This window comes from Rutidosis leptorrhynchoides, chromosome 8, assembly GCF_046630445.1.
Source record: "Rutidosis leptorrhynchoides isolate AG116_Rl617_1_P2 chromosome 8, CSIRO_AGI_Rlap_v1, whole genome shotgun sequence".
In the NCBI taxonomy this organism is placed as follows: Eukaryota; Viridiplantae; Streptophyta; class Magnoliopsida; order Asterales; family Asteraceae; genus Rutidosis; species Rutidosis leptorrhynchoides.
Window position 1 is genome coordinate 353,490,567 of NC_092340.1, and position 144,179 is coordinate 353,634,745.

The 144,179-nt window shown below is 32.9% G+C and overlaps 1 protein-coding gene across 1 annotated transcript; it reads right to left on the reverse strand.

Annotated features, from left to right (window-relative positions):
• Positions 1-113,903: 113,903 nt before the first annotated feature.
• Positions 113,904-114,326, reverse strand: LOC139864629 (uncharacterized). Its single transcript, XM_071853207.1, has one exon. The coding sequence runs from the start codon at positions 114,324-114,326 to the stop codon at positions 113,904-113,906; it is 423 nt and encodes a 140-aa protein (XP_071709308.1).
• Between the last annotated feature and the right edge of the window lie 29,853 nt (positions 114,327-144,179).

Sequence of the window (144,179 nt, forward strand, 5' to 3'; positions counted from 1 at the left end):
TGATGAATTCCATTTCGTACGATTGAATAAAGGATTCTCGATATGAAATGATTTTCTGGCTATCGTATGGTATTCTATTTACATAGAATATCTATATATAGAGAGCAAAATATTTCTTAGATTACGGTGGAATTTACGGGATATGTCGGGCAAAGTATACAGTAACAGATACGCTAAGATATGAATTAGCAGATACGCTAAGATATGAATTTTTGTCTATACACTATTCATGCAATCAATGCAATAAGATGTGTCTAGACTAAGCAGGATAAGCAGGTAATTTCCTAAGGATGATAAGCAGATGATTTTCGACTAGAAATGATAAGCAAAACTTTTGGCATGCAGACACGGTCGAAGTCCAGACTCATTAATGCATCCTAATGACTTATCAGTTAGACACACTAATGTAGACCTAGTTTTCTAAGACCACCGCTCTAATACCAACTGAAGGACCCATTCATATACATTATAAACGATTCATAATAGTTGATTACATTGCGAGGTATTTGACCTCTATATGATACATTTTACAAACATTGCATTCGTTTCTAAAAGACAAACTTTCTTTACAACGAAAGTTAATGGCATGCATACCATTTCATAATACATCCAACTATATTTGACTTAATAATAATCTTGATGAATTTCAACGACTCGAATGCAACGTCTTTCAAAATATGCCATGGATGACTCCAAGTAATATCTCTAAAATGAGCAAATGCACAGCGGAAGATTTCTTTAACACCTGAGAATAAATATGCTTTAAAGTGTCAACCAAAAGGTTGGTGAGTTCGTTAGTTTATCATAATCATTCATTTCCATTATTTTAATAGACCACAAGAATTTCATTTCCAGTTCTCATAAATATACGTCCCATGCATAGAGACAAAAATCATTCATATGGTGAACACCTGGTAATCGACCTTAACAAGATGCATATAGAATATCCCCTATCATTCCGGGACTCCCTTCGGACATGATAAATTCGAAGTACTAAAGCATCCGGTACTTTGGATGGGGTTTGTTGAACCCAATAGATCTATCTTTAGGATTCGCGTCAATTAGGGTGTCTGTTTCCTAATTCTTAGATTACCAGACTAAAAAGGGGCATATTCGATTTAATAATTCAACCATAGAATGTAGTTTCACATACTTGTGTCTATTTTGTAAAACATTTATAAAAATTGTGCATGTATTCTCAGCCCAAAAATATAAAGGGTAAAAAGGCAAATGAAACTCACCTATTGTATTTCGTAGTAAAAATACATATAACGTCATTGAACAAGTGCAAGGTTGGCCTCGGATTCACGAACCTATATTTTATATATATATATATATATATATATATATATATATATATATATATATATATATATATATATATATATATATATATATATATATATATTGGTCAAAATTTGTCTAATAATTTAGTTTAGGTCATAGTGTATCACAATCCTAATGCTCGAGACTAATATGCAAAATTCAACAAAATTCAATTTGACTTAAAATAATTTTCAAAAATCTATACATGATTAATATAAAGTTTAAATGTCATCGTTTTATATTTTTAATATTTTTAACAGGTTTTATGAAAGTAATTAATAAAAGTCTTTTGTTAATAAAAATTTATATTTAAAATTTATATATGATAAAAGTATACTTTTATATATCTTAAGTAATAAAATTTATAAAGTTAATTTAATATAACAATAGGTATTATTAATGTAAATATAATACGTATAATAAAATATCTTTGTATTACATATTTATTTGATAAAATAATATTGATAATAATAAGTAAAAGCTGTATTATTTTGTAATAATAATTATTATTATTCTATTAATAAAAATATCAATATTTATATTTACTAAAAGTGATATTATGATAAAACGATAATTCTAATTATGATAACTTTAATATTTACAATACTTTAAATATTAACTTTAAGATAATAACTCTATTTAAAATGATAATAATAATAATGATATTTTATAATAACAATGACATTTCTATTAAAATGATAACTTTCGTTAAAATGATAGTTTTAATACTAACGATACTTTTAATAGTAATAGTAATAATAAAATAAGAACGGTAATTTTATCTAAATCAATATCCTACAATATTTTAATTTCATCATGATACTCATACTCATTATTTCATAATCGTTTCGTTTAATAGCTTTTAATCGACTTTTATATCGTGTTCATAATAATGATAATAATAGTAATCAAAATAATTAGGTGTTACTAATATTAGTTTTAATTACAATAATACTAATAACGATAATTACTATGACATTATTAACGATAATACTAATAATTATTTTAATGATAATATAATAATAATAATAATAATAATAACAATAACAATAACCATTTTTAAATAATGATATACATATTAATAATGATAATAATAATAATAATAATATTAATAATAATAGCTATAATAATAATTAGATAATAATAATAATAATAATAATAATACTAATTATAACTTTAACAATAATAACGATAGTAATAATAATAAAAATAACAATTTTTAATGATAATTCCTTTTTTTATAAAGATAATAATAATAATAATAATAATAATAATAATAATAATAATAATAATAATAATAATAATAATAATAATAATAATAATAATAATAATAATAATAATAATAAGATAAAACTAGAACGACGATAATAACGACGATAATAATAATAATCATTTTTTAATAATAATACAAAAATTTGATTTACTATAACTTCAAATCCGTTCATCGAAACTATTCGATATCTAAATGAAAAGTTCTTAATTTTTCGCTAGCTTTCCAACGACATGCGTATCTTATACCTTATCTCAATCGCATACGTAACTAATTCAGAATTCAACATATCCTATCTAATAGCAATATCAAAAGTACATGCATGCATAATCCTATATTCTAGAGCACTAGTTAGGGATACACTAAAAATATATAAAAGTTTAGTTATGAGTGCTCACGTATCAATATTGAGATTCAATATTGCAGAAAAGTACGTAGACGCAACGGAGATGATAAACACTAGGTTGACCTTACGAGCTATAGCCCTGATCCATACACATCACCTCCATAGCTATAACCCATAATTTCCTTAGCCCTATCCTACCAGTTTTGACAATCCATTTTAGATCACTTGAGCAACACTCCGTCGTAGTACTTTATGTATAAGACATAATAATAATACTAACACTAATACTACTAATAATATATTTGAATTTATAATAATTAATATAAATATTAAAATGAATAAAATACATTCGGAGTAATATGGATATAGAGAGATTGAGAGAGTTTGCAAAATGAACCAGAATTGAGCGAATTTATGTATGTGTCCACCCTTTACACCCCATGCGACCGCATGGGGTTTCTTCACTTACTTCATGCGACCGCATGAAAGGGGATTCCAGCTCATATCGCATTATGCACCTTGCCGACACTCGATATATATTATTTTATAGATAATATATTTAATTTATATAATTAATTATATATTATATTATATTTACGTTCATGGTAAAAATGTAATTTTTACTTAAATGACACGGACGTTGTCACTCGACTCATGTACCACTTTCCGTTTTTCGAACGCACTTTCGTACGTTTAGAAAACTAGCCTTTTTACGTTACGCGACGTGTACTCTTAATAATAATTTGACTTATTCACCAATAAATTACCTTATAAAAATGTAACTTATAAAATTGAGCGTTGTGGTCATTTGCTTCTATAAATCAAAGTTTCGTTGTTTGTCAAAATGTATATTTTTAATTCAAATGTTTTATGACTAAGTTAATATTATAACTATTACTTTGTAAAGTATAAATTTGTACGTATTTGTATGTAGTTGAAATATTTATGTAAGAATATAATATTTAGTTTTTCAAAACTAATTATATTTCAAAGTTCATTTTAAATTTTGTTTAGAAAATATTATAACTCGTATCGTTTATACTTTGAAACTTAATTTGTCGTAATCCATTTATGCACTAACGTTTATCGAACGTCCTAGATGACATATCTAAATTTCAATCGAGTCAACTGTTACATATATATATATATATATATATATATATATATATATATATATATATATATATATATATATATATATATATATATATATCTTCAATATTCTTAACACGTTTTAAATACACGTTGCAAGCTATCTACATAATTAACAATCAATATTCCATCTCACGTTATTTAATCAAAGACATCTTAAATAATCGAATTTTATTATATCGTAAAGCGTTTTCGTACATTTGAAACTAAATCAAATATTACTATGTAATTTAGTCTTCCACTAACTTTTGTCTAATTCTCGATAATAGACACATTTGCTCTTACTCGTAAATCACTTTATCATTTTCCAAATATTGTTCAAATGGAAAGATTTCTTAAATCAAAGTGGATCTCTCAACAGAGACTTGTTATCATAATTCAATGTATCTGATAATTAAATCATTTGATCTTATCTTTTAATTTCATCGATAATCATATTGAAATAAATACGTTCATATAAAGTAATATACGTCTAATACTTGTTAACGTTTTCAAGTTATAATATATACATATATACATATATAATCATATCTGTTCCTATAATGGTTCGTGAATCTTTGGAATTTGGTCGAGGTTAAATGAATGTATGAACACAGTTTAAAATTCTTAACAAACTTTGCTTATCATGTCGAAATAATGTAAAGATTAAAGTTTAAATTTGGTCGGAAATTTTTGGGTTGTCACATATATTATATTTGAATTATCATGGCAATCGAAAATATTTTATTATTTCACATAGTTTTCCAATACTTGTAAAATCAGATTATAGTGTTTATAAAGCTTTAAAACATGATAAGACAGTCAACTTTGACAATTGTTCAATAAAACGAGACGTGCCTTATATAGAAATTCATTTATTCGATTAGTAATATCTAAAAATCCAATTTATCAATCTCATAGACAAGTTGTTTAAATATAAATTTAAAGTTTCAAACACAATTTCAATTAACGTCAAACATAATTTAGTTGACCATATCTTTTAATTCGTTCATCGAAATCACGCGATTTCTAAATGAAAAGTTATTAATTTTTCGATAGCTTTCCAACAACATGTATATCATATACTTTATATCAGTAGCATATGTATCAAATTCGTGATTCATCATAAACTATCTAACGACAAAATTAAAGCATACAAGAATGCATAAACATATATACTCGAGCACTAGACATGGATACACTATTAATATATAAAAGATAAGATATGAATGCTCACGTATCAATATTGTGATTCAATATTGCAGGAAAGTACGTAGACGCAACGGGACGGATAGACACTAGGTTGACCTCATAAACAATATCCACGAACATTACCCATAACCTCCATAGCTATAACCCAAAATTTCCTTAGCTTTAACTCACTCGAAAACCATTTTTGAAATCGTTTGGACATAACCTCGTCGTAGTATTTTATGTATAATAATGCTAATAATAATACTACTACTAATAATACTACTACTACTAATAATAATATTAATTTTAATAATAATAATAATAAATATAATAATAATAATAATAATAATAATAATAATAATAATAATAATAATAATAATAATAATAATAATAATAATAATAATAATAATAATATAAATAATATAAATATATTTATGTTTATACGAGTGTGTAAGTGAATGAATCAGAAACAGAAATGATCGAGCTTTTATAGTCCATTTGTGAAACAGACGGCTCCGCAATCGCAAAACGTTTATGCCATACAGCTCTGCGATCGCGAAGGTGCGCATTTCCAGCTCAGAGATTTTTGTTCACTAGCTTATCGACATAATTAATTATTATATATAATATATATATAATTATATATATATTATATTATATTCTTGTGCATAGTTAACTTGTAATTTTAGTTCTAATGACTTGTACGTTGACGTTCAACTACTGTTCCAGTTCCAGTTTTTCGAACGTTGTTTCGTACGCTATAAAATCTTGTACTTTATGTTTCGTGTATTGTACCTTTATCAATGACAAGACTCAAATCAATGAAAAACTATCCCACTCTAAGTGTTACTTATTCATTTGAGTGTTTTGGTCATTTGCATTCTTAAATCGTTTTCTCGTTATATTTATTTATATTTTATTGAATCACGGACCATTATTATGTATAATTTGTCAAAAAGTTTCTAGAAGGATTCTAAAGTTTAGGATATCGTTAAAACTTTCATCTTTATTATAATGGCTCAGTAACGAATTGTCAAAAATGGTTCTAGATATTTATAAAATTATATTCGTTTTAAAGAAGACGTGACACTCAAATCATTTAATGTTTTAAAGATTTCTCAACTTACTACACACACACACACACACATATCTAAATAATGTTCGTGAATCAATGGGAATAGTCGAAGGTTAATTGAACACATGAACATAGTTCAAAATTTTTGAGACTCGACATTACAGACTTTGCTTATCGTGCCAAAATAATATAAAGATTAAGTTTAAATTTGGTCAGAAATTTTCGGGTCATCACAGTACCTACCCGTTAAAGAAATTTCATCCCGAAATTTGATTGGAATCGTCATGGCTGGCAATAAGTATGTTTTCATGATGAATACGAGTTGAAAATTAGAGTTTTATCATCATTGAGTAATATGGATAAAACAATTCGATTATGTGAAGAGTACGAGTGAAACTATCGCAATAGAGTGAAATGAGAAAGATAAAGTTTCATCATATCTTTTGACGTAGACACGGTTGATCTCCGGATTAAAGAAAATCTTTGTAATCCATATAAGATTTGATTCTCCGGAAATTGAGGAAATTATGATCCTCTTTGATTAAATGCGGTAATCTGCCTCGATTGCTATGTCTGATATTTCGCTATAAATTGACCTCTTCCGTTCCATTATTTTCTCCACCTCTATACTTTCTTCCTTAATTCATACTTCTAAAAGATTGTGAAAATGTTTAATCCAGTTCTGATTCTTGATATTTTCTTGGCTATCGTATCCTTCATTCTTCTGTTTCATCTGCCACTGGAGGAATTTATTTTCTTCTACTATTACCTTGGGGTTAAAATGTTTTTAATTCCTCCGTGTCTTTAAGTTGCAATACATATTGATATGCACGGTTTGTAATTTAGGTGTTGTTGTCGGGCTTTATAATTTCCTTTATATTTCGGAGTTCCATGCTTTTGTTTCTTCTTCCCGACTTCAAGTCAAGCGAATAATGATCCAAAATTCGTAGGTATGGAGTTTCGAATGATCATAATATACAAAGCAGAAAGGAAAGGTAATAGCACGATTTGATTTGTCAAATTACCAGAATATCTGAAAAAGACCGAATCATCAATAAAAATATTTTCTTGATATGTTTAGAGGTTAAATAGAATGAAAGAGTTATGCAACATGGTTCATGATGAGGGTATGATCTGTGAACCTTTATCATGTTCCATTAGAAACTCAGCATGACTTACTGTAATATAACCACATTGATCAAGTGTCATTATATTATACTAACTCATGCTTCAATTCCCAACACTTCTTCAAAAACATTCATAATTTAAATTCGAAGGTTTACAGCATATAGAAATTAAATAGTTTCCTTTATGATGTAATACAGATAGCGTGAAAAGATACATGATTTCAAATAAGAATAATTATGAAAATATCTTCAGAAATATCGAGGATAGTTATAATGAAAAATACGATGATATCTTAGAATTTATAATATCGAAGGATGATGAGGAAGATTTGTCCGCAAAGGTTTAGAGTCAGGAGTAAGGTATTCGCTAACGACTTCTACAGATACTGAATCATTTGGATTCTTTGAAGGCAGGTTTAGTCTTTGTGATTTGTCCACAGTCTCCTTCATGGTTTGCTCTATCCGTTTTTCAGTACCAAATTTTCTCATTTTCTGGGCTACTATTCTTTATCATCAAACTTTCGACTGTTAATGTCGTTTACAGTTTTTGCTGCTTCATCAGCATTTTTCAAAATTCCGAGAACTGATTCATAATTTGGGGTGTTTATTCAAAATTTTAGAATTGAAGTACGTAAATCTAGGAGATAGACGTTATATAAGTGTGTGTATATATATATATATATATATATATATATATATATATATATATATATATATATATATATATATATATATATATATATATATATATATATTACTGTTGATGTTGCAAAATTTGAGAATAATGATTGAAGTTTTTTGGTATGACAACTATCGTTACAAAATGCAGATGGCCACATGATGGGGTTTCGATAAATATAATAATTTTTCGGGAAGTCAAAGATCAACAAAGTTGTTGGTAAGTTTACTGCTAATGTAGCGGAATATAAACGGTTCCCTGGTAACGACGACAAAGGGAAAACTTATATATCAAAGTTATAATAAGGCTTTTTCGAATGAAAGGTCGATATTGATTTGCTGGAGATGTGACAAAATTGGCTACTTTGGAGAGAGATTGTAAAGTTATTTTTGGTAATAACAACGCCAAGGGATTATAGATTCGTTTTAAACTTCTACTTAGATTCCAAGAGTTTTCCAGGTGCATACCTATATGCATAAGTTCTTCTTTTCGTAGATACCGTGTGGTTGGATCATCCTCTCTATTGTTTCTTAATTGAGGGGTTTTCAAGAATTATGAAGGGTTTGAATGCAGATTGTAATCGTCAGTATGCATATGGTGTTATAGAATTTTGAATGACATGAATATTTTCCGGGTTTTATGAATAGAACTGATGTACTAGTACAGTTTTGAAGTCAAAGTATAACTTTGCAAGATGTAAAAATCTAAGAGTGATGTTTTCTGTTAAATCTTGACTTGGATTCTGATTTGTCAAAATCAGAATATGTAATCAAATTTGGATGTGAATGGTTGTTTTGATTTCTATGAAAGAATGTAAATCGTTGTGAAAGTAGTGAGTATAGTTGATGATTTGCTGAATCAGAATCGAAGAATGTAACATATTAATTGTGAAATTATATATCTCTCGAGTATTACCTCCCCGTTAAAAGTTTCAAAAGTAATATTTTATGCCAGAGAATTTTATTACAGTCTTTATGAAAATATGTATATTCTCTCTGGATGTAATACGGATTAAATGAGTTAATATACTATTACTCTCATTTGATTTTTGGCTGGAACTAGAAATGAATAATCTCTAAAACATTAGAGATTACATAATCCCCGTGGAATATTTCTCCAATGAAGTTATGAATCAATACTTCATTGTTTATTATTGTTGGTACTTGTGATGACCCGGGAATTTCCGACCAACTTTAAACTTAATCTTTATATGGTTTCAACATGATAAGCAAAGTCTAGTAAATTGAATTTCAAAATTTTGAACTATTTTATGAAATCATTTGCCCTTCGACCAGTTCTGACGATTCACGAACAATTAATTGTAACTTGATATGTGTATATATAAATAATATTTGGAAATATAATTTTAAATATTGTATATTGTTGTTACTAGAATTTATTTATGTAAAGTAAAATACAAATAGGATATTAGAATGATTATTATTTAAGAAGTGTCTATATAAAGTGTATTGAATATATATATATATATATATATATATATATATATATATATATATATATATATATATATATATATATATATATATATAGTTTCGAATTTATTTGGAAAACGATAGTAGCACTCATTTGTCATTCGATGGATATTAAACAAGTAAAATATGAACTTATATGATTTTTAAAATAAACGGTGATTCGAAAATGAGTAATATAAATTTTAGGCTTATTAAAAATGTATTTAGGAACTATTTGTTGAATTTTAAAATTTTTATATTTTACTTGAGATTGGGAGTGAATAATTAATGTAATTTTTATTTAATAGTTAATGATCGAATTTTATACTATAATGACCAAAATAAATAAATATAGTTAATTTAAAAATATGGAATTTTTCCGAAGACTTTTTATTCGCCACTGAGTGAACAACAGGGCATGATATAATAGTCCGTTAAAACTGTCGGTAGAATAAGTTAAATGTGAGGGCTGCTAAACTATTTGAACTGTTTCCTTTCCATTCATGTCGATTGATTATATATATATATATATATATATATATATATATATATATATATATATATATATATATATATATATATATATATATATATATATATATATATATATTACTTTATTATTATTAATTATTATTGGATTATTATTATTAACTGAATATTACTATTTTTTTTCCAACTGACCACACCACCAATCTAATATCTAAATTCAGTATTCTATATATTCACACATATGCATATGAATGCATAACTCACCCGACAAACTTCCATCTTCATTAGAACCAACCATATCACCACCACTAAAACCGTTGATCACCATCCTCACACCACTCGCCACCACCTCCAATCGTCTTCAACATAGTCACCCATGTCAACCTCCATTACCGGCCAGAATCACCATCGCCATAGCAAAACATTACCTCTATATAAATAACATATATATACACGATATACATAAGCATTCATAACCACCATTTTTTTTTTGTTCCTGTCGACACCCTCATCACCCTAAACCAACAGCCACCATGGAAGCCTTATTGTGCTAATGTTAGCCACCGTGAAAACCAATTCCAACTTAGGCCTCTAACACCATCAACAACTACCATAACCGTTTCCTTGTTTCGATTATGAACCACCACATAAACCCACTACTATTCAATCATCATCTCAAAAATCACCATCCCTCACGTCATCATCTTGCTACGGCAACCTGCAACAGCTGCAATACTCTCGTTTCTACTTCTGTTAACTCGTAAACCACCACACGCCATCATGTTTCTATTTTCCTGTTTACAGGTTAGTTTCGAAACCACACCATAAACAATCATAAAACATCACAAAACCACAACCCACTTCTATAATTCTTTTCTGTTTTACAATCAAACCACCACTCCTTTATATTTTTTTTCTTTTTCGAACACCACACCAACTACGCCTATTATTTTCTGTTTACTATTTAGTTTGCATATCATTAACCACCATAGTCACCAACTATCAACCGTCACCTTTATTTTTTTTCTCTCCTCCATGATAACAACCACTAATGACAACTTTAGACTAACCTTCAAGACTACTGTAACCATTGAAACCCATCCTAAATTGTTTATGAAAATGCTGCTAAATTCCTTCAAATGTTTCTGGTTCAACAGATCCAAACCACGGTCACTAACCATCACGCTATATCTCATGTTCCTTCAAGAACCCACACACTATGTTGCTACTATTAACTTCTACTGCTACTATTACGACTTTGATGAATGAAAGGAAATGATGAATAGTATATAACAAATGGAGATGATATATAGATTCAGTCGATTTCTTTCTATCGATATCCAAATAAACCCCACCGTGGTACCACTTGATTAATTTGTGTCGCTGTGTCCCATTTCCCGGAACCCACCACAAAATGGAATGATAATTTATATTGTTTTAAATCTCCACATGTCTTAATTCGTTAAAAAAGTCTATATTGGCTATGAACCGATTGGGTTTTTTTTTTCATTTAACAATTGAGACGTATCCCTTTATTTAGATGTAGTGGGCTGTTTATGATTTTTACAATATGGACTGCCATATTTCAAATAAGGTTGGGCCGTGAAATTGGTTAATGAAGTTGGGCCGAAGTAGGATGGGCCAAATTAATTGGGATAATGAAGATAATGGCTATAAAATCGGGTTAAATAAAATTAGGCTACAAATAATACAATAAAAACAAGGGATGGAGGACTGGTTAGTGATGTTGGTGTGTAACTGGGAGGTCTCGGGTTCGAGTCCCGCTTGGAGCATTTTCTTTTTAGAAAAACAGTTTTCAAAGGGTATACACTTTTATACTTTTATTTTAATTATTATTATTATTATTATTATTATTATTATTATTATTATTATTATTATTATTATATTATTATTATATTATTATTATTATTATTATTATTATTATTATATTATTATTATTATTGTTGTTGTTGTTGTTAATGTTGTTAATACTAATTATTATTATTATTATTATTTTGATATGATAAGTATTATTATTATTAACCTTATTATTATGATTATTATCATTATCATTATTAATATTATTATTATGATTATTAACATAAATATAATTCTTTGCAATATCATTATTATTATTATTAGTATTATCATTATCACTATTATCATCAGTAGTAAAATTATTAAAGTTGTTATTATATCCAGTACTAGTATTATTATTATTACCCTTATTACTAAAGTAGCTTTATTTTCAAACCTGTAGTTTTTATTAAAACTAATATTATCATTAAAAGTAACATCTTTACTATCATTATTATTATTAGTAGTAGTATGATCAATGTCATTACTATTAAAAGTATTATGATTATGACAATAAAAGTTTTAAAGATGTTATCATTAAGATTATAAGAAAATATATAAATGTATGGATTTAAAGATTATGGATAAAATTTTAATTTAATTAATTACTAATTATTAGTATTATTATTAATAAAGTTATTATTATTATTAATAAAGTTATTATTATTATTATTATTATTATTATTATTATTATTATTATTATTATTATTATTAAAGAGATAAATATTTTGTACATAAAATATACTTATTTCACATACTAATATTTCACATAACTATATAAATCAAACTTATTAATATTATTTATTTAAACACATACATATAACAAACTATTGATTTTAACACTAAACAATAATGTATATAAATAAATATGGATATATTAATATAACTATATAGATATTAATCATTTTGAATATATACACAAATTAAATATATAATATATAAATTAAGATATAATAAATAAATTTGTTCGATTACGATTATGTGTATTAATAAATATACAAATGATATAGGTTTGTGAATCTGAGGCCAACCTTGCATTGTTCAGTTTCGTCATATGTATTTTTACTACAAAATACAGTATCTTGAGTTTCATTTACTCCCTTTTTATATATATTTTTGGGACTGAGAATACATGCGCCGATTTTATTAATGTTTTACGAAATAGACACAAGTGATCAAAAACTACATTATATGGCTGGATTATGAATATTGAATATCACCCCTTTTTAGCTTGGTAACCTAATGATTAGGAAATTGGTATGGCCCTAAATCGACGCGAATCCTAAAGATAGATCTATGAACCTCGACATGTCCCATCCGGGGTACGGATGCTTTAGTACTTCAAGATTATTATTATTATACATATGAGAGGTTCTGTTTGGGGATATTCTATGCATAAAAGTTAAGTCGGTTATCAAGCGTTCACCATATGAATGATTTTTAATTCGCGGGTTACGCGTGTTATTTTGTACTCGGGTTACGTGTACAATTAAATATATGAGATCTTGTGGTCTATTAAAATGATGGAAATGAATGTTTATGATAAACTAATGAACACACAAACCTTTTAGTTGACACTTGAAAGCATGTTTATTCTCAGGTTTGAAAGAAATCTTCCGCTGTGTATTTGCTCATTTTAGAGATATTACTTGGAGTCATTCATGGCATATTTCAAAAGATGTTGTATTCTAGTCGTTGAGTTCATCAATAATATTATTAAGTCATTGATAGTTGGATATATTATGAAATGGTATGCATGCCGTCAAGTTTCGATGTGATGAAAGTTTGTCTTTTAAAAACGAATGCAATGTTTGAAAAATTGTATCATTTTGAGGTCAAATACCTCGCGATGTAATCATATGTTATTGTATTCTTCCTTATGGATTAGGATGGGTTGTTTCAGTTGGTATCAGAGCAGTGGTCTTAGCGAACCAGGTCTTGCATTAGTGTGTCTAACTGATAGTTGTTTAGATGCATTAGTGGGTATGGACTTCGACCGTGTCTGCATGTCAAAAGTTTTGCTTATCATTTAGTGTCGAAAATTATTTGCTTATCATCCTTAAAGTCTAGACACGTCTTACTACCTCTATTGCATAGACAGTGTATAGATAATTTCATATCTTAGCGTATCTATTATTGTTACCTTTGACTGACAGCTTCCGTAGATTCCTCCGTAACTTATGGGATTTTAGTATTATATATGCATATGTAAATGATGTATTGTAGGGTACTAATCTACATCCTATAATCTATTTCTTATCGAAAATCCTTCATCTGATCGTACGAGATGAATCCCTCAACCCGTTCGAGTCCCTCAGATTTCGATAGCTATTCCGATAGTTATTCCGACAGCTATTCCGACATGGATATTCACCTAAGCTCCGAAATCGGTGTCACCAGAATGAATCAATCAATCAGCCATCCCCAATTCATCTGATGATTTCGTAGTCGAATTAATCAACGGAAACGAGAAGAAGGCAATTCCTTTCCACCAACCAAATTTCCCTCTTGTCGAAGAACCTGAAACACTTACCGACGAATCAGTTTGAAACACCATTTTCAGCCTCATTTCCAGGGTATCTCGACACGATTATATTCTATCCACAATTCTAAACCTTATTCATCCACTCGTTCCGACTGACAATCATCCCGGAGTAATCGAAGAAGTCAATGAGCTTCGCGCCTGAGTAATGATTTTTGGAGAATATGGTGCAAAAAGTTACCAGCTTCAACAACATCATCGACACCAACATTACCATCAGTAACAGCACCAGTACCATCAACAATCCATGCCTCAACATCTCATTCTGTACCTCGAGTATAATCATCGTTCTACGTATCATTCTACATCAATTATCTTCGTTCTTCATGGCGATTATGTAGTCTCTAATGTTATAGAGATTATGTATTCTAGTTTTGACGGTAAACCAAATGAGTTTAATACTATATTAACTCATAAATCCATGATTACATCTGAAGAAAATATACATGTATATATGTTTTTCATAAGGATTGTAATTAAAAATTCTTTTGTACAAACTGTTAATGGTGAAAATATTTTAACGAGTAGGTAATACCCGAGGAATATTTAGATTTTACATTAATAAGTTACACTGTACATTCTTCGAATCTGATTCAACAATCATTTACTATCCTACTTACATCCACCGATATACATATTCGTTCACCTCAGAATAACCATTTTTCATTCAATTTCATATTTGGATTTTGACCTATCAGAATCCAACAAGTGGCATAATGAAGAAAACATTGGACAAAAATAAAATTTGTTAGAAACAAACAAATTAACTATGAGGAATTTTGTTAAGAATCCATGCTAACTGTTCTTAGCTAACTGTTCCTAGCTAACTGATTACATTTTATTTATCGCAATTTAATTATCGCAATTTATATTCTCGCAATTTTAATTATCGTCATTTAATTTCTGTTATTTATTTTACACACTTTAAATATCGGGACACGTATACAAGGTTTTGACATATCATATCGACGCATCTATATATATTATTTGAAATGACCATAGACACTCTATATGCAGTAATGCTTGAGTTAGCTATACATGGTTGAGGTTGATTCTCAAATAATATATATACTTTGAGTTGTGATCGAGTCTGAGACATGTATATAACGGGTCACGACATGTATTAATTAATTCGAATATAATATAATAAACTATATATGAATTATTAAATTGCTAACTGTGGACTATCAACTGTGGACTATTAACATTGAACAATTAAAATGAATTAAAATATTGATTAAAACATATGAAACTAAACATTTTTTCAAGTTTGCCACTTGATTTCATCTTAAACCTCATCTGTATCTTGACAATTACAATCTGCGTTCAAACCTTTCATGATTCTTGAAAACACCTCAATCGAAAGGATGAACCAACCGCACTTCATCTACGGAAGAAAAGATTGATGCATATAGTGATGCACCTGAAAACACTCTGAACCTGAATAAACATTTAACAATTATCTGTGCTAGCTCCGTTGGCATTCTTATTACCGAAAATAACATTGCAATCCCTTTTCAAATTAGCCAATTTTGTCACAGCTCCTGCAAGTCAACTTCGACTTTTCGTTCGAAACAATCTTATTATAACCTTGATATATATGCATGCTCTTTTATTGTTACCGGGGAACCTTTTATATTCCACCATAGTACCATCAGCGTTTAATCATCTAAAAACATAATTCTCCTGAAACCACCTCAGATTGATAACCGATGATTCAAATATCGTAGCATTAAATGCAGAGGAAATAGAAAAATTGTAGATGGTCTAAACGGCCAAAAGTTGATGATAAAGAAGGGAGTGTTAGGAACGCTCGATAGAAAATTTGGTACTGAAAAACAGATTGAGCAAAACATGAAGGAGACCAAGGCCAAATACAAGGACCATACCATATATTCAAAGAATCCAGGTAATTCTGGATCCGATGAAACCTTTAACCAATATCTTGCTCCGTGCTCATGTTAAAATCTTGCGAAAAATCTTTCTCCATCAACCATCGAACTCAGAAATTCCAAAATATCATCATAAATATCTTCGATATTTCTGAAGATATTTTCATAAATATTTTCATCCGAAATTATAAACCTCTTCGTGCTATCTGTATTACATCATATTGAAAACTGTTTTAGTTTTCAATATTCTGTAACATCTAAGCATAAATTATGAATGAATTTTGGAGAAATATTGGGAACTGAAGCATGAGTTAGTATAATATAATGACACTTGATCAACGTGATTATATTACAGTAAGTCATGCTGAGTTTCTAAATGGAACGTGATGATTCACAGATCATCACGTCATCATGTGCTATGTTACACGACTCTTATATTCTACTTAACCTCTAAACCTAAAAAAAAATATTTTTTTTCTCTTTTCCTTGATGATTCGGTCTTTTCCGAGGTATTCTGGTGATTTGACAAATCAAGATCGTGCCATTACAATTTCCTTCTTAGAACATTAACTATGTTCATTCCGAATTTCATATCTACAAATTCTGGACCATTATTCGCTTGACTTAGAGTCGAGAAGAGAATAAAAAGGCAAAGTGCTCCAAAATATAAGAGAAACTATAAAGTCCAATGACAACACGGAGGTTACAAACCGTGGATATTAATACGAATAGCAATATAAAGACATGGTATAATTAAGAATAGTATCACCTCAAGGTAATAGTAGAAGTAAACAGATTTTTCTGGTGGAAGATTGAAAAGAAGGATGACAGAAATGATAATTAGAAAAATATCAAGGATTAGAACGGGATTAAGCATTTTCACAATCTTTTGGATGTATGAACTAAGAAAGAAAGTATAGGAATGGTGAGAATAATGGAACGAAAGAGTTTAATTTATAATGGACATATCAGACAGAGTAATCGAGGCAGATCATCGTATTTAATTATAGAGATCTTAATTTCCTTACTCGCCGAAGAATCAAATCTTTTAGATTTCAAAGATTTTCTTTAAATCCCTTAAATTCCGGAATTCAACCAAGACAACGTCAAAAGTTAAGACGAAACTTTATTTATTCATTTCACTCTTTTGTGATAGCTTCATTCGTATTCTTCACATAATCGAGTTGTTTTATCCATATTATCCAATAATGATAAAACTCTAAATTCTATTTCATATGCGTCTTAAAAACATACTTATTGTCAGCCATGACGATTCCACTCAAATTTCGGGTCGAAATTTCTTAAACGGGTAGGTACTGTGACGACCCGGGAATTTCCAACCAACTTTAAACTTAATCTTTATATGGTTTCAACATGATAAGCAAAGTCTAGTAAATTGAATTTCAAAATTTTGAACTATTTTATGATATCATTTGCCCTTCGACTAGTTCCGACGATTCACGAACAATTAATTGTAACTTGATATGTGTATATATAAATAATAATTGGAAATATAATTTTAAATATTGTATATTGTTGTTACTAGAATTTATTTATGTAAAGTAAAATAAAAATAGGATATTAGAATGATTATTATTTAAGAAGTGTCTATATAAAGTGTATTGAATATATATATATATATATATATATATATATATATATATATATATATATATATATATATATATAGTTTCGAATTTATTTGGAAAACGATAGTAGCACTCATTTGTCATTCGATGGATATTAAACAAGTAAAATATGAACTTATACGATTTTTAAAATAAACGGTGATCCGAAAATGAATAATATAAATTTTAGGCTTATTTAAAATGTATTTAGGAACTATTTGTTGAATTTTAAAATTTTTATATTTTACTTGAGATTGGGAGTGAATAATTAATGTAATTTTTATTTAATAGTTAATGATCGAATTTTATAACATAATGACCAAAATAAATAAATATAGTTAATTTAAAAATATGGAATTTTTCTGAAGACTTTTTATTCGCCACTGAGTGAACAACGGGGCACGATATAATAGTCCGTTAAAACTGTCGGTAGAATAAGTTAAATGTGAGGGCTGCTAAACTATTTCAACTGTTTCCTTTCCATTCATGTCGATTGATTATAAATATATATATATATTACTTTATTATTATTAATTATTATTGGATTATTATTATTAACTGAGGATTACTATTTTTTTTCCAACTGACCACACCACCAATCTAATATCTAAATTCAGTATTCTATGTATTCACACATATGTATATGAATGCATAACTCACCCGACAAACTTCCATCTTCATTAGAACCAACCATATCACCACCACTAAAACCGTTGATCACCATCCTCACACCACTTGCCACCACCTCCAATCGTCTTCAACATAGTCACCCATGTCAACCTCCATCACCGGCCAGAATAACCATCGCCATAGCAAAACATTACCTCTATATAAATAACATATATATACACGATATACATAAGCATTCATAACCACCATTTTTTTGGGTTCCTGTCGACACCCTCATCACCCTAAACCAACATCCACCATGGCAGCCTCATTGTGCTAATGTTAGCCACCGTGAAAACTAATTCCACCTTAGGCCTCTAACACCATCAATAACCACCATAACCATTTCCTTGTTTCGATTATGAACCACCACATAAACCCACTACTATTCAATCATCATCTCAAAAATCACCATCCTTCACGTCATCATCTTGCTACAGCAACTTGTTGTAGCTGCTATACTCTCGTTTCTACTTCTGTTAACTCGCAAACCACCACACACCATCATGTTTCTGTTTTCCTGTTTACGGTTTAGTTTCGAAACCACACCACAAACAATCATAAAACATCACAAAACCACAACCCACTTCTATAATTCTTTTCTGTTTTACAATCAAACCACCACTCCTTTATATATTTTTTTCTTTTTTGAACACCACACCAACTACGCCTATTATTTTCTATTTACTATTTAGTTTGCAGATCATTAACCACCATAGTCACCAACTATCAACTGTCACCTTTATTTTTTTTCCTCCCCTCCATGATAACAACCACCAATGACAACTTTAGACTAACCTTCAAGACTACCGTAACCATTGAAACCCATCCTAAATTGTTTATGAAACTGCTGCTAAATTCTTTCGAATGTTTTTGGTTCAACAGATCCAAACCACGGTCACTAACCATCACGCTATATCTCATGTTCCTTCAAGAACCCACACACTATGTTGCTGCTATTAACTTCTACTGCTACTATTACGACTTTGATGAATGAAAGGAGATGATGAATAGTATATAACAAATGGAGATGATATATAGATTCAGTCGGTTTCTTTCTATCGATATCCAAATAAACCCCACCATGGTACCACTTGATTAATTTTTGTCACTGTGTCCCATTTCCCGGAACCCACCACAAAATGGAATGATAATTTATATTATTTTAAATCCCCACATGTCTTGATTCGTTAAAAAGTTTATATTGGCTATGAACCAATTGGGTTTTTTTTTTCATTTAACAATTGAGAAGTATCCCTTTATTTAGATGTAGTGGGCCGTTTATGATTTTTACAATATGGACTGCCATATTTCAAATAAGGTTGGGACGTGAAATTAGTTAATGAAGTTGGGCCGAAGTAGGATGGGCTAAATTAATTGGGATAATGAATATAATGGCTGTAAAATTAGGTTAAATAAAATTAGGCTACAAATAATATAAGAAAAACAAGGGATGGAGGACTGGTTAGTGATGTTGGTGTGTAACTGGGAGGTCTCGGGTTCGAGTCCCGCTTGGAGCATTTTCTTTTTAGAAAAGCAGTTTTTAAAGGGTATACACTTTTATACTTTTATTTCAATTATTATTATTATTATTATTATTATTATTATTATTATTATTATTATTATTGTTGTTGTTGTTGTTGTTGTTGTTGTTGCTGTTGCTGTTGCTGTTGCTGTTGCTGTTGCTGTTGCTGTTGCTATTGCTGTTGCTGTTGCTGTTGCTGTTGCTGTTGCTGTTGCTGTTACTGTTGCTGTTGCTGTTGCTGTTGCTGTTACTGTTACTGTTACTGTTGTTGTTGTTGTTGTTGTTGTTGTTGTTGTTGTTAATACTAATTATTATTATTATTATTATTATTATTATTATTATTATTATTATTATTATTATTATTATTATTATTATTATTATTGTTTTTGATATGATAAGTATTATTATTATTAACCTTATTATTATGATTATTATCATTATCATTATCATTATTAGTATTATTATTATGATTATTAACATAAATATAATTCTTAACAATATCATTATCATTATTAGTATTATCATTATCACTATTATCATCAGTAGTAAAATTATTGAAGTTGTTATTATATCCAGTACTAGTATCATTATTATTACCCTTATTACTAAAGTAACTTTATTTTCAAACCTGTCGTTTTTATTAAAACTAATATTATCATTAAAAGTAACATCTTTACTATCATTATTATTATTATTATTAGTATGATCAATGTCATTACTATTAAAAGTCTTATGATTATGACAATAAAAGTTTTAAAGATGTTATCATTAAGATTATAAGAAAATGTATAAATGTATGGATTTAAAGATTATGGATAAAATTTTAATTTAATTAAATTACTAATTATTAGTATTATTATTAATAAAGTTATTATTATTATTATTAGTACATTATCATTATTATCAAAAACTATCTTTTTAAAGAGATAAATATTTTGTAAATAAAATATACTTATTGCACATACTAATATTTCACATAACTATATAAATCAAACTTACTAATATTATTTATTTAAACACGTACATATAACAAACTGTTGATTTTAACACTAAACAATAATGTATATAAATAAATATGGATATATTAATATAACTATATAGATATTAATCGTTTTGAATATATGCACAAATTAAATATATAATATATAAATTAAGATATAAGAAATAAATTTGTTCGATTACGATTATGTGTATTAATAAATATACAAATGATATAGGTTCGTGAATCTGAGGCCAACCTTGCATTGTTCAGTTTCGTCATATGTATTTTTACTACAAAATACAGTATCGTGAGTTTCATTTACTCCCTTTTTATATATATTTTTGGGACTGAGAATACATGCGCCGATTTTATTAATGTTTTATAAAATAGACACAAGTAATCAAAAACTACATTCTATGGCTGGATTATGAATATTGAATATCACCCCTTTTTAGCTTGGTAACCTAATGATTAGGAAACGGTTATGGCCCCTAATCGACGCGAATCCTAAAGATAGATCTATGGACCTCGACAAGTCCCATCCGGGGTACGGATGCTTTAGTACTTCGAGATTATTATTATTATACAGATGAGAGATTCTGTTTGGGGATATTCTATGCATTAAAGTTAAGTCGATTATCAAGCGTTCACCATGTGAATGATTTTTAATTCGTGGGTTAAGCGTGTTATTTTGTACTCGGGTTATGTGTACAATTAAATATATGAGATCTTGTGGTCTATTAAAATGATGGAAATGAATGTTTATGATAAACTAATGAACTCACCAACCTTTTGGTTGACACTTGAAAGCATGTTTATTCTTAGGTTTGAAAGAAATCTTCCGCTGTGCATTTGCACATTTTAGAGATATTACTTGGAGTCATTCATGGCATATTTCAAAAGATGTTGCATTCGAGTCGTTGAGTTCATCAAGAATATTATTAAGTCATTGATAGTTGGATATATTATGAAATAGTATGCATGCCGTCAAGTTTCGATGTGATGAAAGTTTGTCTTTTAAAAATGAATGCAATGTTTGTAAAATTGTATCATTTAGAGGTTAAATACCTCGCGATGTAATCATATGTTATTGTATTCATCCTTATGGATTAGGACGGGTCGTCTCAGTACTCCTTGGTATCTACGGTGCGTATGACGTTGATGCTCGAGGTACAGATTGTGATGTTGAAGTGTGGGATGCGGATGTTGTTGGTGGTGGTAATGGTACTGTTGATGTTGCTGATAGTGGTACTGTTGATGCCAGTGATACTGCTAGTGCTTGTAACCTTTGCAGCATATTCTCCAAAGCCACTACCCGAGCGCGAAGCTCGTTTACTTCTTCTATTACATCGGGATGATTGTCGGTTCGGACGAGCGGATGAATAAGATCTAGAATTCTAGATATTATATAATCGTGGCGAGATATCCTGAAAATAAGAGAGAAAATGGTGTTTCAAACTGGTTCGCCGGTAAGCACTTCAGGTTCTTCGCCGATAGGGCAATTTAGTGGGTGGAAGGGATCACCTTCTTCTTGTCTCCATTGATCAAGTCGACTACGAACTCACCCCCAATTCATCCAGAAAAGATGATGACTAATTGGTTAGTTCATTCCGGTTACGCTGCCATTGGAGCTCGAGGAGTTCGAGGAATCAAGTGAAAAATCCATATTATATGATCGAATAAAGGGTTTTCGATATGATATGGGTGTTGAATACTGAATGATATCTTCGTCTCCATGAATGCGTATATATAGCAAAAAGATTCCGTAATTTATGGAGAAAATTTAGGAAAAGTGTCAGATAAAGTCTACTGAGATAAATAAGATGAGATATGATTTGTCTATACTTCCATTTATGCAATAATTGCAGTAAGACGTGTCTAGACTAAAAATGATAAGTATGTAATTTATGACAAGAAATGATACGCAAAACTCTGTAAAAACAGATACGGTCATAGTCCAGACTCACTAATGCATCCTAACAATTACCAGTTAAACACACTAATGTAAATTCTGGTTCCCTATGACCTCAAGCTCTGATACCAACTGTGACGACCCGTCCAAATCCATTTGGATGAATACATCATTCATCGATTTCATAGTGAGGTAATGACCTCTATATGATACGTTTTGTAAATATTGCATTCTTTTAAAAAGATACACTATCAATTAAATATATATATCCAAGGTTTTCGACATCTGATGATTTCTACGTATAGATAATCACCATAAATAATAGTTTTTAAAAATATATCCATTGACAATGCAGTCAAAATAAGATACATAGTGGTGATTTTGTGAATGCAACGTTTTCTCGAATAAAGCATATATGACTCCATGCACATAGCTTGTATAACATATAAGCAAACAGCGAAAGACTTCTAGGAACCTGAGAATAAACATGCTTAAAAGTGTCAACACAAAGGTTGGTGTGTTCATAGTTTTAATGTTGCGCATAATCTGTATATAAAGGTGGATCACAAGATTTCAGTTGTTTCATCCAAAACGTTTATCAAAATATTCTACGAAATTGAGCACCCTGGTAACTAAACTTAATGTATGTATAATAAGTACTCATGTTTTAACATACATGCAATCAACATGTACAATACACGTAAACCAACGTGTACTAACCTCAAATAGCATACGTCTGTTTTATAGTTCAGGCTAGAGTTTCTATACCTAGAACAGACGGGGATGTCAAGCCCTATGGATCCATATATAACTACTCGCGCCCACCAGTTCTTATAACCGGCAGTTACTAGTTACCAAAGCTAAGGGATTTTCGTTTCAAACTCAGTGTAGAATTAAGTATGTACTTGTGTCCATTGCGTTTAAAATAAAGTGCATGTATTCTCAGTCCAAAAATATATATTGCAAAAGCAATTAAAAAGGGATCTATAGACTCACCTTAGCAGCAGATAAGGTCATTCACCGAAATGTGATCGAAACTCGGAATGCAAAATAATCGTAGATCTCAACCTAGAGAACATATGTTGGTCAATACATGTTTAACAAGCTAGGTCAGGTCATAGCGTATCACAATCATAATGCTTGAGACTGACATGCAAAAGTTAACAAAAGTCATCTCAAAAGTCAACCTGACCCCATATGATCTTTAAATCTATACATGTTTATTATATTAACATAGTATAAGTCTTGATAATTGAATGAATTTATAGTTTATCAAACTCAAAACATTATTTATTCCAGGAGCTATATTATATTTGAATTATCATGGCAATCGAAAATATTTTATTATTTCACATAGTTTTCTAATACATGTTGTAACAACCCAAACCAACCGCCGACTAAACCTATCAAATTTCGAGACAAAAAAAAAAATTTTTGCTGGATGACAGGTTGCGCGCCGCGCGGACACCCTTGCGTGCCGCGCAAAAAGGGGCTGTCCCCGGTGCGCTTTAATGCGAAAAAGATTAGGTGCTTCCCGACACATTTAGCCAAAACGCTTTTAACCGAACATTTATATATGTAAAACTAACACATAACTAAGGTTTAAACGAGTTTTACAAAGTGGGGCCCACACGTGCCCAAAACGCCGCTAAGTGTAAAAATACAAATTTAATACAAATTAGAGTTTCGACCACAAAAAGTTTAATTGCCAAACGACACAACGAGCATGGTGTTTGGGGTTAAACTACCCAAGTCTCGGTCAAACTCCAAGCCAAAGCCAAAAGCGCTTCCTAATCATCAAAGCGGGAAACTTAATCCAAGGTAATGCCCTTACCCTTATCAACACACGAACCTATAAAAAGGTAAACAACGAGAGGGTAAGCAAAGCTTAGTGAGCAAAATAATTATACATATACATATATAATCTACCTACTTGCATCACTTACACAACATCATACTCGGTTTAACATTTCGACAATCATACAACAATATTATGCATATACCATAAACCGCAAATCCACGAGTAGCTAATAATACAATAGCATACGATTCATAATTAAATACATTCAATACATAATTCACGCAACCTTGGTTAACCAATTCGAACAAGGGAAACGGTACTTACAAGACCGTTGGAGTTCATAACATCCACTAGTGTTACTTACACACCGCGTAATCACTAATCCCCCGGGTGATGTCTTGAACACCGCGACTAACTCACCCTTACGACAATGTGGCGTCTTAAACACCGCGACGAATCCACATTTCATTCAATACAATGAGTGGTGTCTTAAACACCGCGACAATTCCACTCCCATGACAATGTGGTGTCTTAAACACCGCGACAATACCACATGTCAATTAAACAATGAGTAGTGTCTTAAACACCGCGACAATACTACTCGTTACCTAGAATGTGGTGTCTTGAACACCGCGACAATGCCACATTCACGCAACACAAATAAATACATTATATACACATACGCATAATTATTCCACTCACCTTAGCACCAAGATGATGATTATGCACTTCCGAACTTCAAAGCAACGTACCTAATACATAGGTACACATTCAATTACGCAACTAGTGGAATTAACCACAATACTTACACTTAAGCATTTAAGGACCCAATATGCATTAAATAGCTCGACTATACCGAAACCGCCCATAAATGGCCAAGACTCAACTTTAATCACTAAAACTAGCGAATTATAGTCTACTAACTTCAACTAGAATAAACTTAGGGTATTTCATACCCGTTTCATCCCTTTCGGTCAACCTTGACTCATTTGACCCATTTTCAAGTCTTTCATCATTCATAAGAGTGCTAATGACTAGCAACTCAATTCAACACTTACAAAACCTCAAACACATGAATGAACTCTAGGTTAACACCCTTTGGGTCATCTTTCACCAATTTAACCCAACTAGGTCAACATTACTCATCTTGACCCATTTTAACACTTAACCCTAAAATCGGGTCATCTTTCGCCAAAAACCCTAACATTAACCAAGTTAGGTCCTAAAACAACTTTTAACGCTAGGTTTGTGCATTAATCACAAGCATTACTATCCTAGGTCCATTTTGACCCATTTGACCAATTTAAAGTCAATACACCCATTTGGGTCATCCACACCCAATTAACACCCATTTACTTATATAAATGTGTGCTAGTAATTAACTAACCTATTAGGGTTCATAAACATCAATTAGTACTATGAAACCCTAGGTTAGTTACCATTTAGTCTTCATGACACAATTTACCCAAGAACACCCCAAAATCACTAATAAATGGGTTTGATGTTCATCCTTTACTCCAAACCCTAACCCTTAAACAATTTACAACAAGGAATTAGGTTTAGAACTTACCGCCACAATCACCACGTAGCTAGTGACTAGATGAACAACTTTAGAACTCGCAATTCGACCCGAAATCGCCTCCTTCTTCCTTGATTCAAGCTTTCTCTCACTAAGTATCTCTCTCTCTCTAAAGTTTAGGTGGAAGGAGATAAGGTTGGTGGTAATGAAGCTATAACACTCCACAAACTGATCTTATGGCCTTTAGTTCGGATTCCATGTGATTTTACCAAAATGCCCATGCCATAAATTAAATAAAAAGAGGTGAGCTGTCAGCTCGATTTCGCGCGGCGCGCGAGTGGGTCGCGCGGCGCGCACCCGCCCAGATCAGCTTCTTTCCTCGTTTTAAATTATGTAACGAAACCCCACCATCCGAATCACTTATAATTACATGTTCACAATAAAATACACGGGTCTTACAACTCTCCCCCACTTAGAATCGATCACGTCCTCGTGATCCACGTCACTTAACCACCCGGAACCACACTCTATGGTATTCAACAACGTTACGATCCGATTTCCATCACAATACGTATTAACCCACCGATTGACCCAAAAACTAAATACTCATTTGCATGCGTTTCGAAACGTGCAATACACACAACCTCCGAAGTCTATAACGATAATTCAGAATATGGGAGAACGCCACGTACCCTTTCCACTCTTCTATGCAATCCTCCCCTTAGAGTCAACACAAAAATTGATTCGTCACTCGCGATTTATTAAAATCCCTTTCTTCAGGAAAAACTCAACCGACCTCGTACCGAGATACCAATGCTAAAAACAACCGAACTCAACCGTCACGTACCCTTAGCGTACTCTTACCTAGTACAATGCTAAAAACAACCAAAATCTCAACCCAAGGTCAACGACCCAAACGAATGAAGACCGGACAAAAGAAAATCCTTACGGATAACACTTATTACTCAACATTCTTAGTAGCGCGCAACCACGACTAGTACACATCTATCGTAAAATCGTAAGCAAGCGACCAAAAACCTTTAATGTCGAAAACTACTATTACTTACCACCACGTGCACAAAACGGCTAAGTGTACAATTTACACGGGCAATTAACATCATAAACCTACGAGTAACGGTTCTTCCCGAAAACCGCTCACCACCAATCACAACCAAGAGTGGTTAACGAAGAGCTAATCCTTCCGGATATCACTCATCACCTATTACTAGTCAGACGCGGTCAACCTAGAGATAACCTCAAATAAACATCTACATGTAACCACCTCGTAGTACACAATAATGGCCATTGTGTAACTATCACTCAAAGTATACGATAATGAGGTATCGTGCCCTTTCTTAAAGTCCCATCATGCTATTCCCAAAAGTAACCAAACGGCTAACACAATCGAGCCAAGAACCACCCATATTGCGCATAGGCACAACAATAATCCCCTAGAAGAGAATCCGGTACGCACATCCCTTAACCGAGGGACCTTACCTTACTCGTCGAATACGTCAATTATCTCCCAATGAGATTTACCACATTACCACCTTGGTGATAATTTAAACCCAAAACCATAAGCACAATTTATTCCAAATTGTACTTTTACCACCGTCGATCAATGTAGGTTTCAACACTAGCTTTGTATCCATAAAAGCGTCACCCAAAGTAACAATACAATAGAACACCTTCGTGCGAGGGTACAACTCCCCCACTTAGGACTCCGTTCCGTAACCACATCGTTGAATAATAGCATCCCGTGGGAGTTCCACTTATCCACATACACAATCGGTGTCCCCATTGGTCATAGTCCTTGAATTCTCGCGAATTCGTCCTCAACAATAATCCCGACGATAAACACATACCCACTTTCACAGAAAGAGTGACCACTAACCTAACAACTAATTCGCCAGAACGCATTATCGAAATTACTATAAGAGAGACGAGGTTCACCCGTCTTGCATCTCTTAATACGCACGTCACCAAAACCTTGCTCCAACCCTGAGCATACGAAGGAATTTAACCTAACCTTAAACACTTTAAACGAAGAGTTTACCACGATTTACACAACCTTGCACTTGCAATAATCCCGTTGCTATAGCTCATCGAATTTCCTCACGAAAACGAGCAAGCTCTAACATCCAAAACCAAAGCCCATCCCCATGGTTTGGTAGAAAACATTTCCCAAACAGTAAGGAATGCTCGGTTGCACCAAGTCTTACGCCCTGCAGTCAACAATCCCAACTCCAACGTAGGGTAACTCCATTAGGAATGCTACCCGTAACAATACCACGTATTTACACTAATGCGTTCGCCCCTAGGTCGCACCCTCGTGAGTCGACGACTCGAGCGCCAACCTAGTGTACCATCATAGAAATTCCTAACCCCGCACTCATAAGGATACTAATGGGATATATGCTCACTCGAGACAAATTTAGGCCTCGAAACGAAATTTAAATCTCTAAATTCACAATCGGATCCATCGGCGCACCACAAGTAATAATAAAGCACATTTGTATCGAGAATGAGTACCTGAAGTAGCATTATTGGACTTCTGTGCTTCACCATCCATCGAGTACTCACGCTCCAACCTCTTAACCCGCTCAGCAAACGATTCAGAGCATTCCGACTTTCGGTGTCCCTCCTTTTGGCAAATAAAACACTTGATCGTGCTCGAAGCCATATTTGCACAATCGCGTGTCATATAACCTCGTTGTAGATGATCATAACTCGTAGGCGCGAAATTCCCCAACTTACAATCCCTTTTTGCAATCAATTTAGGACATTTTGACTTTTGGTGCCCTTCCTTCCAACAGTAAAAACATACCTTCTTGCCCAACGGGCACTCGCGAGCCTTATGTCCCCATTGCCCACATTTGTAACACTTTAGCCCACCGGGGCCTGACGCTCCCTTCTTCATGCTACTAGCCGCCTCAATTACACTTCTACTTTGATTAATAAACAACTCGGGACACTCCGACCTTCGGTGTCCCTTCCTTCGACACTTGAAACATATGTCGTTTTTAGGAGGCGCATTCGTGCAATCACGCGACAAGTGACCCTTTTCAGCACAATTATAACACGTAGGTGCATGGCCTCCCTTACACTTCTTCTTCACATTTCTGACGCCTTTAGGCGCACTTCTTTTCCTCTTACCAGGAGCACGTGACTCCAACCTTGCAAGTACATTCTCATCGCCACCACCTCGAGGTTTAGAAAACCTCTTCTCAAACTCTTCCCTTACAACCTTAGTCACTTGGTCTCGGACCATTTCGGTTACTCGTCCTTCGATTGACTCTTTGACCACTTGGCCAACTCCGTTGGCGAAACCCGAGACACGTTGTCCAATCGCGGCTTCAACCATTACCGCTAATTCGTTCTTCCTTTCATTAGTAGGCCCTTCCGTTCCGTATTCATCTTCCGTCTTCATTCTTAAGAAATGAAATAGGTTAACCAGTGGAACGAAAAGACATAACACGTATGTATATACATATACATATACCACACTACCCCATCTTGCTAGACAATCGTCGTACATTGCTTGTTTGACACGATTTGCACCCGTAGTAATGGTAGCTAGTCATTACTACGCGAGCACGTCGCATTATCTTGCTAGTACAACGTCCATCTCGCTTGATGATTGCTACGCAACATGAACAAATAACACATGATTAGTTCACATGAACCTATGTACTAACCAAATCCCGGTCCGACCCAAAGTCCTACAAGTCCCGCACAATGCACACACAAAAGTCTAAGTCTAGGCGCCTATCTCAAGTCACCTAAATCCCTTAGACCATGCTCTGATACCACTTGTAACAACCCAAACCAACCGCCGACTAAACCTATCAAATTTCGAGACAAAAAAAAAAATTTTTGCTGGATGACAGGTTGCGCGCTGCGCGAACACCCTTGCGCGCCGCGCAAAAAGGGGCTGTCCCCGGTGCGCTTTAATGCGAAAAAGATTAGGTGCTTCCCGACACATTTAGCCAAAACGCTTTTAACCGAACATTTATATATGTAAAACTAACACATAACTAAGGTTTAAACGAGTTTTACAAAGTGGGGCCCACACGTGCCCAAAACGCCGCTAAGTGTAAAAATACAAATTTAATACAAATTAGAGTTTCGACCACAAAAAGTTTAATTGCCAAACGACACAACGAGCATGGTGTTTGGGGTTAAACTACCCAAGTCTCGGTCAAACTCCAAGCCAAAGCCAAAAGCGCTTCCTAATCATCAAAGCGGGAAACTTAATCCAAGGTAATGCCCTTACCCTTATCCACACACGAACCTATAAAAAGGTAAACAACGAGAGGGTAAGCAAAGCTTAGTGAGCAAAATAATTATACATATACATATATAATCTACCTACTTGCATCACTTACACAACATCATACTCGGTTTAACATTTCGACAATCATAGAACAATATTATGCATATACCATAAACCGCAAATCCACGAGTAGCTAATAATACAATAGCATACGATTCATAATTAAATACATTCAATACATAATTCACGCAACCTTGGTTAACCAATTCGAACAAGGGAAACGGTACTTACAAGACCGTTGGAGTTCATAACATCCACTAGTGTTACTTACACACCGCGTAATCACTAATCCCCCGGGTGATGTCTTGAACACCGCGACTAACTCACCCTTACGACAATGTGGCGTCTTAAACACCGCGACGAATCCACACTTCATTCAATACAATGAGTGGTGTCTTAAACACCGCGACAATTCCACTCCCATGACAATGTGGTGTCTTAAACACCGCGACAATACCACATGTCAATTAAACAATGAGTAGTGTCTTAAACACCGCGACAATACTACTCGTTACCTAGAATGTGGTGTCTTGAACACCGCGACAATGCCACATTCACGCAACACAAATAAATACATTATATACACATACGCATAATTATTCCACTCACCTTAGCACCAAGATGATGATTATGCACTTCCGAACTTCAAAGCAACGTACCTAATACATAGGTACACATTCAATTACGCAACTAGTGGAATTAACCACAATACTTACACTTAAGCATTTAAGGACCCAATATGCATTAAATAGCTCGACTATACCGAAACCGCCCATAAATGGCCAAGACTCAACTTTAATCACTAAAACTAGCGAATTATAGTCTACTAACTTCAACTAGAATAAACTTAGGGTATTTCATACCCGTTTCATCCCTTTCGGTCAACCTTGACTCATTTGACCCATTTTCAAGTCTTTCATCATTCATAAGAGTGCTAATGACTAGCAACTCAATTCAACACTTACAAAACCTCAAACACATGAATGAACTCTAGGTTAACACCCTTTGGGTCATCTTTCACCAATTTAACCCAACTAGGTCAACATTACTCATCTTGACCCATTTTAACACTTAACCCTAAAATCGGGTCATCTTTCGCCAAAAACCCTAACATTAACCAAGTTAGGTCCTAAAACAACTTTTAACGCTAGGTTTGTGCATTAATCACAAGCATTACTATCCTAGGTCCATTTTGACCCATTTGACCAATTTAAAGTCAATACACCCATTTGGGTCATCCACACCCAATTAACACCCATTTACTTATATAAGTGTGTGCTAGTAATTAACTAACCTATTAGGGTTCATAAACATCAATTAGTACTATGAAACCCTAGGTTAGTTACCATTTAGTCTTCATGACACAATTTACCCAAGAACACCCCAAAATCACTAATAAATGGGTTTGATGTTCATCCTTTACTCCAAACCCTAACCCTTAAACAATTTACAACAAGGAATTAGGTTTAGAACTTACCGCCACAATCACCACGTAGCTAGTGACTAGATGAACAACTTTAGAACTCGCAATTCGACCCGAAATCGCCTCCTTCTTCCTTGATTCAAGCTTTCTCTCACTAAGTATCTCTCTCTCTCTAAAGTTTAGGTGGAAGGAGATAAGGTTGGTGGTAATGAAGCTATAACACTCCACAAACTGATCTTATGGCCTTTAGTTCGGATTCCATGTGATTTTACCAAAATGCCCATGCCATAAATTAAATAAAAAGAGGTGAGCTGTCAGCTCGATTTTGCGCGGCGCGCGAGTGGGTCGCGCGGCGCGCACCCGCCCAGATCAGCTTCTTTCCTCGTTTTAAATTATGTAACGAAACCCCACCATCCGAATCACTTATAATTACATGTTCACAATAAAATACACGGGTCTTACACATGTAAAATCAGATTATAGTGTTTATAAAGCTTTAAAATATGATAAGACAGTCAACTTTGACAATTGTTCAACAAAACGAGACGTGCCTTATATAGAAATTCATTTACTCGATTAGTAATATCTAAAAATCTAATTTATCAATCTCATAGACAAGTTGTTTAAATATAAATTTACAGTTTCAAACACAATTTCAATTAACATCAAACATAATTCAGTAGACCATATCTATTAATTCGTGCATCTAAATCACGCGATTTCTAAATGAAAAGTTATTAATTTTTCGATAGCTTTCCAACGACATGCATATCATATACTTTATATCAGTAGCATATGTATCAAATTCGTGATTCATCATAAACTATCTAACGACAAAATTAAAGCATACAAGAATGCATAAACATATATACTCAAGCACTAGACATGGATACACTATTAATATATAAAAGATAAGATATGAATGCTCACATATCAATATTGTGATTCAATATTGCAAGAAAGTACGTAGATGCAACGAGATAGATAGACACTAGGTTGACCTCATGAACAATATCAACGAACATTATCCATAACCTCCATAGCTATAACCCATAATTTCCTTAGCTTTAACTCACTCAAAAACCATTTTTGAAATCGTTTGGACATAACCTCGTCGTAGTATTTTATGTATAATAATGCTAATAATAATACTACTACTAATAATAATAATACGATTAATAATAATATTAATCTTATTAATAATAATAATAATAATAATAATAATAATAATAATAATAATAATAATAATAATAATAATAATAATAATAATAATAATAATAATAATAATAAATATAATAATAATAATAATAATAATATAAATAATATATGTATATATATATATATATATATATATATATATATATATATATTAATGTTTATACGAGTGTGTAAGTGAATGAATCAGAAATAGAAATGATCGAGCTTTTATAGTCCATTTGTGAAATAGACGGCTCCCCAATCGCGAAGCGTTTATTCCTTACAGTTCCGCGATCGCGACGGTGCGCATTTCCAGCTCAGAGATTTTTGTTCACTAGCTTGTCGACATAATTAATTATTATATATAATATATATATATATATATATATATATATATATATATATATATATATATATATATATATATATATATATAATTTATATAGTTATATATATTATATTATATTCTTGTGCATAGTTGACTTGTAATTTTAGTTCTAATGACTTGTACGTTGACGTTCGACTACTGTCCCAGTTCCGGTTTTTCGAACGTTGTTTCGTACGCTATAAAATCTTGTACTTTACGTTTCGTGTATTGTACCTTTATCAATAACAAGACTCAAATAAATGAAAAACTATCCCACTCGAAGTGTAACTTATTCATTTAAGTGTTTTGGTCATTTGCGTTCTTAAATCGTTTTCTCGTTATATTTATTTATATTTTATTGAATCACGGACCATTATTATGTATAATTTGTCAAAAAGTTTCTAGAAGGATTCTAAAGTTTAGGATATCGTTAAAATTTTCATCTTTATTATAATGGCTCAGTAACGAATTGTCAAAATTGGTTCTAGATATTTATAAAATTATAATCGTTTTAAAGAAGACGTGACACTCAAATCGTTTAATGTTTTAATGATTTCTCAAATTACTATACACACACACACACACACACATACACACACACACACATACACATACACATACACATACACACACACACACACATATATATATATATATATATATAATGTTCGTGAATAGTTGGGAATAGTCGAAGGTTAATTGAACACATGAACATAGTTCAAAATTTTTGAGACTCAACATTACAGACTTTGCTTATTGTGTCAAAATAATATAAAGATTAAGTTTAAATTTGGTCGAAAATTTTCGGGTCATCACATGCAGGTTTTAGGTTTAGGATGGGAGTGAACGTTTGAAGATATGTTTGACAAAACCCAACTCTGATGTCCGAGCTTTTGTGTCTATGTAAAATGTCTATGTAAAAATGTATTTTTTTTACGTAACACCGGTCGTTTGTAATAATATAACTTAACAAAGTTGTAATAATCACGCTTTATGTATATTTAAGAGTATTTTCGTTGTCAAGTATAACACCCCGCCAAATTCCCATCTGACGGCGTGTTAATCAAAGGTCCCACAGTTAACGGTTACGCCTTCTATATGAGACGTTTCAAAACAATCGCATTTAATTTTATTAAAAAGTTGACTTTCAAAACATAAGTCAATAAATCCAAAATAAGTAACACTATTGTGATCGTAACCACAAGCCAATAGTATTAAACATATGCAAAAGTTTAAATGCAAAAGTAATAATTGTCTTTATTAAAAACATGCTGACTCCTTGGCCAGGTCAAATCATCAAACACAGCGGAAGCATATACCTCTTAAGGACCTGAGAATACAAACACGCAAAAACAGGTCAACAATAATGTTGGTGAATCTACAGGTTTATAAGTTAACAATATCTGAAAAATAGTTATCAGAAAATAGTTTAATTTTCTGGACCACAAGATTTTAATACGCACAACCCGAAGTTGCAAAATGTTACTAATCTATGAGCACCTGAATACTAATAATGACTAGAGTATAGAAACCACTACACACCCTTTATCCCATAAAAATGTTATACACTTGTTCGAGTGTATCTAATGTTTAAAGTAAATGCACCACGGTTAATATTGTTTGGGTGAGGTTTGTCTAACCTAACGGATCCGTCCATATAAATTGTGCTTACCCGAAGGTGATAAAAGTATTCAAGCTAGGGGCTTTGTGAACACAACTCAATATGTATAATAAGTACTTGTGTCAAACATAAAAAATATTTGTAAAATGTATAAGTAACAGCGTGTATTCTCATCCCAGAAAACAGTATGTAAAAGTGGGACTGTAGACTCACCTTTGAATAGCTCTTGAACAAACGTAAGCAAGCAACTTGTATAGTTTATATCCGAGTAAAGCAATCTAAGTATACGTATGTAGGTTGGTCATTATTTATATCTTATAACATAGTGGTTTTATAGAGTAAGTTGTCTTATTGCTCGACTCGACTTGTTTCAAAGTAAAAGTCAACTAATTCATGCAAGTCAACAAAAGTCAACCAAAAGTCAAACTTGGTCAAAGTGGTCAACTAAAGTCAACATTAGTAGGTTCATGTCAAATGTTGGTCAACATGTCAAACCTAAGTCAACTAACACGTTTCAGATCAAAGTTTGTCAAATACGCGATCACAGTTTATCGTCTAGCATAACGTTCATGTACAAGTAGCAAACAATGCACAATATCTCATAGCACATAATACATGGTAGTATGAAAAGCTCCAGATCTTAACTAGACATATAAACATTTCCAAAAAGCAATAGCAGGGTCTCATATGATACATATAAGTTGGGTTTCAGAATGGACGCATTTATGATTCACCAAATCAGTTTCTGACAGCGCACCAATCTCGTTTTGACTATAACCGGAGTTAGGGACATGAAGTTGATGCAAGGTCAGTTGCCATGTTTCAAGGACAAATCAAATTACCACATATCCAAAATCTAGACATTTTTGTTTAGCCAATTAATACAGTTAATTCAATCAAGTTGGACATTCAGTTTTAGCTCAAATCAAAAGTAACCAAAACTATGGCCTTAGTGTACACAATAGATCAGTTTTCACGACTTGACATAAACTAGACATAAGTCACATAACATACAGAGTTTCAATATCCCAAAGAGAAAGGTCTCAAAACGTCCACAACTCATGCTATAAGACTATAGGTGCATAGGTTACAGATTTGGACTGAATTCAGGTTACCATTTCTATTCGCAAATTACTCAAGTTTCAAAAATCCAAATGATGCAAAGCCAAGGTGAAAAGATAACTAAAAAATATGAATTTTCCAGAAACTAAAAGACCTAAATCATCATCTCATGAAAAATGAATTAAAAAGTCAATTTCAAGATAATGATCAAATCAATTTTTCATGTTCATTCAGTTAAGCATAACGGAAGCTATACAAATCGAAATCACATGAAATCCTAGTCTAACATGAGTATTTTTTAGTCATCTATACAATGTTAACATGTTATAACATAATTCACAAAGCAAACAAATTAGAAAATTCAGATTCATGGCAAGATCACAACAAAACTTCAATTTAACATATCTAGAGCATACGATAACGAAATCAATTGATTCTTGAGCCTAACGTTATTAATTTTTCGACTTCTTTCCATCTATATAATAATAATTTACAAAAAACAAGTCCATCATATCAGTATTGTCAATAAATATTTTGTTTTCACATGAAACAATCAATACGAACAAATCAACGATTAATAATACATACAAACGCGATGAATCGAGCAATTGACCAACATAATCTATAAAAATTTATCAAATCAGAATTTTTAGAGCTAGGGTTTGTAAAATTATACCTTTAATCGCCAAATAAATTACACCTATGCGAAGAGAACGAAGTGAATTACAAGATTCGTGTTCGAGGTTTAGTCAAAAAGTGAAAATTGAAGGTATGGTGGTGATGATGATGGTCGACGATTTGAGGAGGGAGGAGAGGATCGACTGTAGCTATTTTTGTGAGGGTTATGAGAGTGTTTAGTGATCAAGCATGGAATATTCGGGTCTGGTTCGGTCTATACGTGATATCAATGAAGGGGGATTTAAGGGTAAATTGAGTTTAACTCTTCGGTCCGGAGTACCGTGAATAACCCCCTGCGAGATGATGATCTCACCTGTCCTGTTGCATTTAAATTCTCTTTCCTCTGCTTGTGCTCTGACACGTGTACGTTCAAGATCCGTTCTGGCCGTCTCTTCCCCTTCTATAAATAGATCTTTCTTCATTTATTTTTCACTTTTCCTGCTTTTTCTTTTCTGACATGGCTGATTGCGCTGATTTTTCCAACATTGGCTCTATTCCTTCATCTATTTTTGCCAAAAACGTAGCGCATATGTCAGAGCGCAATCCTCCTATAAGATCCCTGACGCCCGTTGTGATGACCCAGATATTTCCGACCAAATTTAAACTTAATCTTTATATGTTTCCGACACGATAAGCAAAGTCTGTAATATTGATTCTCAAAATTTTTGAACTAATGTTATATATTCAGTTAACCTTTGACTATTGACCGACGATTCACGAACATCTATTTGTATATATATATATATATATATACACACACACAATAAGTTGGAATATTAATTATTCATAAATAACTTGCAATGTGTATTTAAAAAATGATTTATGTATATTAAATAAAGATATATACATATATATAATTTCAAGTTATTTAGTAAACAATAGTAACATTCGTTTATTGATTCGATTGATATTTAGATAAGTTAACTAAAACATTTAAGATGGGCAAGTAAAACACTAATTTACTACAGTATTTTCGAATTGCTACAATACCTGAAAAGCTAAAGTGTTTTCGAAAATCACTATTTGCTACAGTAAAAATCATTTTGCTACAGTGTTTTCGAAAATCACTATTTGCTACAGTAAACACTATTTGCTACAGTAAAAAACCGACTTTGCTACAGTAAACCACTATTTGCTACAGTAAACACTATTTCCTACAGTGAAACACTATTTGCAACAGTAAATACTATTTACTACAGTAAAACACTGTTTTGCTACAGTAAAATACTATTTGCTACAGTACACTATTTGCTACAGTGAAAAAAATATGTCGACAAATAAGAAAACAAAACATATTCGGTGCGTACCAGCTGACCATGCGATCGCATGGCAAATGGGCATGAAACCCATGCGATCGCATGAGGATAGATTTCAGAAGAGGTCTATAAATTCGATCAAGTTCAGTTCATTTTACACACACCTCAACTTTTCTATTTCTATCTGTATTACTTCATATTATATTTATTATTTATATTATTATTATTATTATTATTATTATTATTAAGATTATTATTTATCTTATTATTATTATTAGTAGTATTAGTATTATTATTATTTATACATAAAATACTACGACGAGGTTCTGCTCATGTTTTCAAAATAAGTTTTCGAGCGGGATAGAGCTAAGGAAAATATGGGTTATAGCTATGGATGTTACGGGTATGGTTCGAGGGTATTGCTCATGAGTCAAACTAGTGTTTATCATCTCCGTTGTATCTATGTACTTTCCTGCAATATTGAATCACAATATTGATACATGAGCATTCATATCTTATCTTTTATATATTAATAGTGTATCCATGTCTAGTGCTCGAGTATATATGTTTATACATGCTTGTATGCTTTAATTTGTCGTTAGAAAGTTTATGATGAATCGCGAATTTGATACATATGCTACTGATATAAAGTATATGATATGCATGTTTTTGGAAAGCTGGCGAAAAATTATTAACTTTTCATCTAGAAATGATCGCGTGATTTCGATGAACAGATTAAAAGTTATGGTCAACTGAATTATGGTTAACGTTAATTGAAATTGTGTTTGAAACTGTAAATTAATATTTAAACAACTTGTCTATAAGATTGATAAATTGGATTTTCATATATTACTAATCGAGTAAATGAATTTCTATATAAAGCACGTCTCGTTTTGTTGAACAATTGTGAAGGTTTACTGTCTTATCATGTTTTAAAGCTTTATAAACACTATAATCTAAATTTACAAGTATTGGAAAACTATGTGAAATAATAAAATATTCTCTATTGCCATGATAATTCAAATATAATACAGCTCCTGAAATAAATAATATTTTGAGTTTGATAAACTATAAATTCGTTCAATTATCAAGACTTATACTATGTTAATAAACATGTAGAGATCTAAGGATCATATTGTGTCAGGTTAACTTTTGAGATGAGTTTTGTTAACTTTTGTATGTCGGTCTCGAGCATTAGGATTGTGATACACTATGACCCGACCTAGCTTGTTAGACATGTATTGACCAACATATGTTCTATAGGTTGAGATCTACGGTTATTTTGCATTCTGAGTTTCGGTCACATTTCGGTGAATGGCCTTATGTGAAATGCCCCGTTCATATACATTATAAACGATTCGCAATAGTTGACTACATCGCGTGGTATTTTACCTCTATATGATACATTTTACAAATATTGCATCCGTTTTTAAAAGACAAATTTTCTTTACATCGAAAGTTGACAGCATGAATACCATTTCATAATACATCCAACTATTATTGACTTAATAATAATCTTGATGAACTCAACGACTTGAATGCAACGTCTTTCGAAATATGCCATGAATGACTCCAAGTAATATCATTAAAATGAGCTAATGCACAGCGGAAGATTTCTTTAATACCTGAGAATAAACATACTTTAAAGTGTCAACTAAAAGGTTGGTGAGTTCATTAGTTTATCATAAATAATCATTTCCAATAGAATAATAGACCACAAGATACTCATATTTAGAAAACAATCTGTGCAAGTCTACTCCTGCTGTAAAATCATTTATATGAAGAACACTGGAACCTTTCAAACAACTCACCAACAGTAGCTAATGCGTGCGTGCAATGCAAAATCATCTCACCGTGGTAGTTAATACAATATAATTTTACAACGGAAGCTAATGTGTGCGTGCAATGCAAAATCATCTCTTCGAGGGTAGCTAAAACGGGAGCTAATGCGTGCGTGCAATGACAAAATCATCTCTCCGTTACTAACTACAAAATCGAATACAATACAATACAATACAATACATCGGGAGCTAATGCGTGCGTGCAATGCAAAATCATCTCGCCGATGGTAGCTAAAACGGGAACTAACGCGTGCGTGCAATGCAAAATCATCTCTCCATTACTAACTACAAAATCGAACCATTTCGGGAGCTAATACGTGCGTGCAATGACAAAATCATCTCACTGATGGTCGATAATACAATCTTTATAGAAACGAACCTCTGAATCCAAATAATTCTATCATAGAATGTAGTTTTGAATACTTGTGTCTATTTCGTCAATCATTTATAAAGCAGTTCATGTATTCTCAGTTCAAAAATATATCTCAAGAACATTTAATAAAGCATTTATAAAAACAGCGCATGTATCCCAAAAAAGTAAAGAGTTAAAGGGAATCAAATGAAACTCACAATACTGTATTTCATAGTAATTAAACATATGATGGCATTGAACAAGTACAAGGTTGGCCTCTGATTCGCGAACCTATATTAATTATATATATTTATATGTTGGTCAATATTTGTCTAAAAAATTAGGTCAAGTCATAATGTTCCACAATCCTAATGCTCGAGACTACTATGCAAAAATTAGCAAAAGTCAATTTGACTCAAAAATGATTTCCAAAATTTATACATGATTATTATATAGTTTAAATATAGTCGTTTTATATTTTTAAATATTTTTAACAGATTTATTAGAGTAAATAATATAATTCATTTATTAATAAATAAAATTTTATATTAAAATTTATATAATAAAAATATACTTTTATATATCTTAAGTAATAAAATTTATAAAGTTCATTTAATATCATAAAAATAATATGATAAGTATTATTAGTGTAATTATATTACATGTAGAAAAATATCTTTGTATAACATATTTATTTTAATAAAATAATATCGATAATAACAATAGTATGTAAAAATTGTATAATTTTGTAATAATAATAATAATTATTATAATAATAACAATATTTATATTTACTAAAAATGATATTATGATAAAAATGACAATTTTTATTAAAATGATAATGATATTTTATATTACAATGATATTCCTCTAAATAATAATTTTTGTAAAAATGATAGTTTTACTATTAATAATATTTTTAATAATAATAATGATAAAAATAATTAAAACGATATTTTTATCTAATTCAATAATTTACATTATTTTTATTTCATCATGATACATATACTCATTGTTTCCTAATTGATTTGTTTAATAGTTTTTAATCCTCTTTTATATCGCATTTACGATAATAATAGTAATAGTAATAATTAGATGTTACTAATATTAGTTTTAATGATAATGTTACTAATGAGTATTATAATAATATTGATAATAATACTAGTAATTATAATAATAATGATGATAATATTATTAATAATTTTTGATGATAGTATCAATAATAATAATAATAATAACAATTTTTAAATAATGATACATATAATAATAATGATAATAATAATAATAATAATAATTATTATTATTATTATTATTATTATTATTATTATTATTATTATTATTATTATTATTATTATTATTATTAGATAATAATAATAATAACGACGATAATAACGACGATAGTAATAATAATCATTTTAACAATAATACAAAAATTCAGTTAACTATAACTTCCAATCTGTTCATCGAAATCGTTCGAGTTCTAAATGAAAAGTTCTTAATTTTTCGCTAGCTTTCCAACGCATACATATCATATACCCTATCTCAGTAGCATATGTATTTAATTCAGGATTCAACATAAACTATCTAACGACAATATCAAACGTACAAGCATGCATAATCCTATAAACTCGAGCACTAGTCAGGGATACACAATATATAAAAGTTAAGTTATGAATGCTCACGTATCAATATTGTGATTCAATATTGCAGGAAAGTAAGTAGACGCAACGGAGATGATAAACACTAGATTGACCTCACGAGCATACCCATGAACCATACCCATCACCTCCATAGCTATAACCCATAATTTCCTTAGCTCTATCCCGCTCATAAAATCCGTTTTTGAAATAATCGCTCATGACCTCGTCGTAGTATTTTATATATAATACTAATAATAATACTCCTAATTATAAGGTTAATAATAATATGAATCTTAAAAATAATAATAATTATAATTAAAATATATATAAAGAGAGAGATGCGAGAGATAAATAGATTGAATGAAACGAGCTTAAAATCAATTCGTTTTATAGAGGTTTGCTGGCACCGACACTCATGCGAACGCATGAGTGTCTCATGAAATTGCCATGCGCTCGCATGGTAGGAGAAACTGGTCACATTTGGTTTATTTCATCTGTCGACACAATTATTTAAATAATATATATATATTTATATATATATATATATATATATATATATATATATATATATATATATATATATATATATATATATATTATTTAATATATAATATATTTAATCTTTAGAATTAATTAAATATTATATTATATTCTCGTACATAGTTGATTTGTAATTTTAGTACCGATGAATTGTACGTTGATGCTCGACTTACGTGCTGGTTCCGGTTTTTCGAACGCCCTTTCGTACGCTTAGAAAACTAACACTTTACGTTACACGACATGTACCTTTTACGAAAATTAGACTTAAACATCGATGAATCATATTATAAGAAATGTAACTTATATACTTGAGCGTTGTGGTCATTTGCTTCTATAAATCAGTGGCTCATTGTTTATCAAAATGTATTATTTTAAATCAGAACGTTTTATAACTAAGTTAAAATATATAGATATATATATTTTCATTTGGAAATATAATTTGAAATATTTATTTAACAATATATAGTTTTTCAAAACTAATGATATTCAAAACTTATATATTTTTTAAAACCGTTTAAATAATAAGAAATATTATTTCGTAACATTTGTATTTTAAAGTTTAGAATTGATATAATTCATTTATATACAAACGTTCATATAGACATTTTAATAATCAAATTATTTTATATTCATAATCATTTTATTACAAAGGTTATAATAGTAGAAGTTGTTATGTCATAATACGTTCTTAATAATAAAAGTCTATTATATCGAAAAGCGTTTTCATTTAAGAAACACTATATATATACCTTTATAATATAAAGCTTAAATTCTACTATTTCTATATAATCAATTTACCTTTATATATAACTGATTACAATAATTCAGTTTTTGAAATCAATTTCTTACGTTTGAAAATAGGTCAGTCGAATATTATGAAATCCAGTTCTCCACTAACTTTTGTCTAACCTTCGTCAATTGACACATTTGTTCTTACATGTAAATTACTTTACCAAATATTCCGAATACCTTTAAAAAGAAAAAGGTTTCCTAAATCAAAGTGGACCTCTCAACAGAGACCTGCAATCATACAATGTACTCGATTAATCAATCATTTGATATCATCTTCTAATTTCATCGATAAACATATTGAAACAAATACGTCCATGTAAAGTATTATACGTCTAATACTTTGTTAACTGATAATGCTAAAAACGAACATATATTTCATAGCATTATCCCTCAAGAAAGACAAGCTTTTAGTTGCAATTGTCCTATTTATAAGTGATATTCGTTTAAATAATAAAAGGTGAAGACAAAAGGCAGATTCGACGAATTGAAGACGCAAACGACCAAAAATCTAAAAAGTACAAAGTACAATCAAAGAGGTTCAAATTATTGATGAGGAACGTCTAAAAATTACAAGAGTACAAGCCGCAAAAAGCAAAGTACAAGATATTAAATTATACGCAAGGACGTTCGAAAATCCGGAACCGGGACCAAAGTCAACTCTCAACGCGCGACGCAACGGACCAAAAATTACAAGTCAACTGTGTACAAGAATATAATATAATATATAATTAATTATATATATTATTATATATTAATTAAAAGCCGCCCACGTTTTGGATCATAATGTGAGCTGTATTTAAGACCTCCGCACTCGCGGAGTTCTAAAGTGCAAAAGCTCCGTACTCGCGGAGCTGCACAGTAAATTGTGGGCCTATAAAAGCCATCGAATTCTGCACGAAACATACACATCTTTTTCTTTTCCTTACTCTATCTCTCAATATATATATATATATATATATATATATATATATATATATATATATATATATATATATATATATATATATATATATATATATTATAATTTATAATTTTAATTTTAATTTAATTTTAATAATAAGGGTATGTTAGCGAATGTTTTAAGTTTGTAAGTCAAAATTCTGTCCGTGTAATGCTACGCTATTATTAATCATTGTAAATTATGTTCAACCTTTTTAAATTAATGTCTCGTAGCTAAGTTATTATTATGCTTATTTAATGCCGAAGTAATCGTGATGTTGGGATAAATATTAAGATTGGATAATTAGGCTTTTTGTACCATAATTGGGGTTTGGATAAAAGAACGACACTTGTGGAAATTAGAATATGGCCTATTAATGGGCTTTATATTAACTAAACGATACCTCGTTAATTTAATATAAAGGTTATAATTTGACGTATCTATAAATAACCACTTACGCTTAGTCGGGTACGGTGGGCGGGATATCTATTAGTACCAATAATTGTTTATTTTACCGGACACGGAACTGGATTAATAGTTAATAGACTTGTTGAAACAGGGGTGGCTTACATTCAAGGGTAATTGGTGTAATTGTTAACAAAGTAGTAAAACCTTGGACTACACGCAGTCGATAACCTGGTGTATTCATTAAACAAAGTATTAAGACCTTGTTACAATTAGAATCCCCAATTAGTTGGAATATTTGACTTCGGGTATAAGGATAATTTGACGAAGACTCTCGCACTTTATATTTATGACTGATGGACTATTATGGACAAAACCGTATGGACATATTGAATAATCCAGGACAAAGGACAATTAACCCATGGTAATAAACTAAAATCAACACGTCGTACATCATGATTACTGAAGTTTAAATAAGCATAATTCCTTTATTTCATAATTAATTGCACTTTTAATTATCGCACTTTAATTTATTGTCATTTTAATTATCGTACTTTTTAATTATCATAATTTTATTTATTGTCATTTTATTTATCGCACTTTAATTTATCACACTTTAATTATTGTTATTTACTTTACGCTTTAAATTAAGTCTTTTATATATTTAATATTTTACATTAGGTTTTAACTGCGACTTAAGTTTTTAAATCGACAAACCGGTCATTAAACGGTAAAAACCCCCTTTTATAATAATAATAATACTTCTTATATTTATATATATATATTTATATACAAATATAGTTTTTAAAAATATAGCATTAAACTTGGCTAGTTCCCTGTGGACGAACCGGACTTACTAAAAACTACACTACTGTACGATTAGGTACACTGCCTATAAGTGTTGTAGAAAGGTTCAGGTATTTCCACTCTATAAATAAATAAATAACTTGTGTAAAATTGTATAGTATTTAATAGTATTTCGTAGTAAAATATAAGCTATTTCGTATACACCTCTACGCACATCAAGTATTTTTGGCGCCGCTGCCAGGGAATAACACTTAACGCCGAAGCGAGACGCTATTAAAAAGAAGAAAAAAAATAATTTTTAAGTTATTTTTGTAAAAATATATTTACATAAGTTTTTAAATATCATAAATATAAAAATATAAAAAAATATATATATCTTTAAGTCTTTAAAAAAAAGTATTTTTAGTTATAAAATACTAATAAGTAATTTTTATTCAAAATATAAGTTTTAGTTATATTATAAAACATTTTCTGTAAAATAAAAACAGAAAATTAAAAACAAAATAAAAAAGTAAAAAAAAATTACTGAACCTGTAATATTTCGACCTGCACTTCAACTGAACCTGCATCCTCCGCACTCGCGGAGTTTTTAAACAGCATATATCCGCACTCGCGGAGCAGTCTGACAGACTGAAACATAGTACGTAATTAATGCGAAATTAGGGTTAAATTATTTATTATTAATTATAATTAGGGTTTATATTTAAAATTAATTAGTTAATTAAATTTGTATTTTTAAGTTTTATTTAGTTTTATTAATATATAAATTAATACTTTTATAAAAAAAAATATAAAAATAATATTTATATAAAAATTGTATTTTTTTACAACTTTAAGTTTTATTTTTATTTCGTACCTTTTTAATCGTTTATTCGTAATATTTATATTTTTCGCTCGTAATTAGTTTTAAGACTAGTATTTGCCGTAGTTTATTTTTATTTTTAGATTCTTAGGCTTTGCCGTAAAATCCCTTAAGTGCTTTTTCCTTAGACTAAGATTTAGGTGCTTTAGAATTTTGCGACGCTGTTTATAAATTTTAATTCATTTTTAATTTTCGACGCGCTACTTTCTTATTTTTATTTTTTCGACCTTTTATTTTTCGACGTTTTTCGACGCGCTCTTTTTCTTTCTTATTTCTCGACGCTCTAGTTTTTAGGACATAGAATTTTTTATTTCTTCTCTAAAATTTCTTTAAATTTCAACGAAAAATTATTTTAAGCGGTTAAATTGATAGACATCCAAAATTTTCTGGTTCGTAGTAATAGTTGGATTTGTTAGTGGCGAGTTGTGGGCTTTCGATTTAAAGGGTCCTGGCTACCTGCTGCATCTATTGGCTATTCGAAACGTGGGCAAAATCAGAAAAGTCTATTAATTTGTTAACTTTAAATAATTTTTATTTTTTTTAAAAAAAACTAATAGGATATTGTGAATGCACCGAGCAAAACGTTCACCACCTTTTATACGTTCACCACTTGTAACTCGATCAAGATATTTAGCAAATATTGTCGCCGTTGATTTTTCTTTAGAATCGTCATCAAGTCGACCAAAAACTCCAATTCAAATTTCCGATAATCCATTTTTTGAACCCGACCTCACAATTGAGAATCCGGAGGATATTCAGGGACAATTCAGACATTAATCTTTCCTCCGGAACCACCAACATTCAAACAAAGATTGTCGAGGAACAAACCATTAAATCAGAATTCTCTAGTGATTCAGATTCAACAAATTCAATCATAAAAAATCTGGAACCTCTAAGTATAGAAGACCGAATGCGAGCTAAACGTACTAGCCAAGGTCACGCAATTACTCAACCAGAAATTAATGCGCCAGATTATGAAATCAAAGCACAAATCCTACACATGGTAACTAATCAATGCCAATTTAGTGGTGCGCCGAAGGAAGATCCAAACGAACATCTTCGTACCTTTAATAGGATTTGTACTTTATTCAAAATAAGAGAAGTGGAGGATGAACAGATATATCTCATGTTATTTCCCTTGACTTTAAAGGGAGAAGCCAAAGATTGGTTAGAATCGTTACCTGAAGGGGCGATTGATACATGGGACGTTTTAGTTGAAAATTTTCTTAAACAATTTTTTTCGGCATCTAAAGCCGTAAGACTTCAAGGAGAAATTGTTACGTTCACACAAAAGCCAAATGAAACTCTGTATGAGGCATGGACAAGATTTGGAAAGTTATTGAGAGGATGTCCGCAACATGGTTTAGACACTTATCAAATAGTACAAATATTTTACCAAGGATGCGACATCACTACAAGAAAAGACATCGATATAGCAGCTGGTGGTTCCATTATGAAGAAAACCACAACTGAAGCTTACAAAATTATTGATAACACTGCTTCCCACTCACATGAGTGGCACCAAGAAAAAGATATCGTTAGATCATCTAAAGAGGCTAGAGCCGATTCTAGCCATGACTTTGATTCCATTTCTGCAAAGATAGATGCTGTCGAGAGAAGAATGGAAAAGATGACTAAAGATATTCACTCAATACGAATTAGTTGTGAGCAGTGTGGAGGACCACATTTGACAAAAGATTGTCTCAGTATTCAACAAACAATGGAACAAAGTGAGAATGTTTCATACATGAACCAAAGGCCTGGAAATAATTATCAGAATAATTATCAACCGCCAAGACCAATCTACAATCAAAACCAGAATTATAACCGAAATGTTCCATACAACAACTAACAAGGTCCTAGCAATCAACAAGTATCCAACAATACTTACAATCAGCAAAGGCCTATTTTTCAAAACAAACCACCATAAACCGGTGATAAAAAGCCAAATTTTGAAGATATGATGTCGAAGCTAGTTGAATCTCAAACTCAATTTTTCACATCTTAGAAACAAACTAATGAAAAAAATGCTCAAGCATTTAGAAATCAACAAGCTTCTATTCAAAATCTGGAATAAGAAGTGAGCAACCTAGCAAGGTTGATAGGTGAAAGAAAACCGGGAAGTCTAACTAGCGATACAAATGCTAACCCCCAGAATGAAACAGCTAAAGCCATTACTACAAGAAGTGGTATTACACTTAAACCACCTGAAATACCTGTAATTTCTGATGACTCTATTCCTACTCCACAAGAACCACAATCTGAGCAAGATAAGGAAACAGAACCGGTAGTTGAAAAGGTTAATGAAGATAACACAGTTAAAGCTAAACCTTATGTTAAACCATACCAACCACCACTTCCTTACCCGAGTAAAATGAGAAAAGAAAGACTTGAAGCCGAGCAATCCAAATTCTTGGATATGTTTAAACAAATAAATGTCAATCTTCCTTTCATTGATGTAATTTCAGGAATGCCAAGATATGCTAAATTCTTGAAAGATCTAATCACAAATAGAAAGAAAATGGAATAACTCTCGGCTGTTACTATGAATGCTAATTGTTCTGCAGTGCTGTTGAATAAGATACCAGAAAAATTATCTGATCCAGGAAGTTTCACGATTCCATTTTTTCTGGGTAGTCTTAGTTCAATAGAAGCATTGGCAGACTTAGGTGCTAGTATAAATTTAATGCCGTATTCACTATACGCTAAACTAGACCTTGGAGAATTGAAACCAACAAGAATAAGTATACAACTAGCCGATCGATCAGTAAAATATTCTAGAGGGATAATGGAGAACATACTAGTTAAAATTGGTACTTTAGTATTTCCAGTAGATTTTGTTATTCTAGACATGGAAGAAGATTCTCGAGTTCCTCTCATATTAGGAAGACCATTCTTAAACACGGCTAAAGCAATAATAGACGTGTTTGGTAAGAAACTAACCCTAAGTATAGAGGATGAGAGTGTTACCTTTTCTGTGGATAGAGCCATGCAACAACCGCAATCTGCAGATGATACATGTTATTATATTCAAACTATAGATTCACATGCAGAATTGTTAGAAGAATTTCCAGAATTGCAAGGAACAGGAGAATGTTCTTTAGGAGAAGGAACTGAACCAATTGATGAAACTGAAATGTTAGCTGCACTTATGGCTAATGGATATGAACCAATAACAGAAGAAATTCAAATGCTAAAAGAAGAAGACAGATATCGATACAAATCATCGATAGAAGAACCACCGACATTAGAGTTAAAACCACTTCCAAACCATTTAGAATACGCATATTTACATGGTGAATCTGAATTACCTGTAATAATATCGTCTTCTCTTACGGAAAATGAAAAATCTCAACTCATTTCTGTGCTAAAAGCTCATAAACCAGCTATTGCATGGAAGATTCATGACATTAAAGGCATAAGTCCTTCGTATTACACACATAAAATTCTTATGGAAGAAGGTCATAAAATGTATGTGCAACGCCAACGAAGACTAAATCCTAATATGCAAGATGTTGTTAAGAAAGAAATTATTAAACTGCTTGATGCAGGTTTAATTTATCCAATCTCTGATAGTCAATGGGTAAGCCCAGTTCAATGCGTACCTTAGAAGGGTGGCATGACTGTCATCACAAATGAGAAAAATGAGCTTATTCCTACTAGGACTGTAACAGGATGGCGTGTTTGTATTGATTATAGAAAATTAAATGACGCCACCAGAAAAGATCACTTTCCCTTACCTTTCATTGAACAAATATTGGAAAGATTAGCCGGAAATAGTTACTATTATTTTCTTGACGGTTTTTCCGGATACTTTCAAATTCCAATAGCACCCGAAGATCAAGAGAAAACCACATTCACGTGCCCTTATGGTACTTTTGCTTACAAACGCATGCCATTTGGACTTTGCAACGCCCCTGCAACCTTTCAAAGGTGCATGATGGCGATTTTTCACGACATGATAGAAGAATGCATGGAAGTTTTCATGGATGACTTTTCAGTCTTCGGTGATACATTTGAATCATGTCTAGGTAATCTTGAACGAATGCTTATTAGATGCGAACAATCAAATCTAGTTCTTAATTGGGAGAAATGCCATTTCATGGTTAAAGAAGGCATCGTTCTTGGTCATAAAATTTCAAAAGAAGGAATTGAAGTGGATAGAACTAAAGTAGACGTAATTGCTAAACTTCCACATCCCACCAATGTTAGAGGAGTTAGAAGTTTTCTAGGGCATGCCGGTTTTTACCGACGTTTCATAAAAGACTTTTCTAAAATTGCCACTCCTATGAATAAACTCCTAGAAAAGGATGCTCCATTCATCTTTTTGGATGAATGTATCAAATCTTTTAATATTCTTAAAGAGAAACTCACTAATGCGCCGAATATGATAACTCCAAATTGGAATCTAACATTTGAACTCATGTGCGATGCAAGTGATTTTGCAATGGGAGCCGTTTTAGGTCAAAGGATTGAAAAACGATTTCAACCTATATATTATGCTAGTAAGACGTTACAAGGAGCACAAACAAATTACACAACTACTAAAAAAGAACTCCTTGCTATTGTCTTTGCTTTTGACAAATTCCGTTCATATCTCGTTCTAGCTAAAACGGTGGTCTATACCGACCATTCTGCTCTTAGATACCTATTTTCGAAACAAGATGCCAAACCAAGATTAATCCGTTGGATCTTACTCTTACAAGAGTTCGATATTGATATCCGAGACAAAAAGGGAGCAGAAAATCTCGCCGCTGATCATCTTTCTCGTCTTGAAAATCCTGAATTAGAAGTTCTAAATGAATCAGCCATACAAGATAACTTTCCTGATGAATATCTATTGAAGATTGATTATAGTGAAATTACATGGTTTGTAGACTATGCAAACTACTTAGTATGTGGATTCCTTGAAAAAGGGTTGTCGTACCAAAAACGAAAGAAATTCTTTAGTGATATAAAACACTATTTCTGGGAAGATCCACATTTGTTTAAAAGTTGTCCTGATGGAATAATACGCCGATGTGTATTCGGGGATGAAGCTAGTCAAATCTTAAACCATTGTCACACAGGACCAACAGGAGGGCATTATGGGCCTCAACTCACAGCAAGAAAAGTTTACGATGCTGGATTCTATTGGCCTACAATTTTCAAAGACGCACACCTTCTTTACAAATCCTGTGACACTTGTCAAAGGGCCGGAAAAATAAGTCAACGTGATGAAATGCCACAAAATGTCATTCAAGTATGTGAAGTATTTGACGTTTGGGGTATTGACTTTATGGGTCCATTTCCAAAATCTCATAATAATCTCTACATTCTCGTTGCCATTGATTATGTATCTAAATGGGCGGAAGCACAAGCTCTCCTAACTAACGATGCACGAGTTGTAGTCAACTTTTTAAAACATCTTTTTGCAAGGTTTGGAACACCGAAAGCTTTAATAAGTGATCGGGGTACTCATTTATGTAATAATCAACTTAAGAAAGTTCTTAAAAGATATGGAGTAACTCATAAAATCTCAACCGTTTATCATCCACAAACAAGTGGACAAGTTGAAAATACCAACCGAGCTTTAAAACGTATTCTAGAGAAAACTGTAGGATCAAATCCGAAGGAATGGTCCATGAAATTGGAGGATGCATTCTGGGCTTTTAGAATAGCCTACAAAACTCCAATTGGAACTATACCTTTTAAACTCGTTTACAGAAAAACATGTCATCTTCCAGTAGAAATTGAACACAAAGCATTTTGGGCTTTGAAGACATGTAATCTTAATTTACATGAAGCCGGACGTCTACGGTTGAGCCAACTAAACGAATTAGAAGAATTAAGACATGAAGCATACGAAAATTCGTTAATCTATAAGGAAAGAACGAAGAAATAGCATGATAAAAGAATCAGAAGTTCAAAAGAATTTAAGGAAGGAGATAAAGTTCTTCTTTTCAATTCACGATTCAAGCTATTTCCTGGAAAATTGAAATCAAGATGGTCTGGACCATTTATAGTCAAAAGAGTTTTTCCATACGGAACAGTAAAGTTAATAAATTCCAATGGGATTGAATTTAAAGTTAATGGTCACAGAGTTAAACATTACATACATGGTCCGATGGAAGTTGACAATGAAGTCAATCATAATTTCACCACCCAAGAAAACCTTCAAAATAAAAACATAAATATGTTATCAACAACATATGAAAAATCAAAATTGAAAAATGGGGAGGATTCAAATTGGAGTGATGAAGAAGAATTTCTATACAAACCTCCCATTCCAAGAAATGAAGAAAAAGAAGTTCATATAGAAGTGAAAGAACCAAGAAAAGAACATCCAAAAAAGGTTAACAAACCAACTCGACCTACTAATGTAGGAGACCCGGGTGAATTTATCATTTCTTGCTTGCTTAATGATGGTTCTATATATAATGGACTCACAGATTTAGGAGCAAGTGCAAATATTATACCTCTTTCCTTATACAAAAGATTAGGTATCGGTAAATTAAAACCAACCAAAATAGGTGTTCAATCATTTGACCTAATCATTAAACACCCGGTTGGAATAGCAAATAATTTACTTGTTAAAGTGGGAAATTTGACCTTTGTTGCAAACTTCATAGTTATTAATATGAAGGAAAACCTTGATATTCCTCTAATTTTAGGTCACCCATTTTTAGCAACTACCGAAGCATTCATTGATGTAAGAGAAGGTAAAATGACACTTAGGGATGGTGATAAATCGGTCACCTTTGTGAACCGAAAGTTTAGATCTCCACCAACCAAAACTGTTAAACCAATAAAAACGCCTAAGTGTGGGGAAGATAAAGAAACACTTAATGATGATCCGATAACAAAGAACCCTGTTGATGATAAGAAATTAGATGAACCCATTTTTAACAGTTCAACGAAGAAACTTTATAAACGAATTCACGATGCTAAGATTAAGGGGAACTTTAAGTTATGTAACCGATTAGTATCCAATTTATCGCTTAAAGAAAAGGCGATGTTAGTTGAATTTGTGAAAGTTACGGAGGAAATCAACAAATGGATTGAAGCAAAAGTCAGAGATATACAAGTTGTTGATAGTCCAATTGAAACGAAGTTAATCACAATTTCGACACCACAGCTAACTAAGTGTGGGGAGAATCAAGTCTTTTAAGGGTAATATGTATTTATGTTAGAGTTAGATTTTCTGTTTTCGTGTAGTTCTCGAAAATGGAATCCGTATGGTCTTTCCCTAGCAGACCCTAAAGAACTAGTCTTCTCCCCCCATTCTGAATTTTTATTTTTTTAGGTTTTACGAGATGAAGAATTCCTTTGATCTGAACCATGGTCTAATGCTACACGCTATGATTACTAAACATAATAATGACACACTTCCGAGTGAACTGGTATCATTTATAAGAGAAAAAATGGACGGAGTAAGAAAAGAACTCAGGAAAGATTATCATAAGATACATTTTGGTAAAGGAAAATCAAAATCCGCAAGAAAAAGAAGAGCACGACACCTTGAAAGATGTTATAAATGCGGAAAATGGTCACACGAAGGTAAATGTTCAAACAATCAAACATATTCAAATACCGAATTTGTTACTCTATACAGAGAAGGACCGTTTATATGTTTAGAAGAAAAGATATTGAAGAATCGAGGTTACGCTTACGTAGCTATGGAGAATCAAATCACACAACTCTCCTATGAGTCGGCTAAAGCAGGTCTCTGAAAATTCTTTCTCACAGGTAAGTATGTACAGTTTTTATTTTTTTTATTGCTTTTAACCTTTTGATAATAAACGCTGAATCGTTCACTATAAAGTATTAAATTGGTATTCAATAAATTTAGGTATGCGTAACCGAAATTATTGATATCATACAAAAATTTATTACATCACTGCGAAATTTACCGTTTATTCTTAAGGTATAAATATCTTTAATCAATCAACCCAAAATATTTCAGAAATTCATCACGAGTAAAACTAGGTTATGGAACCGAAATTACTTTACCGAAAAGAGGGGCGTATATTTTTGATAATATTTGATTGATTAAAGTGGGATAAAAGACCAAAAAGATTTTTAATTTTATTTTTTTACCATGTTTTTAAAATTAATATATAAATATTAAATTAATATTGTAAACTTTTAAAATCAATATATTTAAGTTTGTAAATATTTGAAAAAAAATTAATATTTTTAATATAAGTTTGTATGTATAAAAACAAAAATATAATATAAATTTGGTGTGAATTTTTAATATTAATAATATGAATTTTTAATTTTATGTATTTTAAATTTAAGTTTGGTGTGAATTTAAAAACAAAAATTTACTTTATTTCACTAAGTTAAAAATATGATTTTTAAAATTCGTTGTGAGTTGAAAACTAGGTCGTTGAACTGAAATTGCTTTACCCAAGGAAGGGACGAGAACTTTTATTATCATTATTTTTAATCTTATTGAATTAAGTATGCCAAAAACATTTAAAAAACCCAAAAATCTTTGCTTTTAAAACCGCGCTTAAAAATGAAAAATTTTAAAATTTTGTCGAGGGACGGACTAGGACAACGATCCGAAACGCCCTCATTCTTAAAAGAAACAAATTTTTAAAATTTATTAATTTATGTTTTATTAAGTAAAGGTTTTTATTTAAAAAAAAAAGGTAAATCCGCACTCGCGGAGTTTGGAGGGAGACCACCTCCGCACTCGCGGAGTTTAAAAATTTCAGAAAGGGATAACTGGTCGAACAGACCAGTCCCCAACACACCCCATCTCAATTTTTTGCGAAAAAATACCTAAAAACACTCCCAAATTCACAATTTTTCACCATAAATCATCAAATTTTTTGCTAAAATCACAATGAGGAGATTATTAACAAGGAGTTACTCAAGGAAAACGGTAATTTATACATCTAAACACTCTTTAATCCGGATTTTTAATGTTCTTGAGCAAATTTATACCTAATTTGATTTTGATGATTTTTAGTGTAATTGTGCTTAAATTGATTGTATATTATGCTTGTATAATTTAGATTGATGCTATTTAACATGATTAGAAGCCTTAAACTTCAAATTTTGAGTAATCTAAGGTTTGTGTCCTTGAGCAAAATTGGGGCTTTTTGGTATAAACGGGTTATGATCGAATTTTGTTGTTAGTTTATGCTAAATTGAGTTGTGTTACATGTTTAGGTTGTTAAATGATCAAAACTTTGATCCTAAACATGATTTATGAAGACTAAAGTGGACTTTTTGAGTCAAAAATACATGAACTTGATCTAATTGATATGAATGCCATGTGGAACTTGTTTAATTGCTATAATGATTATTTTTAACATGTTTTAGAAGTTAAATGCTTAGGAATGTTGTATACATTTTCATATAAGTTTATTTGTAAAAATATAGAATTGTTAGTATTATGAAAACGTGTATAAAGTTTAATATGGTTTAAACATGTCATTGTAATTGTTTTGATTTATGATTTTGCTAACACTAATACATATTTGGATGCACAAAAATTGTGTTTGATGTGTTTTTCAGACTGAAAGGGGTGAATCTTCATCTCAGGCTCGCAATGCTCCTCCTCCCGAGACTGCGGAACAACAGGAAGTTAATGACTTTTATCGATAAAATGTACCGCATCCAATCGTTTCATTTTCAAATATCGATGTGCCGAATTTACACCCAAACTTGAGGTTTGACAGACTTTGGATAGACTATCCAAAATATCAGAGGAACTTGCACATCCTTCAGTCTAATGTTGTTGAGGTGCCTAGGATAATAGAATGGGATCCGTTAGAAGCAGTTGGATTAGCCGAACCAATCAGAGAATTACTTACACAAAGGTATGGTAATTCTACTTTTAATGATTAGGTACGTTTATTCAACATATATAGGCCTGTATATAGAGAATGGTGTGTGGAGTTGTTATGTAGTATTGAAATAAATGATCGGGTATCTACTTTAACCGATCGAAGTTTTCTTAGATTTTTATTAGGAGGTGAGATGCACCATATGTCTTTACTAGATATGGCTCAGGCTTTACGTATATATACGCCCGAGGAGCTAGCATCTCCTGATTGTCAGAGGTTGATAGTTCATGGTAGGAGGGTTGATGAGAATTTTGATATGAATGGTGTATGGAGTAGAATGACTAGCCATAACCGATTCAAAGGGGGATCTTACTCTTATCTTGATATTGATAGAGCTGAATTAAGAGTAATCCACAGGTTTTTAGCCAACTCGATTACACAGCGAGCTAGAAACAAAGAGAAGGTAAATGAACAAGATTTATTCTACCACATGTGTATTCGAGACCCACAGAGCACTGTAAGTATACCTTATTGTGTAGGTTATTATCTATCAACTATGATTAGGGGTATGCGGCCTAATAGCATAATAGGAGGTGGTATCTTTGTTACATTAATTGCTAAACATCTCGGTGTGGATAGAAGTCGGGGGGGATTATTAATGGCAGAACCAGAACCCCGTGATAGGATAGATTTACAAGTGTATCATGGTGCTAAGGTTTTAAAGAAACGAAACAACGCTGCAGCACAATATGATGGCAGGCATCCATAGGTCAAGAGAGATCAACAGTAAGGTAATGCGGGAGGAGGTAATAAGATGACAGAAATGCAACTTTTTATGGCTCATCATGAGTATGAAATGGCTAGACAACGAGCATTTCAAGATTGGCAGTATCATCAAAACCAAATCATAAGTCATCGTGCACACATAAATGCAAACTACATTGCTACTCCAATGCCTGTATTTCCTCCCTGGACTATACAGACCCGACCACCGTACCCTACATATGACCCAGCTCAAGCATTCTACAGCACATACGGCTATGAATGGGATCCCTACTGGCACCATCCTCATCAACCCTGATTTTCTTTTATGCTTATTTTTATTTATTTGGTAACTTGTAATTTTATACTTTTAATATTTCTTTTGATACTATAATAGTTTTTATAAATTTTCTAACTTTTATTATTAGATCTTAATAATTTTTGAATGTGGGGTGATATACCCAACTTCAAAAATATGTATATATATGTTTGTAGTTTATCTCATGTATAAAACAGGGTAAAACAGGGCATTTTCAAAGACTGGCATTAAGTTCAGCAAAAGAAACTAATTTTGACGACAATATGCAAAATATATGTGAAATAACAACTGCAGGAATGAACAAATGATGTGCACCATTTATCATTCAACAAACAAACGCCAAATTGATGAGAAACTTTGGTAAAATTTAATCATTTTTCTACGCTAATCACCCTCAATAATTTAAATTGTACTGATTTCTTGCAAATGAGGGCATTGCAAGATCTTAAGTGTGGGAAGGGGTTAAATTATTTCGGATTTTTTAAAAATTTTAAACATAAACACTTGGTTACTATTAAAAATACTAGTAACGCAGTAGTTGTATTAGAATCTAGTGCTCTCTGATAATAAAGAACAGCCCTAGTCTTATATACTAACTACCCAATTCTAGTAAAAAAAATTTCAAAATTTTCAACTAAATGAACTCAAAATCATGTTTATACAAATTTATGAATGATAAAACTAGGTATTAACACCGAAATTATTGTTACTTCGGAAAGGACATAAATTGAGAAACAACCCAAAATGTTAGAATTCATTTAAAATGGAATAGAGGACAATAAAAAGGCAAAGAAAGAAAAAATAAAAGCCAAGTGTGAGAAAAATTTACCAAGTTATTTAAAACATATATCACATATTTTTGTACAAATAATTGAAGATACTTTTGTTTTAGACAAAATTAACCGTTTTACCCAGTAAATTGTAATATATTTGAAAGAAATATGGATTTACACGATGAATCAATTCCATCATTAAAAGGAAGTAAAGTCTTCCGAAAAAGACACACGCTTCTTGATTTAGGTCAGGAAGTTGTCGTCCAGACCAGCTGTAGGTTGATGAAAAATCTAGAAAAATCATCTCTAAAATCAGCAAGAAATCCACGGACCTCAGCATCAAACAGGGTCGCCAAGTGGTCAAACTTATCCTAACCATGAGAGGATCTGTCTCGTACAATGGGGGGCACCGTGCAAATTAGCTTATAAGACTAATGAATCAGATTCCCAGAAAGGATAATCTCCTTAAAGATCAAAAATTAGCTTTTAAGACTGATATTACTCAATCCTTGAGATTGACCTTAAAGATTGAGAAATCAAACTTATGGAATTCGATGATATCTAAACTCGAGCTTGAACGAGAAAATATTTTGATCAAAATTACAAACCGATTTGTTTTCTGAAAACTCATTTTTAATGCGTTCATTACCATTGAACGTAAAATCCTAGGAATTCACCTGGAATTTATTAGGTCACCTGAACCAAATCAGGTGTCAACCGTAAGAACGGTGGTTGCATAGCTTGGTCGAAGACAGGACCTTGTGCCAGACCCAAAAACTATAGGGTGATCTTTACTATTGCTCCTACAAAGGATAGTAATTGCATCCGACACGTTATAGACCAAAATTAAAAGCATGTCATGGGACATTGCCTCAACAGTTGCTTGTTCAACGCTTTCCTTTACAATCGGACGGTAGTTTACTGAAAGGTAATATACAGAGCAAGTATACTGGACGTGTTGCTTTCCCAATACAAGGTTAGCAAGTGGGTGACACAAAACCATAAGTTTTGAGCTAAAATTTTCAAATCTGAAACCCACAAAACCCACAAAAATATTTTGCAAACACCGGTGAAGGGTTATTCCGGAAAACTTATCTAGGGTAAAAGCTAGATTAAATTTTCAAAAGATCAAATGTTTTCATAAAGATCCAATTTCCTAACAGATCTAAATTTTCATAGTCATGTGGGACTGTAAACCACATCGTTACTGATGTGCGGAAACGTAACCTTTATTTATGAACGGATTTGAGTTGTTTTGTTACACGAATTGATTTATTGTATATGTGGTATTTTATTGATTTCAGGTTGATTTCACACATATATATAGGCAACTAGTCCTATCCGTGTAGTTTAGTTTGTTGGTAAATCCGATTCGTTCCACAGGGAGATGGAGTGTTTAATAGTTTTTAATAGTCTTTGATGTCAAACTTAATTAAAGGGGGTTTTGGATTAGGCAATTGTAAAATAACAGTAAAAGAAAATAACTAAAACTAATTTACTAAATAAAATTACAAGATTACAAAAATTAACTTAAAAAGGAACTAAATGAAAATAAACTAATTATGATGCATTAATTATGTTACTAAATGGTAATTAGTAAAATAGTAATTTTTAATGAAACTATATATTTAGAATTTTGTTTTAAGCAATTATAATATAAACTTAATTAAATTAACTAAATGACATTTTTAATAAAACTAATACAAATTAAAAGGGAAATTAATTAATTTACTAATTATAAACTAGTTACAATTTATAAAGTGATAATAATTAACACTAATTTTAGGATTAAAACATGTATTTAAGTATTTTATAATAATTAAAACTAAATAACTTAATTATAATAATTAAAATAACTAATAACCTAATTATAAATATAATTAAATAACAAAAACCCTAATTTTGACCTAGCTGTACTGTAGCCGCGTTTTAGCCTTACACTATTCGTGTGATGATACACGATTCGTGTATGTGTAAAAATATGTGACACTTAACTGTTACGAAAAATAAATGTTTTTTATGTATTTTTCTTATATTTTAAAATAGTAAATCGTAAATAATAATGATAATACTTTTATAAGAAATATAAATAAGATAAATGGGAGTGTTTACTTAATTGTGTCACCCCTAGGTCCATGGATTGTTTTAAGTTTACGCCCTATTTAAAATGTTCTAGTATCAAACTTTACATTTTTCTCTCGAATAAATATAAGGTTATAACTTAACTAAATAAAATCTAATTTTCATTGGATTCTTTTTTAGAAAGCTACTATTCTCTAAGTATTTAAATTGAGACCTAGCCTAGTTTTGACCTTCGCCAATACCCAAATTATAACGGTTTCCCTTTTTATAATTTCACTGTCATATAATTTTATTGATATCACCCAAACCACCGAAGTTTATTTCTAAATTGGTGTCAATAATTTATCCATAAATTCGTCTAGATCATTTTTAATGTTGAAGCTTAATTTATATAAATAAAAACAACTTTCGTTATTTAAATTTACTAAATTAAGTGGCAAGGGTTAAATACCTAATTACATAAAAATGGTTCTTTTAACTAGGCTCAATATTAAAAATACTAAAGTTACATTTTTAACTTTTACTAATGGTGACAATCCATTTCACTAGGGGCTCTACATTTAAGCAAACACTAGGGAAATTTAGCTATCCATTACACTAAGGTAGACATAAAAATATAAATATGCAAACATAATAGCAACGCTAATTTTAACAGAGTAAACTTACTAAAATATCTTCACTTGCATTAACTTCAAATGGTAGAAAAATTACAATAATAACACCCCTTTCACGCGTACAATAACACCCTTTATCACGAACAATACTCCCTTAATAATTGAAACTATTTTTACAGCGTAATAAAATTGACAATATATTTTAACTATAGTAATTATTATGTAAACTTGTGTATTCTCTGTGTTGTAATATATGTGTCCCTGATCTTCTGTACGTACTCCCTATTTAACATGGAAATAGTAGTAGTTGGTGAAGTTGAGTTGGTCAAAAAGCTAGTCCATTTGCTGAATGTTGAGTCAAAAAGTCTGCACCACTTTGAAAAGAAATGTTTTAAAAACCATAAAAGTGGCCGCCCTTCTGGAATCCTGGAACAGTATTTGGCCTAACATTACACGAATCGTGTATGGCTACACGATTCGTGTGAGAACAAATATTCTACACGATTCGTGTACCACTACACGATTTGAACTCTTTTCTTCTTTTATCTTGTATTTTCATTCGGATAAACGTTTCTTGATATAAAATTTGGTTACAACTATCGTTTTATCGTCGTTTCTTCTAGCTTCATTCTTTTGTCATTTTTCTCGTGAAATGCGCATTGAATGTCTTTGTAGATGATAAAAACCTATGAAATATAAGTGATATTGCGTCGAATAATATGTATGTTTAGAGCAATATCAAAATACCCCACACTAGAACGTTGCTTGTCCTCAAGCAATTACATCTTTTAACAGAGTTAGAACATTATATATCTTTCTTATCGAACATTTAGATCACACAACACACACTACACGAAATGAAACACACACTATATGAAATATATTACACAACACAGTATTTATTGGATCACACGCACACGAAACGAAATTCTGACAACAGAAACAAACATGAAACTCGTGATTAGGGTTTAAAAATTTGGATCCTTAGGGAAAATTGGACCTTGTGAAAACGTTTTATGATTTTATAAAATGTCAGGCTAGTTTTTACACTAGACACGTTTTTCGGTTTTAACCTCAAATTCCGGTTAAGGGTAACTGAAAACCGAAGTCTCAGTCGGCGATTAGCAAGCTATTCGCCCCCATGATTGTAGTATCATGGAACTTGAAGCCGAATGTCCAAAAAATGGTTTTACACAAATATAATTCATAAAATAGCATAAGTTTTAGAACAAAATTATATCGTGTCCAAATATCATCGGTGAACCATGAGTTTGCACACCTCAATTTGTTATGGCATATGTATGTTGACCGCGGTCAAACATAGATGCGGTTAATCTTTACGGAGATCATCCATCTGGGGATTAGATTCATTAGTCTTAAAAGCTAATTTGCATTGTGCCCCCCCATTGTACGGGACATATCCTTCTCATGGTTAGGATAAGTCTGACCACCAAAAACCCTGTTTGATGCTGAGGTTAGGTGGATTTCCAGCCGATTTTAGGGATGACTTTACAAGATTTTTCGTCAACCTACAGCTGTTCTGGACTACATCTTCTAACATAAGTTAGCAAGTGTGTCAATTTGGAAGACTTTACTTCCTTACGGGATGGACTTGATTCATCCTCTATTACTCGTAATAGTGGAATATTCAGGTTTATACGTTCCAAAGCAATGATATCTGCAATAACTTCATAGAAACATGTGATATATGGTTCTCAACATAAGGTTTTATAAATTCTTGTTATACTTGGTTTCCTTTTATAGGTTTTAAAAAAATAACTTATGCGTTTTTAATGTATTGAGATGATAATTTCGGTTTTTGACACATATGCTTTAATCGCTCGTAGTTACCTTAAAAATTCATTTGATATATTTGTTTAAAATTTTATAAATCTTGATAAAAATCACCAAATTATAAGTTCTCGAGAATTTATATATTCCCACCCCACACTTAAGATTATGTAATGCCCTCATTACATAAAAATCAGATAATAATGTATAAATTTGAGAGGACAAATAGTGTGAAGTATTTGGAACTTCCTTTGTTAACCGATTTGGATTTTCAAATTGTTTTACCTATGATTTTATCCAACGTTTGTATCACAATGTAATTCGATGTTTCGTTTCGTCTAATTGCATTTTCTTCTGTACCTGTCAAAACCATGTAAAAGCACACAAAACATGGGGTTGTACTTCAATCATACAAAACAATATTACCCCACACTAATTTCTTACTAATATATAATAAAACATAAAAAGTATAAAAAAAATATCAATACACACCATTCAATTATGTTATTACACACCATAAAAATAAAATAAAAAAAAAAATTAAAACAATAGAACTAGTCAAATGGGCTCCAAAATGGTCCTCCTCGTTCGCCCTCCTCCTGTTGCTGTCGCTGCCGTTGCTCGTTTAGGCGTTGTTCCTCGTAGAAACGCCTATATGCATCCTGACTCGCGGCTATTGCGGCGTTATGGTCATAGGGTGGAGGTAGAGGGTCATCGGGTGATTGCCATGGGGGATATGATGGAAAGGCTGAGGGTGCGTAAGCTTGCGGGTTAGACGCGTATAGATATGCCTGTTGGTGCACCCACTCTAATTGATTTCCCATTCCCCTCTGATCATATCGGATGTTGGACAGCATATTATATTGATCTAGCTGGGTATGCCTAATGTCCCCTAATTGCCGAGATAAAGCAGTGTACTGATCTTCTGATCTCGCTCCCCAGTTTTGATATGAATTACGTACATCTAAACTCAATGCGTTAAACGAGTTTTGGAGCATATCGAAATCAGAAGTACCTGTATGAGATGAGCTAGCCTGATCTGTCTCTCGTCGTCTCCTCCTGGCTTCCCTCTCGGGTTCGTCATCCTCTTCCATGGGTTCCTGAGGCGCAACTTCCTGTGGCCTTAAACTAATCACCCCAGCCCTCACACGTATGGCCTTAGCTGTCCTATACACATCCAATCCTAAGGTGCGGACCTGTTGATTTATCGGTTGGATTGGAGGTGCGAAGTCGTTCGGGTTGATATCGAACCAGGATGCCAAACACGTGATATAGTGACCCCCCGACATGTCACTGTCTCCTCGAGCACCCTTACCTACATTGGCCAAAAAGTAGGCCACTCCATAGGGTATACTAATATTAGTTTCCCTATCTCTAATAACATCCAAATACCAAAGGTCGACATAATTAATCCTATCTGTAGTAAGGAATGCCCTTTGGTTAATCGTGTCCGCTATAAATTTATGAATTAATCGATAGCGAATATCTTGGATCTTAAGGTATGATTCTCGGCCTGCTGTATATGAATTTCTTCCGGAAAAAGATCGCCAGACGCTGACAGAATCATAATCTCCTGAATACCTAGCTCCTGTAAATATAAATTCCCAAAAACCTGGAGCAATCATATCATCACCCTCATAAATCCCTAAGGCCATAGTTATGTCGCCTAGGGACATTACTCTATCAACCCCACCCAGTCGAAATTGTAGGAAACTAGTATCTTGGACAGTTGCGGGGCGGGTATTCATCCTAACAGTAGAGTAAAATTCTAAACACAATTCCCTATATACAGGAGCAGTCAAACGAAATAATCTCTCCCAGTCATTAAAATACCTAATTACCCCAAATTCATCCGTGTAGCTTTGGGTTAAAATATTCCTTATCTGTGTATCTAAATTAACTGGGGGACCTAGGGGAGTCCAATCAACAATGCAAACTTGATTGATTGTTCGATTTACCAGAGTAAGTAAATCCTTAACTTTTTGTACCCTTTGGCTTAATTCTATAGGGAAATGTAGAATCGGGTGTAGTTGCAAGAGTTGTTGTTCCATTTCGGGCGTAACTTCCTCTTGTTGGTTAACTGCCCTCATTCTAATTGGTCCCTGCATAACATTTTAAAAACAAGGAAATCATCCCAATAGGATGTGTAAATGTTAGCAAAGATTTTAACTTCAACAAACAACTTGTTTTCAACACCACCTTAATCAATTTAATTCAACAAACTTGGGAGATTTAGTTCTATAATTCAAAACAAAGCAGAAACAAACCACAAATCATAATTCAAAAATCAAGTTTCATATAAAAAGTTTAATTCATAAGTGAAAACACGCAATTTTTCTAAGCATATCTAATTCAATTCAATCACATTGCGCGTATCTCAGCTTCTAAATCATCCTTAACATCATTAAAACGCATACTTGATTCATAGAAATGACAAAACTTAACAAATTTAGACTAAAATTAAAAATCACACAATCAAGCAATCAAAATCATGTTCACAAGTTCTATCTACTAACAAAACACTCAAAAACAACTAATTATAACTAAATTAACACACCTCGGTATCAATTTCCTAATTTTCCCCAATTTTGTATAAACCCTAATTTTCAATCACCAATTAAACATCAATTTTTCATGCTAATCGGATTTATTATGTTACTAACAACATACATATAGCAATAATCAAGCAAAAATGAACAAAAACATGGCTAAAATTCGGATTAAAGCTAAAAAGAAAAAATTGAAAAAAACTTGAAGAACACTAGGTAAAATGGGTTAAAAATCCTTACCAATCTAGGCAAGTTGAAAGATTGAAGATTTAGAGGAGATTGAGAGCGTTAATTTAGTGATTTGGTGCGTTTTTGGGGTTTTTGGGGTTTTAGCTTCGTCACAGCAGAAAAATGGGAATGGGGAAAGAGTGAGAGAAGCAGCTGCTGCTCGTTCTGATATGGCCAGATTTTTGGCCTTACACGAATCGTGTAGGGGTACACGAATCGTGTAAGGCTTAATTTCAGCTGTATTTTTTTTTTTTTTTTTGTATAACTTATAATTAATTAAATTTAAAATCTCTTTTATAGATTTATATTTGTAACGGAAATTCGGTTTTTACACCTGTTCTTTATCCGTTTATAAATCTTAAAAATAAATTTATAAAATTCAATTCATTAATAGTTAAAGTTTTTATAGTTTTTCTGAAAACAAATTCAAAAATAAAATAAAAACACTCTATTTTTGTGTTAAAAATATTAACATTTTTAATTTTAGAACAAGTTCATAAAAAATTAAAATTACATAATGTAAAATACACTCTATTTTTATTTAACTTAAAATCAATTGAATTCAAAATATCTTTTATAAATTTATATTTGTAACGGAAATTCGGTTTTTTACACCTGATCTTAATCCGTTTATAAATTTTTAATTTCAATTTATAAAATTCAATTAATTAAAAGTTTAAAGTTTTTATAGTTTTATCGAAAGTAAATAAAATAAAAACAAGTACATGAAAAATAAAAATTAAATAAATAAAAATTCACTCTATTTTTGTTATATACCCTTAAATCAACTAATTTTCAAACTTAAAACTTTGTTTCCTATCGTCTAGGTAGAGATTAATTTCGGTTGTCAAACCTATTATTATCCACGACAAAGATTTACAAGTTATATATTTTTACGGTTATTGATAAAAGAGTATATTTTTGCAATCTACTATAGACTTTTAGAATTTAACAAATATTCTGTACAATTTTTGAAAAATAAAAATTCAGTTGTGACACCTAACATTTTCATTTTCAAAGAAACAAGTTAAACTCAAGGCGTTTCACCTCAATTTAGTAGAAAGAATTTTTTTAATTTTTATTTTGTTTTCGTGATTTACTATTTAAATGATATCTTAAAAATTTAACAATTAATTTCGTGCAATTTGAACAACAATAATTCAGTTTTAACACTTTAACATTATCGTTTTCAATGAAAACAGGTTAAATTCAAGTTTAATCAATTTTAAATAGTAGACCTTTTTATAAAACTCACTGCAAACAAATATAAACCAAAATACACACAAAATAAAAAAAATAAAAATAAAATATGCACATACATACAATCGACGAGAAAAAGAATTAGATAGTGAACCCACGTTGACTCGCTTCGTAGTCGAGTCGCGAAATTTCGCTTCCCATTGCCTCGTAGGCGTAACCTCGTGGGTTTAAGAGGTTTTCTTCTAAACATTTGAAAGGCCCTTCTCGGCATAAAGTTACGTACTCGAAATTAGAGTCCGTTTGGTTCTTTGGGCAATCTCCTGAGTGAGCTGGTTTTCCACATTTTTCACATTTACCCAATTGACGTGCCCGACGCCTTTTAGCACATTTTGATTTGCCTTTTCCATAATTTTTCTCATTATAATCTTGTCTTTCTCCTTTTCTCGTCGCATCGCATCTTTTCTTAATATCTAACACCACATCTCTTGGTAAAATCTTATCGCATATTAAAATGAAGTGGTTGTAGATATATTGACCTCGCATCTTGAAAATAAACAATAAAAACAAACCAAAATAAATTAAAAAGGTAGAATGGAGGGAGAAGACTAGTTCTTTAGGGTCTGCTAGGGAAAGACCAATCTAACCCCACTCTTAAAGATAAGAATAAAAATCGAGAATGGAGTTTAAAACCTTAGAGTTACCCTGAATTTATTTGTCCTTAGGGTAGAAGGTGGTTTCGTCTCTTTCCGTAGTATTGATTTCTTCAAAGTATAACTTGAGTCTGTGTCCGTTCACTTTGAAAGTTCCGCCGTCTTTACCATACAACTCTGCATATCCAGATGGAAAAACCTGTTTTATTATATATGGCCCATTCCATCGGGATCTAAGTTTACCAGGTGAAAACTTGAAACGTGATTGGAATACCAATACTTTATCCCCTTGTTCAAATTCTTTCTTTTTTAATCGTGCATCGTGCCATACTTTAGTTTTTTCTTTATATGTTTTAGAATTTTCGTAGGCTTGTAATCTCAATTCATCTAGTTCGTTAAGTTGTGATAACCTATTTTCTCCGGCTTGTACAAGGTCAGTATTACATTCTCTCATAGCCCAGTACGCCTTGTGTTCAACTTCAACAGGTAGATGACACGCTTTACCGTATACAAGTCTAAATGGTGTGGTACCTATTGGTGTTTTATACGCAGTCCTAAAAGCCCACAACGCGTCATCTAACTTGCGTTGCCAGATTTTAGGGTTGTTATTAACCGTCTTCTCAAGTATGCGTTTTAAAGCACGATTCGTGTTCTCCACTTGACCACTTGTTTGCGGGTGGTACGAAGTAGAGAAACGATGAGTTACGCCATACTTCTTCAACACCTTTTCAAGAAAGTTGTTGGCAAAATGTGTTCCTCGGTCGGATATGAGTGCTTTTGGGATCCCAAAGCGTGAGAAGAGATTTTTCAAGAAGTTTACCACCACCTTAGCATCATTTGTACGCAAAGCTTTTGCTTCAGCCCACTTGGATACATAGTCAACGGTTACTAGTATGTACTTGCACTTATGTGAACTTGGAAAGGGTCCCATGAAATCGATTCCCCAAATGTCAAAGATTTCACAAACTTGGATGCCGGTCTGAGGCATCTCATCCTTTTTCGTGATGTTACCCGTTCGTTGGCATGCGTTACAAGTCCGAACGAAATCATGGGCATCTTTAAAGATCGTGGGCCAATAAAAGCCCGATTCAAGGATTTTTCTTGCAGTGTGGTTTGGTCCGAAATGACCGCTGGTTGGCCCTTGATGGCAATGCTCAAGAATTTGTTGAGCTTCTTGTCCGTACACACAACGGCGAATTATTTGATCCGCACCAACACGAAATAGGTCTGGGTATTCCCAGAAATAAGATTTTAAATCCGCAAAAAATTTCTTCTTTTGCTGATAAGTAAGTCCTTTTTGTAGAATGCCTGAAGCAAGATAGTTTGCAAAATGGGCAAACCATGGGATTTCAGATTCTTTTTCAACCCTCATTAGAGATTCGTCAGGAAATGTGTCCTTGATGATTGTGTCATCAAGTTTATCTAATTCGGGGTTTTCAAGTCGGGATAAATGATCGGCAGCTAGATTCTCAGCTCCTTTCTTGTCACGTATCTCAATGTCAAATTCTTGAAGTAAAAGAACCCAACGTATGAGACGATGTTTTGCATCTAGTTTCGAGAATAAATACTTAAGTGCCGAATGGTCCGTGTAAACAATGGTCTTGGACAACACCAAATATGACCGAAATTTATCAAATGCATAAACAACCGCTAGGAGTTCTTTTTCCGTGGTGGTATAATTAATTTGGGCTCCCGTTAGAGTTTTACTTGCATAATAAATCGGAAGAAAATGATTATCGGGACGTTGTCCTAAAACAGCACCTAAAGCATAGTCGCTTGCGTCGCACATTAGCTCAAATGGCATACTCCAATCTGGAGATACCATAATGGGAGCTTGTGTGAGTTTTGACTTAAGAATCGAGAATGCATTCTCGCAATTAGTGTCAAAGTCAAATGGAGCATCCTTTTCAAGAAGCTTGGTCAATGGGCAGGCGATTTTAGAAAAATCTTTGATAAATCGCCTATAGAATCCTGCGTGACCAAGAAAGCTTCTAATTGCTTTAACATTTGATGGTTTAGGTAGCTTAGAGATAACTTCAATTTTAGCTTTATCTACCTCTATTCCCGCACGAGATATTTTGTGACCAAGTACAATGCCCTCCTTCACCATGAAGTGGCATTTTTCCCAATTTAGGACCAAGTTTGCTTTCTCACATCGGATAAGCATACGTTCTAGATTGAAAAGACACGATTCAAAGGAGTCTCCAAACACGGAAAAGTCATCCATGAAGACTTCCATACAATCCTCTACCATATCATCAAAGATTGCCATCATGCACCTTTGAAAGGTTCCGGGTGCATTGCATAAACCAAACGGCATGCGGCGATAGGCAAAGGTACCGAAAGGACAAGTGAATGTGGTCTTTTCTTGGTCGTTGGGATCAATTGGAATTTGGAAGTAACCGGAGAAACCGTCTAAAAAGCAATAACATTCTTTTCCCGCTAATCGTTCAAGCATTTGATCAATAAAAGGTAACGGGAAATGATCCTTTCTAGTGGCATCATTTAGACGTCTGTAATCAATACAGACTCTCCAGCCGGTAACTGTTCTAGTTGGGACGAGTTCGTCCTTTTCATTTAATATAACGGTTGTACCCCCCTTTTTGGGTACTACTTGTACTGGACTAACCCATGGACTATCGGAGATGGGGTAGATTAACCCGGCGTCAAGAAGCTTGACGACCTCCTTTTTAACAACCTCTTTCATGTTGGGATTTAGCCTGCGTTGTCTTTGTACTACGGGTTTGTAGTCATTCTCAAGGAGAATTTTATGTGTACAATAAGACGGGTTTATTCCCAGAATGTCGGTTGTTTTCCAGGCTATAGCCTTTTTATGGGTTTTTAATACAGAAATTAGCTTATCCTTCTCATTATCTGAAAGATGTGAAGCAATAATTACTGGTAATTTAGATGTACCTTCGAGATAAGCATACTCCAAGTGTTTGGGTAGCTCTTTAAGCTCTAGTACGGGTGGTTCTTCTAAGGAATTTTTTATACGAAATCTATCTTCATTTTTGATTTCCTCAAACGATTCCTCTTCCATGGGAATTTCTTCTATTATGGTCTCGTCATCCGTGACCACCTTCATTAACTCATCAAAATCTTTATCAATATTGAAGTATTCATTCTCACTTACCGGGGCTAACCCCGGGATATCAATTTCAAGTAGCTCCTTCAATTCATTCTCGACACAAAGATCTATAACATCAATTTGAAAACAAGAGTCATCGGTAGAAGTGGGTCTTTTCATGGCTTTGTCAATGTGACAAATTATTCTCTCGTTTCCCACACCTAGACTCAATTGTTCTTTTTGGACATTAATGATAGCATCTGAAGTGTTTAGGAAAGGACGTCCTAAAATGATAGGAACTTTTGTGTCCTCTTGCATTTCTAGAATAACAAAGTCGACGGGAAAGATAAGTGAGCCAACTTTTACAAGTATATCCTCGGCTATACCTATTGGAGTATCAAATGATTGGTTTTCTAAGCGAATACCCATTCGGGTTGGTTTTAAGTCTCCTAAGTCAAGTTTTAAATATAACGAGTAAGGCATTAAGTTAACACTTGCACCTAGGTCGGCTAGTGCATCGTACACTACCGAATCACCCATCATACATGGTATGATAAAACTACCAGGGTCTCCTAATTTTGGAGGTACATTTTGTTTCTTTAAGATGGCCGAACATTCCTCATGGAGGAATGTGGCAGAAACGTCGTGGTATTTACCCTTCGAGGATATGAGATCCTTTAAAAACTTCCCGTAATTGGGCATATCCCTAAGAACCTCCGCGAGTGGCATGTTAATGCTAATTTGCTTAATCATGTCCGCAAATTTCTCATACCGCCTTGCGAGTCTGTCTTTCTTTAATGCTTTCGGGTAAGGAATAGGTTCCTTATGCACCTTTACTGGTGGTTCTTCACTTTTCTTTAGTATGACCTCAGGTGGATCATCTTTCTCTTGTTCTTTATCAACTTGCTCATTTTCATCAACCGGTATTTGTAAAACAGAAGGAGATAAAGAAACTTCCGGGGACTTAAGAGTCTCCGGTTTAGTAGTTAAGCCACTTCTAGTAGTTATAGCATTTACATGCTCGTTCCTTGTTTGGGGGTTGTTGGGATTCACTTGAGTATTTGAGGGGAGAGTACCTGGTGGTCTCTCTGATAGTAACTATGATATCCTTCCAACATCCCTTTCTAAGTTTTGTATTGTGGCTTGTTGATTTCGGATTTACTGAGTTTGGAGCTCTGCATTTTGCTCGTGCTTAACCATAAAATCTCTTAAGAGATCTTCTAAACCAGATTTCCTCTCAGGTTGAGGTTGCATAATTGCTAATGGTTGTGGTTGATTGAATGCTAGTGGTTGTGTGTGTTGGAAATTATTTTGATAATTTCGTTGAGGTTGATTTCGGTTATTATAACCTGGTGGCGGATTTCTTTGATTTTGATTTGGGAAATTCCGGTTATTTTGGTAACCTGGATTTCCTCCTTGATAGTTATTATTATTTGATCCTGAAGGTCCTCCTACTTGATAGCTGTTTATAGGAGGATATTTTCGGTTGTTTGCTTCTATAGCTGGAAAATCACTGAAGTTCATTTCACCTTTTCGTAAGTATCCTAAGAAATTTGCTTGTTCTTCCATTGTACTTTGATCACAATCTCTAGTAAGATGGGGACCTTGGCACAGTTCACATCCTACTCTGATAGCATGCATTTCCTTGGTTACTTTCTCGATTTGCCTTGCTTGATTTGCTATTTGAACTTTTAAAGAAGCAATTTCATCATTGCTTTCAATACTAGCAACATTTGATGATCTAGAAAATTCTATTTCTTGATGCCAATTATGAGAATGGGAAGCTAAATCAGCAATGATTGTGTGAGCGTCTTCAGGTGTTTTCTTCATGATCGAACCTCCGGCTGCAACATCTATATCTTTTCTAGTTGCCACATTGACTCCTTTATAGAATATTTGGACCTTTTGGAATGTATTCAACCCGTGTTGAGGACATATTCGAAGCATTTTATTGAATCGGGTCCAAGCTTCATAAAGAGTTTCATTAGGCTTTTGTTTAAAGTGATTTATGTCACTTTGTAATTTTGCTGCTTTTGAAGCAGGAAAGAATTCTGACAAAAATTTATCCATCATATCATTCCAGTTTTCAATATAACCTTCTGGTAATGAGTCTAGCCAATCTCTTGCATCATCTTTTAATGACCATGGAAAGATTTTTAAACATGCAACTTCATCGGTGACATCTTTGATTTTGAAAAGCTTGCAAATGCTTACAAACTTACGAAGATGCTCGTTAGCATCCTCATTTGGGGCTCCACCGAATTGACATGTATTAGTTACCATGTGTAAAAATTGACCTTTTATTTCAAAGCCATCACTCATCGTGGGTTGGATGATTGCGTGGCCTTGACCTTTTCTTGTGGCCTTCATTAATGCTTCCATCGTTTGATTTGTATCAGCCATTTCTTCTTCTTCTTTAATAATCGGCTCTATGATTGGTTGAATTATTGGTTCAGAGTCGGATTCTAAGAAAAGTGACTCTAAATTTTTAGCAAGAGATTCTACTTCTTGAGCTCTTAAGCGTTCGTGGAATTTTCTTTCGGGTTCAGGATGTGAGGGAGTTAATTCAGCGTTGGAGGAACGTAAGTTCATACATTAATTTCTATTATGAGATCACTTCACTAAAGGTTTATCTAGGGTTACCTACTTGTTTCTCTTTTTTTTTTTAGTGTTTTTCGGTGTTTTAAAATTACTAGTACTTCCTATTTCTTTTTGTTGTTTTTGTCCTTTATTAATTCTTTGAGGTTCCGGATTAAGTTTAACGAGGTTAGGATTGAACGGATCATACAATTTGGGAAATTGTACAAAGAATTAAAGGATTTATTCAAAAACTTTGAACTTTCTTGGAAATGAATTTCCTCGAGAGGATCGAATAACATAAAGCCAATGATAAAAACCCTTAAACAAACAGATTTTCCTTCTGATTTTGCCCACGTTTTGAATAGCCAAAAGATGCAGCAGAGGGGCAGGATCCTTCTATTGACCAATAAAATTGGTGATCCAACAACCCGGTCCACGTACAAATCCAACTACTACTACGAATCAGAAAAATTATCTATTTATTTAACTGCCAACTCCCCGGCAGCGGCGCCAAAAAGTTGATGTGCGGAAACGTAACCTTTATTTATGAACGGATTTGAGTTGTTTTGTTACACGAATTGATTTATTGTATATGTGGTATTTTATTGATTTCAGGTTGATTTCACACATATATATAGGCAACTAGTCCTATCCGTGTAGTTTAGTTTGTTGGTAAATCCGATTCGTTCCACAGGGAGATGGAGTGTTTAATGGTTTTTAATAGTCTTTGATGTCAAACTTAATTAAAGGGGGTTTTGGATTAGGCAATTGTAAAATAACAGTAAAAGAAAATAACTAAAACTAATTTACTAAATAAAATTACAAGATTACAAAAATTAACTTAAAAAGGAACTAAATGAAAATAAACTAATTATGATGCATTAATTATGTTACTAAATGGTAATTAGTAAAATAGTAATTTTTAATGAAACTATATATTTAGAATTTTGTTTTAAGCAATTATAATATAAACTTAATTAAATTAACTAAATGACATTTTTAATAAAACTAATACAAATTAAAAGGGAAATTAATTAATTTACTAATTATAAACTAGTTACAATTTATAAAGTGATAATAATTAACACTAATTTTAGGATTAAAACATGTATTTAAGTATTTTATAATAATTAAAACTAAATAACTTAATTATAATAATTAAAATAACTAATAACCTAATTATAAATATAATTAAATAACAAAAACCCTAATTTTGACCTAGCTGTACTGTAGCCGCATTTTAGCCTTACACGATTCGTGTGATGATACACGATTCGTGTATGTGTAAAAATATGTGACACTTAACTGTTACGAAAAATAAATGTTTTTTATGTATTTTTCTTATATTTTAAAATAGTAAATCGTAAATAATAATGATAATACTTTTATAAGAAATATAAATAAGATAAATGGGAGTGTTTACTTAATTGTGTCACCCCTAGGTCCATGGATTGTTTTAAGTTTACGCCCTATTTAAAATGTTCTAGTATCAAACTTTACATTTTTCTCTCGAATAAATATAAGGTTATAACTTAACTAAATAAAATCTAATTTTCATTGGATTCTTTTTTAGAAAGCTACTATTCCCTAAGTATTTAAATTGAGACCTAGCCTAGTTTTGACCTTCGCCAATACCCAAATTATAACGGTTTCCCTTTTTATAATTTCACTGTCATATAATTTTATTGATATCACCCAAACCACCGAAGTTTATTTCTAAATTGGTGTCAATAATTTATCCATAAATTCGTCTAGATCATTTTTAATGTTAAAGCTTAATTTATATAAATAAAACAACTTTCGTTATTTAAATTTACTAAATTAAGTGGCAAGGGTTAAATACCTAATTACATAAAAATGGTTCTTTTAACTAGGCTCAATATTAAAAATACTAAAGTTACATTTTTAACTTTTACTAATGGTGACAATCCATTTCACTAGGGGCTCTACATTTAAGCAAACACTAGGGAAATTTAGCTATCCATTACACTAAGGTAGACATAAAAATATAAATATGCAAACATAATAACAACGCTAATTTTAACAGAGTAAACTTACTAAAATATCTTCACTTGCATTAACTTCAAATGGTAGAAAAATTACAATAATAACACCCCTTTCACGCGTACAATAACACCCTTTATCACGAACAATACTCCCTTAATAATTGAAACTATTTTTACAGCGTAATAAAATTGACAATATATTTTAACTATAGTAATTATTATGTAAACTTGTGTATTCTCTGTGTTGTAATATATGTGTCCCTGATCTTCTGTACGTACTCCCTATTTAACATGGAAATAGTAGTAGTTGGTGAAGTTGAGTTGGTCAAAAAGCTAGTCCATTTGCTGAATGTTGAGTCAAAAAGTCTGCACCACTTTGAAAAGAAATGTTTTAAAAACCATAAAAGTGGCCGCCCTTCTGGAATCCTGGAACAGTATTTGGCCTAACATTACACGAATCGTGTATAGCTACACGATTCGTGTGAGAACAAATATTCTACACGATTCGTGTACCACTACACGATTTGAACTCTTTTCTTCTTTTATCTTGTATTTTCATTCGGATAAACGTTTCTTGATATAAAATTTGGTTACAACTATCGTTTTATCGTCGTTTCTTCTAGCTTCATTCTTTTGTCGTTTTTCTCGTGAAATGCGCATTGAATGTCTTTGTAGATGATAAAAACCTATGAAATATAAGTGATATTGCGTCGAATAATATGTATGTTTAGAGCAATATCAGTTACTATCATTGTTCATACCGCCGTATTGAAATCACTGATGTACAAAGTGTGAAGAATAAAGAAGTGATTCTAGTATTTTTTTTTCAAGACTATATTGCTTGAGGACAAACAACGTTCAAGTGTGGGAATATTTGATAATGCTAAAAACGAACATATATTTCATAGCATTATCCCTCAAGAAAGACAAGCTTTTAGTTACAATTGTCCTATTTACAAGTGATATTCGTTTAAATAATAAAAGGTGAAGACAAAAGGCAGATTCGACGAATTGAAGACGCAAACGACCAAAAAGCTAAAAAGTACAAAGTACAATCAAAGAGGTTCAAATTATTGATGAGGAACGTCTAAAAATTACAAGAGTACGAGCCGCAAAACGCAAAGTACAAGATATTAAATAATACGCAAGGACGTTCGAAAATCCGGAACCGGGACCAAAGTCAACTCTCAACGCGCGATGCAACGGACCAAAAATTATAAGTCAACTGTGCATAAGAATATAATATAATATATAATTAATTATATATATTATTATATATATTAATTAAAAGCCGCCCACGTTTTGGATCATAATGTGAGCTGTATTTAAGACCTCCGCACTAGTGGAGTTCTAAAGTGCAAAAGCTCCGCACTCGCGGAGCTGTAGAGTAAATTGTGGGCCTATAAAAGCCATCGAATTCTGCACGAAACATACACATCTTTTTCTTTTCCTTACTCTATCTCTCAATATATATATTTATATTTATAATTTATAATTTTAATTTTAATTTAATTTTAATAATAAGGGTATGTTAGCGAATGTTTTAAGTTTGTAAGTCGAAATTCTGTCCGTGTAACGCTACGCTATTATTAATCATTCTAAGTTATGTTCAAGCTTTTTAAATTAATGTCTCGTAGCTAAGTTATTATTATGCTTATATAATGTCGAAGTAATCGTGATGTTGGGCTAAATATTAAGATTGGGTAATTGGGCTTTTTGTACCATAATTGGGGTTTGGATAAAAGAACGACACTTGTAGAAATTAGAATATGGGCTATTAATGAGCATTATATTAACTAAACTATACCTCATTAATTTAATATAAAGGTTATAATTTGACGTATCTATAAATAACCACTTACGCTTAGTCGGGTACGGTGGGCGGGATATCTATAAATACTAATAATTGTTCATTTTACCGGACACGGAACTGGATTAATAGTTAATAGACTTGTTGAAACAGGGTTGGATTACATTCAAGGGTAATTGGTGTAATTGTTAACAAAGTAGTAAAACATTGGACTACACGCAGTCGATAACCTGGTGTATTCATTAAACAAAGTATTAAGACCTTGTTACAATTCGAATCCCCAATTAGTTGTAATATTTGACTTCGAGTATAAGGATAATTTGACGAAGACTCTCGCACTTTATATTTATGACTGATGGACTATTATGGACAAAACCGTATGGACATATTGAATAATCCAGGGCAAAGGACAATTAACCCATGGTAATAAACTAAAATCAACACGTCGAACATCATGATTCTGGAAGTTTAAATAAGCATAATTCCTTTATTTCATATTTAATTGCACTTTTAATTATCGCACTTTAATTTATTGTCATTTTAATTATCGTACTTTTTAATTATCGCAATTTTATTTATTGTCATTTCATTTATCGCACTTTAATTTATCACACTTTAATTATTGTTATTTACTTTACGCTTTAAATTAAGTCTTTTATATATTTAATATTTTACATTAGGTTTTAACTGCGACTTAAGTTTTTAAATCGACAAACCGGTCATTAAACGGTAAATACCCTCTTTTATAATAATAATAATACTTCTTATATTTATATATTTATTTATATACAAATATAGTTTTTAAAAATATAGCGTTAAACTTGGCTAGTTCCCTGTGGACGAACCGGACTTACTAAAAACTACACTACTGTACGATTAGGTACACTGCCTATAAGTGTTGTAGAAAGGTTCAGGTATTTCCACTCTATAAATAAATAAATAACTTGTGTAAAATTGTATGGTATTTAATAGTATTTCGTAGTAAAATATAAGCTATTTCGTATACACCTCTACGCACATCATTAACGTTTTCAAGTTATAACATATACACATATACATATATAATCATATCCGTTCATATAATGGTTCGTGAATCATTTGAATTTGGTCGAAGTTAAATGAACATAGTTTAAAATTCTTGAGATTTAACTTAACAACTTTTCTTATCGTGTCGGGAACATATAAAGATAAAGTTTAAATTTGGTCAGAAATTTCCGGGTCGTCACATTATGTGCTGTTAAGGTGAGTTTCATTTGCTTCCTTTTTTAATTGCTTTTGCAATCTATATTTTTGGGCTGGGAATACATGCACTTTATTTTAAACGCAATGGATACAAGTACATACTAAATTCTACACTGAAGTTGAATCAAAAATCCCTTAGCTTTGGTAACTAGTAACTGCCGGTTATAAGAACTGGTGAGTGCGAATAGTTGTATATGGATCCATAGGGCTTGACATCCCCGTCTGTTCCAGGTATAGAAATCCTAGCCTGAACTATAAAATAGACGTATGCTATTTGAGTTTAGTACACGTTAGATTGCATATACTGTACATGTTGGTTGCATGTATGTTAAAACATGGGTACTTATTATAACGTTAAAGTTTAGTTACCAGGGTGCTCAATTTCGTAGAATATTTTGATAAACGTTTCTGGATGAAACAACTGAAATCTTGTGATCCACCTTAATATACGGATTATGCGCAACATTAAAACTATGAACTCACCAACCTTTGTGTTGACACTTTTAAGCATGCTTATTCTCAGGTTCCTAGAAGTCTTTCGCTGTTTGCTTATACGTTATACAAGCTATTTGCATGGAGTCATACATGCTTTATTCGAGAAAACTTTGCATTCACAAAATCATCACCGTGTATCTTATTTGACTGTATTGTCAACGGATGTATTGTTAGAAACTATTATATACGATGATTGTCTATACGTAGAAATCATCAGACATCGAAAATCTTGGATTTATATATTCATTTATGGTGTACCTTTTCAAAAGAATGCAATGTTTACAAAACGTATCATATAGAGGTCAAAACCTCACTATGAAATCAATGAATGATGTATTCATCCAAATGGATTTAGACGGGTCATCACACCTGTCGTTCCTGGTCGTTTAGACCAGGCCAACCATGTTCCTTGTGGAAAGGTGGTCGTATATAGTGCAGTTTTTGAGCGTGGGAATATGCGCATTCCACCCACGAATTTCATCTTGCGCGCGCTTTCTCATTTCAACATTAGTATGGGTCAGCTAGATCCTGACAGCGCATGCCGCCTTGTTATTTTTCAGATGTGGCGTAGGGCATATGATTTTATTCCTACTGTGAATTTGTTCAAGAGTATATTTTCTTTTGAACGGCTTGATATGGGTTGGTTCTCTTTCCGCGATAACGTCCACTTCATCGGTGAATCACTGGAGGAGAGTCCAATGGACTAGAGAGAGTGCTACTTCTTCATGGATGATACCTTCATTCCCCAGAGTTCTCGAATGTGGGTTCTTGGAAATATGGTTTTGATGGGAATTTAAATATCGCGCCACCTTTAAGTTCAAGCGAGAGGTCAATGTTGGACAAATGCGTAGGTCGCGCACTTCCCTTACGTGCATATAGCAACAATGTGCTGTATGCTGGGGGGATATCCAAGCATTTACCAGATCCCAACTATTATCCTCACTTTATTCGCCACTTGAAAGGTATGTAGAGCATTTTACCTTCCTCTCTTCTACTCCGTCCTTAACGTTTCTATCCTTTGTTAATAGCAATTCCCTTCTCCGATTACCTTGAATTCTCTTCTTCCGATTCAGTGGTTGTGGATCGTATGCCTTTGGGAAAAGGTTTTTCAGCTAAGCGTCCTGATGCGAAGCGAGGTGTATATAAAATAGTTATTATTTTACTAGGAAAAACTATTAAATACGATACAATTTTACACAAGATATTTATTTATTTATAGAATGGATATACTTAAACCTTGCTACAACACTTATAGGCAGTGTACCTAATCGTACAGTAGTGTAGTTTTTAGTAAGTCCGGTTCGTTCCACAGGGAAATCTTTAAACAAAGCTCAACGCTATATTAGTTTACTTTTATAAAAATACAAATATATATATAAGTAATATTATTATTATAAAGGGGGGTTTTTACCGTTTAATGACCGGTTTGTCGATTTTAAGACTTTAGTCGCAGTTAAAACCTAATGTAAAATATAAAATAAATACAAGACTTAAATTAAAGCGTAAAGTAAATAACGATAATGAAATTGCGAATAATAAAAGTGCGATAAAATAAACTTGCGATAATTAAAAAGTACGATAATTAAAAGTGCGATAAAATAAAATAAATAAAAGTGCGATAATTAGAAGTGCAATTAAATATAAAATAAAGGAAATTAAATATGATATAAAAGAATTATGCTTATTTAAACTTCCGTAATCATGATGTTTGACGTGTTGATTTTAGTTTTATGCCCATGGGTTAATTGTCCTTTGTCCTGGATTATTTAATATGTCCGTCTGGTTTTTGTCCATAACAGTCCATCAGTCATAAATATAAATTGCAAGTGTCCTTGTCAAATTATTATTATACCCGAAGATAAATATTCCAACTAATTGGGGATTCGAATTGTAACAAGGTTTTAATACTTTGTTTAATGAATACACCAGGTTATCGACTGCGTGTAAACCAAGGTTTTACTACTTTGTTAACAATTACACCAATTACCCTTGAATGTAATTTCACCCTTGTTTTAATTATTCTAGTGGCTATTAATCCATTCCCGTGTCCGGTTAAATGAACGATTATTCGTACATATAAATACCCCGCCCATCGTGTCCGATCGAGTGTATATGGTAATTTATAGGGACGCCCAATTGTAAATCTTTATATTAACATTAACAAACTTTCATTTAGTTAAACAAATATAAAGCCCATTAATAGCCCATAGTCTAGTTTCCACAAGTGTCGTTCTTTTATCCAAACCCCAATTATGGTACAAAGCCCAATTACCCAATTTTAGTAATTAGCCCAACATCATGATTACTTCGTTTTAAATAAGCATAATAATAACTTAGCTACGAGACATTAATGTAAAAAGGTTGAACATAACTTACAATGATTAAAAATAGCGTAGCGTTACACGGACAGAATTTCGACTTACACTCTTACAACATTCGCTAACATACCCTTATTATTAGAATTATAATTAAAATTAAAATATAAATTATAAATATAAATATATTTACGTATGAAGAGGAAGAAAAAAGATGATTAAAACTCGGCACAAAACTGGCTTTATATAGGACCTGACCAGCAATCTCACTCCATGCGACTCGCATGGATTTGTGCCTTTGGCCATGCGAGTCGCATGGCCACCCTGGATCCAGCCAAATTGGTTTTTTTTCTTCTTGCCGACGTAATATAATAATAATAATATATATAATATATAATTATATATAATTATATATATATTATATTATATTCTTGTGCATAGTAGACTAGATATTTTTGGTCCGTTGCGTCGGGCGTTTCTTCTTGGCTCAGGTCCCGGTTCCGGATTTTCGGACGTCCTTGCGTACAATTTTATATTTTGTATTTTGCGTTTTGAATCTTGTACTCTTGTGATTTCGAGACGTTTCTTATCAATAATTTGAACCTTTTTAGTTGTATCTTGTACTTTTTAGCTCTTTGGACCTTTTTGTCTTCAATTTGTCGAATCTGCCTTTTGTCTTCACTTTTTAATATTTAAACGAATATTGCTTGTAAATCGAACAATTGCAACTAAAAGCTTGTCTTTCTTGAGGAATAATGCTATGAAATATATGTTCGTTTTTAGCATTATCAAATATTCCCACACTTGAGCGTTGCTTGTCCTCAAGCAATATTGTCTTGAAATACTAGAATCACTTCTTTATTCTTCATACTTTGTACATCAGTGATTTCAATACGGCGGTATGAACAATGGTAGTAACGATGTGGTTTACAGTCCCACATGACTATAAAAATTTAGATCCATTAAGGAAATTGGATCTTTATGAAAACATTTGATCTTTTGAAATCTAGTTTTTACCCTAGATAAGTTTTCCGGAATAACCCTTTACCGGTGTTTGCAAAATATTTTTGTGGGTTTGGTGGGTTTCAAATTTGAAAATTTTAGCTCAAAACTTGCGGTTTTGTGTCACCCACTTGCTAACCTTGTATTTGGAAAGCAACACGTCCAGTTTACTTGTCCCGTATATTACCTTTCGGCAAACTACTGTCCGGTTGTAAAGGAAAGCGTTGAACAAGCAACTGTTAAGGCAATGTCCCGTGACATGCTTTTGATTATGGTCTATAACGTGTCGGACGCAATTACTATCCTTGGTAGGAGCAATAGTAAAGCTCACCCTTATAATTTTTCGGTCTGGCACAAGGTCCTGTCTTTGACCATGCTATGCAACCACCGTTCTTACGGTTGACACCCGATTTAGTTCAGGTGACCTAATGAATTCCAGGTGAATTCCTAGGATTTTACGTTCAATGGTAATGAACGCATTGAAAATAGGGTTTTCAGAAAACAAATCGGTTTATAATTTTTGATCAAAATATTTTCTCGTTTAAGCTCGAGTTTAGATATCATCGAATTCCATGAGTTTGAATTCTCAATCTTTAAGGTCAATCTCAAGGATTGAGTAATATCAGGCTTAAAAGCTGATTTTTAATCTTTAAGGAGATTATCCTTTCTGGGGATCTGATTCATTAGTCTTATCCAGCTAATTTGCACGGTGCCTCCCCATTGTACGAGATAAATCCTTCTCATGGTTAGGATAAATCTGACCACTTGGCGACCCTGTTTAATGCTGAGGTCCGTGGATTTCCTGCTGATTTTAGTGATGACTTTTCTAGATTTTTCGTCAACCTACAGCTGGTCTGAACGACAACTTCATGACCTAAATCAAGAAGCGCGTGTCTTTTTCGAAAGACTTTACTTCCTTTTAGTGATGGAATTGATTCATCGTGTAGATCCATCTCTTCTTTTCTTTCATCGGGTAAAACAGTTTAGTTTAGTCCAAAGCAAAAGTATTTTTAGTTATTTGTTACAGATATATGTGACATATGTTTAAAATAACTTGGTAAATTTTCCCACACTTGGCTTTTATTTTCCTTTTTATCGTTCTCTATTCCATTTTAAATGAATTTTAACATTTTAGTTTGTTTCTCAATTTATGTCCTTTCCGAGGTAACAATAATTTCGGTGTTAAAACCTAGTTTTATCGTTCATAAATATGTATAAACATGATTTGAATTCATTTAATTGAAAATTTTGAAAAATTTTACTAGAATTGGGTAGTCAGTATATAAGACTAGGGCTGTTCTTTTTTATCAGAGAGCACTAGATTCTAATACAACTACTGCTTTACTAGTATTTTTAATGGTAACCAAGTGTTTAATATAAAAATTTTAAAATTCGAAAGAATTTAACCCCTTCCCACACTTAAGATCTTGCAATGCCCTCATTTGCAAGAAATCAGTAACAATTTAAATTATTGAGGGTGATTTGTGTGAAAATGATTAAATTTTTACCAAAGTTTCCAAATATATTGGCGTTTGTTTGCTGAATGATAAATGGTGCACGTCATTTGTTCATTCCGTCTTGTTGTTATTTCACATACATTTTGCATCATTGTCGTCAAAATTACTTGCTTTTGCTGAACTTAATGCCAGTCTTTGAAAATGCGTTGTTTTACCCTGTTTTGTGCATAAAATAGAATACATACAATACAAATATAATCATACATGTAATTTGAAATGGAACTTTGGCATCCCACTTTCAAACTATAAGAAAAATATTAGTACACAATAATAATAAGAATATCAAACATTACATAAACGTAATAAAATGTTAAGTGTTTAAAATAAAAATAAAAATTACCAACTTATCTCTACTGATCAGGAGGTGGGTTAGGAGGATAATTAGGATAGGGATCCCAATTCATGTTCGCGTCCGGGTTCCATGGCTGATTATAGGTGAACTGGTATGCTGCGTCATAATCATATGAATCATAGGGTGGTCTCATTTCTGGCTGATGTGCGGGATAGTATGCGGGTCGGGTCGGATAATACATCTCGCCAGGCTGCAACTGGCTTATAATTTGGCGCTGATGATAATCCCATCGGCCATGCTCTCGTTGCCGGGAATGCTCGTAGTCATTCCGACGTTGCCATGCCTCGTACTGCATATGCCTATCATAGTTCGTCATGTATTCATCCTCCATACGAACGCCTAAATCAAGAGCAGTCTCCCGAACAACTCCTATAATGTTGTTCGCATCCTCCATCTCGTCATCCGAACCTCTTTCTACCTGTCGCTGAGGTCCCTCGTATCGATATACCCGACCACGTCTCATTAATAATACCCTTGCACCGTGATAAAGGTTTGAACTTATAGTTTCACCTCCGTCCTCTATTTCGTTCATTGGACCCCCTTGGTGCTTATCTACACCTAAATACTCTCCAATGAGAGTAATGAAAATACCACCACCTATAATACTCCCCGATTTCATCCCCGAAACTACATTAGCGAGATAATAACCAACACAATAGGGAATGTTAACGAAACTCCTCGGGTCTCTAATACACTTGAGGTAGAACAAATCGTTTACGGTCAATTTCTCCTTATTTCTTCCCCTTTGTGTAATTGTGTTTGCTAAGAATCTATGAATCACCCGGAGTTCAGCTCTGTCTATATCTAAGTATGTATGATTTCCACTGGCGTGAAATTCATTAAAGTGGGACATACGCCTCCAGACAGCGTTAATATCAAATTCCCTATCTACCCTTTCTCCTTGGGCAATCAAGCTATTACAGTCGGGGCTCAAAAGTTCAGCAGGGGTGTAAATCTGTAAGGCCCTAGCTAAATCTATCATGGACATTCTGTACATGCGTCCACCTAACAGAAATCTAATAAAGCTTCTATCATCTATCCTCCTAACATCACTGTTTAACTTAATAGTACTAAGTAATTCTATACACCATTCCCTATATATGGTTCTACGAATGGAAAATAGGCGCATCCAATCGTTAAACTGAGAATTACCATACCTTTGCACCAATAATTCCCGAATCGGTTCGGCAAGGTCAACTGTTTCCAAAGGTACCCAGTCAATTGCCCTTGGCATTTCAACAACCTTAAAGTAGAGAATGTGCATGTTCTTTTGATAATCTGGATACTCTATCCAACATCGATCAAATCTCAGATTTGGGTGTAACTGATCTTCATTAATGTCTAAGCTCAGAATCCTTTGATGTGGAGCGAACTGACGAAACTGATTCACGAATAATTGATCTTGATCGTGATAAGGAATATGTTGCTCCTCATGTTCTTCTTCTTCTTGTTGCATATGTTGTTCTTGTTCATGAAACATTTCCGGTTCGGGCTCTGGTTGCCTGGACGATGATGCTCCTGAACCTCCAGTATCGGCTTTCTGTAAAACACATTAAACACAAAAATTGTGCATCCAAATATGCATTAGTGTTAGCAAAATAATAACTTGAAACAATTATGATGACATGTTCAATTCATAACACATTTTATACACATTTTCTTAACAATAACAATTCTACATTTTTACATACGAAAATGTATACAATGTTTTATCACATTTAAACTCTTAAACATGTCAACAATAATCATTATAGCAATTAAACACTTGTTACATGGCATTCAAATCAAACTAGTGCTCATTTTCATATTTTTGTCAAGTCTACACTTTATCAAATAAGCATATACGAAAAATGTACATCAGGTTCATAAGCATTTATCTCAAATAACATGCCAAAATAATCACTACTAGCAATGAAACAAGTTTCAAATGGCCTTTATATTAATTTATCCAAGTTCATGAATTTTTGGACTTAAAAAGTCCACTTTAATTTTCAAAAACATGTTTAGGCTCAAAGTTTGGATCAATTAACTACCTAGACATGTTACACTACTCAATTTAGCAACAATTCATGACAAAAATCGGCCATAACCTGTTTATATCAAAAAGCCCCAAATTGCTCAAGAACACAAACCCTAGATTCTTAAAAATTTGAAGTTTTTAGCTTCAATTCATGTTAAATAGCTTCTATCTAGGATATACATGCATAATATAACAACAATTTAGCTCTAATTACACCTAAATTTAACAAAATCAAAATATAAAATTTCTAGCTCAAGAACACAAAAATTCGAATTTAAAGAGATTAGGGGTGAAATCTTTACCTTTCTCCTGAAGGGGTTGAGACTACTGAATCTAGGCATGATTTTTGTGAAATTTTTGCAAGAAATTTGGTGAAAATTGGTGAAAAATTGAGAGAGTTTGGGAGGTTTTCGTGTTTGTGTATGTGTGTTTGTGAAAAAGAAGCAGCGACTGAATATTTGATCCTGTCCAGTTTTTTTGATCCATGCGAGTCGCATGGTTTTGCTCTTACCCCCATGCGACTCGCATGGGGTGTAATTCTGGTATATATATATATATTTTTTTTTTTTTTTTTTTTTTTTTTTTTTATAAAAAGGTTATACTTTTAAAACATAAAATTTAATAAAATTTTAAAAATTTTGTTTCTTTTTAAGACGAGGTCGTTTCGGGACGATGCCCTAGTCCGTCCCTCGACAAAATTTTAAAATTTGTCTTTTTGTAGCGATTGTTTTAAAAGCTAAGATTTTTGGGTTTTTTTAATGTTTTTGGCATACTTTAAATCAATAAGATTAAAAATAATGATAATAAAAGTTCTCGTCCCTCCTTCGGGTAAAGCAATTTCGGTTCAAAGACCTAGTCTTCAACTTACGACGAATTTTAAAAATCATATTTTTAACTTAATGAGATAAAGTAAAAAAATTTTTTTTTTAAATTCACTCAATTATAAAATTTAAAATTAATACTAAAAAAAAATCACACCAAACTTAAAAATTTGAAATGCATAAAATTAAAATTTCATATTTTAAAAATTAAAAATTCACACCAAACTTAATTTAAAAATTCATATTATAAATTCATACCAAACTTATATTAATTTTTCAAATATTTACAATTTTAAATATATTATTTTTACAAAATTTACAATATTATTTTAAGATTTAAATATTAATTTTTTAAAAATATGGTAAAAATAAAATTAAAAATCTTTTTGTCTTTTTATCCCACTTTAATCAATCAAATATTATCAAAAATATGCGCCCCTCTTTTCGGTAAAGTAATTTCGGTTCCAAGACCTAATTTAACTCATGACGAATTTTTGAAATATTTTGGGTTGATTGATTAAAGATATTTATACCTTAAGAATAAACGTTAAATTTCGCAGTGATGTAATAAATTTTTGAATGATATCAATAATTTCGGTCGCCAAACCTAATTTTATTTAATACCAATTTAATACTTTTTAGCGAACAAATTAGCGTTTATTATCAAAAGGTTAAAAATAAAAATAAAAACTGTACAGACATACCTGTGAAATAGATTTCTTAGTTATATGATCTATTATATTCATAAGATAGTCGGTTTAATTGGTTTTCCATGGCTGCATAGGCGTAACCTCGAGCATTCATTGTCTTTTCTTCTAAACATATGAACGGTCCGTCTCTGCATAAAGTAACAAATTCGGTATTTGAATAGGTTTGATTATTTGAACATTTACCTCCATGTGACCATTTTCCGCATTTGTGACATCGTTCTAGGTGTCGTGCTCTTCTTTTCGCTGCGGATTTTGATTTTCCTTTACCAAATTGTAACTTATTATCTTCGCATCTGGATCCTTTTCTAACTCCGTCCATTCTTTCTCTGATTACTGATACTAATTCACTCGGGAGTATGTCATTATTACGTTTAGTGATCAAAGCGTGTAGCATTAGACCATGGTTTAGTTCACAGGCAGTCTTCATTTCGTAAAAACCTAAAAAAAAATAAAAATTCAGAATGGGGGGAGAAGACTAGTTCTTTAGGGTCTGCTAGGGAAAGACCATACGTGTTCCATTTTCGAGAACTACACGAAAACAGACAATCTAACTCTAACAGAAATACATATTATCCTTTACAGACTTGATTCTCCCCACACTTAGTTAGCTGTGGTGTCGAAATTGTGATTAACTTCGTTGTCGACTTCCATCGGACCATGTATGTAATGTTTAACTCTGTGACCATTAACTTTAAATTCAATCCCATTTGAATTTATCAATTCTATCGTTCCGTATGGGAAAACTCTTTTGACTATGAATGGTCCAGACCATCTTGATTTCAATTTTCCAGGAAATAGCTTGAATCGTGAATTGAAAAGAAGAACTCTGTCTCCTTCTTTGAATTCTTTTGAACTTCTGATTCTTTTATCATGCCATTTCTTCGTTCTTTCTTTATAGATTAACGAATTTTCGTATGCTTCATGTCTTAATTCTTCTAATTCGTTTAGTTGACTTAATCGTAGACGTCCGGCTTCATGTAAATCAAGATTACATGTTTTCAAAGCCCAAAATGCTTTGTGTTCAATTTCTACTGGAAGATGACATGCTTTTCCATAAACAAGTCTAAAAGGTGTGGTTCCAATTGGAGTTTTGTAGGCTGTTCTAAAAGCCCAGAGTGCATCCTCCAATTTAATGGACCATTCCTTCGAATTTGATCCTACGGTTTTCTCTAGAATACGTTTTAAAGCTCGGTTGGTATTTTCAACTTGTCCACTTGTTTGTGGATGATATGCGGTGGAGATTTTATGAGTTACTCCATATCTTTTAAGAACTTTCTCAAGTTGATTATTACAGAAATGAGTACCCCGATCACTTATTAAAGCTTTCGGTGTTCCAAACCTTGCAAAAAGACGTTTTAAAAAATTGACTACAACTCGTGCATCGTTAGTTGGGAGAGCTTGTGCTTCCGCCCATTTAGATACATAATCAATGGCTACGAGTATATATAGATTATTATGAGATTTTGGAAATGGACCCATAAAGTCAATACCCCAAATGTCAAATACTTCACATACTTGGATGACATTTTGTGGCATTTCATCACGTTGACTTATTTTTCCGGCCCTTTGACATGCATCACAGGATTTGCAAAGAAGGTGTGCGTCTTTGTAAATTGTAGGCCAATAGAATCCAGCTTCATAAACTTTTCTTGCTGTTAGTTGAGGCCCATAATGCCCTCCTGTTGGTCCTGTGTGACAATAGTTTAAAATTTTACTAGCTTCATCTCCAAATACACATCGGCGTATTATTCCATCGGGACAACTTTTAAACAGATGTGGATCTTCCCAGAAATAGTGTTTTATATCACTGAAGAATTTCTTTCGTCTTTGGTACGATAATCCATTTTCAAGGAATCCACAAACTAAGTAGTTTGCATAGTCTGCAAACCATGGGATTTCTTTATAATCTATCTTCAATAGATATTCATCAGGAAAGTTGTCTTTTATGGCCGATTCATTCAGAACTTCTAATTCGGGATTTTCAAGACGAGAAAGATGATCAGCGGCGAGATTTTCTGCTCCTTTTTTATCTCGGATTTCAATATCAAACTCTTGTAAGAGTAAGATCCAACGGATTAATCTTGGTTTAGCATCTTGTTTTGAAAATAGGTATCTAAGAGCAGAATGGTCGGTATAGACCACCGTTTTTGCTAGAACGAGATATGATCGAAATTTGTCAAAAGCAAAGACAATAGCAAGGAGTTCTTTTTCAGTAGTTGTATAGTTTGTTTGTGCTCCTTGTAATGTCTTACTAGCATAATATATAGGTTGAAATCGTTTTTCAATCCTTTGTCCTAAAACGGCTCCCATTGCAAAATCACTTGCATCGCACATTAGTTCAAATGGTAGATTCCAATTTGGTGTTATCATGATCGGCGCATTAGTGAGTTTTTCTTTAAGAATATTAAAAGATTTGATACATTCATCTGAAAAGATGAATGGCGCATCCTTTTCTAGGAGTTTATTCATAGGAGTGGCAATTTTTGAAAAATCTTTTATGAAACGTCGGTAAAAACCGGCATGCCCTAGAAAACTCCTAACTCCTCTAACATTGGTGGGATGTGGAAGTTTAGCAATTACATCTACTTTAGCTCTATCCACTTCAATTCCTTCTTTTGAAATTTTATGTCCAAGAACGATGCCTTCTTTAACCATGAAATGGCATTTCTCCCAATTAAGTACTAGATTTGATTTTTCGCATCTAATTAGCATTCGTTCCAGATTTACTAGACATGATTTAAATGTATCACCGAAGACTGAAAAGTCATCCATGAATACTTCCATGCATTCTTCTATCATGTCGTGAAAAATCGCCATCATACACCTTTGAAAGGTTGCAGGGGCGTTACAAAGTCCAAATGGCATGCGTTTGTAAGCAAAAGTACCATAAGGGCACGTGAATGTGGTTTTCTCTTGATCTTCGGGTGCTATTGGAATTTGAAAATATCCGGAAAATCCATCTAGAAAACAATAGTAACTATTTCCGGCTAATCTTTCCAACATTTGATCTATGAAAGGTAAGGGAAAGTGATCTTTTCTGGTGGCGTCATTTAATTTTCTATAATCAATACATACACGCCATCCTGTTACAGTCCTAGTAGGAATAAGCTCATTTTTCTCATTTGTAATGACAGTCATGCCACCCTTCTTAGGCACGCATTGAACTGGGCTTACCCATGGACTATCAGAAATTGGATATATCAAACCTGCATCTAGCAGTTTAATAATCTCTTTCTTAACTACATCTTGCATATTAGGATTTAGTCTTCGTTGGCGTTGCACATACGTTTTATGACCTTCTTCCATAAGGATTTTATGTGTGCAATACGAAGGACTTATTCCTTTAATATCATGAATCTTCCATGCAATGGCTGGTTTATGAGCTTTCAACACAGAAATGAGTTGTGATTTCTCATTTTCAGTAAGAGAAGACGATATTATTACAGGTAATTCAGATTCACCATGTAAATAAGCGTATTCCAAATGGTTTGGAAGTGGCTTTAACTCTAATTTCGGAGGTTCTTCTATCGATGATTTATATCGATATCTGTCTTCTTCTTTTAGCATTTGAATTTCTTCTGTTGTTGGTTCATATCCATTAGCTATAAGTGTAGCTAACATTTCAGCTTCATCAATTGGTTCATTACCTTCTCCTAAAGAACATTCTCCTGTTCCTTGTAATTCTGGAAATTCTTCTAATAATTCTGCATGTGCATGTATAGTTTGAATATAATAACATGTATCATCTGCAGATTGTGGTTGTTGCATGGCTCTATCAACTGAAAAGGTAACACTCTCATCCTCTATACTTAGGGTCAGTTTCTTACCGAACACGTCTATCATTGCTTTAGCCGTGTTTAAGAATGGTCTTCCTAATATGAGAGGAACTTGAGAATCTTCTTCCATGTCCAAAACAACAAAATCTACTGGAAATACTAAAGTACCAACTTTAACTAGCATGTTCTCCATTATCCCTCTAGGATATTTTATTGATCTATCGGCTAGTTGTATGCTTATTCTGGTTGGTTTTAATTCTCCAAGGTCTAGCTTAGCGTATAGTGAATACGGCATTAGATTTATACTAGCACCTAAGTCTGCCAATGCTTCTATTGAACTAAGACTACCCAGAAAACATGGAATTGTGAAACTTCCTGGATCAGATAGTTTTTCTGGTATCTTATTCAACAGCACTGCTGAACAATTTGCATTCATAGTAACAGCCGAGAGTTCTTCCATTTTCTTTCTATTCGTGATTAGATCTTTCAAGAATTTAGCATATCTAGGCATTCCTGAAATCACATCAATGAAAGGAAGATTTACATTTATCTGTTTAAACATATCCAAAAATTTGGATTGCTCGGCTTCAAGTTTTTCTTTCTTCATTTTACTCGGGTAAGGAAGTGGTGGTTGGTATGGTTTAACATAAGGTTTATCCTTAACTGTGTTATCTTCATTAACCTTTTCAACTACCGGTTCTTTTTCCTTTTCTTGCTCGGATTGTGGTTCTTGTGGAGTAGGAATGGTTTCATCAGAAGTTACAGGTATTTCCGGTGGTTTAAGTGTTGTACCACTTCTTGTGGTAATAGCTTTAGCTGTTTCATTCCGGGGGTTAGCATTTGTATCGCTTGGTAGACTTCCCGGTTTTCTTTCACCTATTAACCTTGCTAGGTTACTTACTTCTTGTTCCAGATTTTGAATAGAAGCTTGTTGATTTCTAAATGCTTGAGCATTTTGTTCATTGGTTTGTTTTTGAGATGTGAAAAACTGCGTTTGAGTTTCAACTAGCTTCGTCATCATATCTTCTAAATTCGGCTTTTTATCATCGGTTTGTTGTGGTGGTTTGTTTTGAAAATTAGGTCTTTGCTGATTGTAAGTATTATTGGATACTTGTTGATTGCTAGGACCTTGTTGGTTATTGTATGGAATATTTCAGTTATAGTTCTGATTTTGATTGTAAATCGGTCTTGGCGGTTGATAATTATTCTGATAATTATTTCCAGGCCTTTGGTTTATGTATGAAATATTCTCTCTTTGTTCCATTGTTAATTCAATACTGAGACAATCTTTTGTCAAATGTGGTCCTCCACACTGCTCACAACTAATTCGTATAGCATGAATATCCTTAGTCATCTTTTCCATTCGTCTCTCGAAAGCATCTATCTTTGCCGAAATGGAATCTAAGTCATGGCTAGAATCGGCTCTAGCTGCTTTAGATGATCTAATGATATCTTTTTCTTGGTGCCACTCATGTGAGTGGGAAGCAGTATTATCAATAATTTTGTACGCATCAGTTTCGGTCTTCTTCATAATAGAACCACCAGCTGCTATATCTATATCTTTCCTTGTAGTGATGTCGCATCCTTGGTAGAATATTTGTACTATTTGACAGGTGTCTAAACCATGTTGCGGACATCCTCTTAATAACTTTCCATATCTTGTCCACGCCTCATATAGAGTTTCATTTGGTTTTTGTGTGAATGTAACAATTTCTGCTTGAAGTCTTACGGCTTTAGATGCAGGAAAGAATTGTTTAAGAAATTTGTCAATTAAAACGTCCCATGTATCGATCGCCCCTTCAGGTAACGATTCCAACCAATCTTTGGCTTCTCCCTTTAAAGTCCAGGGAAATAACATGAGATATATCTGTTCATCCTCCACTTCTCGGATTTTAAATAGTGTGCAGATCCTATTAAAGGTACGTAGATGTTCATTTGGATCTTCCTTCGGCGCACCACTAAATTGGCATTGATTAGTCACCATGTGTAGAATTTGTCCTTTGATTTCATAATCTGGCGCATTAATGTCTGGATGAGTAATTGCGTGACCTTGGCCAGTGCGTTTAGCTCTCATTCGGTCTTCCATACTTAAAGGTTCCAGATTCTCCATAATTGAATTTGTTGAATCGGTATCACTAGATGATTCTGTTTTAATGGTTCGTTCCTCAACAATCTCTGTTTGAATGATTGGTGGTTCCGGAGGAAAGTTTAATGGTTCAGGATCTATGAACCGTTCCTGAATATTCTCTGGATTCTCAATTGTGAGGTTTGTTTCAAAAACTGGATTATCGGAAATTTGAACTGAAGTACTTGGTCGACTGGATGACGATTCTAAAGAAAAATCAACGGCGGTTATATTTGTTAAACGATGTCTTGATCGAGTTACAGGTGGTGAACGTACAAAAGGTGATGAACGTCTTGCTCGGTGCATTCACTGAATATCCTATTAGTTTTTAAAAGGAAAGAAAAATTATAATAAGTTATCCAATCAATAGACTTTTCTGATTTTGCCCACGTTTCGAATAGCCAAAAGATGCAGCAGAGGGGCAGGATTCGTTTGGTCTCAATATAATTGAGGACTGTTTGGCTCCAATAACCCGGTCCACGTACAAATCCAACTATTACTACGAACCAGAAAATTTTGATGTCTATTAATTTAACCACTCAAAATAAATTTTCGTAATTTTAAGAAATTTAGATAAGAAGTAGAGAAAAAAAAATTCTAAGTCCTAAAACTAGAATAGCGAGAAATAAGAGAGAAAAAGAGTTCGTCGCAAAAGGTCGAAAAAGAAAAAAAATATGGTTGAAAAATAAAAGGTGACGGAAAAATAAAAGAAACTTATAAAAACTTAAAAATACTTTACTAACCTAACCTTATTACTACAACTAACTTAAAATTATAATCGCAAATTGAAATTACTAATTGGAATGATAATTGGTACATAGTAAAAGGTGTCTAAAAATATTAAAGCTTACAGGAAAAACTAAATCCCAAATGGAAATAACTTAAAAAGAAACTAAAACTTAAAAAGGCGTCGCAAAATTCTAAAGCACCTAAATCTTAGTCTAAAGAAAAAGCACTTAAGGAATTCTACGGCAAAGCCTAAAAATCTAGGAGTAAAAATAACTATAGCAAAAACTAAGTTTAAAATTAAATATGAGCTAAAAAATACAAATATTACGCTACAACGATTAAAAAGGGACAAAATATTAAAAGTTATAAAAAGTTATAAAAATATTAGATTTTATAAAAATATTATTTTTATATTTTATATATTTTTGTATTAAATATTATATATAATAAAACTAGTTTTTAAGTTAATTAAAATAAACTAAAAACTTAAATATAATAATAATAGATAATAGATTAGGGTTTAATTAATAATAATTAAATAATAACCGTAATAAATGCGAAATTAGGGTTTGAATGTGGCCCTGTCAGACCCCTCATGCGAGTCGCATGGTTTAAGGGGGTGGGTCATGCGAGTCGCATGGACACCCTGAACTGGTTCAATTGGACTGGTTCAAATGACAGCTCACGTAATATTTATTATTTATTTATATTTTTCTGTTTTATATTTAAAAGATAAATATATATATAATTAAAATAAATCTTAATTTTAAAAACTAAAAATGTACTTAAAATACTTTATAATTTTGTAAAAATAAAAGAAAAACTTAAAAATATATTTAAAATACTCTTTTTTTTTTTCGATTTTAAAAGCTTTTTTTTTTTTTTTTTTTAATTTTTAAACAAAAATATAAATTTTACAAAAACTAATTATAACTTAAAATTTAAAAATATGGCGTTTCGCTTCGGCGTTCCCCGGCAGCGGCGCCAAAAATATACTTGATGCGAAGCGAGGTGTATATAAAATAGTTATTATTTTACTAGGAAAAACTATTAAATACGATACAATTTTACACAAGATATTTATTTATTTATAGAATGGATATACTTAAACCTTGCTACAACACTTATAGGCAGTGTACCTAATCGTACAGTAGTGTAGTTTTTAGTAAGTCCGGTTCGTTCCACAGGGAAATCTTTAAACAAAGCTCAACGCTATATTAGTTTACTTTTATAAAAATACAAATATATATATAAGTAATATTATTATTATAAAGGGGGGTTTTTACCGTTTAATGACCGGTTTGTCGATTTTAAGACTTTAGTCGCAGTTAAAACCTAATGTAAAATATAAAATAAATACAAGACTTAAATTAAAGCGTAAAGTAAATAACGATAATGAAATTGCGAATAATAAAAGTGCGATAAAATAAACTTGCGATAATTAAAAAGTACGATAATTAAAAGTGCGATAAAATAAAATAAATAAAAGTGCGATAATTAGAAGTGCAATTAAATATAAAATAAAGGAAATTAAATATGATATAAAAGAATTATGCTTATTTAAACTTCCGTAATCATGATGTTTGACGTGTTGATTTTAGTTTTATGCCCATGGGTTAATTGTCCTTTGTCCTGGATTATTTAATATGTCCGTCTGGTTTTTGTCCATAACAGTCCATCAGTCATAAATATAAATTGCAAGTGTCCTTGTCAAATTATTATTATACCCGAAGATAAATATTCCAACTAATTGGGGATTCGAATTGTAACAAGGTTTTAATACTTTGTTTAATGAATACACCAGGTTATCGACTGCGTGTAAACCAAGGTTTTACTACTTTGTTAACAATTACACCAATTACCCTTGAATGTAATTTCACCCTTGTTTTAATTATTCTAGTGGCTATTAATCCATTCCCGTGTCCGGTTAAATGAACGATTATTCGTACATATAAATACCCCGCCCATCGTGTCCGATCGAGTGTATATGGTAATTTATAGGGACGCCCAATTGTAAATCTTTATATTAACATTAACAAACTTTCATTTAGTTAAACAAATATAAAGCCCATTAATAGCCCATAGTCTAGTTTCCACAAGTGTCGTTCTTTTATCCAAACCCCAATTATGGTACAAAGCCCAATTACCCAATTTTAGTAATTAGCCCAACATCATGATTACTTCGTTTTAAATAAGCATAATAATAACTTAGCTACGAGACATTAATGTAAAAAGGTTGAACATAACTTACAATGATTAAAAATAGCGTAGCGTTACACGGACAGAATTTCGACTTACACTCTTACAACATTCGCTAACATACCCTTATTATTAGAATTATAATTAAAATTAAAATATAAATTATAAATATAAATATATTTACGTATGAAGAGGAAGAAAAAAGATGATTAAAACTCGGCACAAAACTGGCTTTATATAGGACCTGACCAGCAATCTCACTCCATGCGACTCGCATGGATTTGTGCCTTTGGCCATGCGAGTCGCATGGCCACCCTGGATCCAGCCAAATTGGTTTGTTTTCTTCTTGCCGACGTAATATAATAATAATAATATATATAATATATAATTATATATAATTATATATATATTATATTATATTCTTGTGCATAGTAGACTAGATATTTTTGGTCCGTTGCGTCGGGCGTTTCTTCTTGGCTCAGGTCCCGGTTCCGGATTTTCGGACGTCCTTGCGTACAATTTTATATTTTGTATTTTGCGTTTTGAATCTTGTACTCTTGTGATTTCGAGACGTTTCTTATCAATAATTTGAACCTTTTTAGTTGTATCTTGTACTTTTTAGCTCTTTGGACCTTTTTGTCTTCAATTTGTCGAATCTGCCTTTTGTCTTCACTTTTTAATATTTAAACGAATATTGCTTGTAAATCGAACAATTGCAACTAAAAGCTTGTCTTTCTTGAGGAATAATGCTATGAAATATATGTTCGTTTTTAGCATTATCACGTCCCATCACCGTAGCCTCTGCTTTTAGCTCCTTGCATAGGAAGAAGAAGAAAAAGAAGGTTACGGCGCAATATGCTGATTTGCCAAAGCGATGTCCCCATGGAAAACTTGTTTCGTTGTGCAGTGACGCGCCTGCTCTGAAGAAGTGCAAAAGATCGACCGCTTCTTCTTCATCAAAGCGCGCTCGTACTGGTATGTTCTGTGTTTCCTTTTGTAACTTATTTTTCTTGTCCACCGACGTTACTTGTTATTATTATTCCTACATAGATGACGGGCGTGGGAGTAACGCGGAAGGGGCGTGAACATGCCTCACCCATCCCCTATTCAGGTTGATAGTGACTCCTCCGTGGAAAAGCAGTGTCCTAACTCGATGGGGTCTTCTAAGGGCAAGAACGTCCAGAGTCCCGAGCCGAGCTATGAGTCTTTCGGCGATGAATTTTCTATAATGAGGGACACCATAATGCGCCTTTGCGGCAAGCTTGACAATGCGCAGCAGGCCAATAGAAGGATACAAGCACAACTGGATTGTGCTAATCTCCAGAATAGTGACCACGAGGAAAGTATTCGTGTGCTTAGGGCACAGTGCGCTGAGTCGGAGCAGCGAGCGAAGTCGGCTGTTCATGAGTTGGAGGTTTTAAAGGCGGGTCTTCCTCGTATAGTAGATCATGCTTTAAATAGCGACGCCGTGAATGACCGCTATGAGAGTGCCTTGAAAGCTATACAGGATGTTGAGCGCCTCCACTTTTGGGATATCGTGAAGGAGCATATTCAGGTCCCATCGTCCTTCCCAAAGCTATTCGGGATTGCCTAATTCCTGGAGCGCGGAAAGCTACTAGGGAGGCTTGCAGAGCCTTGTGCCACATCCCTATTCCCCGACTCAAGGAGGTGTTGCATAGTTCGCGAGTGAGGGGGCGTGACTTAGTAGATTCCAAATTGTAGTTTTACTTTGTGACATCATAATGCGTTACGACGCGTGTAACATTTTGTACTATGTGTATTTTTCAGGATAAAATAAAAACTATATTATTGTGATGTAAACTTGTGACACACCTACGTCTCATATTGTTGATTCGTTATTAACAATCATCGTTATTTTGTACTCTTGGCGTGCCGTCACTAACCTTTTTGTGTGTCGATGTGCACTCAACACACACTCGGATTGCGCGCCCGTAGTCGCGTCAAAGAGCCTTCCAAACATTAGTTTGGGACTGTGGTCAAGCGCAACCAACGCTTTTTAAATGACTTGCAGATCCCTAGATCTGCTCGGGTGGAACTAGGTCAACTCAATGAACGTTGCTCTCTGGTAAATAGTCTAGTCTATCGCCAAACAAACTTCTGCCGCGCGGGAGCTAGGGAAAGTCATCCCTTAAGTAGGCAGGAACGCGCTAGTATCTTACTGTGCGCGTGCAGTTCAAATCATAGAGCTATTCAGCTCTGAGAGGTACATGAAATCGTAACCAAAAATGATTTAATGTTTTAATATAATCGAAAAAACGAGTTTACAATAATACAACACACGGTCGACCTACAAAGGTGCGTTTTAGTAATTACATGTAAATCTAGACAAAGTAGGTGGGTGGTCAATTCTCCTATTTTCTATATTACATGTAGCATTTTTTAAACGCTGTAACATGCCAGGTCCGCTTTTTAGATTTCCCTTAAGCTCTGCCAGTTTGTAAGTTCCAGTGTTACTGATCCCAATGACCTTATAAGGCCCTTCCTAGTTTGGCCCCAACTTCCCAGTATTTTGGGCCTTACTTGCTTGGTTGTCGCGCCACACAAGATCTCCTACCATGTAAGTTCTTGCCCTCATGCACTTATCGTAATATTTTTCAATGCGCTACTTGTTGGTGGCTTCGCGGATCGGTGGCATTTTCCTGCGTTCTTCCGCATAATTCAGATTAGTGCGCAGCCTTTCATCATTTTCACCCTCACTGTATGACAAGACTCTTTCTGTCAGAACAGTTATTTTTGCCGGGATTACTGCCTCTGAACCGTATACCAGGCTGAACGGTGTCTCTCTTGTGCTGTTCTTGTGCGTCGTTCTGTGCACCCATAAGACTTTGGGTAGCTCATCCACCCATCCGCTGCGCTTCATTCCCAACCTCACTTTGATGGCGTATACGATATCTCTATTTGTAACCTCACACTGGCCATTAGCCTGAGGGTGCGCGACAGAGGTGAAACGTTGTTTGATGTTCAAATCCTGGCACCAGCTGCGGAAAGGGTTGCCTTCAAACTGTGTACCATTGTAGCTGACAATTTCGTTAGGTATTCCGAACCTGCATATGATGCTTTCCCAGAAAAAATCTCTGACCTGTTTACTGGTGATGGTGAGATGACTCGTCCTAATCCATAAGGACGAATACAATAACATATTGTTACATTGCGAGGTTTTTGACCTCTATATGATACATTTTACAAACATTGCATTCGTTTTCAAAAGACAACCTTTCATTACAACGAAAGTTGACAGGAAAGCATACCATTTCATAATATCCAAATTATAAATGACCTAATCTGTCATTTACTTAATAATAATCTTTATTAAACTCAACGACTTGAATGCAACGTCTTTTGAAATATGCCATGAATGACTCCAAGTAATATCTTTAAAATGAGCAAATGCACAGCGGAAGATTTCTTTAATACCTGAGAATAATCATGCTTTCAAGTGTCAACCAAAAGGTTGGTGAGTTCATTAGTTTATCATAAACATTCATTTCCATCATTTTAATAGACCACAAGATTTCCAGATATTTAATTGTACACGTAATCCGAGTACAAAATAATACGCGCAACTCGCGAATTAAAAATCATTCATATGGAGAACACCCGGTAACCGACATTAACACAAATGCATCTAGAATATCCCCATCATTCCGGGACTCTCATCGGATATGATAAATCGAAGTACTAAAGCATCCGTAACCCAGATGGGGTTTGTTAGGCCCAATAGATCTATCTTTAGGATTCGCGTCAATTAGGGTTTCTGTTCCCCAATTCTTAGATTACCTGACTAAAAAGGGTGATATTCGATTCGATAATCCAACCATAGAATGTAGTTTTGATTACTTGTGTCTATATCATAAAATATTTATAAAATCAGCGCATGTATTCTCAGTCCCAAAAATATATATTGCAAAAGCATTTAAAAAGGGAGCAAATGAAACTCACAATACTGTATTTTGTAGTAAAAATACATATGACGGCATTGAACAAATGCAAGGTTGGCCTCGGATTCACGAACCTATATTAATCATATATATTTATATGTTGGTCAATATCTGTCTAACAATTTAGGTCATGTCATAGTGTATCACAATCCTAATGCTCGAGACTAATATGCAAAAATCAACAAAAGTCAACTTGACCCAAGACGACTTCCAAAATCTATACATGATTATTATATAACTTAAAAATAGTCGTTTTAAATATATTTAACAGATTTTATTAGAGTAAATTATGTAAATCGTTTATTAATAAATAAAAATTTATGTTAAAATTTATATATAATAAAATATACTTTTATATATCTTAAGTAATAAAATTTATAAGGTTCATTTAATATCATAAAATATAGTGGTATGTATTAGTAATGTAATTATATTACATGTGGTAAAATATTTTTGTATCGCATATTCATTTGATAATATAGTATTGATAATAATAATAATAAGTAAAAGTAGTATTATTTTGTAATAATAATAATAATTATTATTATTATTCTACTAATAATAATAATAATATTTATATTTACTAATGACGATATTAATTATGATAAAATAATAATTCTAATCATGATAATTTTAACAATAACGATACTTTTTAATATTATCAGTAATAATAATAATATTTTATAAAAATAATAATTCTATTCAAAATGATAATTTTTAATAATGATAATACTAAAATGATAATGATAATAATATTTTATAATAACAATGATATTTCTATTAAAATGATAATTTTAGTAAAAATGATAGTTTTAATATTAGTAATACTTTTAATAATAATAATGATAAAAATACTAAAAACTATATTTTTTTCTAAATCAATAACTTACAATATTTTAATTTCATCATGATACTTATACTCATTATTTCCTAATCGATTTGTTTAATAGCTTTTAGTCCCCTTTTATATCGTGTTCATAATAATGATAATAATAACAATCATAATAATTAGTTGATACTAATATTAGTTTTAATGATAATAATACTAATAAGTATTATAATAATATTAATGATAATACTAATAATTATAATAATAATAATAATGATAATATTAATAATAATCTTGATGATAATAACGATAGTAATAATAATAACAATAAATTTTTTTAATAATAATATTTATATTAATAATGATAATAATAATAATAATAATAATAATAATAATAATAATAATAATAATAATAATAATAATAATAATAATAATAATTAGATAATAATATTAACGACGATAGTAATAACAATCATTTTGACCATTATAATACTAAAATTAATAATAATTCAGTTGGCCATATCTTTTAATCCGTTCATCGAAATTACACGATTCCTAAATGAAAAGTTATTAATTTTTCGCCAGCTTTCCAATGACATGCATATCATATACCTTATCTCAGTAGCATATGTATTAAATTCATGATTCATCATAAACTATCTAACGACAATATTAAGCATACAAGCATGCATAATCCTATATACTCGAGCACTAGCCAGGGATACACTATTAATATATAAAAGATAGGATATGAATGCTCACGTATCAATATTGTGATTCAATATTACAGGAAAGTACGTAGACGCGACATAGATGATAAACACTAGATTGACCTCACTAGCATACCCCCGAACATTATCCATAACCTCCATAGCTATAACTCATAATTTCCTTAGCTCTATCCCGCTCAAAAATCCGTTTTGAAAATAACTCGTTCATACCCTCGTCATAGTATTTTATGTATAATACTAATATTGCTAATACTAATAATAATAATAATAATAATGATATTAATAAGATTAATAATAATAATATTAATCTTACTAATATTAATAATATTAATTAAATTAAATAATATACGGAACATATGAGAGAATGAAATGAATTCGGAGAGCAGATTGATCGAGCTTTTCTAGATGGATTCAGCCACCGACCCCCATGCGATCGCATGGGGTCTAAGGCATTTAGCCATGCGATCGCATGGGCTAATTTTCCATCTCATTTTGCTCAATCATTCAAGGCGGCTAACGATTAATAATAAATAATTATATATATAATAAATCTTTATAATTAAATAAATATTATATTATATTCTCGTGCAAAGTTATCTTGTAAAATTAATTCCGATGACTTGTACATTTACGCTCGACTTATGTCTCAGTTTCGGTTTCTCGAATGTCCTTTCGTACACTTAGAAAACTTGTACTTTATGTTTCGTGACTCGTACCCTTGTCAAAATATAGACTTAGATTATCAATAATTATTATCACTCGAAATGTAACTTGAAAATTTTGAGCGTTTTGGTCCTTTGCTTCTATAAATCGACTCGCTATATATTAATACAAAATTATTTTTAAATCAAAACGTTTTCTGATAAAATTAATATTATACTTAATCGTATTGTAAAATATGTATAAGTTTTCATTTAAAGACATAAGTTTGTACATATAATATAGGATTAACATATTTATTTAATACTATAATATTTTTGTTTTTCAAAAGTAATTACATTTCAAAATTCATTTATAATCGTTTAAATGATAGAAAATATTATGTCATATTACGTTTATGTTTTTGAAACATTATATATATATATATATATATATATATATATATATATATATATATATATATATATATATATATATTTGTAATTTATAATGTAAAGCTTTAATTAAGTTCTTCAAAATTCATTAAACATAGTATCTTATAAAACGTTTTGATAATAAAGTTCTTTCTAAGCTGAAAACGTTCTGGTATAAAATCAAATAATTATGATAACTCTTGTTTTCCAAACTAATATATATTTAAGAATCATTTTGTTAAAAGTTTAAAATAATGGAAATCGTTATATCATAAAATTGTTTTAGAAAAGTAAGATCGTATATAATTCATAACAGGTTTTCAAGTTTTTAAATTACCGTTTGCTGGTGAAGCGTAAGATAAAGTCCGAAGATTAGATAAACGTAAATAATCATTTTAATGTAAAGCGTCAATTTACTTACCTTATCGATATTCATTTTCTAAGTTATCTATATTCCCCAATTTTACTTTTACATTAAATAATATGAAGGTTAAATAGTTTATCTTATCAAAAGTCACGAGGTAATTATTGTAAGGCATGTATTGAAAATCAACAGGAATTTCCACCAATCTGTCTAGCTCTTGCTACTTGACACTTTGTCCTTACTCGAAGATCACATCACGATTATTTCCGAATACCGTTAAAAAGAACAGATTTCTTAAATCATAGTGGACCTTACTACAGAGATCCGAAATCATATCACACTGTATCTGATAATCCAATCATTTGATATTATCTTTTAATTCCCGTCGATAAAGATATATTAAAACTAATACGTTTACGTAAAGTATTATTCATCAAATACTTTGTTAACGTTCTTAAGTCTTATAATAATTTCATAACTTATTTTTATATCAACCAAACCGTTAAATGTTTTATTAATAGTTCTTAATTTAATAATCACACCTATGTATATATTCATACATATCTATTTGCACATAATTGTTCGTGAATCGTCGAGAGCAGTAGAAGGGTAAATGAATATGAAATGTCCCGTTCATATTGATTATAAATGTTCCATATTAATTGATTTCGTTGCGAGGTTTTGACCTCTATATGAGACGTTTTTCAACGACTGCATTCATTTTTTAAACAACCATAACCTTTATTTTATCAATAAAGGTTTTAAAAATGAATGCAGTCTTTGAAAAACGTCTCATATAGAGGTCAAAACCACGCAACGAAATCAATTAATATGGAACGTTTATAATCAATATGAATGGGACATTTCAGAATACATGAACACAGTTCAAAGTTTTTGAGATTTCAACATTACAGACTTTGCTTATCGTGTTGGAAACATTAAATCATTTAAAGATAAAGTTTAAATTTGGTCGAAAATTTTCGAGTTGTCACAGATGGTGCGCAGGGGTTTCGCTTCCACCCATTTGGTAAAGAAGTCGATAGCGACCACTAGGTATTCTGCATTCCCTGCGCCCTTTGGGAAAGGTCCAACTATATCTATGGACCACTTGCACAATGGCCATGGCGATGCGATAGGTATCATAGGGTGTTGTGGCACCCTGTTAACAGGTGCGTACAATTGGCATTCCTGGCAAACTTTTATTCTCTCTGCTATGTCAGTGTACATTTGGGGCCAATAATACTCTAGTCTCTTGATCCTCTCAGTTACTGTCCTTGATCCCGAGTGTAGTGAATCTCATCAATAATCGTAGCGGGTTCCTTAGGTCCCACGCAGCGTAGGGATGCGCCCAGATAAGATTTTTGGTATAAGATTTCTCATCACAGTTCGTAACTTAGCACTTTCACCCTGATCTTCGTTGCTTCCCTCTTGTTTTCGGGCAAGGACCCCATTCACAGAAATTCAATGATGTCAGTTGTAACGACCCGTCCAAATCCACCTGGACGAATACATCAACATATGGTCCCATTGCGAGGTACTGACCTAAATATGCCATGAATGACTACAAGTAATATCTTTAAAATGAGCAAATGCATAGCGGAAGATTTTTTTCAAACCTGAGAATAAACATGTTTAAAAGTGTCAACCAAAAGGTTGGTGAGTTCATAAGTTTATCATAACAATCATTTCAATATATTAATAGACCACAAGATTTTAGTTTATAAATATATGTACACTCGCAAGTGTATAAAACTGTTCTGCTTATGTTGAGGCCTCAGTAACCAACCTTAACAATAATATAATAAGTCATCTTCGCAAAGATGGATACGTACACTCGCAAGTGTATAAATAATCCTCGAAGTACTAAACATCCGCCCACTAGCTCTTATGTCTAGTGCAGCCTACAGGATGGGGGTGTTAAGCCAGATAGATCTATCTTTAGGATTTGCGCTTATATGCTCTTATAACATATAACTAAATTACCTAGCACATCAATCCACAGAATATCATTTTTAATCACTTGTCTCTATTTCGTAAAGCATTAAAAAAATATTGCATGTATTCTCAGCCCAAAATATATATATTGTAAAAGCAATTAAAAAGGGAGCAAATGAAACTCACTTTACTGTATTTCGTAGTAAAAATACATATGACATCATTGAACAAGTGTAGGGTTGGCCTCGGATTCACGAACCTATATTATTTATGTATATATATATATATATATATATATAATATATATATATATATATATATATATATATATATATATATATATATATATATATATATATATATATATATTAACACATATAATGATAATCAATAGTTACATCTATTAATTATATAATATTTATATTTTCAGTGTTGTAGTTTATATAGAATTTGTATTACATTTTGTCTATATATTATATCTTAAATTATATACTATATATATGTTTATTTTTGTATATATAAAAATATGTTATATATATTTATTTGTTAAAATAATAGTTTTGATAATAATGATTTATTAATAATAATAATAATAACTTACATTCCTAGTAATAATAATAATAATAATAATAATGATAAGATAATAATAAAAATAAATAAAGAAATAAGTAACTACCTCAAAGAAGTAGCCCTTAAAAATAATGCTCAAGTCCGGATTTGAACCCGCGATATCCCGCTAACCCGATAATATCCTTAACCATTGAGCTACTAGTTCGATCTTTGTTTATACCTCATATTTATTTTATTTAACCCATCTTTCCATCCTTAACTATATTTCTAACCAAAAAATATTAAATAAATGTCGCCCCCAAGTCTCGAACCCGCGACCTCTCATAAGTCAACATAACACCAAACCATTGCTCTATCCGATTCTTTCTGAATTAATTCCCACTTGTAGTTATTTTAACTTATCATCGGTTAACATCACCACATAATAATCTCTATCATTATCATGCTACCATCATCATACTCCTAATCATATATCACGATCAAACAATTTTCAGTCCAATCGATAACCATTTATATCTAGGCCCAAAAAAAAAATGCATCGGCCCAACACTATATATAACCAACTGATTGAATTGAGATGTGTTTGTTGGTTTATAAATTAAATGTGGCTGTATGATAAAAAGAAAAGTACCCCACGTGGCAATTCCTTTCTTGTCTCACTTCACAATCATTAACAAGATTAAAAAAAATTATCCCTGTGTGGGTGATCTCCGGTGGCGGTGTGGGTGATCTCCGATGGTGATGTGGCGGGTTTGATGATGGTGATGGGTTTCAAAATTTTAGAATTGGTGGTTCAACGGTGTGAAGTGAGCGAAGGTGACGGGCTGAGCATATTAGTAAGGGTGGTGATGGTGGTGGTCATGAGGCCGAAGGTGATGGCCGATGGTAGGAGATAAGGTGGTGGATATGGGTGTTGTAACAGAAGGCGATTTTCAAGAAGCAAGAGTGATTCAAGTGTTGTGCTACAAATGATGGTTGGGTAAGGTAAAAGAAGAAGGCAAGTAGTAAAAGAAGTTGTGGGTGTGGTTCTCGGTTGATGAAGCAATCTATATATGCATCTAACATATTTATATACATACAAGTACAGTAAAATAATAATAATATTATAATATAAAATATCCATCAATTAAATTATGAGAGTAGCAGTATCGCAGCCACCCAACTTGTACTCTTCTACCGACACTATAGCGCGGATTGGATTTCGTGCTCTTTTGCTAAACAGTTAGTATATAAAACTGTTCCTAAAAAAATCCTAAATTTTTAAATTAACTATATTTATTTATTTTGGTCATTTTGGTATAAAATTTGATCACTAACTATTAAATAAAATTTACATTTATTATTCACCTCCAACCCCAAGTAAAATATGAAAAGTTTTAGAATTCAACAAATAGTTCCTAAATACATTTTTAATAAGCCTAAAATTTATATTACTCATTTATGGATCACTTGTTATTTTAAAATAATAATAGTTCGAATTAAACTTCTCTAAATAATAATCGAAACGTCCATCGAGTATTACAATCATTAAATATTTATTTTTAATATACTTTTATTTATATATATATAGATATGTTTTAAATAATAATTATTATACTTTGTTTTATTTTACATAGATAATTTTTGGTAACAATAACATATAATATTTAAAATTATATTTCTAATTTTTATATATATATATATATATATATATATATATATATATATATACACACACACACACACATATCAAGTTACAATTAATTGTTCGTGAATCGTCAGAACTGGTCGAAGGTCAATTGAATATATGAAACAGTTCAAAATTTTTGAGACTCAACCTAACAGACTTTTCTTATCGTGCCAGAAATATGATACCGTATCGAGAGTTTGGTTTAAAATTAGTCGAAAATTTCCGGGTCATCACCGTACCTACCCGTTAAAGAAATTTCGTCCCGAAATTTGATCGAGGTCGTCATGGCTAACAATAAAAATGTTTTCATGACGAATATGAGTTGATAAATAGAGTTTTATCATTATTGATTAATATAGATAAAACGATTCGATTATGTGAAGCGTACTAGTGAAGCTGTCACAAAAGATTGAGATAGAGATTTATCTTTTGACGAAGTCACGTTGGATTTCCGGTATTCAAGGAATTTAGAGATAATCTTCGAAATCTATATAAGATTTTATTTTTTAGTATTTAAGGAAATTATGATCCTCTTTAATTAAATGCGGTCATCTGCCTCGATTGTTATGCCTGATATTTTACTATAAATTCATCTCTTCCATTCCATTATTCAAGTACTTCCTTCTATTTTAAGTACTTCCTTCTATTTTCAAGCTTCATGCTTCTGTTTTCTTCCTGACTTAAAGTAAACCGATCAAGACGTCTCAGTTTTGTAGGTATGAAGTTTGAAAGAACATAACTAATATTATAAGCAGAAAAGAAAAGTAATAGCACTATTTGATTTATCAAATTACCAGAATATCCGAAAAAGATAGAACTATCAAGTAATTATGTTCTTGATATGCTTAGAGGTTAAATAGAATGAAAGAGTTATGTAACATGGCACATGATGACGTTATGATCTGTGAATCATCATGTTCCAATAGAACTTCCAGCATGACTTACTGTAATATAATCACGTTGGCCGGGCGTCATTATATTATACTAACCCATGCTTCAATTCTAACACTTCTCCACAATTCATTCATAATTTATACTTAGATTTTACAGAAGTTTTCAATATAATGGAATACGGAAAACACGAAGAGGTAGATAATTTCGGACAAGAATATTTATGAAATTATCCTCAGAAATATCGAAGATATTTATGATGATATTTTGGAATTTCTAAGTTCGAAAGTTAATGAAAAAAATTTTCGCAAGATTTTAACGAGTTCGAAGCAAGATATTCGTTGAAGGTTTCATTGGATCCAGAATTACCTGGATTCTTTGAATATAGGGTTTGGTCCTTGTATTTATCCTTGGTCTCCTTCATAGTTAGCTCAATCCGTTATTCAGTACCAAATTTTTATCGAGCGTGCCCAAGATTCCATTCTCTATTATCAAACTCTTGGCCATTTAGACCATTTACAACATGCTGCTTCGTCAGCATTTTCAAAGTTAACGGATCTGGGTCATCGATTATCAAACCGAGGGTTTTCAAGAATATTGAAGGTTTTCAGATGATTAAACGCTGATTGTGATCGTCCAGATATAAAGAATGTTTAAGATGAAATCAAGTGGCAAACTTTAAGAAATGTTTAGTTTCATATGTTATAATCAATATTTTAATTCATTTTAATTGTCCAATGTTGGTAGTCCATAGTTAATAGTCCACAGTTAGCAATTCAATAATTCATATATAGTTTAATATATAATATTCGAATTAATTAATATATATCGTGACCCGTGTACATGTCTCAGACTCGATCACAACTCAAAGTATATATATATTTGTAGAATCAACCTCAACCCTGTATAGCTAACTCAAACATTACTGCATGTAGAGTGTCTATGGTTATTCTAAATAATATATATAGATGCGTCGATATGATATGCCAAAACTTTGTATACGTGTCCCGATATTTAAAGTGCGTAAAATAAATATCAGAAATTAAATGATGATAAATAAAATTGCGAGAATATAAATTGCGATAAATAAATTGCGATAAATAAAATGTAATCAGTTAGCTAGGAATAGTTAGCTAGGAACAGTTAGCGTGGATTCTTAACAAAATTTTTCTCATAGTTTATTTGTTTGTTTCTAACAAATTTTATTTTGTCCAATGTTTTCTTCATTATGCCACTTGTTGGATTCTAATAGGTCAAAATCCAAATATGAAATTGAATGAAAATGGTTGTTCTGCGGTGAACGGATACGTATATCTGTAGATGTAAGTAGGATGGTAAATGACTGTTGAATCAGATTCGAAGAATGTACAATGTAACTTATTAATGTAAAATCTAAATATTCCTCGGGTATTACTTACCCGTTAAAATATTTTTACCATTAACAGTTTGTACGAAAGAATTTTTAATTACAATCTTTATGAAAATATACATACATATATATTTTCTTCAGATGTAATCATGGATTTAATGAGTCAATAAGATATTAAACTCGTTTGATTTATCGTTAGAACTAGATTACATAATCTCTAAAACATTAGAGATTACGTATTCGCCTTGACGAACGAAAATAAATGATATAGAACGATATGTAGAACGAAGATTATGCTAGAAGTATAGAATGAGATGTTGAGGCATGTGATGTTGAAACTTGGGTTGTTGGTGGTACTGGTGTTGATGTTGGTGGTACTGTTGGTGCTGTTGATGTTGCTGAAGCTGTTAAGTTTTGCACAATATTCTCCAAATTGATTACTCAAGCATGAAGTTTGTTAACTTCTTCTATTATTCCGAGATGATTGTTTGTCAGAACGAGCGGATGAATAAGGTTTAGAATTTTAGATAAAACGTAATTGTGACGAGCTACCCTGGAAATGAGGCTAAAAATGGTGTTTCGGATAGGTTTTCCGGTAAGTGCTTCAGGTTCTTCGCCGAGAGGTGAATTCGGTTGATGAAAAGGATCGCCTTCTTCGTATCTCCATTCATTGAGTCGACTACAAACCCATCCCCAATTCATCCAGAATCGGTGATGGCTGATTGGTTGATCCATTCCGGTTACACTGCCTTCGGAGCTCAAGTCGAAATCCATAACGGAATAGCTGTCGGAATCAGAGGAACTTGAACTAGTAGCGAGTTCCATCTTGTACGGTCGGATAGAGGATTTTCGATATGAAATGATTTTTGGATATCGGATGATATTCTAATTACATAGAATACCTATATATAATATAGAAGATCCCGTAGATTACAGAGAAACTTTCGGAAACTGTCAGGCAAAGTTTACAATAACAGATACGCTAGGATATAAATTTATCTATAAACTATCTATGCAATAAGTGCAGGAAGTCGTGTCTAGACTTAGGAATGATAAGCATGTAATTTTCCATTAGGAATGATAAACAATACTTATAATATGCAGCTAAAGTCGAAGTCCAGACTCACTAATGCATCCTAACAACTACTTGTTAGACACACTAATGAAAGACCTGGTTTGCTACGACCAACGCTCTGATATCACATGTAACGACCCGTCCAAATCCACCTGGACGAATACATCAACATCTGGTCCATTGCGAGGTACAGACCTAAATATGCCATGAATGACTCCAAGTAATATCTTTAAAATGAGCAAATGTACAGCGGAAGATTTCTTTCATACGTGAGAATAAACAAGCTTAAAAGTGTCAACCAAAAGGTTGGTGAGTTCATAAGTTTATCATAACAATCATTTCAACATATTAATAGACCACAAGATTTTAGTTTATAAATATATGTACACTCGCAAGTGTATAAAACTGTTCTGCTTATGTTGAGGCCTCAGTAACCAACCTTAACAATAATATAAAAAGTCATCTTCGCAAAGATGGATACGTACACTCGCAAGTGTATAAATAATCCTCGAAGTACTAAACATCCGCCCACTAGCTCTTATGTCTAGTGCAGCCTACAGGATGGGGTGTTAAGCCCGATAGGTCTATCTTTAGGATTCGCGCTTATATGCTCATATAACATATAACTAAATTACCTAACACATCAATACGTAGAATATCATTTTTAATCACTTGTCTCTATTTCGTAAAGCATTTATAAAATATTGCATGTATTCTCAGCCCAAAATATATATACTGCAAAAGTAATTAAAAAGGGAGCAAATGAAACTCACCTTACTGTATTTCGTAGTAAAAATACATATAACATCATTGAACAAGTGTAGGGTTGGCCTCGGATTCACGAACCTATATTATTTATATATATATTAACACATATAATGATAATCAATAGTTACATCTATTAATTATATAATATTTATATTTTTAGTGTTGTAGTTTATATAGAATTTGTATTACATTTTGTCTATATATTATATCTTAAATTATATACTATATATATGTTTAGTTTTGTATATATAAAAATATGTTATATATATTTATTTGTTAAAATAATAGTTTTGATAATAATGATTTAATAATAATAATAATAATAACTTATATTCTTAGTAATAATAATAATAATAATAATGATAAGATAATAATAAAAATAAATAAAGAAATATGTAACTACCTCAAAGAAGTAGCCCTTAAAAATAATGCCCAAGTCCGGATTTGAACCCGCGACGTCCCGCTAACCCGATAATATCCTTAACCATTGAGCTACTAGTTCGATCGTTGTTTAAACCTCATATTTATTTTATTTAACCCATCTTTCCATCCTTAACTATATTTCTAACAAAAAAAATAAAATAAATGTCGCCCCCAAGTCTTGAACCCGCGACCTCTCATAAGTCAATATAACACCAAACCATTGCTCTATCCGATTCTTTCTGAATTAATTCCCACTTGTATTTATTTTAACTTATCATCGGTTAACATCACCACATAATAATCTCTATCATTATCATGCTACCATCATCATACTCCTAATCATATATCACGATCAAACAATTTTCAGTCCAATCGATCACCATTTATATCTCGACCCAAAAAAAAAAAAATGCATCGGCCCAACACTATATATAACCAACTGATTGAATTGAGATGTGTTTGTTGGTTTATAAATTAAATGTGGCTGTATGAAAAAAAGAAAAGTACCCCCACGTGGCAATTCCTTTCTTATCTCACTTCACAATCATTAACAAGATTAAAAAAAATTATCCCTGTCTTCTTCTCATCGAACAAGTGTTGTAAACAAAGAATTTAATTAAATGGATTAAAGAAGATTTTGTGTTTGGGTGTCAGACAAAAATAATAACAACCGAGCTGTAGCAGTGGTTTAATCATGGTGGTGGTTCCATGGAGGTTAGTGAGAGAGATATGGAGAGAGAGAGAGAGAGAGACGAGAATGAGAGTTGTAGGGTGGCGGTGTGGGTGATCTCCGGTGGTGATGTGGTGGGTTTGATGATGGTGATGGGTTTCACAATTTTAGAAGTGGTGGTTCAACGGTGTGAAGTGAGCGAAGGTGACGGGCTGAGCATTTTAGTAAGGGTGGTGATGGTGGTGGTCATGAGGCCGAAGGTGATGGCCGATGGTATGAGATAGGGTGGTGGATATGGGTGTTGTAACAGAAGGCGATTTTCAAGAAGCAAGAGTGATTCAAGTGTTGTGCTACAAATGATGGTTGGGTAAGGTAAAAGAAGAAGGCAAGTAGTAAAAGAAGTTGTGGGTGTGGTTCTCGGTTGATGAAGCAATCTATATATGCATCTAACATATTTATATACAAGTACAGTAAAATAAAAATAATATTATAATATAAAATATCCATCAATTGAATTATGAGAGTATCAGTATAGCAGCCACCCAACTTGTACTCTTCTACCGACACTATAGCGCGGATTGGATTTCGTGCTCTTTTGCTAAAAGTTAGTATATAAAACTGTTCCTAAAAAAATCCTAAATTTTTAAATTAACTATATTTGTTTATTTTGGTCATTTTGGTATAAAATTTGATCACTAACTATTAAATAAAATTTACATTTATTATTCACCTCCAACTACAAGTAAAATATGAAAAGTTTTAGAATTCAACAAATAGTTCCTAAATACATTTTTAATAAGCCTAAAATTTATATTACTCATTTACGGATCACTTGTTATTTTAAAATGATAATAGTTCGAATTAAACTTCTCTAAATAATAATCGAAATGTCCGACGAGTATTACAATCATTAAATATTTATTTTTAATATACTTTTATTTATATATATAGAAATGTTTTAAATAATAATTATTATACTTTGTTTTATTTTACATAGATAATTTTTGGTAACAATAACATATAATATTTTAAATTATATTTCTAATTATTATTTATATATATATATATATATATATATATATATATATATATATATATATATATATATATATATATATATATATATATATATATATATATATATATATATATATATATATATACACATATCAAGTTATAATTAATTGTTCGTGAATCGTCGGAACTGGTCGAAGGTCAATTGAATATATGAAACAGTTCAAAATTTTTGAGACTCAACCTAACAGACTTTTCTTATCGTGCTAGAAATATGATATCGTATCGAGAGTTTGGTTTAAAATTAGTCGAAAATTTCCGGGTCGTCACATCCGTCATCCACGTTGCCTCCTCCTCTTCGACGGATGCAACCGTTACCTCAGGCTCTGTGGATTTCTTGAAAATTTGCTCGACTAATATCTTCTTTTCCAGATGGTTGAAAGTAAGTGCTGCTAACTTACTGAGTACGTCCGCCGGTTTGTTCTAGCTCCTAGGGATTTGACTGATATTGAAGTAAATGAATGTATCCGCTAGAGAATGGACCAGAGCCAGGTATGATTGCATAGATTTGTCGTTGGCGTCGAACGTGCCATATATTTGGTTAGAAACTGATTGTGAATCCACATAGGCTTGTAGCTTTCTTACTCCTAACTCTCGGGCTATGCGCATTCCAGCTAGTAGTGCCTCATATTTTGCCTCGTTGTTTGTTACCTTGAAGTTGAATCGCAGCACGTATGTATGCTCTTCCTGATGTGGACCCGTCAGGATTAGACCTGCACTAGCGCCATTAGAAATCGATGCGCCATCGGTATAGAGCTCCCATAGTTCGGGAGAAGGTGCGGGGAGTTTTTCAAGGTCACATATTACTGGCATATCAGCGGCTGTTTCCGCCAGATTGTCGACCATCACTTACCCCTTAATGTCACTTCTGGCGCAGTATGCGATTTCATGTTCGCCTAGCTCTATCGCCCATTTAGTCAGTCTTCCCGATATCTCCGGTTTATAGAGCAGTTGTCGAATAGGTTGGTCGGTAAGTACCGTGATTGGATGCGCTTGGAAGTACCTGCGTAGACGACAGGAAGTGACGACGAGCACGTATACGAGTTTTTCAATGGGGAGATAATTTAACTCGCTTCCTGACAATGCTTTACTGACGAAATATATTGGCATTTAGGCGTCTCCTCGCTCGGCAATTAGGACGGAGCTAACAGCTTTCTTAGATACTGCAAGGTAAAGTATCAGAGTTTCACCCGCAATGGGAGCTGTTAACGTAGGGAGATCTTTGAGGAGTGCCTTCATCTCCTGAATTGCCTTTTCTGCTTCAACAGTCCATTTGAAATCCGACTTTTTGGCTCAATCTTTTAAAGTATGGAAGAACGGGAACGATCTTTCAGCGATCTTAGATAGGAATCGCGTTAATGCATCTAACTTCCCATTGAGGCTTTGAACTTGCTTTTTTGTTTTAGGAGAGGGCATCTTTTCAATTACTTCTATCTTCTTAGGGTTTTCTTTGATTCCACGCGGAGTCACGATGTGCCCTAGGAAGTTTCCTTCTTCTTCTCCGAAGCTACACTTAGCAGGTTTAAGCTTCATATTAATCCTTTTGAGCGTGTTAAATGTCTCGAGAATGTTCGATAGCAATTACTCCTCGGTGTTGCTTTTAATGACGAGGTCGTCGACATACGCCTCGAGGTTGCGCCCAATTTGTTTAGCGAACGCTGTATCTATGGTGCGCTGATAGGTAGCACCCGCATTTTTTAGTTCGAAGGGCATTTTGGTGTAACAGTATATCCCCTGGTCTGTGTGAAACACGGTCTTCTCTTCGTCTTCTGCAGCCATTTATATTTGGTGATACCCCTTGTAGGCGTCAAGGAAACACTTAAACCTAAAGCCTACCAACGATTTGACTTTCCAATCTATTTCTGGAAGCGGATAATTGTCCTTAGGGCAGGCTTTGTTGATGTCCTTGAAATCAATGCAAAGCCGCCATGTTCCATCAGACTTGGCTACCAACACGGGATTAGCCACCCATGTCTGGTAATTCACTTTGCGCAAGATATTAGCCCTTACTAACTTGTCAACTTCTCTGCGCAACCACTCGCTTCTTTCGGGCGCCATCAGTCGCCTTTTCTGTTTAATAGGAGTCAAATTGGTACTAGCGCGGAGATAATGCTGCGCTATCTCATGAGGTACTCCAGCCATGTCGGCATCGCGCCAGCAGAACACTTCGGAGTTGGAAATGAGGATGTTCCTCAACTTTTCTTTAGTCTCATGTGTCAGGCTTCCTCCTATCTTTACCTTTTGTTCCAGATACTCTGAATTGACTACGACTAACCATTCATTTGCGCATTTCTCTTCTAGAGTGACGTCACTCATATCGGTAAGAGGCGCGCATAAGGCATCCAGCGGTGTTGATTCGAGAGTGGCGATTCCTCGTTCCGTCGGAAATTTGACCATCTCATGGACTGTGGAAGGTATAGCGCCGAATTTTTGAATGGAGGTCCTACCCAGTATAGCATTATACCTAGAGTATGAGCACACTATACAAAATTCGATGCTCTCAGTGCGCCTTTTAAACTTATCATTGTGGTCCCTCAGCTCCAACCTCAAGTCTAGAATCCCGATGGGCCACGCTGATTCTCCTGAAAACCCAGATAAGGTCGTGGTTAGAGTTCTGATGGTTCGCCTTATCGACGTGGGCAACTGTCGGAAGCAATGCTCTTACATGATATCAACACTAATGCCATTGTCCATATGAAGGCGCTTAACACCATGACCTGATTCAGGTAGGTATCCATGCACTACAATGGGCGCGCAGGAGGTGTTGAACATCCGAATAGCGAGAGTATCTAGTGATGTGCTATGAGTCTGGTAGCGCGGGTAAGGAAGGCGCTATGTAGGTAGCGCAATTGGTCCGAACGTAGATACTAAAAATAGTATGTGTGTAGCTTCCCAAAAAACCGATCCCCTTGCCTTGTGATTATAGTCCTTTATTTATAGCTACAGTACTGTTTACTTATTGGAGCCACGTGTTCTACGTTTGCTTTCTTGTCTGCACTACCCGTCCATTCCATGGAGGGGAACAGGGAACAGTACTATTACCTTTTCTACTAGCTGCCGGCCCTTGTACAGAGATCGTCGTAAGTACAGGACATGTCATCTTTATGCAGCGCGCTATCCCCAACCTGACGCACCCAACGCACATTAACTTACGCCTGAAGTGCTATAGTGCAGAGGATATGCACATGGCGCAAGTGTGATGCGCAACACGAGCCAATCGGGTATGCGTATCATTATTTGGTTAGCAAGTATTATATACTAGGGTTTAACTATCACAAATTGCAAACAAGTCCCTAAATTAGTTAAAAATCAAAATTTAAGGGGAGAGGGGAGTGGTTCGGTCGAATGGCCCAAGTGGGTGACTCACAGGCTCGTATTTTGAAAAAGCGTGTGCTCGTGGTCCGTTTCAAGTGCCGTTTAAACGTACTGAAGGCCCAGAACGCTAAACAGATCGTTAAAACGCAACCAAACGTTTAATTTATTAGAAACCCAATAAATTAAATATTTTTAAAAAGTTAATAATTATTAAAATAATTATTAAATAAACCCGAGCGTTTCGTTGCTCGAAAAGCAGTTTTTACCGTTATTTAAACCGTAACGTTTTCATCGTATTTCTTTTATCCAAAATATTTTTATCGATTAATATTGGCCCATATTAATTTAGTTATCCCTCCATGGATCACGTATGCATTTAATACACATAAATACACAAAAGTCAAATAGTCACCGTTAAATCAACTAACAGACAGTTAACAGAAGTGACGGAAAAAGCAGGGCTGTTACATTACCCACCTACCATTGAAAATTTTGTCCTGAAATTTTTGTGAACGTCCGCTGAAGTAGTTCCTTTTGGAAATAGTTGCGGGTATTTCAGTCTCATTTGATCTTCACGCTCCCACGTGAACTCTGGTCCTCTTCTCGCATTCCACTTAACCTTAACGATAGGAATTATGCTTTGCTTTAACTTTTTGACCTCACGGCCCATGATTTCGACAGGTTCCTCAATGAAATGAAGTTTGTCATCAATACTCAGTTCCTCTAAGGGAATTACCAAATCCTCATCGGCTAGACATTTCTTTAGGTTAGACACATGAAAAGTATCATGTATTCCACTGAGTGCTTGTGGCAGTTTCAATCTGTAAGCCACTGGTCTAATTCTTTGTATTATCTCTAAGGGTCCAACATATCTCGGACTCAATTTACCTCGTTTCCCGAATCGTACCACACCCTTTCAGGGTGATACCTTAAGCATGACTTTATCGGCAACTTGGAATTCTAAATTTTTCAGTCTAATATCGGCATAACTCTTTTGATGACTCCGAGATGTTTTAGTCGTTCTTGAATCTATATGACTTTCTCCATTGTCTCCTGAATAATCTCAGGACCTGTTAACTGACTATCTCCCAATTCGCTCCAACACACAGGAGATCTACATTTCCTTCCGTGTAACGCTTTGAAAGGTGCAGCTTTAATGCTCGTATGGTAGCTGTTGTTGTATTAGAACTCAGCTAGTGGTAATTACTTATCCCAACCATTTTCAAAATCAATGACACATGCTCGTAACATGTCCTCAAGAGTTTGAATCGTTCGTTCACTTTGGCCGTCAGTCTGGGGATGATATGCTGTACTCATATCTAAACGAGTTCATATTGCTTTCTGTAATGTCTCCCAGAATCTAGAAGTAAATCTTCTGTCACGATCGGATACAGTAGATATAGGCACTCCATGCCTATAGATGACTTCTTTAATGTAAACCTGAGCCAACTTTTCCATCTTGTCAGTTTCTTTTATTGGTAAGAAGTGTGCAGATTTAGTGAGACGATCCACGACAACCCAAATAGTGTCGTAACCATCCACAGTTTTCAACAATTTCATGATGAAGTCCGTTTTAATACCTTTCCATTTCCACTGGGGAATCTCTGGTTAAGTCAGTAGCCCTGATGGCTGCTGGTGTTCAGCCTTGACCTTAGCGCAAGTCAAACACTTTCCAACGTAAGTAGCAATGTCAGCTTTCAAATTTGGCCACCAATAAAATGCCTTCAAATCTTGGTACATTTTATCTGATCCCGGATGAATTGAGTATCTTGACTTGTGTGCTTCCTCCAACACTAGTTCTCTCAATCCTCCAAACTTTGGTACCCAGATTCGGTTAGAAAAATATCGTGTTCCGTCCTCTTTGATGTCAAATTTCTTATCCATCCCTTTGATAAATTCAACATCGATGTTCTCTTGTTTCACGGCCTCCTGTTGTGCTTTGCGGATCTGTGATGTGAGATTCAAATGGAAAACTATATTAAGAGCTTTAACCCTGTGAGGTTTCTCTCTCTCTTTTCTGCTCAGAGCATCTGCCATAACATTCTCTTTGCCAGGATGGTATTGAAGTTCACAATTATAATCGTTAAGTAATTCCTTCCAACATTGTTGTCTCATATTGAGCTGTTTCTGATCAAATATGTGCTGTAAACTCTTATGGTCGGTGAAGATAGTAAACTTGGTTCCGTACAGGTAGTGTCTCCACATTTTGAGTGCGAAGACTACAGCTCCAAGTTCAAGGTCATGCGCAGTATAGTTCTGCTCGTGAATCTTTAACTGACGCGATCCATAAGCAATAACCTTATTTTGTTGCATAAGCACGCAACCTGAAATGTCCCGTTCTTATTGATTAAAAACGTTCCATATTAATTGATTTCGTTGCGAGGTTTTGACCTCTATATGAGACGTTTTTCAAAGACTACATTCATTTTAAAACAAAACATAACCTTTATTTCATCAATAAAGGTTTAAAAAGCTTTACGTAGATTATCAAATAATGATAATCTAAAATATCCTGTTTACACACGACCATTACATAATGGTTTACAATACAAATATGTTACAACAAAATAAGTTTCTTGAATGCAGTTTTTACATAATATCATACAAGCATGGACTCCAAATCTCGTCCTTATTTAAGTATGCGACAGCGGAAGCTCTTAATAATCACCTGAGAATAAACATGCTTAAAACGTCAACAAAAAATGTTGGTGAGTTATAGGTTTAACCTATATATATCAAATCATAATAATAGACCACAAGATTTCATATTTCAATACACATCCCATACATAGAGATAAAAATCATTCATATGGTGAACACCTGGTAACCGACATTAACAAGATGCATATATAAGAATATCCCCATCATTCCGGGACACCCTTCGGATATGATATAAATTTCGAAGTACTAAAGCATCCGGTACTTTGGATGGGGTTTGTTAGACCCAATAGATCTATCTTTAGGATTCGCGTCAATTAGGGTGTATGTTCCCTAATTCTTAGATTACCAGACTTAATAAAAAGGGGCATATTCGATTTCAATAATTCAACCATAGAATGTAGTTTCACGTACTTGTGTCTATTTTGTAAATCATTTATAAAACCTGCATGTATTCTCATCCCAAAAATATTAGATTTTAAAAGTGGGACTATAACTCACTTTCACAGATTTTTACTTCGTCGGGAAGTAAGACTTGGCCACTGGTTGATTCACGAACCTATAACAATATATACATATATATCAAAGTATGTTCAAAATATATTTACAACACTTTTAATATATTTTGATGTTTTAAGTTTATTAAGTCAGCTGTCCTCGTTAGTAACCTACAACTAGTTGTCCACAGTTAGATGTACAGAAATAAATCAATAAATATTATCTTGAATCAATCCACGACCCAGTGTATACGTATCTCAGTATTGATCACAACTCAAACTATATATATTTTGGAATCAACCTCAACCCTGTATAGCTAACTCCAACATTCACATATAGAGTGTCTATGGTTGTTCCGAAATATATATAGATGTGTCGACATGATAGGTCGAAACATTGTATACGTGTCTATGATATCTCAAGATTACATAATATACAATACAAGTTGATTAAGTTATGGTTGGAATAGATTTGTTACCAATTTTCACGTAGCTAAAATGAGAAAAATTATCCAATCTTGTTTTACCCATAACTTCTTCATTTTAAATCCGTTTTGAGTGAATCAAATTGCTATGGTTTCATATTGAACTCTATTTTATGAATCTAAACAGGAAAAGTATAGGTTTATAGTCGGAAAAATAAGTTACAAGTCGTTTTTGTAAAGGTAGTCATTTCAGTCGAAAGAACGACGTCTAGATGACCATTTTATAAAACATACTTTCACTTTGAGTTTAACCATAATTTTTGGATATAGTTTCATGTTCATAATAAAAATCATTTTCTCAGAATAACAACTTTTAAATCAAAGTTTATCATAGTTTTTAATTAACTAACCCAAAACAGCCCGCGGTGTTACTACGACGGCGTAAATCCGGTTTTACGGTGTTTTTCGTGTTTCCAGGTTTTAAATCATTAAGTTAGCATATCATATAGATATAGAACATGTGTTTAGTTGATTTTAAAAGTCAAGTTAGAAGGGTTAACTTTTGTTTGCGAACAAGTTTAGAATTAACTAAACTATGTTCTAGTGATTACAAGTTTAAACCTTCGAATAAGATAGCTTTATATGTATGAATTGAATGATGTTATGAACATCATTACTACCTTAAGTTCCTTGGATAAACCTACTGGAAAAGTGAAAAATGGATCTAGCTTCAACGGATCCTTGGATGGCTCGAAGTTCTTGAAGCAGAATCATGACACGAAAACAAGTTCAAGTAAGATCATCACTTGAAATAAGATTATTATAGTTATAGAAATTGAACCAAAGTTTGAATATGATTATTACCTTGGAATGATAACCTACTGTAAGAAACAAAGATATCTTGAGGTTGGATGATCACCTTACAAGATTGGAAGTGAGCTAGCAAACTTGAAAGTATTCTTGATTTTATGAAACTAGAACTTTTGGAATTTATGAAGAACACTTAGAACTTGAAGATAGAACTTGAGAGAGATTAATTAGATGAAGAAAATTGAAGAATGAAAGTTTTTGTAGGTGTTTTTGGTCGTTGGTGTATGGATTAGATATAAAGGATATGTAATTTTGTTTTCATGTAAATAAGTCATGAATGATTACTCATATTTTTGTAATTTTATGAGATATTTCATGCTAGTTTCCAAATGATGGTTCCCACATGTGTTAGGTGACTCACATGGGCTGCTAAGAGCTGATCATTGGAGTGTATATACCAATAGTACATACATCTAAAAGCTGTGTATTGTACGAGTACGAATACGGGTGCATACGAGTAGAATTGTTGATGAAACTGAACGAGGATGTAATTGTAAGCATTTTTGTTAAGTAGAAGTATTTTTATAAGTGTATTGAAGTCTTTCAAAAGTGTATAAATACATATTAAAACACTACATGTATATACATTTTAACTGAGTCGTTAAGTCATCGTTAGTCGTTACATGTAAGTGTTGTTTTGAAACCTTTAGGTTAACGATCTCGTTAAATGTTGTTAACCCAATGTTTATAATATCAAATGAGATTTTAAATTATTATATTATCATGATATTATCATGTATGAATATCTCTTAATATGATATATATACATTAAATGTCTTTACAACGATAATCGTTACATATATGTCTCGTTTAAAAATCATTAAGTTAGTAGTCTTGTTTTTACATATGTAGTTCATTGTTAATATACTTAATGATATATTTACTTATCATAGTATCATGTTAACTATATATATATCCATATATATGTCATCATATAGTTTTTACAAGTTTTAACGTTCGTGAATCACCGGTCAACTTGGGTGGTCAATTTCTATATGAAACATATTTCAATTAATCAAGTCTTAACAAGTTTGATTGCTTAACATGTTGGAAACATTTAATCATGTAAATATCAATCTCAATTAATATATATAAACATGGAAAAGTTCGGGTCACTACAGTACCTACCCGTTAAATAAATTTCGTCCCGAAATTTTAAGCTGTTGAAGGTGTTGACGAATCTTCTGGAAATAGATGCGGGTATTTCTTCTTCATCTGATCTTCACGATCCCAGGTGAACTCGGGTCCTCTACGAGCATTCCATCGAACCTTAACAATTGGTATCTTGTTTTGCTTAAGTCTTTTAACCTCACGATCCATTATTTCGACGGGTTCTTCGATGAATTGAAGTTTTTCGTTGATTTGGATTTCATCTAACGGAATAGTGAGATCTTCTTTAGCAAAACATTTCTTCAAATTCGATACGTGGAAAGTGTTATGTACAGCCGCGAGTTGTTGAGGTAACTCAAGTAGGTAAGCTACTGGTCCGACACGATCAATAATCTTGAATGGTCCAATATACCTTGGATTTAATTTCCCTCGTTTACCAAATCGAACAACGCCTTTCCAAGGTGCAACTTTAAGCATGACCATCTCTCCAATTTCAAATTCTATATCTTTTCTTTTAATGTCAGCGTAGCTCTTTTATCGACTTTGGGCGGTTTTGAACCGTTGTTGAATTTGGATGATCTTCTCGGTAGTTTCTTGTATAATCTCCGGACCCGTAATCTGTCTATCCCCCACTTCACTCCAACAAATCGGAGACCTGCACTTTCTACCATAAAGTGCTTCAAACGGCGCCATCTCAATGCTTGAATGGTAGCTGTTGTTGTAGGAAAATTCTACTAACGGTAGATGTCGATCCCAACTGTTTCCGAAATCAATAACACATGCTCGTAGCATGTCTTCAAGCGTTTATATCGTCCTTTCGCTCTGCCCATCAGTTTGTGGATGATAGGCAGTACACATGTCTAGACGAGTTCCTAATGCTTGCTGTAATGTCTGCCAGAATCTTGAAATAAATCTGCCATCCCTATCAGAGATAATAGAGATTGGTATTCCATGTCTGGAGACGACTTCTTTCAAATACAGTCGTGCTAACTTCTCCATCTTGTCATCTTCTCTTATTGGCAGGAAGTGTGCTGATTTGGTGAGACGATCAACTATTACCCAAATAGTATCAAAACCACTTGCAGTCCTTGGCAATTTAGTGATGAAATCCATGGTAATGTTTTCCCATTTCCATTCCGGGATTTCGGGTTGTTGAAGTAGACCTGATGGTTTCTGATGCTCAGCTTTGACCTTAGAACACGTCAAACATTCTCCTACGTATTTAGCAACATCGGCTTTCATACCCGGCCACCAAAAATGTTTCTTGAGATCCTTGTACATCTTCCCCGTTCCAGGATGTATTGAGTATCTGGTTTTATGAGCTTCTCTAAGTACCATTTCTCTCATATCTCCAAATTTTGGTACCCAAATCCTTTCAGCCCTATACCGGGTTCCGTCTTCCTGAATATTAAGATGCTTCTCCGATCCTTTGGGTATTTCATCCTTTAAATTTCCCTCTTTTAAAACTCCTTGTTGCGCCTCCTTTATTTGAGTAGTAAGGTTATTATGAATCATTATATTCATAGATTTTACTCGAATGGGTTCTCTGTCCTTCCTGCTCAAGGCATCGGCTACCACATTTGCCTTCCCCGGGTGGTAACGAATCTCAAAGTCGTAATCATTCAACAATTCAATCCACCTACGCTGCCTCATATTCAGTTGTTTCTGATTAAATATGTGTTGAAGACTTTTGTGGTCGGTATATATAATACTTTTGACCCCATATAAGTAGTGCCTCCAAGTCTTTAATGCAAAAACAACCGCTCCTAATTCCAAATCATGCGTCGTATAATTTTGTTCGTGAATTTTCAATTGTCTAGACGCATAAGCAATCACCTTCGTTCGTTGCATTAATACACAACCGAGACCTTGCTTTGATGCGTCACAATAAATCACAAAATCATCATTCCCTTCAGGCAATGACAATATAGGTGCCGTAGTTAGCTTTTTCTTCAATAACTGAAACGCTTTCTCTTGTTCATCATTCCATTCAAATTTCTTCCCTTTATGCGTTAATGCAGTCAAGGGTTTTGCTATTCTGGAAAAATCTTGGATGAACCTTCTGTAGTAACCAGCTAGTCCCAAAAACTGGCGTATGTGTTTCGGAGTTTTCGGGGTTTCCCACTTTTCAACAGTTTCTATCTTTGCCGGATCCACCTTAATACCTTCTTTGTTCACTATGTGACCGAGGAATTGAACTTCTTCCAACCAAAATGCACACTTTGAAAACTTAGCGTACAATTCTTCCTTCCTCAATACTTCTAACACCTTTCTCAAATGTTCACCGTGTTCTTGGTCATTCTTTGAGTAAATAAGTATGTCATCAATGAAAACAATGACAAACTTGTCAAGGTATGGTCCACACACTCGGTTCATAAGGTCCATGAACACAGCTGGTGCATTAGTTAAACCAAACGGCATGACCATAAACTCGTAATGACCGTAACGTGTTCTGAAAGCAGTCTTTGGAATATCATCTTCTTTCACCCGCATTTGATGATACCCGGAACGTAAGTCAATCTTTGAATAAACAGACGAGCCTTGTAGTTGATCAAATAAGTCGTCGATTCTCGGTAGTGGGTAGCGGTTCTTGATGGTAAGTTTGTTCAACTCTCGGTAGTCGATACACAACCTGAATGTACCATCTTTCTTCTTGACAAACAAAACAGGAGCTCCCCACGGTGATGTGCTTGGTCGAATGAAACCACGCTCTAAAAGTTCTTGTAATTGGCTTTGCAGTTCTTTCATCTCGCTGGGTGCGAGTCTGTAAGGAGCACGAGCTATTGGTGCAGCTCCTGGTACAAGATCTATTTGAAATTCAACAGATCGATGTGGGGGTAATCCCAGTAATTCTTTCGGAAATACATCGGGAAATTCTTTTGCAATGGGAACATCATTGATGCTCTTTTCTTCAGTTTGTACTTTTTCGACGTGTGCTAGAACAGCATAGCAACCTTTTCTTATTAGTTTTTGTGCCTTCAAATTACTAATAAGATGTAGCTTCGTGTTGCCCTTTTCTCCGTACACCATTAAGGGTTTTCCTTTTTCTCGTATAATGCGAATTGCATTCTTGTAACCAACGATCTCTGCTTTCACTTCTTTCAACCAGTCCATACCGATTATCACATCAAAACTCCCTAACTCTACTGGTATCAAATCAATCTTAAATGTTTCGCTAACCAGTTTAATTTCTCGATTCCGACATATATTATCTGCTGAAATTAATTTACCATTTGCTAATTTGAGTAAAAATTTACTATCCAAAGGCGTCAATGGACAACTTAATTTAGCACAAAAATCTCTACTCATATAGCTTCTATCCGCACCCGAATCAAATAAAACGTAAGCAGATTTATTGTCAATAAGAAACGTACCCGTAACAAGCTCTGGGTCTTCCTGTGCCTCTGCCGCGTTAATATTGAAAACTCTTCCGCGGCCTTGTCCATTCCTGTTCTCCTGGTTCGGGCAATTTCTAATAATGTGGCCCGGTTTTCCACATTTATAACAAACTACATTGGCATAACTTGCTCCGACACTACTTGCTCCGCCATTACTCGTTCCGACACCATTTGTTCTTTTCGTTCTATTAACCCCTGGTCCGTAGACCTCACACTTCGCCACGCTATGACCATTTCTTTTACACTTGTTGCAAAATTTGGTGCAGAACCCCGAGTGATACTTTTCACACCTTTGGCATAGCTGCTTCTGATTGTTGTTGTTGTTACAGTTATTATTGTTGTTGGGATGATTGTTGTAGTTGCTGTTGCTGTTGTTGTTGTTGTTGTTGTTTTTGTTGGGCCGTTTGTTGTAGTTGCGATTGATGTTGCGATTGTTGGGATAATTGTTGCGATAATTGTTGTAATTGCTGTTGTTGTTGTATTGGTGATTCTTATCACCGTTTTCCTCCCACTTTCTTTTGACTTGCTTCACATTGGCCTCTTCAGCAGTCTGTTCTTTAATTCTTTCTTCAATCTGGTTCACTAGTTTGTGAGCCATTCTACATGCCTGTTGTATGGAGGCAGGCTCGTGTGAACTTATATCTTCTTGGATTCTTTCCGGTAATCCTTTCACAAACGCGTCGATCTTCTCTTCCTCATCTTCGAATGCTCCCGGACACAATAGGCACAATTCTGTGAATCGTCTTTCGTACGTGGTAATATCAAATCCTTGGGTTCGTAACCCTCTAAGTTCTGTCTTGAGCTTATTGACCTCGGTTCTGGGACGGTACTTCTCGTTCATCAAGTGCTTGAATACTGACCACGGTAGTGCGTACGCATCATCTTGTCCCACTTGCTCTAGATAGGTATTCCACCATGTTAATGCAGAACCTGTGAAGGTATGCGTAGCGTACTTCACTTTGTCCTCTTCAGTACACTTACTTATGGCAAACACCGATTCGACCTTCTCGGTCCACCGTTTCAATCCGATCGGTCCTTCGGTTCCATCAAATTCCAAAGGTTTGCAGGCAGTGAATTCTTTGTAGGTGCATCCTACACGATTTCCTGTACTGCCAGATCCAAGGTTATTGTTGGTATGTAGCGCAGCCTGTACTGCGGCTATGTTTGAAGCTAGAAAAGTACGGAATTCCTCTTCATTCATATTCACGGTGTGTCGAGTAGTCGGTGCCATTTCCTTCAAAATAGTCAAATGGAACAAGTTAATCATACAGAATATTAAGAGTAGTTAATAGTATTTCGTAGCATAATATGAACTCATTTATAAAAGCTTTTTCTTCATATTAGCGTTTTATAAGTTTAAATTCGGATAGTACCTACCCGTTAAGTTCATACTTAGTAGCTAATATACAATTCAACTACTACAATTCTATATGAAAAACTGATTGTAATAATATTTCACGTTCAAACTTTTATACAATATTTTACAAACTTACAATACCGCTTATTTTACATAAAGCATGAAATATAGCACACAATAAATTTGATACAAGATAGTTGTGAAGATAATTCTAGCTGGTACACAAGTCGTTTAGCAAAGGCAATAAAGACACGTAATTCATACGTCCAGAAACAAGTCATGCATTCTGGTTTTACCAGGACTACTTCCCATCCTTGGTCTTGTGGAACATAACCGTTATGGCCGTTGATAAGACAGCGTGTTGTAACGTCATCAAAGGGACGAGGGTTACGTAATGACCAACAGTCTCGTAATAACCTAAAAACCTCATTTCTTACCCCAATTACCGACTCCGTCACTTGTGGGAACGTTTTGTTTAATAGTTGTAGCCCGATGTTCTTGTTCTCACTTTGGTGAGAAGCGAACATTACTAACCCGTAAGCATAACATGCTTCTTTATGTTGCATGTTAGCCGCTTTTTCTAAATCACGAAGTCCTATATTCGGATATACTGAGTCAAAATAATTTCTTAACCCGTTGCGTAAAATAGCATTTGGGTTCCCCGCAATATATGCGTCAAAGTAAACACATCGTAACTTATGGATTTCCCAATGTGATATTCCCCATCTTCCGAACGAAAGCCTTTTATAAACCAAGGCATTCTTGGAACGTTCTTTGAATGTCTTACAAACTGATCTCGCTTTAAATAGTTGTGCCGAGGAATTCTGACCGACTCTAGACAAGATTTCATCAATCATGTCTCCGGGTAGGTCTCTTAAAATATTGGGTTGTCTATCCATTTTGTGTTTTTATACTGTAAAATAGACAAGAGTTAGATTCATAAAAAAAAATACTTATTAATACAAGCAATTTTTACATATATCATAAAGCATAAGCACACTATATTACATATATTACACCACACGAATATAACTATCTTATTCCGACTCGCTCGTTTCTTCTTGTTCGGTTTTGGTTCATTTTGCCAAGTTTCTAGGGATATATGATGTTCCCCTAATACGAGCCGTCGTTATCCACATTGGTTTAGAAAAACCTGGTGGTTTAGAGGTTCCCGGGTCATTGTTACAACTTAAGGACTTCGGGGGTTGACGATACATATAAAGTTCATCGGGGTTGGAATTAGATTTCTCTATTTTTATGCCCTTTTCCTTATTATTTTCTTTTGCCTTTTTAAATTCAGTTGGGGTAATTTCTATAACATCATCGGAATTCTCGTCGGAATCCGATTCATCGGAGAATTGGTAATCCTCCCAATATTTTGCTTCCTTGGCGGAAACACCATTGACCATAATTAACCTTGGTCGGTTGGTTGAGGATTTTCTTTTACTTAACCGTTTTATTATTTCCCCCACCGGTTCTATTTCTTCATCCGGTTCCGATTCTTCTTCCGGTTCCGATTCTTCTTCCGGTTCCGACTCTTCTTCCGGTTCCTCTTCGGGAACTTGTGAATCAGTCCACGAATCATTCCAATTTACATTTGACTCTTCATTATTATTAGGTGAGTCAATGGGACTTGTTCTAGAGGTAGACATCTATCACATAATATCCAACGCGTTAAGAGATTAATATATCACATAATATTCACATGTTAAAAATATTTAGTTTCCAACAAAATTTGTTAAGCAATCATTTTTCAAGTAAACACGGTCGAAGTCCAGACTCACTAATGCATCCTAACAAACTCGATAAGACACACTAATGCAAAATTTTCTGGTTCTCTAAGACCAACGCTCGGATACCAACTGAAATGTCCCGTTCTTATTGATTAAAAACGTTCCATATTAATTGATTTCGTTGCGAGGTTTTGACCTCTATATGAGACGTTTTTCAAAGACTGCATTCATTTTAAAACAAAACATAACCTTTATTTCATCAATAAAGGTTTAAAAAGCTTTACGTAGATTATCAAATAATGATAATCTAAAATATCCTGTTTACACACGACCATTACATAATGGTTTACAATACAAATATGTTACAACAAAATAAGTTTCTTGAATGCAGTTTTTACATAATATCATACAAGCATGGACTCCAAATATCGTCCTTATTTAAGTATGCGACAGCGGAAGCTCTTAATAATCACCTGAGAATAAACATACTTAAAACGTCAACAAAAAATGTTGGTGAGTTATAGGTTTAACCTATATATATCAAATCATAATAATAGACCACAAGATTTCATATTTCAATACACATCCCATACATAGAGATAAAAATCATTCATATGGTGAACACCTGGTAACCGACATTAACAAGATGCATATATAAGAATATCCCCATCATTCCGGGACACCCTTCGGATTTGATATAAATTTCGAAGTACTAAAGCATCTGGTACTTTGGATGGGGTTTGTTAGAGCCAATAGATCTATCTTTAGGATTCGCGTCAATTAGGGTGTCTGTTCCCTAATTCTTAGATTACCAGACTTAATAAAAAGGGGCATATTCGATTTCGATAATTCAACCATAGAATGTAGTTTCACGTACTTGTGTCTATTTTGTAAATCATTTATAAAACCTGCATGTATTCTCATCCCAAAAATATTAGATTTTAAAAGTGGGACTATAACTCACTTTCACAGATTTTTACTTCGTCGGGAAGTAAGACTTGGCCACTGGTTGATTCACGAACCTATAACAATATATACATATATATCAAAGTATGTTCAAAATATATTTACAACACTTTTAATATATTTTGATGTTTTAAGTTTATTAAGTCAGCTGTCCTCGTTAGTAACCTACAACTAGTTATCCACAGTTAGATGTACAGAAATAAATCGATAAATATTATCTTGAATCAATCCACGACCCAGTGTATACATATCTCAGTATTGATCACAACTCAAACTATATATATTTTGGAATCAACCTCAACCCTGTATAGCTAACTCCAACATTCACATATAGAGTGTCTATGGTTGTTCCGAAATATATATAGATGTGTCGACATGATAGGTCGAAACATTGTATACGTGTCTATGGTATCTCAAGATTACATAATATACAATACAAGTTGATTAAGTTATGGTTGGAATAGATTTGTTACCAATTTTCACGTAGCTAAAATGAGAAAAATTATCCAATCTTGTTTTACCCATAACTTCTTCATTTTAAATCCGTTTTGAGTGAATCAAATTGCTATGGTTTCATATTGAACTCTATTTTATGAATCTAAACAGGAAAAGTATAGGTTTATAGTCGGAAAAATAAGTTACAAGTCGTTTTTGTAAAGGTAGTCATTTCAGTCGAAAGAACGACGTCTAGATGACCATTTTAGAAAACATACTTCCACTTTGAGTTTAACCATAATTTTTGGATATAGTTTCATGTTCATAATAAAAATCATTTTCTCAGAATAACAACTTTTAAATCAAAGTTTATCATAGTTTTTAATTAACTAACCCAAAACAGCCCGCGGTGTTACTACGACGGCGTAAATCCGGTTTTACGGTGTTTTTCGTGTTTCCAGGTTTTAAATCATTAAGTTAGCATATCATATAGATATAGAACATGTGTTTAGTTGATTTTAAAAGTCAAGTTAGAAGGGTTAACTTTTGTTTGCGAACAAGTTTAGAATTAACTAAACTATGTTCTAGTGATTACAAGTTTAAACCTTCGAATAAGATAGCTTTATATGTATGAATTGAATGATGTTATGAACATCATTACTACGTTAAGTTCCTTGGATAAACCTACTGGAAAAGTGAAAAATGGATCTAGCTTCAACGGATCCTTGGATGGCTCGAAGTTCTTGAAGCAGAATCATGACACGAAAACAAGTTCAAGTAAGATCATCACTTGAAATAAGATTGTTATAGTTATAGAAATTGAACCAAAGTTTGAATATGATTATTACCTTGTATTAGAATGATAACCTACTGTAAGAAACAAAGATTTCTTGAGGTTGGATGATCACCTTACAAGATTGGAAGTGAGCTAGCAAACTTGAAAGTATTCTTGATTTTATGAAACTAGAACTTTTGGAATTTATGAAGAACACTTAGAACTTGAAGATAGAACTTGAGAGAGATCAATTAGATGAAGAAAATTGAAGAATGAAAGTGTTTGTAGGTGTTTTTGGTCGTTGGTGTATGGATTAGATATAAAGGATATGTAATTTTGTTTTCATGTAAATAAGTCATGAATGATTACTCATATTTTTGTAATTTTATGAGATATTTCATGCTAGTTGCAAAATGATGGTTCCCACATGTGTTAGGTGACTCACATGGGCTGCTAATAGCTGATCATTGGAGTGTATATACCAATAGTACATACATCTAAAAGCTATGTATTGTACGAGTACGAATACGGGTGCATACGAGTAGAATTGTTGATGAAACTGAACGAGGATGTAATTGTAAGCATTTTTGTTAAGTAGAAGTATTTTGATAAGTGTATTGAAGTCTTTCAAAAGTGTATAAATACATATTAAAACACTACATGTATATACATTTTAACTGAGTCGTTAAGTCATCGTTAGTCGTTACAAGTAAGTGTTGTTTTGAAACCTTTAGGTTAACGATCTCGTTAAATGTTGTTAACCCAATGTTTATAATATCAAATGAGATTTTAAATTATTATATTATCATGATATTATCATGTATGAATATCTCTTAATATGATATATATACATTAAATGTCTTTACAACGATAATCGTTACATATATGTCTCGTTTAAAAATCATTAAGTTAGTAGTCTTGTTTTTACATATGTAGTTCATTGTTAATATACTTAATGATATATTTACTTATCATAGTATCATGTTAACTATATATATATCCATATATATGTCATCATATAGTTTTTACAAGTTTTAACGTTCGTGAATCACCGGTCAACTTGGGTGGTCAATTTCTATATGAAACATATTTCAATTAATCAAGTCTTAACAAGTTTGATTGCTTAACATGTTGGAAACATTTAATCATGTAAATATCAATCTCAATTAATATATATAAACATGGAAAAGTTCGGGTCACTACACAACCCATTCCTTAAAGCGAGGCATCACAATAAACAACAAAATCTTTACTTCCCTTGAGTAGAGACAATATCGTTGTAGTTGTTAACTTCTCTTTTAACAACTTAAATGCAGATTCATACGGTTATGACCAATCGTAATTCTTGCCTTTATGAGTCAACGCAGTTAATGGTCGAGCAATCTTGGTGAATCCTTCAATGAATCTTCTGTAGTAACCAGCTAGACCCAGAAATTGCCGGATCTGAGTTGGCGTCTTTGGAGTCTTCCAATTCTTAACCGACTCAATCTTTGCTGGATCGACCTGTATTACATTGGCCCCTACAACATGACCAAGAAATTGTACCTCTGGTAACCAAAAGTCACACTTAGAGAACTTTGTATACAATTGCTCCTTTCTAAGCGTAGTCAATATCGAACGTAGATGCTGCTCGTGCTCTTCTTTGTTCTTGGAGTACACCAATATATCATCTATAAACACGATGAAGAATTTATCTAGGTATGGCTTACACACACGGTTCATGAGATCCATGAACACTACTGGTGCGTTCGTCAAACCAAACGAAATCACTGTAAATTCATAATGTCCATAGCGTGTTCTAAACGCCATCTTTGGGACATCAGCTTCTTTGACTCTCAACTGGTGATATCCGGATCTCGAGTTAATATTCGAGTAACAACTAGATCCATGTAGTTGATTAAATAAGTCATCAATCCTCTAGTATGTAGTCGATACACAATCTCATCGACCCATCCTTCTTCTTAACGAACAAGACCGGAGCTCCCCAAGGTGACGAACTCGGTCATATAAATCCCTTGTCTAACAACTCTTGCAATTGACTAGACAACTCTTGAAGTTCTGGTGGTGCAAGTCTATATGGTGCTCGTGCCACAGGTGCCGCCCCTGGCACTAAATCAATCTGAAATTCAACTTCCTGATTCGGTGGGAGACCAGGTAGTTCCTCAGGAAAAACTTTGAGAAAATCCTTAACTATAGGAACGTCTTTGGGCCTCTTTTCTTCAGGAACAACTTGGCTTACGTGAGCCATAAACGCGATGCATCCCTTTCTCACATACTTTTGAACTTTCAAGCAGTTAATGAGATGTAGTTATGAGCCTCTCCTTTCTCCATATATCATCATAGGTTCATCGTTGATAATAGGAATATGAATAGCCTTTAGGTCACAGACCACCTCGGCTTTATTATCGGCTAACCAGTCCATTCCGACCACAAGGTCAAAACTTCCCAGTTTAATAGGTATCACATCAATGTCAAAAGGTTTACCCTCTAACTTCAAAGTACAGCCTCGGCAAATCTTATCGGCTCTCATCAAGTTACCATTTCCTACTTCTACGGAATACACATTATCTAAAGGAGAAACAGGGTTCTTAATGTTGTGACAAATATCCTTAGATATAAAACTTCTATCAGCACCAGTGTCAAACAAAACATAAACATGTTGATCATTGAGTAAGAACGTACCCGTGACTAGCTTCGGATCATCACGAGCTTCTGAAGAGCTGATGTTGAATGCCCGGCCTCGAGCAGTACCATTATTGTTCTTGGGACAATCCTTCTTGAAATGACCCGGTTGTCCACAACCAAAGTAATTTCTAGCATTACCAGTGTTATTTTCATTGCTTGAAGCACTGTTATTGGTGTTGTTGAGATTCACCTTACAATCCTTAGCCAAATGGCCAAACTTCTTACATTAATCACAAATTACAGCAGTACAGGTTCCAGTGTGATGTCTGCCACACTTTTGAAATTGTGGCTTTTTACCCTTATACCCAGAGTTAGCTCCTGTGACCCTAGTGTGGTTACTGTGAGAATCTTGCTTTTTGAACGGTTGTTGATTATAGTTCTTATCCTGTTCACCGTTCCATTTCCTCTTACCATCATTAGACTTAGCTTCATTCACAGTGGTACCCTTTCCTCATTGGGTAATCTGATCCAGTAACAGGCTTGCCATATCAATAGCTTCTTACACAGTGGCGGGTTTAGATGTAGTAACCCCACCTTGGATATTCTCACTTAGACCATCAATATACTGCTCAATCTTACGAGCCTCAGGAGTGACCATTTCAGGACACATCAAAGTCAACTCGAAAAATCTCTTGTTATAACTAGTGAGATCAGTACCAACCAACTTCAGCCCACGGAACTCACGTTCAATCTTCTTAATCTCATTATGCGAACCATACTCTTCTATCATTTGCTGTTTCAGAGTTTCCCAGGGTAAGGCATAAGCTTGATCATGACCCAAGGATTATGCATAGTTATTCCACCAAGTGAGCGCACTGTCAGACAGTGTGCCTGTAGCAAAACCCCCTCGATCAACATCATTACACCCACTGATGTGGAAAACAGACTCCAATTTCTCAAACCAACGGTTGAGACCAACTGGTCCCTCAGTTCCATTAAAAGAGTGCGGGTTACAGCTAGTGAATGTCTTGTAAGAACATCCACTATGGCCCTGAGTACCATTGCCGTTGTTGTTGCTCGAACCACCACGATCGTTGTTATCGCGGGTGTTATTGAACTCTCTTACTAACTCGGCTCTCTCGACCGCAATACCTTCTCCGACCATTCTCCTTATCTGAGCAGCTGTTGATTCCTTCGGAGGCATCTTCAACACAGAAAATACACCAGGTCAGTGATAAAACAATGCTATATAAAAATATACTAGCAACGAGTGTTGAAGACTAGTAATAATAATAGTACGAAGAGATTCGTTAGTATTAAGAAGTAGTGTTAAGTAGCACTAGTAGTAATAAGTAGCGACAGTAATAGTAGTAGTAACGGTGTACATATTCACCTAATGTAGAATACTATAATCATCATGTATTGCAGTTATATATATACAAAAGTCAACATGCAATATAGAGATAATTAATTATTCAAAAGTAATAAAATAATCCACCATTATTATTATTATAAAAAATATCCTAAAGTAAAAACCATCAAAGTAAACACCAAGTATTAGTAGCCCGGTTTAGATACCCCGATAAGTCGTATGTAATATAAAATAGTGGAAAGAATGATGGAGAAGGAAGAAAAGAAAGCTCCAAGTCAAATGACCCTTTACTTCCTCTTCCGTCGGGTATGAAAGGCAGGTACATCGCTCTTAGACTTAGCTAGCTTCACCTCAAGCACAGCGATCCTAGTAGCCTGTTCTTTCATTCGTTCCTCTAGGTCAGAGAACCTCGCCTCGATCTCATACAAATAGTCGTTCATAAACCAAACTCTTTTTCACAACCTATCATTCACATCTGGAAGTGGATAAGTTCTCATAGCGTCACTGAGTGCATCAACTCGATCACGTACGTGCAGGTTCTTGTTGGTGTAGATTAGGTCCATGGCAAGAAGATCGATAGGGTGATTAGGTATCTGATGAGGTGCAAGATTAATGGGTACCGGAGCAGGTGCCGGTACGGGTGTTGCACCTGAATTGCTTACGGTTCCTGTGATGACCCGGAAAATGTCAACTTATTTAAACCAATTCTCTATATGATTTAATATTTTCGTTATGATAAGCAATGCATTTTGACAAGTTTTAAAAGTATAGTAAATGAGTTTTATATAACGGTTGACCACCTTGTTTGTCCAACGATTCACGAACGTCATAACTCGTGATAATTATATAATTGTGTGTGTGTGTGTGTATGTATATATATATATATATATATATATATATATATATATATATATATATATATATATATATATATATATATATATACGAAAACATGCGAATAATATTTATATATGAAATGATAAAAATTTACTATTGAATAATGCAATTTTCAAATTAAGAATTTTACGCATTTAATCGTTTTATTTTTATGATGTAATATTTCTTAATTTATAAGAAAAACGCAATTAAATCAAAGATGTACAAGTTGTAAAGCACAACGTACAACAATGTAACTTAAATAGTTGAATTAAAATTAATTCATTTACTATTCATATGAATAGTAAATGAAACGAAATTAATTAATTTGATATTCACATGAAAACGACATGATAGAAATTATTAATTATAAGTTACATAACTTACCCCTAAAGTATTTAAGAAATGCGACTTTTTAAAATTTTAAAATTCATTTTGATTCTAAATTGTTACGTATTATTATTATATTATTATATTATATATTTTTATCCAGTAAAAAAAACTAGGAAACACATATTACGAGTACAAACTCTATATTACGAACCTTTTTACAACTAGTTTTATAAAGCTTAAGACCAATATATATATATATATATATATATATATATATATATATATATATATATATATATATATATATATATATATATATATATATATATATATTCAAATATAAAAAGTGGAATTTTTACTCGTACTCTTACCCGTCAATTATATAGCAATAGAGTACGAAATGCCGATCCGTGAAAACTGTCGGTATAAAATGACAAAGGCGGCTACTTTTTAATTTTAATTCACACGTGTTTTTATGAATTATTATTATATTATTACTTTATTATATTATTATATTATATTTATATTATTATATTATTATATTTATTCTATATATATCGAACGAATTCTGGTTCTGGTTTCATTTTCCATAACATAATATTCCGTAAACATATATATATATATATATATATATATATATATATATATATATATATATATATATATATATATATATATATATATATATATATATATATATATATATATATATATATTAATATTATTAGTATTATTAGTATTAGTATTATTAAGTAGTATTATTATTAGTATTATACATAAAATACTACGACGGGGGTATGCTCGGGTGATTTCAAAATGGGTTTTTCAAATGGTTTAAAGCTAAGGAATTCATGGGTATTAAATAAGGAGGTTATGGGTATTGATCGGGGGTATTGTTCGTGAATCAAAGGCCAACCTTGTGCTTATCATTTACGTTGCACCTACATACATTTTCCTACAATATTGAATGGTGAGTTTATAGATCCCTTTTTAATTGCTTTTGCAATCTATATTTTTGGCCTGAGAATACATGCACTTTATTTTAAACGCAATGGACAAAAGTACATACTTAATTCTACACTGAGTTTGAACCGAAAATCCCTTAGCTTTGGTAACTAGTAACTGCCGGTTATAAGAACTGGTGGGCGCGAGTAGTTGTATATGGATCCATACGGCTTGACATCCCCGTATGTTCCAGGTATAGAAAGCCTAGCCTGAACTATAAAACAGACGTATGCTATTTGAGTTTAGTACACGTTGGTTTGCATGTATTGTACATGTTGGTTGCATGTATGTTAAAACATGGGTACTTATTATATATGCGTTAAGTTTAGTTACCAGGGTGCTCAATTTCGTAGAATATTTTGATAAACGTTTTGGATGAAATAACTGAAATCTTGTGATCCACCTTTATATACAGAGTATGCGCAATATTAAAACTATGAACTCACCAACCTTTGTGTTGACACTTTTAAGCATGTTTATTCTCAGTTCCCTAGAAGTCTTCCGCTGTTTGCTTATATGTTATACAAGCTATGCACATGGAGTCGTACATGCTTTATTCGAGAAAACTTTGCATTTACAAAATCATCACCATGTATCTTATTTTGACTGCATTGTCAACGGATGTATTAATGTAAACTATTATTTACGGTGATTGTCTATATGTATAAATCATCAGATGTCAAAAACCTTGGAATTAGATATTCATTTATGGTGTGCCTTTTCAAAAGAATGCAATGTTTACAAAACGTATCATGTAGAGGTCAAAACCTCACTATGAAATCAATGAATAACGTACCGCGTCAATAGCAATTTTGACGGGTCGTTATAGTTGGTATCCGAGCTTGAGGTCATAGGGAACCAGAATTTGCATTAGTGTGTTTAACTGGTAATTGTTAGGATAGATTAATGAGTCCGGACTATGATCGTATCTGTTTTTAATGATTTTTGCTTATCATTTCTTGTCGAAAATTACATGCTTATCATTTTTAGTCTAGACACATCTTACTACATTTATTGAATAGATAGTGTATAGAAAAAATTCATATCTTAGCATATCTATTACAGTAAAGTTTGCCTGACATCTTCCGTAAATTTCTCCGTAACCTATGGAATTTTGGTATTATATATACATATGTAAGTTATGTGAGGAATGCTAAACTAAGTCCTATAAGTTACTTCATATCAAAAAACATTTCCCTACTCTGTACGAGATGGATTCCACTACTAGTTCGAGTTCCTCGGATTCTGATAGCTATTCCGATATGGATTTCCACCAGAGCTCCGAAAGCAGTGTAACCGGAATGGATCAACCAATTAGCCATCATCAATTCGGGATGAATTGGGGATGGGTTCGTAGTCGACTTAATCAATGGATATGAGAAGAAGGCGATCCCTTCTATCCACCAAATTTCCATCGTGGCGAAGAACCTGAAGCACTTACTGGCGAACCCGTTCAAAACACAATTTTCACCCTCATTTCCAGAATAGCTCGCAACGATTACATAATATCTACTATTCTAAATCTTATTTATCCCCTTGTTCAAACCCCCATTCATCCTGGTGTATTGGAAGAAGTCAACGAGCTTCGCGCTCGAGTAATGGCTTTGGAGAGTATGATGCGCAACTTGCAGGCATCACAAGCACCACCAGCATCAGCACCAACAACACCATTACCACAACCAACAACATCCGCATCACATGCCTCAACATCACAATCTGTCCCACGAGCATCAATGACATGTGCACCATAGATACCAAGGAGTACCAACAACAATAAACGATGAAGTATTGATTCATCACTTCATTGAAGAAATATTCTGCAGAGAATATGTAGTTTCTAAAAGTTTTAGAGATTATTTATTCTACTTCTAATCGTAAATCAGATAAGTGGATGGATAGAGATGATAGAGGGGAGAATAAAAACCCTGACAGGAATGGTACGTGATTTACAAGCTAGACTTGTTATACAAGCATCACCAGCAGTATTACCAACACCAACAACACCTGCAGCACCACAAGCTCAACCAGCTCCATAACCATCGACGATATCGACAACACAATCACCAATGGTTATATTGAAATAACGAGTTATGGAGTATTAACTTATTATTTCCAAAGAATTTATATATTATATATATATGAATTTTGGAAACCATAATATATCTTTTCGTACTAAGCTATTACGTATGAATTTTTAAGGGTAAGTACTACTCGGTTAATTCATATTACTAATATGGTATGATGTACGATTTATCCATCGTTAACTACAATCTCTGTTTCAACTCAATGAATTCCATCTCCTAATAAACCAAGTGTATTACTCAATTACATGTTTGATGTTACACTTTCATTATCGATGTATTCAAAACTTACTAGAAAAACATCATTCGTGCCTTGTGAAGTTCACAAGAATTCCACGAGCACCAACATCCCTCACCGAGGAATATCAATAAGAATAAATAATGAAGTATTGATTACATTAGTAAAATACTCTACGAAGATTATGTAATCTCTAATGTTTCAGAGATTATTCATTTCTAAGTTCCAACCGAAAATCAAACAAGTTTAATAGAATATTAACTCATTAAATTTGTATTACATCTGAAGAAACTATACATTCATATATTTTCATAAAGATTGTAATAAAGATTCTTTTTGTACAAACTATTAATTGTGAAAATATTTAAACGGGTAGGTAATACTCGAGAAATATTTAGATTTCACGTTAGTATGTTACACTGTACATTCTAAAATTACTCGATAATCATTAACCATACTCACTACTTTCACAACGATATACATTCTTTCATAGAAAATAGAACAACCTTTCTCACTCAAATTGATTTACATATTCTGATTTTAAACAGATCAGAATCCAGAATCCAAGTCAAGATATAACAGATAGCATCACTCTTAGATCCCTACATCTTTCAAAACTATACTTTGACTTCAAAACTGTGCTAGAACATCACTTCTATTCATAAAACCCAGAAAAATATTTGTATCATTCAAAATTCTAGAACATCATATGTATATTGATGATTACAATCTACGTTCAAACCCTTCATGATTCTTGAAATCACCTCAATTAAGAAACAATCAGGGGGATGATCCAACCACACGTTACCCACGAAAAGAAAGATTTATGCATATAGTCATGCACCTGGAAAACTCCTGGAACCGAAGTAAAAATTTAACATAAATCTATGATCCATTAGCGTTGTTATTACCAAAAATAACCTTGCAATTCCTTTTCAAGGTATCCAGTGTTATCACTCTTCCAACAAGTCAACTTCGACTTTTCATTTGGATTAACCTTATTATATCCTTATATATGTGTTGCCCTGTATGTCATTGTTACCGGGGAACCTTTTACATTCCATCATATTAACAGTAAATGTACTAACAACTTCAATACCCTTTGACTTAAGCCTCTCCGAAAAGTCACTATATTTATTCAGTGAAACTCTATCATGTACTCATCTGCATCTTGTAACGGTAGTTGTCATACCAAAAAGCTTCAATCATTATTCTCAAATTTCGCAGCGTTTCTACATCAACAGTAATATATTCATATAACGTCTATCTTCTAGACTTATGTACTTCAATTCTGAATTTCTGAATAAGCTCCCCAGTTTACGAATCAGTTCTTAGAATTTTGAAAAAAATTGATGAAGCAGCAAAAACTGTAAGCGACCTTAACAGTCGAAAGTTTGATGACAAAAATAGTGTGTTGAAAAAGCTCAGTAAATGAGAAAATTTGGTACTAAAAAACAGTTGAGCAAACCATGAAGGAGGTTGTGGACAAACCACAAAGACTAAACCTGTCTTCAAAGAATCCAAATGATTCAGTGTCTACTGAAGTCTTTAGCGAACACCTTGCTCCTTATTCTAAACCTTTGCAGACAAATTTTCTACATCATTTTTTGATTCTAGATATTTTAAAATTATAAAATATCATCGTATCTTTCGGTATAAAATTCCTCGAGATGTTCTGAAGATATCTTCATAGCTATCATTGCCCGAGATTATTTATCTCTTTACGCTATCCGTGTTACATCAAAAAAAAAAAGGAAACTGTTTTAGTTTCTAAACTTCTGAAACCATCGAGTTTAAATTATGAATATTTTTAGAGAAGTGTTGGGAATTGAAGCATGAGTTAGTATGATATAATGACGTCGGGCAAACATGGTTATATTACAGTAAGTCATGCTGAGTTTCTAATGGAACATAATAATGGTTCACAGATCATACCCTCATCATGAACCATGTTACATAACTCTTTCATTCTATTTAACCTCTAAACATATCAAGAAAATATTTTTCTTGATGAATCGGTCTTTTCCGTGAGCTTCTGGTAATTTAACAAGTCAGATCACGCAATTACCATTTATTTATTAGAACATTAGTTATTTTCATCTGACACTTCATACCTACGAATTCTGGACCATTATTTGCTTCATACAAAGTCAAGATGAGAAAACAATAGCACAAAGCTTCGAAATATAGGAGTATAAATCACAGCAAACAGAATGGATCATTAACCGTAGATGTCAATAATTATGGAAAGACAAATACAAGGAAGGATTATGAAAATCACTACCCCAAGAGAGAAGTAAAAGTAAACAGATTCCTCCGGTGAGAGTTGGAATAGAAGGATGATTGTGGTGATAGTCAGAATGAGATCAAGGATCAGAACTAGATGAAGCATTTTCATAATCTTTTGGAAAGTATGAAATGAGGAAGAAGATGGAGGAGTGATGAAAATAATGGGACGGGAGAGGTTGATTTATAGCGAAATAACAGACATAGCAATCGAGGTAGATTACCGCATTTAATTAAAAAGGATCATAATTTCCTTAATCAAATCTTATATAGATTACGAAAATCTTGTTTAACTTCCTTAAATCTCATAAATTAAACGTGACTACGTCAAGAGTTGAAATGAATCTTTGATTTCATTATTTCACACTTTTGCGATAGCTTCTCTCTTACGCTTCGAGTAATCGAATTGTTTTATCCATATTACTCAATGGTGATAAAACTCTAAATTTCAACTTATATTCTTCATAAAAATATTCTTACGATCAACCATGACGACCTCTGTCAAAATTTCGGGACGTAATTTTCTTTAATGGGGAGGTACTGTGATGACCCGGAAAATTTCGACATTTTTAAACCAATTCTCTATATAATTTAATATTTTCGTCATGATAAGCAATGCATTTTGACAAGTTTTAAAACTTTTGTAAATGAGTTTTATATAACGGTTGACCACCTTGTTTGTCCGACGATTCACGAACGTCATAACTCGTGATAATTATATAATTGTGTTTGTGTATGTGTGTGTGTGTGTGTGTGTGTGTATATATATATATATACGAAAATATGCGAATAATATTTATATATAAAATGATAAAAAGTTACTATTGAATGATGCAATTTTCAAATTAAGAACTTTAAGTATTTAATAGTTTTATTTTTATGATGTAATTTTTCTTAATTTATAAGAAAAACGCAATTAAATCAAAGATGTACAAGCTGTAAAGCACAACGTACAACAATGTAACTTAAATAATTGAATCGAAATTAATTCATTTATTATTCATATGAATAGTAAATGAAACGAAATTAATTAATTTACTATTCACATGAAAACGACATGATAGAAATTATTAATTATAAGTTACATAACTTACCCTTAAAGTATTTAAGAAATATGACTTTTTAAAATTTTAAAATTTATTTTGATTCTAAATTGTTACGAATTATTATTATATTATTATAATATATATTTTTGTCCAGTAAAAAAAACTAGAAAAATACATATTACGCGTACAAACTCGATATTACGAACCGTTTTACAACTAGTTTTATAAAGCTTAAGACCAAAACAGATATATATATATATATATATATATATATATATATATATATATATATATATATATATATATATATATATATATATATATATATATATATATATATATATATATATATATATATTATTATCATTAGTATTATTAAGTAGTATTATTATTAGTATTATACATAAAATACTACGACAGGGGTATGCTCGGGTGATTTCAAAACGGGTTTTTCAAATGGTTTAAAGCTAAGGAATTCATGGGTATTAAATAAGGTGGTTATGGGTATTGATCGGGGGTATTGTTCGTGAATCAAAGGCCAACCTTGCACTTATCATTTACGTTGCACCTACATACATTTTCCTACAATATTGAACCACAATATTGAACGGTGAGTTTATAGATTCCTTTTTAATTGCTTTTGCAATCTATATTTTTAGGCTGAGAATACATGCACTTTATTTTAAACGCAATGGACACAAGTACATACTTAATTCTACACTGAGTTTGAACCGAAATCCCTTAGCTTTGGTAACTAGTAACTGCCGGTTATAAGAACTGGTGAACGCGAGTAGTTGTATATGGAAAAGAGGATGAGCGGACTGGTGTATAATGAATCACTCTCACTCCCATATGGAGCACACCTAACGAAACTCTTCATACAACTGGGTGTTCAAGATCATCACCCTGTTAGTCTAACCACCTTCCCAATCAATTATGATTTGGTTAGACCTTTTAATGAAGAAACAGAAGGTGAAAACACATATGCCTGGAGTGTTACGGAATCCAATGATAGTGTTGAAGATGACCAGTTCATTGCACTATTATCCTCCACCAAAATGGCCATTCTTCACCGTCAGAATCGTCGAACCCACAAATTCTTATGACGATTTCTGAACAGCCTTGTTTGTGGAAGGTGCTTCTCACAACCAAGCACCTATCGCCCCATGTAGAACGAATCTAGGGGTGACTTGTTGTATTATCCATGCATAATTTCATGTATGCATATATATGTTTTGTGCTTATTATGAATAAAATGTATGATTGTTATGCTTTTTAATTATTATTTTCCACCATGC

Excerpts from the sequence above, each read along its gene's own strand:
- LOC139864629 (XM_071853207.1), bottom strand. The coding sequence starts at position 114,326 with ATGGTCGACAATCTGGCGGAAACAGCCGCTGATATGCCAGTAATATGT.